The sequence below is a fragment of the Cryptomeria japonica genome, unplaced genomic scaffold, assembly GCF_030272615.1.
Source record: "Cryptomeria japonica unplaced genomic scaffold, Sugi_1.0 HiC_scaffold_86, whole genome shotgun sequence".
In the NCBI taxonomy this organism is placed as follows: Eukaryota; Viridiplantae; Streptophyta; class Pinopsida; order Cupressales; family Cupressaceae; genus Cryptomeria; species Cryptomeria japonica.
This window is the reverse complement of record NW_026728908.1, coordinates 253,760-397,938: the sequence shown is the minus strand read 5'-3', so window position 1 is coordinate 397,938 and position 144,179 is coordinate 253,760. Positions and strand designations below refer to the sequence as shown.

Here is a 144,179-nt window from a genome sequence, read left to right as displayed (position 1 = left end):
TCGTATGGATTTTTATTTTTATTTTTTATTCTTTATTTTCAGACACCCTGATTGGAGGGTTCAGGTTCCCTCCGTTCATGGTAAACCTTCAATTTGGACCCATTCACGACTTCGGTCACTTTGCGGTCGTCCAATGTCCACAGTCGAACCGATCCATTTGCTGCGACTTCGCAAACTTTGTAAGGTCCTAGCCACCTCACTTTAAATTTTCCAGGTTTAATTTCATTTTGCCCATTATATTTCAACACGAGTTGTCTTGGGGTGAACTTCACTCACTTTAGATGCTTATCATGCCACAACTTCCTCCTCTGTTGCGTTGTCTCAGTTTCCCACTGAGCCATCGTCCGCTTCTCATCAAGTTTATTTAGAGCATAAAGTCGCTCCCTCAGGCTCTCCATATCGCCGAGTCTATTTTCTATTGCAATATGAAGACTTGGTACCATGAATTCGGCGGGCACCACTGCTTCCTGCCCATACATAAGTTGGAAGGGCATTTGTCTCGTAGTCACTTTGTACGTCATGCGGTAAGCCCACAACACGGAGGGTAACTTCTCTTCCCAATCTTCCCCTTCGACCCCACACGACTTATAAATGACTCCTACAAGGATCTTGTTCGTGGCCTCTGCCTACCCGTTGGCTCGAGGGTAGTAAGGACTCGACAGAGAATGGAAGATCTTAAATTCTATTGTGAGCAACTTAATAACATGGTTGACAAAATGGCCACCTCGGTCACTCGTCAACTACATGGGGATGCCATAACGAGTAATGATTTGCTCATAAATAAATCTGGCTGTACTCACCGCCGAGTTATCGGGTAGGGCCCGTGCTTCCACCCACTTAGTCAAATATTCTATGGCTACCACGATGTATTTGCACCGCCTAGCATGGCTGACTTTGAGTGGTCCGGAAAAGTCCAACCCCCATCATTCAAATAATTTATGTGTGTGTGAGGGGTTGAGTGGCATAAAGTCTCGCTTCAACGATTTCCCAGCCCTTTGGCACGTGTTGCAACCAACAACCCATTCTCGGGCATCATTATATAGCGTGGGCCACCACAAGCCCGCGAGTAGCACCTTCTGTGCAGTAGTGTCTGGTCCTATGTGTCCCCCCGTTGGCCCTTCGTGCGCCTCTCGGAGAACTCCTGGCACCTCCTCCTCCATCACACATCTTCTGAGAATTTGATCTGGTCCCATCTTATATAACAATCTGTTGATCAGTTGGAATGTTTGACTTCGTAAAACAAGTTTCCTTCGTTCTCTTGGTAGCATGCCTGGCGGAAAGACTAAAGGAGAAAGATACTCCCCGATGGCCTGTACCATGGTGGCAATGCAGCAATTTGGAATAAGTGGGCATCTAGAAAATCATCATTCACCCCTTCCGCTGGTTCTCCTGACTTTATGCGTGATAATTGGTCCGCTATCACATGGCTTTTCCTAGACCACACGATAATGGTGAATGTAAAATCTTGCAACAAGAGTACCCATCGACTAATCCTTCCCTAAATTATTGGCTTGTTGACCAAGTACATGAGGGCTTGATGTTCTATGTAGAATGTGAACGGTGTCGCCAACAGATAGTGTTTGAATTTTTGCACCGCATAGATCATCCCCAATGCCTCCCATTTTGTTGTGTTGTAGTTTTTCTCCGCCTTAGATAACAGTCTACTGACAAAGTAGACGAGATGATCCAACCTATGATCTCCCACTTGGGCCAGTGTGGCACCGATCGCAAAGTTTGAAGCGTCCACATGGACATGGAACTCCTTATCCTAGTTGGGGAGAGCGAGGAAGGGGGTAGCTACTAGCCTCATCTTCAATTCCTCAAATGCTTCACTCTTCGAGGTCCCCTAGGTGTACGGCTCACCCTTGTGAGTAAGATTGTCGAAGGGGTGGGATATTTGTGCAAAGTTTTTTATGAACCTCCTATAGTAGCCGATATGGCCTAGGAAGGACTTTACCCCAGTGACATCTGTAGGAGGCTCCATCTCCACGATCACTCATATTTTGTCTAGGTCCATCTTTAGACCTGCTTTGCATACAATGTGCCCAAGCAATTTGCCTTGCGGCACCATAAATTGACATTTTTTTGGATTAAGGGCCAACCTTTCCCTTCGACATCTCTCCATGCATTCTCTGAGGGCTACCAAATGCGTATCTTGCCTGCTATAGATGGACCAGTTGTCGAGAAAGGCTTTAAATTCCCTACCAACATCTTGTCAAATATGTGTAGTATAATTCGTTGGAATGTTGCAGGTGCATTGCATAGGCCGAATGGCATCTGGTTGTATGCGTAGACACCAGCTTCGACCACGAAGGTGCTCTTCAGTTTATCTTCCTCGGCGATTGAGATCTGGTTATATCCAGAGAATCCATCCATAAACGAGTACATCTCATGGCCGACCACCTCCTCTAGTATGTTGTCCGTAAATGGGATTAGGAAGGGGTCTTTAATCGTAACTGCATTGAGACACCGGAAGTCCACACAAATCCTTATTTGGTTAGCCTCCTTCTTTAATGAGATGACTATGGGCGACACCCATTCACTTGTCTGTAATTTGAAAATGATACTGGCCTCCAGCATTTTTTCTATCTCTTCGTTCACCCGCGCTGCATAGTTGCGGTTCATTCGGTACAGTCTTTTTCGTACAGGCAAGGCTCCGGGTACCAATGGGATGCGGTGCATGCACAGTTCGGGAGGTACCCCCTTAAGGTCTTTATACGTCCATGCGAAGATGTCTTTAAACTCCAGAAATATTTTGAAGGCCGTTGCCTTCAGCACAGGATCCTAGTCATCCTCGACTAATATATTTTGTGGGTCCTCCTCCTTTCCCAGGTTTGTTGCCTTCAGCTTGGACTCTTCAAATTGAATTGTCTTGTCTTTCTCGAACTGATGTGTGGATGCCTTGTCCACTCGGGCTTCCCCTTCCTTATATTCTCTGTATTCCGGAGGGAAGACCTCCGGATCGGTAGGCTCCTCTATCTGCAACATGTTGCATTGAAAAAGTTCGTAGTCCTCCATTTTCCAATGGAAGAGCCCGTTGACTAAGCACACCTCGTCTTCATGTCATCCCTCCAATTTGAGTACCCCTTCACTGGTTGGCTCCATCATGTTCTTGCCTTTGCTTCCATCGGAACCCCATTCCCATTTATTAGAGTCCTCTAGTCCGAGTTGGAAGAGGTGAGCTCTTCGCCAACATCTTGGGTCCGTAGGTCAATATATTTCCACCCTCCCTTCTCCATGGAGAGTGTATTTTTCTTCTAGTTATGGTTCACCCTCGCAGTGATCAACCACACTCTCCCTAGGATGGTGTCATAGCCTTTCTTTTTCAGGGGAATAACTACAAAATCTAACAAGAAGGGTTGCGTACCAATTATCACTTGTTGGGCCATCAATATGCTGAGTGGATTGATGTCGTGTTGGTCAGCTCCCACCAGATTAAATGTGGATGGCCACAGGGTGGGTTTCCCCAGCCTCTTCCATGTCTCTTTTGGTAGTACATTCACCCCAGCACCTCCGTCCATAATGGTGTCCTTCAGAATGGTCCCAAGGATGCCCATTTCTACCACAGCTGGGTGTCTACCACTGTTGAAGGCTAGTAACATCGGGTCAGTTGAAGGGCTGACGGGAACCTCCACCTATGGTGCACTCGAAGGTGCATGTGCGGTGCTTAGCACATTGCTGAGGATGGCAGTCCTCAAATGTGGCATGGAGTCTAGAAGGTCTTTTACCTTTATCGGCACCTCCATCTGCAAGACTTGCCCAATGATATTCTTTTCTGCTTTCATGCGGGTTGAGGGACTCCTCATCTCCGTGTTCTTCCGTCCTTCTGCCGCCATCTCCTATCCAATGTCGGCCTTCGCCTCCCGCAGTCTCTCCTTCTTTGTGCGAGGGTCGAGATACGTTGCCTTCTTCACCTGCGCGTGAGTGATCACCAATACTTCTTTTTCTTCGTCCATCTTCTCAATATTAAGCAAATTCACCCCCAGCTTAGGACATTTTGTGTCATCGTCATCACTGGGGCTGCACCATCTACACAGGCTCTGGGGGATTTCAGTATTCTGGCACTCTCGAGCGAAGTGCCCCCATTGGTTGCAGGCCCAACATTGAATTATTGGCCGCCCCTTAGCGTCATACTGAATTTTGCTCCGATTGTTGTTGTTGTTGTTGCCTCTCCCTCCTCTTCGGTTACCTCTATAACCATCGGATGATGCAGTGGCATCAGCTTGCGGTTGGGCAGAGTCCGCTGCTGCGGACAGTGAGGGTTGCTCTTGTACGAAGAATACTTGGTTCCCTTTTGTTTTCATGTTGTAGGGACACTCTTTGACGACGTGTCCCAACATTTGGCGAATTTCGCAGAATGCCTTCTTCGGGAAGGTGCCTTTTGTGTGACCTTCTTCCTTACATTTCGTGCACCACACATCTTCATTTTTACTCGTGCTTCCTTTCATGTTCTTAAATTCCTTAAACATACGGTGCATATCCTTTTGAAGAGCTTGCACCTTCTTACTTGATGATTCATCACTGCTGCTTTCTCCCGAGGACTCCTCTTCTGCAGAGGACTTGTCATTTTTCTTCTGAGATGTTTTGCCTTCACTTTCCAAATCCATCACGCAGTTGTATGCGTCATCGTATGAGGTGGGCGGTACAATTTTCATCTTTCTCCGCAGGGATGACCGCAACCCTTCCACGAACCATCTCTTCTTTAGTCCGTCAGCCGGTTGGTTCTCCATCTTCCCCAGTAACTCCTTTAACCGTCGGCTGTATGTTTGCACTGTCTCGTGCTTTCCCTGCTTTGTGCTTAATATCTCCGCCATGATCTCATTATCATCTCGAAGGAGTCGAAACTCTGTCTCGAAAGCTTTCTGTAGTTCATCCCATGTTCCCACCTTTACTTTATCCACATCAGAATACCAATCAATGGCTACCTGTCTCAGGGTGGTAGGGAACTACACCACCCAATCCGCTTTGTCAACCACCCCGTTGGCTAACCATATTGTCTCACACGTACGGCAATGCCGTACGGGGTCATCCTTGCCATCTCCGTTGAATTTGGGCAACTTTTGTTTGCCCGCCATCACGCTTCTTACCTTCGACGCACCTTGCCCTCCGGAACCTCCAAGGTTCGTACCTCCCAGGATTGGCCCTCCAGCTCCACTACCGCCGCCTTGCCCTCCGAAACCTCCAAGGTTCGTACCTCCCGAGATTGGCCCTCCAAGTCTACTACCGCCAGGTACTCCGAAAACTAGTCCGCTGGGTCCCACCAGACTGCCTTGACTACCAAGGATGGCTGAGCCCGACCCGAACAGATTGCTTCTGCTACTGTGCCCATGTGTCCTCCCGACACCTTCAGCTACACCAATATCTCCTACTTCTTTGTTCTCGGTTTTAGTCTCCTTCTCCTTCCTGGTCTCGTCCTCTTGTCTAAATAGTGTGTACAGTTCTACCATACTCCCGTCACCAATTTCTTCCGGCGTGAGGGAAAGGTCCCCCAGTTGCTTCTGTGTGGTTTCAATTAAATTCGAGACTTGGCCCTCGCTATTTTTGTTGTTTCTTCCGCTCAGTTCCTCTGTGATTCCCTTTAACCGTCTCCTACATTTGACCTGTTGTTCGATAATCAATGCTCGTTGGGTTGCTTTAACCTCTTCCACATATTCCTTTTTACTTTTGTCCTTATTTAATAGATTGGGCATCAATTCTAATTCTGCCTGATGAAACAAAATATCACATTTAAAACAAGAACACCTTCTTATTAATTCATTCTATTGTATACAATGTATGTTAACATAATTCCTATGACTATGACAGTGTTCTTTATTTCTTCATTTGCAGTTCAGGGATTGTTTGTCCTTCATCGGGTTTCATCACGCTCCTCTTCCTCTCGTCGATACCTCTCCTCATACTGCTGCAAGATCTGTTGACGATGGGTTTCGCGATAGGTTTCCTCTCGGCGGTTGTGGAGAGCAAGAAACGCTTGAGCCAACAAATTGGGAAGGTTGGTCATCAACTGGTTCACTGCAGGGCTCACTGATAGGGCAAACCACACAGCACTTTCGGGCACGTCTTCTTGTGTGGCTTCCTTGCGTACGTGGGTTTCAATTGCTGCATGAAGGATGCACCAGAAGTCCACCGTTAGTGTTCTCTCTCTGTCGAACAATTCTTCCGTCTCTTCTCCCTCAGGGGTGCTTGTCCCTTCATCCAGGGGTTGGCCCATTATCGTCGTGTTATACAGGTTACTCCCATTCCCAGGTTTGAATTCGGCAACGACGCCAAATGTTTGCCTCACTGGGTAAATAGAAAGAGTACAGAAGTAATGCAGAAATGAACAATGCAAGTACAAGATGAATATGAGAATAAGATTTCCATTAATGACTCAGAATGCACTCAATGGCCATAGTATTATCTATTGTAAAACATCCCCTCCTTCAATACCCGCAGGTAGTACAATATGTAATAGTCGAAGGGGTGCGACACAATCGTCGTGACTCCAACTACCTACTCGTTGGCTAACTAACGACTAACAAATAAAATTACTACCAAAACATAAGATATACATATTTCCTGACAACAAGAGTCTTCTCCAAAAGGGTATTTTTAGTTTTTTGATTATCATAAATTGAATAGACAAATTGTGGTGAGAGACAAAAACTATCAAATTCTGGTGTATTCGACTTCCAAATGCTATAACAAAGAAAATATATATCAAAAATTAAATTTTTTTTTCATGCACTGTATAAATATATCATCTATAATGGATATCAAAATCGGAAAAAAAAAATTGATTTGCATTTTCTTTTGTGGTGGGAACTAAACCCCCTAATTTTCAGCGTTTTTCAGCAATAAAAAAATGGACTTTAAAGCTAAAAAAAACATATAAATTATTGACAATTTTTTTTAAAAAAATAGTAGACTTAAACTTCAACAAATTTTACACATTTAGTCAGTTTACATCATCTTCAAATTCAAAATGCAAATGACACTTTTATGGCGATGAAATTGAATAGTTATCGTTGTGTTAGCCTTTTCCTTTGTAAAAGTGTGACGACACAGGTTTGTACTTTTACCCATATATATCATTCTATTTATTAGTACTTTTTGAAAATCATTATTTTTTTTATTATCATTTTAATATATACAGAAAAATTTAATAACTTTTAATCATAAATTTATATATTTTCATTTAGTCATTAAAAAATGCATATTTTCACTCTAATGTTTTTGAATATGGAAAAACAGGTTTTGATGGGCCCTTGAAACCCAATACAGTTAGAAGATCAAAAGATAAACATTACAATGCAACAAAACAAAAAGACAACAAACTAAGGAAAGACAGCTAGCGAACAAAATGCCAGCAAACAAGAGACCACAAATTATAGACCAAAAAAGACCATCAGAATCCCAGGCTTAGGTTAATTTCTAAAGCATTTTCGCTGCTTCCAACTCCATCTGTTCCATATTGTCCGTTGCCCGCTTTATATCCTCGATTTCCTTGTTGTGGCTTTGCATCCTTTTAGTGCTCGCTCTCATTCTTCTCCCAAGCCCCGTGTCCTTATCATCTGGGGTGTCATCCTTAACATCAATAATGCCTGTCGCTACCTTATCCCTTTGGTAGTTCTCCAACTTGCTGATGAGGGATTTCATGCTAGCTGAGGCAGCCTTCAGAATCTTGTGGCTTTACTCACCTATTTTTTTGAGCGTGTTCTCAACTCCATCAAGTCTCTTTTCGGTGACACCTGGTTTGTTTTCCAAGCTAAGAAAGCTATTGCGGTTAGCGTTGATAATATCCTCTGAATTACCAATAGCTTTGGTGAGCTCACTTAGGCAATCAGGGAGGGAATTGAACTTTCCCAAGCCTAAAGCTTGTAATGTCTCTATTTTCCCTGCTTCCTAGGCCTGCTTGGTTTTAATGCCTTCAATTTCCTTATGCATCCAGCTGAGCACCTGCTTGAGGCTTTCCATGTCGTTATTGATGCAAAAAATAATATCCAACTGATGCTCTTCTTGGTTCTTATCACCAGTGGTATCAAGATTAACCTCCAGACCAACCTCCCTAACATTAGAGCTCTGCGCTTCTTTCGTTGTCGTATCCTCCCCAATCAGGCCCTTCTCCTTTGATTCAGTCATGAGAGGCGACCAGTCCTTGGTGCCCACCTCCTTATTTTTAGAAGTCTTATTTTTCTACTTCGGGCTCACAAGGGCTTGGACCTCCTCACTTCCAGTATCCATGTCATTGTCAATCCCATACTCCTCCTCATACCAGCTATCTTCGTCCTCCCCTCTCTGTTTCTTTTTGGCCGACCCTTTGTTCTGTTTCCCCTGCTCTATTTTTTTTATTTTTTTCTGCTTGACCCAACAATTTGGGGGTCGTCCTCTATCTCCGCTTTCGTATCATATCCTTTGCCTTCCTCCTCATCAGAGTCATCAAAATCCTCATCCGATTCGGAAATCTCAGCTATATTCAACTGGACAGTCATGTTCTTAATGTGATTTTATAGAATCACCATCAAACCTTCGTGCATTGCAGGGTTGATACTGGGGTTGGATATTTTCACTCTAATGTTTATATTATATAATTTTATAATTATTAATAATTTTGATATTAATAAGCAACAAAACAAGGATGTTGTCCCTATAAACAACAACCCAAAGGGCGTAGGGTTAACAACATTAATAGTAGCAACAAATTAACAACACATTAACAACCTACTAACATAAAAACTAACCATCAATAACATCACCAAAAGAGAAAGTTTAACCTCTGGAACCCTTGTCGAATGAGCTATCTAAACTAATTAAAGTCTTAGCAAGGGGCCACCTAGGGCCATAAATAACATTAACGGTATTTAAATTATTAAAAGTATTTAAACCATAAGCAGTATCTAAACTAATAAAAGTCTTAAGATAGTGCCACCTAGGGCCATAAACAACATTAACACAAAAACTAAAGAGAATTTATCTGTATAAAACATCCTTGAATTTGCAACCATCTTGGTGGAGAATATTGGACCAATCTTCACTGAGGAACTTAAACAATTCCTTGTAATTTCCTTTGTCATTCTCATCAATTTCTAGGATCTTTTATTGCTACAAGCACATGGAGGTGGCGGAATTGTACATTACCCTCAAGCTGAATCGAGAGACACTCCTAAGTTTTCTTTCGAGTTTAGTGACCTGGATTTGACCTTTTCCAACTCATTAGCATTAGTATTGCATTCAGAGTTAGTCCCATCCTACTGGGCTTTACTGGTCCCTTATGTCCTGGGTTTGTTCATCTCATCTTCTTCTAGCATCATATCACTTGTGAGATCAATTGGCCCCATTTTTATACTCTCTGAAATATGGGTGGAGCTGCCTTTAGTCTCAAAGCTTTCCCTCCTCTCCTCCTTCTCCCCCCCTTTATTGACTTCCTCACTTTTTCTTTCCTCCTCATTGTCACTACCTTGCTCCTCCTCTTCCTTTGTACCATAGTTCACTAGGTTCTTCTATTTTCCTTTTTCAATAGAGCAGGTAGCCAATCTATTTGACCTCATAGGGTTACTTTCATTTTTACTATTTTCTTCTCTCGCTTCCTCCTCCTCGCTAATAATCTCCTAGATGGTTAATTTGTCCTTTTTAGTAGAGAGGGAAGGCTTTTCCCCCTTTTTCTTGCTAGTGCTAGGAAGCGAGGCTTTGTGTTTAACGTCCCTAGGCTCATTTTCAATCACCTCGGGTGTGGGAGTTTGAGGAGTCCCAAGTCAGGAGACAATTTTGGTAGCACCCAAATACCATATGCACTTTTTCTTGTTGGGGCCATGGGTATCAACAATGTTGGTCGAGGGAGGAGAAGCATATTTTGGGGCTTCTTGCATAATGATCTGCTTGGGGGGGGGCACAAAGCAAGATGGAAATGGTAGAAGTGATAAATAAGGCCTTGGTGGAGTGGGATGGTTTTTTTCCTCTGGCTTTTAACATTCTCAACCACTTCTTTCGAATATTCCAAGGAATTGAGGAGAAAAAAAGGAAAGGAAATAAGACTTTAATTCCTAAAATGGTCATGCAGAGGCATATGGTAAAAATAATAGACTCTAAACCTACCCTCTAGAGTGAAGTATTTCATTATTGTAAGGCAAACCTGGTTCCACATAGATGACAATTTCTCTCTTTTGAAACCACCATGTATCTTGACAGGACCCTCATTCCCCCTAAAGAACTAGTTGAGGCTATTATTATCGAAAATGCAGCTTGTCTTCTTCCATTTTCGACCTGTGGTCAGCAGCCCCATCTCTTGCACAATAACCTCTTCACTCACTTCAAATGAGATTCCACCCATTGTTACCCTTCTCTCCACCCACGAAGTAGTGAATTGCACAAAGAGGCTCTCGTCATAGCCATTAATGCTTTCTATGAATTGCGACACTCCTTCATAGCATATATGCCAGATTGTGACATCATTTTTGAATTATTCATATTTGCTAGGCTCGATTCGAACCCTATCCCCACTCATTCTGTCAATCTCAACAATAGTAATAGATAGCCCCACAAAGATTTTTGATTTACCACAATTCTCAGTGAAAAGGAAAGCTGACGTAGATAACCAGGTAAAAAGTTTGAAAGTATTATTATGTGTGCCATCTTTGTCCTTATTACTCCTTGTTCGTTTCATAAAAGTCCATTCATGTAAAAAGTTTGACATTATTATTATGTGTGCCATCTCTATCCTTATTACTCCTTGTTCGTTTCATAAAAGTCCATTCATGTAGACAATACTTTCCTTTACAAGTAATAAATATGGTCCAAATTTTCAGATCTTTCGCTAACTTTCCCCATTTAAAAATGCTTAGATATTTTTTCATTTTCATCCCATCATGATGCCATCTTATCATTAAGTCATCTCGCAAAGTATTCTCATAATGCCTATCATCCCAAACATGTCACCTCAACTTGCCACATGAGGATCCGTCCACGTAAGTGTACCATCTCCCAATCCCTTTCTGTCTCGTCATTCATTTCAAATTCCTATCTCCAATACACTTTTCTCGCCTTTGTTTTTTTAAGTGTTGTCAATGTTGCACCCGTTCAACAACAAGAATATGTAGAATAGGGTAAACCATAGCCAAAGGTTTTTAATCCCCATTCAAATTATGATTTACTTTACTCTCTCCCTTTAGGAGAGTTCTCACATGCAGTGGAATACAATCAATATTTCTCTAGCATTTGATGCCTTCAATTTCAATACCCAAAGTTGCCATTGTGTTAGCAACCATGTTACCCTCCATTTAGGAATGGTCAATAACAAACAAATCCAACTCAAGTAGGAGTTTCCTATAAGCCCTATAATTCGTTATATGGAACAATTGGTTTTGGTTAGGCCTTTAACAACTTCAACTATTAGCTTCGAGTCCCCTTCTATAGCTAAAGCCTTAACACCAAGTGAAAGAGAAAACTTAATTTCCACAATAGAATCATCCCCTCCACCTAGTTATTAGTATAACCATTCAACTTTCAAGTTACCAGTGAAGGCGGCAATCATATCCCCATTTGTAGATCTAATGACACCACTCGCAGTAGCCTTTTCCCTTCTTGCAGCTCCATCAAAGTTATGCTTGTACTAGCCTAGATATGGTGGTTTCCACCTGGTGTTCCTCCTTGCCAATCTTTTGGAGCTATCAAACTTGGCATAAACATTAGGTAGTTCCCAATTTCTCGCCATTTTATGAGAGGTGGGGGGATAGGATGGGCAATTCTAGGTGGTAACCAATAAATTCTCCTTAAGCAATTTACATAGGGTTCTAAAGACTTCCTCTACCAAATTTTCCACATCTCTAAAGATTTTGTTGTTCCTTTCTCTCCACAAGCTCCATCCCAAGTGGGGGGGATTTGCCTCCAAAGTTGTCTGACTAGAGGGTTATGAGTAGGTTATGTCCATTCAAAGACAAATTGTTGAATAGTACTATTACTGGTCCATGGTAATTCAAGTTTCATTAGCACCATTATCCATAACTCATGAGAAAATTGGTAATGGAGAAGAATACAAGAAATAGATTCTTCATCTTGCTTGGAAAGAACACACCTATTAGGTAATTGAAATTCCCTCTTAATCAAGTTATCTTGAGTTAGAATTTTGTTGTGCATAGTTGTCCACCAAAAGAAGTTTATTTTGGGAATCAACTGCAGATTCCATATCTTCCTCCACCATCCCAAAGGGTTTCCATCATTCATTAGTACATTGTAAGCCGATTTAACAGAAAATTCCCCCTTCCAATCCTCTCTCTAGATAAATTTGTTGTCCCTTGGAAATAAAGGAATTATGACATTCCTTATCATCATTTGCAATTTTGTAGCCTTCTGTATCAAATTAGGTTGGTTCTAACAACATCGAGCAAGATCCTTCCAACATTTTAAAGGGGATAATAATCGACAATTTGGATACGAAAAAACCTCCTAACATACTCAAAGACATTTGAAGTTCTGATTACAAGCCAAAGGCTTGCCCTCGATCCAAACATCCTCCCAGAATCGGATTAAACTCCCATTTCCAACTTGCCATTTTAGTCCAGATTGGATGAGATTCCTGCACTTAAGAATATTATTCCATATTTTTTAATCCACTTGGGTATCCTAGAGTAGAGAAGATTTTTTAGAAATTTTCAAAATTAAGATACTTAGCACTCATGATTTTGCACCAATCAAAATTGTGGAGTGCTAGTTTCCACCTCATCTTGTTAAAAGGGCTTTGTTAAAAAGAGTTAGTTTTCTAATTCCCAACCCTCCTCGTCTCTTTGGTTTACAGACCGTATCCCAATTCACTAGGGTCATTCTCTTTTTTCTTCCATACATGTCCAAAGAAATGTCCTTATTGTTGCAAGTTTATCATCCACAGTACCAGCAATCTTGAATAAAGAAAGAAAATAGATAGGGATACCTTGAAGTGAGGTTGCAAGCAGTTGGAGCTTCTCTACACTGCTAAGGAGTTTTCCCTTCCACCCCGCCAACTTCTTTTGCAACCTTTCCAAAACTATATTCCAAAAGAACGGGTCACATCTTTGGTAGTAAGAGGAAGCCCAAGGTACGATCCAAGGAGTACAATGTTCTAGAAGCCCAAGATAGCTTTAATTTTATTTTGCAAATCCTCTTTAGTATTGAAAAAATATATATTGTTTTTTTCATAGTTGATATGCTATCTTGAAGCCTTAGCATAATTAGTAAGAAAGGTTCTTCATTCCCTTGCTTCAACAACAAAATGCCTCCTAAATAGAATGGTATCATCTACAAACTTCTACAAGACAAAAGGGGGAATGGTGGAGGCAGCCTTAACACCTTGAAATTTACTCGTACTCACAAGATTCAAAAAAATTATGCCAAAGACTTCAACAAAAATGATAAATAAGGGGACAAATGGTCTCCTTGTCTAATGCCATTGGCTACTCCAAATAATCCCCTTGGGATTCCATTAACAATAACCAAGAATCTAATTGTTTCCACACATACCCTAACAAGGTTGATCGGTCTTTCATGGAACCCCAACTTCTTTAAAAGTTTAAAGAAAAATTCCCACCTTACCCTATCATAGGCCTTAGAGATGTTAAGCTTGAGGGTCATGCTCGACAAGTGACATATGTCCATAGAGTGGATAATATCATGAGTAATAACAACAACATCTGAGATTTGTCTCCTTGGCACAAATCCTTTCTGATTGCAATTGATAAAACCATCGAAAAAAGGTTTGATTATGTTCACCAAGACTACAAAAAATCTTGTAGATTATGTTGCCTGGGCTGATAGGTCTAAAGCCCACAAGTATTTTGGGATCTTGTATTTTTGGAATTAAGGCAATGAAGGTGTTGTTGAGCCTTTTCAACAATTTCCCAGTTCTAAAAAAAAATCTTTAGTTGACACAGTTACATCATATCCCACAATGTCCCAAAAGTCTTGGAAGAAAGTCGGTGGGAAACCATTAGGACCCAGAGCCTTATAAGAACCCATAGAGAATACAGTGGTCTTCACTTCTTCTTCAGTGATCGAGGCAAGGATTTGGTCATTATCAAAAGGATTGAGTGTCATTGGAAGACACTATAGGAGTTGTTCCTCCATGGCATGATATCTTCCTCCACCCTCATCTTTGTAAGCATTGCTAAAGTAGTTAGCTTTCATTCCTCCAAATTGTGAGTCCTCTGTAATTTCTTGGTTCAAATCATTTTTTAAACTCTAAATAGTATTCCTTTTCCTATGTTTACTTGCTGATTTGTGGAAAAAGGCAGAGTTCCTGTCCCCTTCTTTTAGCCATTGCACCCTGGACCTTTGCTTCCAATAAATATCTTCCCTTCTCAACTTCTCATTCCATTTTCCTCTCAAGTTCTCTTCTTCTCTATGGTTTGTTTGTGAGTAATCACCCTTAGCTATCAGCTCCTAGATAGCCTCCAACTTGGAGTTGACTTCTTTCTTTTGAGTGAAAATGTCCTCGAAAGTAAATTTATTCCAACCTTTCACCTATTTTTAAATTAAATCTAGTTTCTGGGAGACCCAAAATACGATTGAACCTTGAATATGAATATTCAACCAATTTTGGACACAATTCCTAAAGTCTAGATGAGAAGCCCACATAATTTCGTAGTCGAAAGGAAGAGGTCCACTTGGCGATATGTCAATCTAGTGTAAAAGTAGAGGATTATGGTCTCACATTGTTCTCAGAAGGGCCTTAAGTATGGCACTATAGCCAATGTCCCAGCTAGTAGAAACAAGGAATTGATCTAGCTTAACCTGGATAAGGTTATTCCCTTTCCGATTGTTAGAACAAGTGAACGGTTGTCCTGTCAACTGAATGACAAAGAGGTTGGCCCTACTAATGAAGTTTGCTAGGTGAAACATGTTATCAGAGTAATCTATCACTCCACCCATCTTCTTTGAGGGGAACATAGGTGAGTTAAAATCTCCAACCACCATTCATAAGGAATCGTGATCATCAATAATAAAAGCAAAGATCTCTTCTCAAACCTCCATACGCACAGAGTAGGTGTTAGGGACATACACATTGAATAGGTGCCACGAACAGTTCGTTGAGTTAAACATAATAGATAAATAGTTTGGCGAAAATGAGAGAAGATCCCCTTTTAGTTTTTTGGGGTCCCACATGGTGACCACTCCCCCTGAAGCTCCATTGGCATCACTAATGAAGAAAGAAAAAACCCAACCATATTATATCAGCAATAATGGTAAAGGTGTCCATAGTCATTTTCACTTCTTACAGTAAGAGAATCACAATTTTCCTTTCAAAGATATAGTTCCTTGGCGCATATTTCTTCTGAGGACTGTTCAACTCCCTCATATTCCATGCGAAGAATTTCATTTTTTATATTTGGATATTGCATCAAGGGTTCTCTGCCTCCTTTTGGCGATTTCCCTTGCTACCTCTTTCTACCTTGAGTCTTTGTGTAGGGAACAACCAATCTTATTTTCAACACCCACATCAATTTTCTTACCTCTGGTTTTTTTTTTTTTTTTTTTGGGGGGGGGGGGGGGGTTATCCAATCTTCCTCATCCACAGGCAACAGATTGCTAGTGGTAGCACCCGAGGATAGGAAGGGCTTTTTGGATTCAGGGGTCTCTTCATTGGAGAGGGTTCAGTCCTTTTCATTACAACACAGCTACCAGAAATCATTGAAGTCTCTCCTCTAGAGTTTCTAGCACTTGGAGTAGAGAGAATTTCTCCTTCCTCCGGTTGGATCATTTTTTCAAGGGATTTTAGCTCCCCTTCAATTGATCGAGATACCATCTCAAGAGAAATTTGCTCCTTAAAGGGGGTAGTAGTTTTGTTTGAAGTTTTCATTAATTTTAGAATTCCATTTGTGAATGGATATTCATCAGTCTCATCCTCTGAGACTTCCCCATCACTCCTTTTTTCCTCAATCACATGGGGGGAAGTACATTTCTTCTTCAGCTTTGGTTGTTTCTCCAGGGGGCTTTGCACTCTAAAATCACATGCCTTGGTTTGGAGCACCTTTGACAATAAACCGTGGCACTCTCATAAACCAGTGCTTAGGTCCATTTCCCCATCTTTCATTGTAATTTAATGAAATTTGGGAGAGCTTTATTAACAACATTAACATATAACCGGACAAATACTAGCATGGACTTCGCCTTGGTTACATCGTCTATAGCCACATAGTTCCCAAACGTACTTCCAATCCACCTGAAGATTTGTTCATCCCAGAATTCCAACGGAAATCTTGACATCCTAACCTACACTGGTGCAATCTTGTGGAGATTAGTAGCAGGGTTGAACCTTGGTTTCCACTTGCATAGGGACAGATAATGCTTCCCATATGCCCAAGAACCAACAAGAACTGCCAATAGGTCCTCGTCAACTGTGAAATTAAAAAAGAAATGTGCTCCAAGAATAACAGTCGATGTCACACTTCCTTTCAAATTTCATCTAGCCACTACCCATCTTCTTACCATATCAATTGTTGGCCTAAATGAGGAAAATTTCCCAACCAACATGTTGTTGTTCATTGATGATATGATATGATCAACCATAGAGTCAAGAAGTCGAATTTCAATTCCTTCCTTAGTTTGTATACACTCTGAGATTATGTTTTGGACTATTTGTCCTTGATTCTCGTCAACCAACACACTCTTCCAGTTATTGGGTTTTCCGATTTCTTTTTGGTGTGCATGTTTGTCCTTGTCTGCTCCCTCACAAGAACCATCCTTATCAACATGGGAGGAATCCACAAGGACCCCATTGTGAACTCCTTGTGTCTTCGTATAAGGACCCCGAAGGGTACAACAACTGCATTGGGAGGAGGGTCCACAGGTGGAGGGGTAGGGACCCCTCCATTGTTAGCCACCACTTGCAAACCAGGAATTTAAACTTTTTGAGTAGGAAGTTGGAGAGCTCAAACCTTCAACGTATTGGAAATGTGTACATATGCATAATTATTAATAGTTATTTTATTAAGATCACTTATAATTAATATTACATAAATATAAGTAAAATTATATAATTTTAAATTAATAATTAATAATTAAGTTTAAGGTAGTGGGAAGGAAGTATTGTGCCTATTCTTCCTGGGACAAAGAGATGGAAAGGCTATGGAATTTGATGAAGATAAGTAGTTATAAGTTTGTTGATAAGAAGCAGAACAGAGCATGTACAGTTTGGATTCCTCCCAAAGCGGGAAGCTTGAAGGTAAATTTTGATGGGGCCAACGGCGGCAATCCTAGTAAATTGGGTTATGGCGCTATTATTAGGGATGAATTTGGCAATTTTGTTGGAGCAAACTTTGGTCCATTAGGAGTCACTTCAAACAATATGGCAGAAATTGCAGGGCTATTAGCTGGATTGGAATGGAGTGCGGGCCGAGGATTCCGTTCCCTAGAAATAGAAGGTGATTCCCTTATTGTTTTGAATGGGATAATAAATCAGAAGTTTGAGAACTGGAAATTGGAGGCGAGCCGTCCCAAGATTCAGGGATTATGCGATAGCCTAGACAGATATTCTCTTAAACACATATATCGAGAGGGTAACTCGGCGGCGGATTGGTTGGCAAACCGTGGAATTGAGTGTGAAGTACCTACTCAGTTGTCTCAGGTTAAGGAATTACCGGATGGTCTAATTTCAGTCCTTGCGGCAGACAAAGTCGGGATTCCTAGAACCGAAATCGGATAGCAGAGATCTTGTCTGAGAAAGGCTGTGTGCATAGAAGATAGGTGATAAAGTTTTTTAGGCATGATTGCACAGTCTTCGAGGTCTGCCATGCTCCATATTTGTCAGTGATCGGTAATTTTTCTCGAGAATCTACAGATTGTTGAAGATTTCTTCGTAAGGGGACTGGTTAACTTGACTATTATCCTTCGGCTGTAAGGGTAAATCTATGAAGAAGTATGAAATGGAGGCAGTAGTAGGAGAGTGAGAGGGATAGATAGGATGGTTTTGTCAATGATGACTGAGTATATGGTAATCCCCTCACAGACAAAACGCCGACAATCGGATTGCATCAAGCTTCATTGGAAGAGTAGCATTGATCGAGATCAGTATATAGCAAATTATCTAGGATCTCATATGCAGTTCTCGGAAACATGGCGGATTACGTAGGCATCATTTGTAAATGCAGCAAGATCGTTGGTATGGAGGAAACGCCTAAAGAATAGGTGGAGCGGCTGTTCAAAAATGCCAATGACCAGGAAAAAGCATCAGTGGTGGACATTTTGGGTCCCGATTATTGGACAGGGGGACATGTCCACGACGGTCGTCTGATGGACGTCTGTTTCAACCTATTATCCAGGTGTTGGGTCACCCCATTTTAGCCAATGGCATCTTGCGCAGGACATTGGATGAAGACATTTACCTTGAAGTCATGAGAGCATTGGATGGAATAGTTTCTAGCCCAGCAGATGGTTGTATGTTGGGGTATTTTGGTTTGCAGGTAGTAGGGAAGAAGAAAAAGATGCAGAAGGCTTGGTCCATTTTCAAGGCAAGCATTGTCAAGGAAAATAACATGGAAAAGTTTGAAGCTTTCTTGCAAGAAAATGCTGATTTATTTCCTGATGGAGTAGGGGATAGGTTAGTAGCAATGGGAAATGGGATCAAGTATTTGTATAATTGATCCATGTGGAATGTAGACAAAGAAGTTCATCTTTGTAGCCCTTGTAAGGTTCTTTTTGAAGGCAATATAAAGGGTACTGCCCCCTTGGCAGAACTTACTTAAAAATAAATAAAAATAATAATTAAGTTTAAGATTAATTTTATTATTATAATTATAATTATATAAACTTTTTGATTAAATTAGGATCATGTTTTTAAGAAAGATGTATATTTGTACTATAATGTTTATATTATATTATAATTTTTAATACCATTTTATTGAAGTGAGAGTTATACATTTTTTTAAGCAAAAGGCGGGGCACCTATATATATATATAAGTATAAAAAGGATTACAAAGTACAAAATTTAGACTGAAGAAAACTCTTCATAGCCAGATAAGAGCACATGACAATTGTGCATTCAAAGAACTAACATCCATGACCTACGAAGACCCAAAGTATTGATCCCTATACAAGTATTTGGACTAGATAACAAAATTGCAACCCTTATAGCCGACTGTATTACAACAAAATTGGAATAAAATGAAACAAAGATTTTCCTATTCCTCATCTCATCAACCTGTACATCATTTTCACCTTGATGTTCATCAAATTCGCCAAATGCAGAAGGAGCAAGTAGGGGATTGTTTAGGTTGGGAATTAGAGTGGGCAAGGGAGGAGGAACGACTGCAATATTACCCAAACCAATGCCCTCAGAAGAAGGAACTAATAAGTTGTTTTTACCAACAACATGAGGAGTAGCCCAACAAGAACTTGTATTATCCCACTCAAAAAGTTTTGGAGCAACAGGGGCTTGAGTTGTTGAAATCGAAGGAGGAGGAATGAGAGCGTCTATTGGTGTAGGCTCCTCATGAACATGGCCGAGAAGAACCAAAATTGCATTAGTCTTGCGTTGAATGTTGTCTGCACGATCTTCTCCCACCATTGAGATATACCTCTAGAGAACCTAAAGTAGATCATTCATATTTTGCAATTCTAGTGAGGTTTTGATGGTATCATATATTGTAGTGTAGACCCTACCATTGAGCAGGAAGTGACGTGGAAACAGACCACCAATGTGTCCTTGCCCTTTCCACAAGTCATATGCTTGCACTGCTCTAAGGAGTGTGTTGTCATGAAGAAACTCATCCTTGACTACCTTCTCAACAATTAATTGAAGAAGCGACAGAGACTGGAGTAAATCAAAAGTGTTGGAAAGAAAAATAGAGACGACTTGGGAGGCAAATATTACCCTTCTAGCGTTAGGGCAACTCTTTTGATGCTCCTTTGTATTGGAAACGGTGGGATTTGAACATTTAGTTGAGTTGATCTTCTCTGATGGTGCTTGAAAATGGGAGCTCCCCTTCTACAACGAGCACCCAAATTCTATAGTTTCGTGGAAGGTATTCCATTTGGGCTCTCTAGCTCTGCAAGACTAGACTACGCAACAGATTTCACCCTCTTCCTCTGAAGTAACTTGGGGAAACATGGCCTTGAAATTGAAACCCTCTCGAATTCGCAGAATGTTGTGTAGAAAAATGAGGAGCTTGGCAAGAGGATTAACTATCCTTCGCATGCATAGTATTAATGGTGAAAGGCATGCTAAAGAAATACCTCGTTTTAGTACTGACAAGATAGCAAATCACACATGCTAAATCCTTACCACTTGTCACTGAAAGATATAAATGGAAAGAAATAAGGAATAATTGCGTACCCCAAGGTACCTGCAATCAGTCCAAGCGAGTGTTAGCAATACAACATTTATCCTTTAAACGTTTGATGGGGATGTTTGTGCTTTGAGAGACGGGTTCACATGTGCCATTCGCGAAGTGTGTACAAGGCCAGCTCAAAGTAATAAGCTTTTTATCCTACTTAATTCCCATAATGATTATACTTGGTGCCAACTTCATCACAAGTCATTTCCTTTGAAATAATATCTACAAGATTAGGGAAGTCGTCATCTTTGGTACCATTCCTTAAATAAATATTACATAGAGTTATAATTAATATTACATAAATATAATTAAAATAATAATAATTCAAAATCATAATAATTAAGAACTACAACAAATATTTTAATTACAATACTATGAAGGCAAGTATTCGCTACTACGTGACACTTGTTTTTATTACACGATTAGTACGCTAATATTCTTAATAAATATATATAAAAACAAAAAAATATTTCTACATTGTTTTAAATATACAATATAATAAAATAGTAGTATAATAATAGATTAGAAATAATATTATAAATTAGGAGATTGAAAATGTCCTTACATAAAAATCCATTTTTTTTCTAAAGGAATATAAAATAAAAATATAATGATATTATAGTATCATAATAACAAGGGACGCAATGCGTCAAGTTCCTACCAATAGTGTTGAGAGAGAGAGAGAGAGAGAGAGAGTATTATTAGTTATAAAATGATTTGAAATATATTTATTAATTGCAAATAACATTCTAGATATTTGCATGAAATGAACTAAAGAGATAAATATTTAAAAAGAGCTAAAGAGATACATGTATTTAATTAAAGAATATGAATAAATAATACAAATAGTATATTTAATATTTAATTAATATTATATGTTAAAATTATAATATATTTTTATTTTATAATGTTATTATTAAGATATATAATAATAAATATAAATCTTATTTATATAAAACACATACAAATAATAAAGATATCATATATCTACCATAAATTAAATATTTAGTAGTTAAAATTATATCAAAATAGTATATTACTAAATTGAATTTATTTAGATTATTATATAATATGAATTAATAAGATATATATTTTAATTATATATATAATTAAAAAAAGTTAAACAATATCTTATCTCCTTTCTTTTTAATCATCATTTACAATTAAATATTTCAATCTCAAATCATTTAAATAATTTAAATTCTATTTAATCAATTTATTATTCAAATAAAAATATTTACATTGTATATTTTATTTTCTACAAATAAAAAAATAACTTAAATATTTAAAATATCTATGTCTATCTTGTAAAAGATGTTTTTATCTTAGATTTTCTTTATCACCTTTTTTTCTTTGTTATTTTTTAAATCAAATTAAAGCATAAAACAAGATCTTTAAATAATATTATTGGATGTTACATAAGACCTTAAATAAAAAATAAAAAGATTTGAAATACTTTCCAACAAATAATTAATAGAAAAGATAAATATATTATTTTACACGAAGAAAATTGAATTCTCATTGTTTTCAATATGAACCAATAGAATTAAAGAAAAATGATATTTTAGAAATTTTGTAAAATATAAAATAAATATGTACTATAGATTTTTTGTTCAAAATTTTCAATTATGAATGCTGATTGGTTGAACTAATTGGAAAATAGAATTGAATGAATGTAATAGTTCTACCTTGGCATGATTAATAATTATTTTGCTTTTAACAAGAGTTTAATAGAAATATAAAAATATTATAATATAATAATAATAATAATATGGTACTAAAAGCTTTTATGCTTTTGTAAAGATTTTAATGGAAATATAAAAATATAATAACAAGAATATATTAAAACATAATAATATAATCATATTTTAATAATAATTTAATATTAATTTGCCAAAAATAATAATAATAATAATTTAATATTAATTAGTAAAACCATGATGATTTGATCTCCCTTTGGATTGCAACATACATTTACCAAATTCAAAACTATTTTCCAATTGACAAGATTCACCACTAAAGACACAATTTTCCCTATTTATTATAGTTTATATATATTCCTTTTAAGTAACTTTATTTTCAGACAATTATTTCACGTATACCCCACATTCAATTTGTCTTTTGACTCTTTTATTTTACAATTTTTGTTTACATATTTTTAATTTTATTTGTATGTCTATAAAATGATTTTGAAAAATGCTTTCATTTACTAGTCCGTAACCTGTCTATGCATGCACATGTTTTTTAGAGTCAAAATTGAAAAAAAAAACCTTTTAAATATCATTTTCTTAATCAACTTTTATGATTCAGATATGAGAAAAAATTACAGATTTAAAAATTAGAAAAATAATTCTGCTTTTCATATTTTACACAATGTCATATACCTCTGATTTTCAGAAGAAAAATACCCATTTGATATTATTTTCAGCCCCCAAAAACTTGCACTCACCCATCCTACAAGTCTGTTATGAGATTTTTCTAATATCAAATTTACAAGTTTTTAATATTTTGCCTGGAGGTTATATTGCAATATCATTAATTTTACTTGTTTTGGGGTTCCTTCCGCCCACTTGATCACCCTTTAATCCAATGCAACAGGGTTATGGCTTCCATCAACAATGATGTTTCTTTCATTAAAAGAAGTGCATTAGCATCCTTAACACCAAACCTAGGGGTAGTAATCTAAGGAGATATTAGATATATGCTCCGGCTTGGAAGTTTTGCATTGCATCATACTTAAATACTATACATACAATGAAGACCTTCTAATCCTATGAAATGAAGTTTAGTTTGCTCAGCTACAAAACTAATGTTTTGAATCGAAAAGTTTATCAGTTTATCATTCTCTAATCATGCACATAATTGTTGCTTTTCTACTAATGGTTTTTAAAAACTCGATTGATGTTGTTCAGAGTACATTCACCCTTGGAAATTATAAAGGCATTGATTATTTGGCTTCTCACTTACCTCTTACATTCAATAGAAAAACTAGGCTCATAAAAAAAATTTGTGATCCAGATAACTTAAAGCTGCACATAGACATGTCTTTATACCTCATATTAGATCAATGTTTAAATGGTCATTCTTTTGTAACCTTGGTTATTCTACAAATTTCACCCATTCAACAAATTTCAAATATTTCTTAATTTTCCATTAGTGCAATTTTGTCAGTACAATCAAAAGATTGAATAAGAGTAATAGATCATTCAAGACATAAATGCACATGATATTAAAATAAATATCTTATTCAAACTAAAAAATGGATATTCATCATAATTTGTGTACAAACTCATCGAGATTTAAGAGTGAAAGGAATTGCATGTGATAGATAACGAATGTGGAAATCTTCAAAGCAGCACTATAAACAATTTCAATTTTTTTTCAACTTTACGTTCATACAATGTGTTTGGAAGATTTTGTTTCCTAGATTTGCCAACATGAAAAAGGAAATGTAATTTTGCAAAATCAACATATCCGACAAGATTGCAGCCATTCCTTTAAGGTTTCGAATTAGTGCAACAAGAGGAAGAAACTATGTATGTATAAACACAAAACTATTGATGTTTTGATAGAGTCAAGGGTCAAATGCCTCAGGAGGAGGAGGTTGGAGTACAATGCCCCTTGAATCTAATATTTGTACCAATACAAGATACCCCACACCTAGTAGGACTGCGATAGCCCCTGTCAGAATAGCTGTGACTTGACCCCTTGCTGCTTCTTCTTTTGCTGCAAAATCATCACAAACAAAATATTATTGTGATACTTTCTTTCCTCTCTCCTCACTCCCACTGTGTCTCATGCAGCCATATATACATATAGTGTAAACTAAAATATGCTTATCAAAAGGTGAAAATCCTTCATGTCATGAAGCAATAGAAATGCATGTTGTGGTAATGACTTCAGTCATCTTTCTATCATTTGGTTTAAACTTCCATTTTAGATTAGGGTTTTCTGATTATACATATCTTAGATTCTTTGAATAATCTGTTTGAAGAAGAAAATATAACAACAGTTGCAGATTACCTTATCAAGATTCAAAGCAGAAAATTCAAGATAAGGGAGGTCAAATTGATGCACTGTTGGTGGTCTATTTGTTATGGGATTTTGTACTTATATGTGTTGCTATCTATCCGTGAGTCCAATAGGCTGTCTGGCCTTGTGGATGATATTTAAAATATCCATTCATTCAAACTAATGAAACAATTAGAAACTTTGAAGTTTTTTGAAATGGCTGTGAGCAAGGGAGGCGTGAGTGGTGTTTCAAAGGAGGGCAATGATGAAGATGATGATTCCAGTGCTGATGGGGGCGTGGCTTCTCGTGAAGCTTGGTGCTTGGGTGTTCTCTTGGACTCTAGCTCCTGTAGCAGCTGTGATTCTGAGGTGCCGAAGGTGTCTGGGGCTTTGTTCGTGCTTGGAATCCTTTGGTTTTTGTTGCTTTTCCCATCTCCATTTATGATCAATGGAGGTGTGTTGGTTCGACTTGGTTGGAAGAGAGTTTTTAGTTTTTTCCAGCACTGCTCTTGTGGGTTTTCAGTTGGCGATTACGCTTGTTTTCCAGCACTGCTCTTGGGGTTTGTCCCCTGTTTTGGTAGTGACCTTTCATTGACCTCCATTATCTTGGTGGCTCCCATCAGCAGCTACATTGGTGGAGGGTTTTTTTTGGCTTTGGCTGCATTTGTGGTCTAGCTATGTTCAATCTTGGGAGTTTTGTGGCTTGCTCGGTGGTGGGTTTATTCTTGTTGGGATCCTGTTGCATCGCCTTGTTCTCTTCTCTGTGGCTTCCCGTTTTGGCTTTGGTGCCCTTGGTGCGGTGAGCGTTGGCAGTGTCTAGGCTACTTGGGAAGGAGATGTTGGTTCTATTGATGGTTTTTGTAATGTCCCCTCCCTAGGTGACAAGCAGTTGAATAGGGATTGGCCTATCATCGAGTTCCCGTAAGCCAGTGGAGTGGAAAGGAGACCCATTTTGAGGCTTGTGGAGCTACGTAGTGGCTTTATAAGCCATTTTGGACAGTCGGAGGCAATCTCCTAAATTTTAGGAGGGTGACCTAAATTTTAGGAATTGACTAGGAGTTGACCGGGATGCAGCAGGGGACCCCAAGAATCATTCTCGAAGTTTTGGTTGTAGTTCCTATTTTTTAAGGGGAGATCCCTATTTTTTAGGAATAAACTTTATTAAAATTAAGAGAAAACCCTAAAAGTTTCTATTAGGGTTGTTAGTCAATAAAGCAACATGAGGAGGTTTCATTTCAGCATTCAAGCATTCATTTTTCCAACAACAAATTGGGTTTGAACTCTGAAGAAGAGTTTCAGCAGCAGATCAGACTTTTGGGAATGAAAACTCCCTGGAGATTGAAAGGTTGGACGAAAACCCAACATTTTTTGAAGGGTGAATTCATTCATAATTCAATTTGGGTGTTTATTGGCAATGCCATGAACAGTGTGTGAACAATGTCATGAACAGTAACATGAACAGTGCTTGCAGTAGGTTTAGATTTGTTTGAGCAAGGGTTTGTTAGTATTTCATTGCTAAGTTGTGCTAGGGTTTGGAGGAGATTTTGGAGAGTTTGACATCTCCAAATTGCAATCAGCATTGTGTTTCAGACCTTCTAGTTATCTACAGAAATCTCAGATCTCATTGCCATTGGAGCTATTTATCATCTGGGTATGTTGTAATTGTTGAACGTTCAAATACTTAGGGTTTGTACTTGCTGTTACAGTTTGATAAATACCTCATTTATTTGCAATCAGACCTCATATTTCACCAATAAAGGGTTCTTTGGTATTGTTAAGTTGTTTGTTATGTTCTCTTATTTAGTAAATGTAATTGCAACATAATCAATCCACAATTCAAACAACAAAACTCAAAAATTCATATCAGACCCAGAAAAATCAGAATTCAGAGGTTTGCATGCTAAGTGCTTGACAAAATGCCAAACCATCAAAACTGAAAATTAAGGATAGGATAAGCATGGGTTGTTTCAATGGTATCAGAGCTATGATCTTGCCAGCCTATTGGGTAAAGATCGGTTGTTTCCATTTCAATATGGTTTGAGTTGTGGTTGTCGTTGTCACAAATGTTTGCACCCTTGCTGAGCTATCAACTTAGCAACCTTGTGAAACATGTAAACAACTTTGAAGTGTGGGACCTTGCGCAATGGGGTTGAATCTTCGGAGAAGGCTGACTTCCTTCTCAATCCAAGTCCAGGTGTTGACCCAACTCAACATCCAAATTCTACTTCTAAACCTATCCTAATAGCTTCCAGAGGAAAAGGAAAGAAGGAAATGCTAAAATGAAAGGAGGTGATGCACCAAGATAAGAGATGTTTCTCTCCCCACCCTGAAATGAAACAAAGAATCAATTAAAATACCTTGGAGATGCACAAACTTCAATTGCATGAATGACCCCAAATGCATGTATGGAGGTTAGAATTTGCTGAATGTCAAAGGGGAGAAGGTTTCCCACAAGTTACACTCAGAAAACAAGTTAACACGGCATAGACATGAGAGAGCCACAAAACACACTTATAATGAAGGTGAGGAAAAATACACAACATACATAAGTTGAAGGGAGGCAAGAAAGACAATTTCAATTCATTCTAAGGCCAATGGCCAATCTTACAATTGCGGAAATGCAAGAAATATACAAGTCTTCAAGAGAAGTGAAAGAGCATAAAAATAGCTCAAGTCAGCAGGGAGAAAACCCTTTACAATGAAGCGTAACAACCTTTATATAGCAAACTGGTTGCAGAGGAGAGATAGATGGTCAAAGAGAGGAAACCTTGACCCTGGCATGCACAGAGGAATGTCAATCAGGGAAGGCAGGGAAGTGCACAAACCTGCCATGGTGTGTACATGCAAGTAACTCGGCCATACCTTGACAAGGCAGTCCCAAGAAGAAAAGTACTTCTAGAAGGTGGATTGCCTGACATTCCAAAGTCAAAGCATGTAGGCCTGACATTCCGGCCATCAAGCAACCATAAATAAGCCTGTACTCCACTTGATGGCCATCTTGCAAAACATTAAATGCGCCCCTGTAGCTCTATGAATGAAAGTGTACAAGTCACAAGAGTTGATGGAGCATTAAGATATTTGAGTGTTGATCAAGCCATCTGAAAGAGTTGCAAGTCGTCAGAAGTCGGAAACCTAGGATTCTGGGTTTCCGAGTTCATGATGGGAAGAATTGGGAAGCCTGGGATTCCAGGTTTCCAGGTTCATGAAGAGAAGAATTGGGAAACCTGGGATTCCGAGTTTGCCTCCTAACAATACAACACTTAACATTTCATGACCATTTGCCTTGTCCTTGATCAACTGGGGCAGCGCTAGTCCATGGAACATTTATCTGATCGGTTCTCACTAATGGACCAAGGATGTCATAAAAATGGCAACATTTTGAAGACCTCTGCAGGATGCATGCCTGCTAAGCATGGAATCCAAAAGCCTTGAGCATCCATTGGACATTGAGTCACTGGAAGGACCCAAAACATGTGCATGCCATCACTTGGAGGGAAACTGGAAACTAGAGCACACACCTTCTTAAGGAGAATGTGGTAGGTGCAAAAGCACTTATGAAAGAAAAGCAACCTCTAACCTAATATTTAAATTGTCATCAAGACCCTCTTAGAAGGCTTGAGATGAATCACATTCACCGAGATCGGAAGGACTTCACCATCAAGCTTGGAGAGAAATGCATTGACCTCCTTGCAACTAGTGATGACATACGGACCACTCCAGATAGCATCAAATTTGGAGTGTCGTCTGACTTTGGCTTTGTCTGCATCCCACTCCTTGCAACTAGTGATGACATATAGACCACTCCAAATAGCATCAAATTTGGAGTGTCGTCTGGCTTTGGCTCTGTCTGCATCCCACTTGAGAACTAAATCTCCCTCTTTGTTGACCCTATTAATACCCTTTTTGTCAAAACTTCTTTTGACTTGTTCTTGATGAGCCTCAAGCATATGCATAGCCTGACCTCTAACTTCCTCCAGCTCCATTAGCTCAGCTAGCCTTACTATCATGGCATCATTTTCTGTCAATTCTAGCTAATGCGCTAATTCAAGAGAGGGTAACTCCAGGGACGATGGGAGTCTTGCTTCTTTCCCATACACTAGCATGAAAGGGGAGTTACCAATCGCCCTCTTGGGTGTGATCCTGTTAGGCCATAAGGATGTACTTAACTTAGTATGCCAAGACCGTTGGTTGTCTTCAATTGTCCTTTTGATTATCTTGATGAGGTTCTTGTTGGAAGATTTAGCTAAGCCATTACCCTGAGGGTAATAATTTGATGATGTCTTTAAGTATATATCATACTTAACTGCCCAAGAACTGATTTGGGTTCCAACAAATGCTTTGGCATTATTTGATATGATGGTGGAAGGGACACCGAATCTTGTCACAATTCCATCAAGGAATTCCAACACTGAGGCCTTATTGGCATCCTTCAATGCAACTGCCTTTGTCCACTTGGTGAAGTAGTCTGTTGTGGCCAAGACCCACTTGTGGCCAACACTAGAAGGTGGATTTATCATGCCAATGAAGTCTAAACCCCATTGTGCAAATGGTTGATCTACTTGAATAGGGTGGAGAGGAAGGGCACCTAGCCTTTGCTTTCTAGAGAAGAAAGCACATTTCTTGCAATTCTTCACCCATCTATGTGAGTCACTGAATAAGGTTGGCTAGTAATAACCAGCCCCCATTATTTTGTTAGTTGTAGTCCTTGCACATAAGTGGGCCCCTGAAGAGCTATCATGAAATTCTTTTAATAATCTTTTGACTTGATTTTGCTCAATACATCTTATTTGCAGTGCCATGAATAGTGTCGTGAACAATGCCATGAACAGTAACGTGAATAGTGCTGCTACAGTGACGTCAATAGTGCTGCTGCAGTAACGTGAACAGTGCTTGCAGCTGGTTTAGATTTGTTTGAGCAAGGGTTTGTTAGTATTTCATTGCTAAGTTGTGCTAGGGTTTGGAGGAGATTTTGGAGAGTTTGACATCACCAAATTGCAATCAGCATTGTGTTTTAGACCTTCCATTTATCTACAGAAATCTCAGATTTGTTGGAGTCCAGATTTGAGTTTGTTTCATCATCACATGGTCTTCTACATCAGTCATCTCATTGCCATTGGAGCTATGCATCATCCGGCTATGTTGTAATTGTTGAATGTTCAAATACTTAGGGTTCGTAATTGCTGTTACAATCTAACAAATACCTGATTTATTTGCAATCAGACCTTATATTTCACCAATAAAGGGTTCTTTGGTATTGTTAAGTTGTTTGTTATGTTCTCTCTTATTTGGTACATGTAATTGCAACATAATCAATCCAAAATTCAAACAATAAAACTCAAAAATTCATATCAGACCCAGAAAAATCAGAATTCAGAGGTTTGCATGCCAAGCATTTGACAAAATGCCAAACCATCAAAACTGAAAATTAAGGGCCAAATAAGCAGGGGTTCTTTCAGTTTTGATGGCCTTTTGCTATGGTTCCTACTGGTTTTCCCATATGTCTTGGTCTATGCCCGCTTTGCCTCTCATTTGGAGGTCTTGACTCTTCGAGTGTGATGGGGTCGGAATTTTCTGCTTTCTGTCCCTTTGCTTTGGGGATCTTGGTGCCTTTTTCTCAGCTTTTGGTGCCTCTGGGTACGGGCTTTGTCTCTACCCTTGTGTGATCCACTTGGGGTTGGATGAGGGTGTCTCTTGGATCTGGTTTTGGGCTGCTTTGGTGTGGTTGTGTAAGGCAGATGGTTTTGGCCACAAAGTGCTAATTTTGGGGGGTCCTTTTGCCTATCTAATGTGGCTTTTGGAGTGTCTCCCCAAGATTGTGCAAGTTGAGCATGAGGCACATGGTGGTTCTTCCTTTTGGGGGGCCTTAACTATTCTCCTCTTAGTTGTGTTCTTTGCTTCTCCTATAGAGGTGGGGATTGTTGCAGAGGTTGTTGGCTTCCACTAGGGAGAATGCTTCCAATTCTTTTCTGGTTTTGAGATGGGCATATGGTCTCAATCTGACTAGGTTCTTGGTGTTGGTAAGAGGGATTTCTCTCCTCTTACGAAGGTTTTTTCTCCTGCTTCTCCTATAGAAGTGGAGACAAGTCTTGTAGGAGTGGATGGAACTTTGCATCTACTGCAAGTGGAGGTGGTGGAGCAGGGTCAAATTGGTGGAGGGCCCTGTTGATGTGTTTTTTATGTACTATGCAACACAAAATAAAATACTTTGTGTTGCAATGGAACTTTGCATCTACTGCAAGTGGAGGTGGTGGAGCGGGGTCAAATTGGTGGAGGGCCCTATTGATGTGCTTTTTATGCACTATGCAACACAAAATAAAATACTAAGTATTCTAAACTCTTAAACAAAATCCTCCCAAGTGCTAAATTGCGTGATCAAATGGGATGACTCCAAGGTTCCAAATGTCAAGTCTTGACATGCTCTTGGATAGACTCAGTGTGTATGATGTGATATTGTTGGAATCACAAGGGGACTTACGTTGATACTTGAATGCTTGAAAGCTGCTGGAATGTGGAATTTTAGTTGTCTTTAAAAAATGATTGTTGTATTTATGAATGATCATGAAGATCATTATAAAGAATTACAAAGAATCTCAAAATAGAAAGATTCTAATAAGAAACTAAAATCACAATATCTTACAATATATTACATTATTGAGCATTAATAACTTAGGAAAATATAATATTAATACCCTCCCTTAATGCTCAATCTATCAACTACACCAATAGACCCCCTGAATTTTACAAACTTATCTAGACTAAGGGGCTTGGTGAAAATATCGGCTTGTTGCTCCACTATAGGAACATACAGCAACTGAATGGATCTGTCTTCAACCAACTGTCGAATGTAATGACAATGAAGCTCTACATGTTTGGTTCTTTCATGGAAGACTGAATTCTTGGCAAGTTTGAGAACTCCCTGATTGTCAGAGAACAAGGGAGTCAAACCTGCTTGAGATATTTGCATATCCGCAAGCATCTGGCGAAGCCAAACTACCTCACAAGTTGCCTTAACTGCTCCCCAATATTCTACTTCTGTCGAGGAGAGAGCCACTACCTGCTGCTTCTTACTAGTCCAAGTGACTGCACCGGATCCCAAACTGAACACATATCCAGAGGTTGATTTCCTGTCATCAACCGAGCCTGCCCAATCTGAATCTGTGAACCCACTAAGTCTAGGATCATGACTCCTAGTGTAAAGAAGTCCATAACTGGAGGTGCCTTTCACATAACGCAGCACACGCTTCGTTGCTACCCAATGATCAGCCTTGGGGGCTGTCATGAAGCGTGAAATGTAGCTCACTGCAAAACTGAGATTGGGTCTAGTAGCAATAAGATAGATGAGATTACCGACTAGTTGCCTGAATTGTGTTTCATCTACAAGAGGAGAAGCAGACTTGGCTGATAACTTCAAGCTAGTCTCCATAGGTGTGGAAGCAGGTTTGAAATCCTGCATTCGAAACCTGTCAAGCAAGTTCCTGGCATACTTAGACTGAGAAATAAAAATGCTACCATCAATCTGCCAAACCTCAACACCTAAACAATAATGGAGAAGCCCCAAATCTGTCATATCAAAATCCTTGCACAGATCCTGTTTGATTTCTGCAATCAAATGTGTTGAACTGCCAGTAATGATTAAGTCATCCGCATATACAACAAGAAAGAGAATATCATCACCAAAGTGTTCAATATACAGATTACTGTCTGAAGGGCAACACTGAAAACCATGAGCAACCAAGTACTGATCAAAAATAATGTGCCACGCTCGAGGTGCCTGTTTAAGTCCATAGAGTGCTTTAACGAGTCTACATACTTGATGTTCTTTGCCGGCAACCTTGAAACCAGGAGGTTGTGTCATGTAGACTTCTTCCTGCAATTCACCGTTGAGGAAGGCACTCTTAAAATCCATCTGATGGACTTTCCATCAAAACTAAGTTGCAATAGCGAGAAGAAGACGAATGGTACTCATCTTGGCAGTAGGAGCAAATGTCTCCTCATAATCAATGCCCTCCCGCTGTGTGAATCCTCGAGCAACTAATTTGGCCTTGTATTTATCTAAGGTACCATCTGCATGATACTTGACCTTATAGACCCATTTGCAGCTAATGGGTTTCTTTCCTGGAGGAAAATCAGAAAGAACCCAGGTGTTGTTCTTCAGAAGGCTTTGGTATTCAGCATCCATTGCCTGTTCCCACTTTGGAATCCCTTTTGCTTTAGTATAAGTCTGAGGCTCATAAATACTATGAATGTTGGCCATGAGAGCAAAGTTAACTGTATTTTGCTGCTTGCCCTTATTTCTGGAAGATCTACCGTCAATGAGCTCATCAAGACGAAGATCATTGATTGTCTTAGCCCACCACTTAGGTCGGAGAGTAGATGTGCCAACATCTGATGGAGGAGGAATAACTGGAACTATAGGTGGAAGAGGATCTGCAACTGGTGGAAGATTAGCATCATCCGGAGGAAATTCAGGTAGTGCATCATCAAATACAGAATCTGCATCATGCCTCCCATCAGGTGAACCGAATGGAAGACGAACACCTAAATCAGAAGCCTTCAAAGGCTAATCCTCAGAATTCTGCTCAGACGAGTAAAGCTGAAATGGTCTTCGATCTTCATCAAAGACAACATCGCGACTCAAGATGAGACTATCAATGTCTATATCAATCAGTTGGTAGGCCTTATGGTTATCACTGTAACGTGTAAACATGAGCTTTTGACTCTTGGAATCCAACTTAGAGCGCTTGGCATCTGGAATCCAAACATATGCAAGAGAGCCAAAAACTTTCAAATGGCTGATCCTGAGTTTGCAACCAGTCCAAGCTTCCTCAGGAGTCTTCCCTTTAACAGCATGAGTGGGAGACCTATTAAGGAGATAGACTACAGTAAACACTGCTTCTGCCCAATACTTCTTAGGAACATTTTTGTGTTCCAACATAGACCTAGCCATTTTTGTAACGGTGCGGTTACGACGTTCTATAACGTCGTTTTGCTGAGGGGTGTATGGTGTGGTTAACTGACGTTTTATGCCATGTGTAGCATAGAAAGTGGAGAAAGCAGTAGAACAAAAATCCCCTCCATTATCAGACCTAAGAGTAATAATAGAACAACCAGACTCTTTTTCTACCAAGGCCTTAAATTTTTGAAATATAGGACACACATCTGATTTCTGTCTAAGAAAGTACACCCACATCTTACGACTGTAATCATCAACAAAAAGTAAGAAACACCTGCACCCAGTAACAGAAGTAGTATTCATTGGACCACATACATCAGCGTGGACCAACTGCAATACCTTAGATGCTCGCCATGAGTCACCATCCTTGAACGGTGCCCTGTGCTGCTTCCCAGCCTGACAAGCGTCACAAACTCGTTGATTTTGAGTTTGAATTTCGGGTAGGCCATGTACTAAATCTTCCTGAACAAGCTGAACAAGATAATGAATGTTCAGGTGACCATATCGTTGATGCCATAGACAGGAGATAGAGGAGGATTTTGCTGCGAAGGCATGCGCAAGAGAATCACTTGTATCCACAAGTCTACAAAGACCATGATCCTCAATACCAACAACAACTGTAGTGCATGTCACACGATCAACAATAGAACACTTATGTGCACTGAAGATGACATCAAGGAGAATGCCGCATAATCTGACTCATGGAGAGAAGGTTCAGTTCCATGCCAGGAACGTAGTACACATTGAGGAATATGAGATTCCTCCCACCAGACTGTATTTGAACGTTGCCCTTGCCGACAACTGTATACTCCTCACCTCCTCCAAAAATAACTGAATCAGTATAGGGAGAGAATTCTGTAAACCAATCACGCTGGTGAGTGAAATGCCGAGAAGCACCAGAATCAATATACCAAGCAAAAGATTTCACATGGTCTGTAGGTCTTTTAGCCATGAAGGCCTAAAAGGAAGACTCTTTATGCTCTGTGTGCTCAGCGACATTGGCTTTAGGTTGAGACCCTCCCTGCTTTCGATGTTTGGAAGCCATCCGATTGCGAGAATCCTTAATCAGATGGCCATATTTGTGACAATAATTGCATTGAACCTTCTTTTTTGAGCCTTCCTGTGACTGACTAGAGCCCTTTAATTGAGAGAACTAAGATGACTAAAATTTGCCCTTATCCTTGTGAAAGGATTTGGTTGCAAAGGCTTGCTCAAAGGAGGATGAAGTGGCACCGCTACCAAACTGTTGTTTCCAGCGATCCTGCTGCAAAAGTTTGGCGCATAACTCTGGAAATTTCAGATCAACATTCGTAGACGTAATGTTGAGAGTCTCTATGAAATGCTCGTAGGATTTTGGTAGACTTTTGAGGGTTATGACTACCATATCCTCTTCCTCCATTTTCCGACCAATAGCGTCAAGCTGATCTCGCATGTCCTTAATCTTCGTGAGATGCTCCTGGAAGGACATGCATTCATCCATCATGATGGAGAACAACTTGTTCTTCAAGAAGAATGCTCGGCTTTTGTCGGATGTCTCATGCAACTCCTTCAGATGCTTCCAAATTTTTGAGGCTGATTGACCAGAAGGAATTTGAGGTAGCTGGTCATCTGTGACAGAGAGCTAGAGAAGCATGACAGCTTCCCTATTGCAGTCATCAAATTTGTCTTGATCGGCTCCGGCTGCAGAAGGACGAGATTCTTTTCCCAAGACAAGATCATCTAGGCGGTGATATCCGAAGATTGTCAGCATGCGCTGCTTCCAAGTGTTATAATTTTTGCCGTTGAATCGCTAACTGCCTTCCAACATCAAGTTGGTCAATGACGCCATCTTGCATGTTTCCCAATGCACGGAAAACGAAAAAATCAAAGAAGAGGTGATAGCACGGAATACAAAGCACAAATATCAATGTAGAAAATAGAGGCAGATACAGGTACAGACTTCAAAAAATAGATGAAGTACGGTTGACACAGATTTCAAGAAAATTTTCTGGCTGACCCAACAAAATCGGAAGACCACCCAAAATTCCTTGCGAAAAACCCAAAAAGAATCTGAAATCAGAATAGAAATCTGCTGGCACAAAATTCGAGGCATGAAAAACGATGCACCCATAAAAATCGAATAGACCCAGTTCGGATTTCGAAAAACCCACAAAGATTCTGCAATCAAAATAAATTTTCGACTTGAACTAAGGGGCCAAAACCCTAGTCAAAAAATGCAAAACCTTAGAAAAAAAATGCAGGTTGCAGAAAAAGATCCTTCAAAACCCTTAAGTTGCAAGCCAAAGCAAAGGTTTTTTTTTTAAATTGTTGCCACCAAATCGCGGATAAATTCGCGTCACCCAAAATCGAAGGCGAATGCAGAAAAAATCTAGAGGAGTCGGCACGTGCGAAAAGAAACCGCGCAGTCGCGCAAGAAAGAAGTCGCGCGTTGAAAAATGTCGCCTAAAAAAAACACCCAAGACTGCAGATTGCGACAAAACACGACCACGGGCAGAGACAAATAGGTCGCAGTGCGGAAAAGGGCATGGATTGTAATCATGCAAAGACAAAAACCGACCACGGAGAGAAGAAAAAACGCGATCCAAAAATCGCAAACTGCAGACGTGACAAGGAAGACAGGCCACGATGTCCAATAATGATCAGGATTTTCAGCACGAATGCGTCAAAGAAAGACGCGAAAAAAACCCTCGACCAGTCCTCACGAACTAGGAGCAATTTCGAATAAAGAAATTTTTCAAAAAACTTTTAAAAAAATTCGTGACGAATTTTTAATTGAAAAATTATTTCGAAAATACCCAGTGCTCTGATACCATATTACGAAAGTAATTTGGTAAAAATGGTTGTTGTATTTACGAATGATCATGAAGATCATTATAAAGAATTACAAAGAATCTCAAAATAGAAAGATTCTAATAAGAAACTAAAATTACAATATCTTACAATATATTACATTATTGAGCATTAATAACTTAGGAAAATATAATACTAATAGTTTTCAGATGGGCATATGGTCTCAATCTGACCAGGTTCTTGGTGTTGGTAAGAGGGATATCTCTCCTCTTATGAAGGTTTTTTCTCCTGCTTCTCCTATAGAAGTGGAGACAAGTCTTGCAAGAGTGGATGGAACTTTGCATCTACTACAAGTGGAGGTGGTGGAGCAGGGTTAAATTGGTAGAGGGCCCTGTTGATGTGTTTTTTATGCACTATGCAACACAAATAAAATATTGAAGTACTCTATACTCTTAAACAAAATCCTCCCAAGTGCTAAACTGCATGATAAAATGGGATGACTCCAAGGTTCCGAATGTTAGGTCTTGACATGCTCTTGGATAGACTCAGTGTGTATGATGTGATATTGTTGGAATCACAAGGGGACTTACGTTGATACTTGAATGCTTGAAAGCTGTTGGAACGTGGAATTTTAGTTGTCTTTAAAAAATAGCAAAAGGATAAAGGGTTGAGAAAGCTAATCTAATCATAGGAATGTAAGAAACTATGAATGATTTAGTGAAATTCAACTAGACTTTGCTTTGCCATGCAAAGCAACAACTCCACAAAGTTTAGTGTGATCTTCTAAGGAGAGCAAAATGATGTTCAAATTACTACCAACAACATACACACCATCAATGTAATGCATATCAATGAGTGAGTAGCAATCGAAGTTAAGCTCATGAAGAGAGTTCAGTTGACCAGGCAAGATACTTCACAATCAGCAAATACTAGTAGTATGAACATAAGAATTTCACCATTAACCATTCACAATAGCTTCCATCCATCTAATTATCACCATCTAACATGAGGATCCAACAAGAAACCATGCAATTATGTAGAAGAAACAACGCATTCCACCATATCTTCAATGAAAAGGATGTTTATTTACAAGCTTGGCAACAATTCTTGCCTTCTCCTCCTACTCTACTTCTAATTGCTAGCTGATATTGAACTATTAACCTGCTATTAACTATTAACCTTTACAAATGAGAAAACTAAGCCTTATATAGATAGCTCTTTACAATGAGTGGCTTAGATTGATTCACGATCAATGGCCAAGATCAAACGATAGAAACCCTAATTAGGGTTTGTTACACCCATTATATAGCATTTAATGCTGACCAATGATAAATTTACATTTTATGGGACACATGTTCCTTCCTTGAATTATTGAACAATGAATGATGAGGGTAGGTCCATCAGACTTTGTGCCCACATGTGTTAGTTATCTGCCTAGATGGATGAGTCAGGAGCATTGAATCTAAACGCCTTGAATTAGAGTGATGTGATTGGGTAGGTGATGACTAGGCACCACCTTAGTCATTTGGTCCCTGTAACTCATCACAAGTGTTTACTCTTTCATGATGTTGATTTTGATCTTGCCATGATGAATCTTCATTCTTCCTTTGCAAAGTTGGTGAGTGTTCCTTCATGATTTTGATGTAGACTCCCCAATACTTGATTCGCCTCCATCTCCCATGCTGATGATTTTCATTCTAACTTCCCTTGAAGTGGATCTCTACACTTGCCTTGTAATGCCCTTTCTTTGTGATGGAAGTTCTCCTATTTGCTGCCTTACATGAGCTTGAGACTTGGAGTGTTGCAATGTCTTGGAATCTCCTCCATGTGCTGAAGTCTCGAATGGTGTGATCTTGATGTTGTAAGTGAGCTGATGAGCCTTCACCTTTTCCTTTTCACATGCTTTGCCAGATCCAACCTGAAAAGAGCATGGATACAAATCAAGAACAATATAGATAAAGTACTTCTTACTGTCCTAAATCTCGCCTTCAAATCATTACTTAGATCAAGAAATGACTGATTTTACGGGGGAAATGATGTTCTTAGTTACGATCCATATCTGATTTTGCTGATTTCATATCTGATCTGTTATGTTTCAGGTCTGAGACATGTCTGATTTCCATTGGTTTCAGGTCTGAGACCTGCTATTATTCATGGATTTGGAAGTAACTTCTAAATGTGTAGACTTTTCACGTGTCACTAGAAATTGATGCCAAGTAAGTCAGAGATCTAGGGTAGCATTGGCAGTGCTTGTCAAGAAGTTCAGGCTTTTGATGTGTCATTGACAGTGATCGGGCTTTTCAAGGGGCATAGGAAGTGATTGAGGTTTTGAGCACCCACTGGCAGTCAGCATAAGCAGGTCGGACTTTTTGGTGAGCACTGACAGTGGTCGCAATGAGGTTGGACTTCTGATAGGGCACTGACAGTGCTTTCAAAGGTGTCGTGGATTTAAGGTAGCACTAGAAGTGAAAGCTTCCAGCCTTTGTTGTCTATACCTTTTACATCTATGATCTCTCATTTGACTCCCACCGACATTGCTCTCTTTCACACATTAGGCCAGACTTTTTAAGTCCCACTGGTAGTGTTCTAATTTGGTCGGACTTTTAGACACCCATTGACAGTGGTCGGGCTTTCAGGGGTGCACTGACAGTGGTTGGGGTTTTCACCCCTCACTGGAAGTGTCATGTATTTGGTTGGGGCTTTGGTTAGGCATATGAAATGGTCCCTGTTTTTGGGTGCAAGTGGAAGTGAGCCTTAGGTAGGTTGGAGATTTGAGTGCTAAGTAGAAGTGTTGTTCCTCAATGATCTTAATCACCTTTTGACCTCTTCATCAAATCAGTCCCTTGCTTGATCAGACTCTTGAATCATCCATACCCCTTTTTATCAAGGCAATCTTATGTCCATTGAGGCATTGGGACAGTAGTGCAATCATTCATCATTGATCTTCACTCCCTAGGCCAGACTTTTGGACACTAACTGGAAGTGATATCAGCCTAGTCAGGATTTTCACCCCTTACTGACAGTGACTCAAAGATGTCAACTTTACTTGCCCCATTAGCTTTGCTCAAGATCTTTCCACTCACTGCTAGAAGATTCCACCAATCTGATTACTTGTTTTGCTTGGATATTGAAGTCATTCCCTTTTTAACAGCATAAATATCTTCAAGTCCTTGGGCGGATTTTTGAGGTGTCACTAGCAATGACTTGAAGTAGGTCGGAGATTGAAGGGTTCACTAACAGCAACTCAAGTTGGTCATGGATTTCAGCACCAACTGGAAATGCTAGCAAGCAAGTCGGGATTTGGAGGGGCACTGACAGTGAATGAAAATAGGTCGGGGTTTTGAGGGGTCACAAGAAGTGACCTCTCTTGTTCAATTTCATGAGTTGTGGCACTTACCTTACTCATTTCAAGGGCCCTTCATCATCAACCAAGCCTCCTCATGCTTGTCTAAGCCTTCACTCTGACTGGCATTCATCAAACATTTCGATTCCTGTGATTGACCTCCACACTTACCCCTATCATTTCTATCTCTAATGATGATATGATTAAATGAAATGATCATCATATATTGTCCATTGCTAAGGAATTGAAAAGCTACACTGACCTCACTTCAACCTAAAGAAGGAAATATGACCTCATCACTTCCTGGCAATCTAAGACACTGCACTTCCTCAAGTAGAAGGTTAATAGCTAAAGACACTACTAGACGACCAAGCTAAGACTACTAACCTAGAAAGCAGAAAAAAGTGGGAGTCCCCATTTGCAATGGGGCGATGTATGAAAACATCACAACAAGCCCCTTTTGGTGGGTTTCGCTAGCTATGGAAACTTGCTCTAGTTTCTGGCATGGTTCCTAGTAACGTATTCTAGTTTTTCTCATGTGTCTCCTATTGAGGTGTAGACAACCATTTGTGGTGGTTTCAAAAGCATAGTTTACTGGGATCTTGCCTCAGAGTGGGTTGACTCAGGATAGAAGACAGGTCAATGGCTTGTGGGTGTGGTTCTTTTGGCTAAAAATGGAGTTTTCTTTTGTTGCAGATCCTATTGAGGTGGTTCCAGCTGTAGATTTTGTCAGGGCTTGTCTCCGTGCTAGGTGGACGAGGTGTAATGGTTTAGTGGTCCTATTTTGGTGGTTGTGATCTGTGTGCTCTAGTATGGGGCCACCCCTATTGTTCCTGCGAATGCTCCTTCTGAGGAGGGCAATGATTGTTTGCCATAATCCTCACCATCACCTTCTATTGAGGTGGAGACAATTTTGGGGGTTCTTGGGGGCTCTTGAAGAGGAGGGAGTTGGCCCTCTCTCAATTTTAGTCCAGCCTAATGATGTGCTTAGTTGGGAGTTGGATGTAAGATTAACCCACTCTTGGCATGGGTTGTTGGTTCTTCCTCTTTGTTGTAAGTGACCTTTTGGCCTTTAGGCTGTTTGTGACCAGTTATGGTCTCAGTGCTGTAAGTGGCCTATTTTGGTCTGTCTTGAAGTGGCCTTGTTGGCCTTGTATCTCAGCCCTTGTAGTTTGGTGTGGTTCCTCATTTTGCTGCTGTTTTAGTCTCTTCTTGTGTGTTTTGGTGAACTGTTTGGCCTGCGTGTTGTTAATGGTCTGTTGGCTGGTCTTTGTGTAGACTTTTTTGACTTGGTTTATTGGCCCCTAGGGGCATTGTAATAGGGTCAACACCCTTGTTTTGCTGCTTTTTAATATCAAAAACAATTACAAACTTTAATATTCAATAGTGCAGTCAAGATAAGATGAAATTTTCACCAAGTGGATGTTCCATAAGACTCCATGTGTCATCATTTTGTCTTTCATTTGTAATAGGGTCAACACCCTTGTTTTGCTGATTTTTAATATCAAAACAATTAAAAACTTTAATATTCAATAGTGCAGTCAAGATAAGATGAAATTTTCACCAAGTGGATGTTCCATAAGACTCCATGTGTCATCATTTTGTCTTTCATTTGTAACTAATGCTCTTTGTCACTTCCTACTTGCAGCAATCTTATTTCTGTTTATTTTGTAAAAGTTTCCTTATTAACAAATGCTCTTTGTTTTTCCCGTTAAAAAAAATCATGATGTACTCTTCTTGCATTTCTACCTCATATCGCATAAAGGGAACAAAAACTTTCAAAACAAGTGCATACATCTCATAACAATATAAATAGGAAAACATAAATCTAACTTTGTAATGTGTTTCGCAAAGAGTTTATTGTTACGTATTTAAAACAAATATCAATCTTGGCTTCTCTATCATCCATTTTTGGGATTCATTAGTCTATGCGTCTTGATTTTGGTTTCCTCTAATTGAAGTTTTGGTATCACGCAAAGCTAGAATGATATACCTGACACCCATATCAGAATTATGGAATGTAGGCAGATTTTATGTGTAAGAAATTGCAAAGTTTTGGTATATGTAGCACTTAACCATGCAGTTCTATTTGTATTAATATAGGTGTTTTATTTCTTTGAAAGCTATTTAGCTTCTAAAGATATTTCATCATTTGTTTACATTAAAGTTCCATAATTTAAAAACTCAGACTTGCAATTACTTGGCCAACCCAAAAATTTTAAAGCTCGGTACTAAACAAAAACATGGGGAATAACTCATTAAATTTATCAAACATTACCAAATACATTAATTTTCTAAAATATTCTTTAAAAACATGCATTTTATTGAAGTTATAAACCATAGTATTGATTTCCTTTACATATAGATCTCACATACTCAATATCAAATTCATATGCCTGAATTTGGCTGACCCACTTCTATTGTCACTCATTCAAGTCCTTTTGGTCCAAGAAGTATCTCAAATTGTTACGGTTCGTTCTAACAACGAATTTTTCACCTACCAAATTTTGCCAATGCATGGTGGCAAGCATCTCTTTATTGCAGATGAAATATAATCTCTCTGCATCACAGAGCTTTCTGCTCTCATAAGCAATAGGGTTCTTGTTCTCCATAAGTACTGCTTCAATCCCTCACCTAAAGTATCACACTCTAAATAAGGCTGAAAGAAATCAAGTAATGCCAAAACAAGACAAGTGCTCATTTTACCCTCCTTAAGTTTGTCGAATGTGCACTAAGCATCTTCAGTCCATTTGAAATCCCCTTAGTGAGATTTGTGAGAGGTGCTCCAAGTTGGGAGAACCCCTTAACAAACCTCCTAGAGTAACTGCAAATGCCGAAGAATCCCCTCAAGTCTATTAATGTCTTCAGCGGTGGCCAATCCAATATGGCCTAAATTTTCTATTGGTGTACCTATACTCCATCCACACTAATCACATGCTCTAAGTAAAGTATCTTTGTCAATCCAAACTCACACTTGAAAGCTTTGACAAACAAAGATCATGCCTCCATGATGCCCAACACCTCATCAAGGTGCCCGAGATGATCCTCCCAAGTCTTGTTGTAAATAAGAATGTCATAAAAGAATACTAATAAAGAGTTTGACAACTGCTTATTGAAAATGTAGTTCATGCAACATTGAAAGTGTAAAAGTTATTGCAATTTCCAATTTAATGAACAAGTTATATGCTAGATGGTATATTTAAGATTTTGGTATTATTATTATGACAATAATATTATCGTCTTTCTTTTCTGCAGGTATGGAGGATGAACATGTATCGATTTCAATGTCATTCCTTTTCTTTTGAATTATGTATATATAGTAAAGCAATCACGATCAGGTGGCACCCAACCAAGATGTCACTTGGTCGTGACTGTCTACCGATTCACTCGGTGTTTATGATAACTTAATCGGTGCCATTTGTAAATGATAACAGATCGATATAAACACACCCCATAATGAATCGGTGTCAAAGCAAATGATAACAGATCGATACAAACACACCTGATAATGAATCGGTGTCAAAGCAAACAAGCCCGATAACTAATAGCATTATATATGCTATCGAGTTAATACCCCGATAGTATATTAATGCCGATTCATAAATGAATCGACATTAATATGCTATCGGGTTACTAGCCCGATAGCATTTAGATCGACGCTTAACTATGTTAAGCAGGTCGTCGATCTAATCCATCTTTATCCAATATCAATATCATAATCAAGATCAAAGTTACAGTCTGATAAACATATTCAGTTCGGAAAGCATAAATCAGATAATCTAATAGCATAGATGAGTAAACCAAAACAAAATGGAGGAGATTAACGAGTTAGGAAAATCTTATCTTGCAGAAGCTACTAATGCATTAACAGAAAGGTAGCGAGAGCATTGGTCAAACCAACGGGCATGACCAGAAAATCATAGTGTCCATAATGACACATAAATGTTGTTTTGTGAATGTCCTACTCTGAACTTTGATTTGATGGTATCCAAAATGAAGATCAATCTTTGAAAATTAAATTGCACCATACAACTCATGCAAAAGTTCATCATTCCTGGGAACCAAATATTTGTTTTTGATTGTCTTTTTATTGAGTGCACAATAGTCAATGCACATTCGCATAGTTCCATCTTTCTTCTTCACCAAGACAATTGAAGAAGCAAAGGGACTTGAGCTAGGCCTAATATGCCCCATATCCAATAATTCATTGATCTTTTTCTTAATCTCCTCTCTAAATATCTTCGGATGTTAATAAGGAGTAGCAATAAAGGGCTTAGATCCCTTCTCTAGCTTGATCACGTGCTCAAAACCCCTGTCAAAAGGTCTTCCTAGAGAAAGTCACCAAAAACCACATTGTGCTTATTCAAAATGGATTGGATATCCATTTGATGGTCCATCACCATCAAAAGGGGTTTTAGAAGAAATCAAACAATAGGCTACCCAAGCAACATCACCGTGTTTGAATATACTTTGCATCCTCTTAGCTATCATGATCTTCGATGCACCATTGGACATACCCCATACAGCCACATTCTTTCCATCCACTCTAAACTTCAGCTCCATGGTTTGAATTGCAAGTACTTCCCCAATAAGGGTAACCATTGAACTCCCAAGACTATATTAGTTTCCCCAATGCCTACTACATAAAAATCATCGGTCACTATGTAATTACCCAATGCTATTCTCAATTGTGGAGCTCATTTAGTACAAGTCACGGTGAAGCCATTTGCAACCATCACAATGAAGCCTTTGAAATCCTCTATTTGTAAACCCCTCTTGGCCACCAAGGCCTCAACTATGAAGTTGTTACATCCCTCTTTTTTATAAATGGTTTTATTCTATTTTGGAATACTTTAGTGAAATATTGTTAACAAATACGATAGATGTAAACATCAGTAATATGGAATTATTGAAATGAATGAATAATGTCGATAATGTTTATTACATTTATGTGAAATCATGAAAGGATAAGATTGGTTTAACTACTTTCATGTGACCAAGTGGATGCAGGAAATGTAACGTCTCAAAAGAGAGGGGGAGTATCATCAAGGAGAGGAATGTAGACTTTGGAAGAGATCAAACTTGCTGTCGAGCCATGAACCTAGATATAAGTCGCCTTGGGGGTTAAGTCGTTACCTTGGTTTCTTGGGTGGTTGTTATGGCCGATTAGTCAATTAGGAGAGCGGTGTATTTTCCTTTATCGTCTAAATTGGTGCTAAGTGTTGATTTCACTATTCTATTGTCCTAATTTAATGATTTAATCTTGTTGGTGTAATTAATTATTCATCTTGGATATAATTACACTTTACTTAAGTTTACTTAGGTACATGCATTACATTGTAGTTTGCATATGAGACACTTAGGGAGATGTGCTACATTGGGAGTGTGTATGTAGGAGAATTTCCACCTTTTGTGGTCTTATCTTGTTGTTACATTCCACATTCAGTGGGTTATCCACCTCATGTGGAATATTATATTGTTTCTCCTACCTACCCCTACTTATCCCTACCTACCCTTGTTTCTTATTGAGCCACATGTCATGTTTGTGTGCTCACGTATCCATATAGCCTTGCCTATATAAGCAGGCTCATATTCATTGTATGTAACAATGATTGATCATTTATCTATTGATGAGAATACAGTTTATTCTTGTCCTATGTTTTGTCTGTCTATTTTGTACTTTTCATTGAGCTCTTGATCTTGGCAAAATCTCATATGGTATCAGAGCCATTAGAGCGTCATTGATTTGTCTTTGAGAGGCATTGCTGAAGGCTTGCATTTTCGGATCTGAGGAGCAGCATCTTTTGGAGGCGTCCTAGACCAGATCCGACCTCGCCATTGAGTCCGAGTGACCGTTTCCATGAATTTTGACTATAAATTCGCCTATATTGGGTGAAAGTCGACTTTGGGGCTTCAAAGGAAAAAATCAGCCTATTCGGTTGTACGATACGGTTTTTTCAAAAAAATAATAATAAAAAATATTTTAGTTAAAGAAAATTCATATTACATTTTGCAGTTTTATTTATTCAAAAAAAAAAAAATCAAAATTCTATATTTCGGGGGGGTCTCGTGACCACCCCCCCTTGTCCTCGTCGTACTCTACGTATTGCACATTTTGCAGGACTGTATTTTTCCATGGTTTCCGTGCTCTGTGCTCCCTCGACAGTTTCCGTGTTACCACCGGCGATCACCCGACCCCTTTGCTCCGGTGACTTCCATTTGCTCCGGCAACCGGCAGTACCTCCACCGATCCCGTCGACTGTCTCCCGCTGCTACACCAAAGTACTCCCGCTCCGATCGCCGACGGTACCTCCACTACAAACCAAAGTCGTACTCCAACTGCCGCCTCCCGTGCATCTTTTCCCGGCATCTGCCGCCGCTGCATGTCCTCCATTTGCCGCCAACCCGCCGGTCACCGCTTTCTGCTCCCGCCGGCGATTTTCCACTAGTCGTCGGCTGCCCAAACTCCTCAGCGACTACGACTTCCTACCCCGTGCTCCCGGTCGACGCCTTTTCTTCTCTAGTCTTCCGACGAGCTCCAGAGGGCCCGCATCCACCACGTGGCAAGTGGCCAGTGGCCCGCGATCTAATCACCTGTGCACAGTCAGCCGCCACTTGGACAGCCACATCAGCGCACTTGCCACATCATCTGCCAATTGTGCAACCTTGTTAGCATTCCGCGTGGATTTTTCCGTACAACACGTCATCAAGTTCAACCAATCCGGTTCTAACACGTCATCAGTCTGTACCGTACGGACACCACGCAGGCAGGGAATGAAGTTTTCTACGACGGTCATACGACCGTCAAATTTAACCTCGCAGATTGCTGACATCATCATTTTTTGAAAATTTGGTAGGCCCCTCCCGTTGAGCTTTTTGATTTTGCAGTTCAACTTCAAATGGCCATATCTTGCTCATTTTTGCTCCTTTTTTGGTACAATTTTTTTGAAATGGGCTAATTTTTCGTGTACTTTCTCATGGTGGCATTATTTTCTGATTTTGATGGACAGATATTTCACAAATCTCAGTTTTTGGTGACTGTACCTGTCCAATCCCTGTTTTTGCAACTTCCGGGACTCTGTTTGGGCTCATACGAACTCCTTTTCAGGTGTCTTTTTTTTTTAAAGTGCATAATTTTTCGTCTACTTTCATAATCTGCTATCAATTTGTAGTGATTTTGAATAGAAATAGTACTTTCAGCATATGGTCTTTTTTGGCCAATTTGGCACTTGTATTGCATAGATCTATCTTTCTGGTCTTTTGCATTGTAGTTCTCAGCCTATTGGGGCAGTTGTAAAACAAAATCAGAAGTCCACCTTGCCATTGTTTGCAAGTGGCCTATTGTACACGGCTACACGCACTACATATAAAGTGTCAAAATCATCATTTGGGGGGGGGTACTTTAATTGAGTGAGTTTGGTGTAATTATTTATTCTTATAGGATATTTGTCCTATATTTTGTCTCTCTATTTTGTACTTTTCATTGAGCTCTTGATCTTGGCAAAATCTCACAAATCTGAATTAATATTGAATATTAGTTCAGTCATTAATCAATAATCTTATTTATTTGAATATATAAACATGTATATATACATGAGGGAATATACATACACATATACATATAGGCAAATAGACTTATTGCAATGGAGCTGAATTTTTATCTGCATTTTGTGAGTTATTGGTGAGTTTTTGCCAACAAATTGACATTGAGTTATACTCATAATTACTCATTAAAATAGTCATGCAATTACTAGATAAGCCAATGATTTTTTCCCATTTTTTTCAACTATGGGTGGTGGTGTAGAATTATAGGTGAGTTTTCACCAATAACTAAGCACTGATTTATACTCACCGGAAAAATAAACTCACAATTATTTGAAAAGATTTTGCCAATTTTTTCAACTATGGTGATGGTGCACATGATGACAACACGTGCATGCATATGATACATTACTATTGTGTAGTACCTTGTGTTCAAAAAAAATTGTTGGTTACATTTTTGCGAGATTGTAATGTCACCATTTTATGCAATATTATTTTGTGATCTTTTGGTCAGTTTGAGTTTTTTAAATTTTCTGTAAGCTTCTAGCCTAAAGGAGGTTTGGGCTCTTATGTTCCATCTGCTAAAGATTACACATACCAATATACCATTATATTGTTGGATTAAACCCGCAAGTTCTTCCAAAGATTGTTTAAAGACAAAAACCCTCATTTGATTGCTAGTTTTGGATTTGAAAGTCAATCCCTCGCTAGGTGTGAGTGATTCTACTCAGGAACCATACTATGCTTCAACAGATTTCCAGTTTCAGGGTTCCAAAATGAAGATTTTTGAAGTTATTTGATATGCAAATTTTGGATGTGTTTAAGATTGAATTTTTTAGAGGTGTTTTGGTGTTTTTGAAGGTGATTTTCCTTGGCCATACATCTCAAGAACTGGCTGTACATTTCAGGAGGTGGCCGTACTTGCTAGGTTATTCCTATTGGTTGTACAATGTTTTTTGTGAGTTAGATGATACTGTATTCAGCCCTAAGGACGTGTTCATCAGCTGGATGTACAGAATTTTCAGTTGTTTAGTGGCTGTAGCAGCAGGCCACAGGCCGTACCATGCTGTTTTGGAGGGGTGTGGAACATAGATGCCTGGTTGCTCCGCCTTTCTAGTGCTTTTACTTGGTCTTGAGGTGCCTAATCTTGTTGAGGTTGTTAATTGGTAGTTGGCATTGAACTTTGGAGGATATTTCTTGATTTGGGGGTCTGTACATCTCACAGACTTGCTGTACAATTGCATAAATCAATATTACAGATCTGTAGATGGTCCATTTACTCAAGCAATGAATGTTATTCTCCCTTCATTGAGTTCGGGTATGAGTCGGAATGGATTTTCTGGGTGCTGGTTTAGTTTGTGACCTTAGGTGCATGTTGATACTGAGCTTGGAGGCTTGCTGAGCGATCACCCCTGCTGTACTGTCTATAACAGTGTGCTTTCAGTCTATATTCATGCCTGCAACAACCTTTATCATCTCCTGTTCAAGGCCTTCCTTCACTCAGACAAACATATCAGACCTATAGCTCCTTAACTCATTCTTTTCTAGGCTTTTTGGTAGTGTTGGGTGTGACTGGAAAGGGTGTCTAGTGGAGCTGGGTGTGTAAGGAGGTGTTTGATATACCTGGGAGGGTGTCTATGTGGGTTTGGAAGTGTTTTCTGAGAGGGATTCCACTTATTTTACCTTTAATTCAGACCTGCAACCTCATTATCACAGTGATGATGAAAGTAGAGTGCATGTGGGAGTGTCTTTAGGTGTTGTTTCTGCCTTTGAACACTTTGGAGTGGTGAGCATTCCCAGGCGAGTTGGTGCAGTTCCCAGCACTAAAATTAGTTGCAAACCTTCTCACAAAATTGATATCAGCAAAGACCGTTCCCCTTCACGACATTATCAGCATCTCTCCATCACTATATTCAAGGTACTTTGCACTATACTCAACTTGGTGATTAGTACATGTTTGTTGGTGTTATACTGAAGTTTCTTATGCCTCTGCTATTACCAAAAAATTTGTATCAGCCCTGTAAACATGTAACAGCTATGTGTGACAGCATATTATCATTATTGTTATTGTTGTGTTGTAATACATCTTATCAAAATATATAAAGTAAAAATTAGAGGGTGGATACTATAGAGATTTCGTCCATGATTGGAATTGTGGGCATTACAATAATGTGCCCCTACGCCAATGACACTGACTATTGGTTAGAGTAACTAGAAGGAGCCCAACACCTAAATAAAGTATATTGACACACCTAGAATGAAGGCAAGAATGCCAGCTGTCCTAGTGGTGGTATGCAAGGCTGAGCATTGTCTCACTACTATGAAAATTGATAGCATCCAAAAAGAACTTAGCTCTTGTAACTATTGGGAGAGCTTTAAGCGATTTCTTTCTTGATTCCTCTACCACTCTATGAAGAGTCTTATGAATACCATCCAAGAAGAATTGTAAAAACTAAGTGGGCCCAACATTGTCATGTTATACATATGATATAGGATAATCAAGTTCAATTTTCAAGATAGGCCAAATCAACAAGTTATATTAAACTTGCACAATGAGTTATGGTACCAAAAAGGACCAAAAATTTCTGAAAATATGAAGATGTAAATAATCATAGCGATCATCTAATATTGTGCCATTCAGAATCTTAAGGTTTGTGATAGAGTTTTTTCCTAAAATTTAGTATTAAGTCATTGAAAAATGGCATTTGAGTCCCCATGTTGTTTCAAATACTCCTAGAGTTATGGAACTAAAAGGCCTCCTTGTGAAAAGCCAAAAGTAGAGCAATAATATGTCTCTGTTTTTTTTCTATTTCTGCAGAGAGGCCATTGTCTCAAAGAGTCTACAGTTGATCTAGTTGGGAATTAGTATCCTGTATTTGGTTGAAGTTAAAAAATTCAAGTTGATTCTATTCTTTGATATTCTGTTCTAGTGACCTAAGTTACATGGAAATCTATATATGGAAATTTGGAATAACCACCTAACTGTGTAAGCTGGTCGCCACTCTTTAACTTATAAACAGGATGTTGTCTTCTAAAGCCACATATTCTAAAGTTCGAAAGATGATTTTCTGAAATATTAAGCTGCCAAAATCTAAAGCTGAACAAGCCTACGATTGGAGAAGGAAAAACCACAGATAGTGGCAAAAATCTGTATAATAGTGTGAATCCACAGATTGGAGATCAAAATTCTCTCACATTTTTTGACATTATATCTCAGGTTTTTCTTAAGACTCCACCATGTTTACGAGTATAAATAAAATTCAAGAATAGAGATCACTTTTCTTATCCTTGATTCAACCTAATCATATTGAAACCCTTACATACAATAACAGGAGTTGCAAGCGTAGACCTAGCCAAAAAGATGGACCTTGTAGAAATTGTTATTTCAAATTTCTAGAAAGCACTATCTAAATGGAAAAAAAGAGGTAGAATATATTGAGTTCATAAGAATAAATTTCAGTGGACACCACACAAATTAAAATTGTAAGAATACATGATAAAATCTGATTGTATCCTAAATCACTACTACTCCCCAAGATCTGCATGTAGCACCCATAAACACATCAAATCACAACTTCCATAATGAAAATTCAGAATTTTACAGGTAGCATCAATTTTAGCATCTAGCAAAATAAGAATATCCAAACTAAGGGCTTAAACAACATTCCTCCAGAATATTGATTTATTTAAGGCACCCCTGCCTTAAATGTTCCAAGAAAATATTTTCATTTTGAAAAGAAGCCAAGGTGCAAAATACAAAATACACTTCCTACAATAATATATGAGAGGGGTATGTGCAAAAATTAAATTGATCATATAGTTACAAGCAAATATAAACAAATGCAATATAGTAATATATCATAACACATTGATTTACATGGAGAAAGCCCTTTTAGAAGAAAGACCCCACACTCCAAACCAAGTCAATGTATTATGCAATTATCAATGATCACTATACACTTGCAGAGTCTAAGCATTCACAAGAGTATCACCAACAAGAGATCTAGAGCAATTATGGCAGCATAACAATACCTACAAAACTCATACGAGACCTTCATCTCAAGCACCCAATAAATAGGAGAAACAATACATGAAACCATCAAATGGTAATTAGGAAACTATGAGCTAAAACCACCCAAAATGTGGTTCCCAAATCTCTAGTCAAAATCTAACACCCAAATCTCTAGATGAATCCATAGCCTAAAAATAGCATATTCCGTCCACCTACCATAAGCTTGTCATAATCCACTCACTAACTTGGGCACTCCATTTTGGCTTCACTATCTCCATTCAAAGATTTCTTATGACATGTCATAACCCGTGGCATAGGTTATCAACAAGTGTAGCTGTTGGAATAATTATGCATTATCTAATTAATTATATAATTAGGTCATTCTTATTCTATTCACTTAAGCTAAACTTAGGTGTTTTTTCCTTTTATTAGATTGGGTTAATAATAGCTTAAGTTGTCTCATTCATTATGATTGTGACTCTTGGCTCCAGCTGATTTAATCTTTATTTATAGTTTGCATCTAGGGTTTCATTCATCCCTTTTATAAGGATTCATTCATTTATTATAATTATAATCTTGTGTACATCAAGAAACAATTCTCAAGATGTTCAACAAATTATTCTTGTTTGATCTCCATTTCTGACAGGTGTTGTGCTCGCAGATGATGAACTCCAACATGGTATCAAAGCCCTAGATCTGCTAAGTTTCCGTTCAAATTCTTGAGAGATCCAGCTTTGCGAGAAATTTTTATGCAATTTGGGCTCAAATGGAGGTTGCTATCGTGTTCACAACTTCCCAAAACCTATAGATCGGTTTTTGATTCGTCAAAATCTGAGTAGTTGAAGTTTTTGGGTGAATTTTGTTGAGGGCACAAAAATTGGGGCAAGATCCATTGGCCAACAAAAAATCTGGGCACTTTGGAGTGAAATCGACTATGGTCGAAAACCCCAAGAACAGCTATCCGAATGCCAAATCCGAGCTCAACAAAACTAGGCAAGGTTTTTTTGGATCTTGAAATATGTGCACAAAAATTCGTACAATCGTATGGATCCATACAATTATACTGTGTACACTAGGTCACCATTAATCTTGTAGGCAGTCAAATTTTGTGGCAGAAAAAAAATCTAATAGAATTTTTTATTTTAGCAAAGAGGTGTATCAATTTGTAGGTCCAGGCCTACGCATGCACTAGTGCAACAGCAAACACTAATGTCACCCTCCACTAAAGCATCTAGGGAATATTCCCTATCAACTAAGCAGATTCTGCCAATATGCATGCTAGTAAGCATTTATCAGTCATTCCGACAAATGCATTTTTATGGAAAAGGAAATATTCTTTTGACGTCAGCATGACATCATGTTGACGTCAGTAGTACAAACACCTGTGCAAGCACCTCCTCAAGCCTTCAATTTGGATTTTGACATCCCTTTAGTTTTTTGGCCCTAATGTTTACATACGAGGTTGAAAACATGCAAACAAGATATCATAAGAAAGCTAGTTCCAAGTCTGATCCAATGGTGCTGCTAATTTTTTTAGATTCTGCTCCAATTCTTTTCTACATACCTTTGAAGTCAAATCTTCAGTTTTGCACTTCTAGGGCCATATCTTGCACATCTGGACTCTATTTTTCACAAATGAGTACGCATTGGAAAGCTGGTTATGTGCTCTACCCAAATTTTCCATCCATTTTCTAGATTTTGCACCAAGTACTAAGAGATATCAGATTCAGTTACTTCTTGCTTTTGTCATTTCTCACCTTTAAAAGTTGCAAAAGGGTTGTATTTTCCTCTTGGGGGGGGGTGGTTTTAGATCCACATATTGCCCTCGCCCTTGCCTAATCCGAAAATCAATTCCAATGGTGGAACCCTCTATTGAGAAACTTACACCCATAACTATCATAGTTGTGTTGTGACCTAATCACACATCACCCCATCTCAGATAGGGACCCCCCTTAACTTTTAGCCCCTTTCAGTAGTTTGGTCTTGGTTTTTGTGGGTTTTGGTGGCAATCTCGTCAATCTCTCCGCTTTGCGGATGTTCGGGGGTCAATTAGAGTTGATTTGCTTCTCTGTCGAGTGAGTTTTATGAAGTCTAGGGCCTGTTTTGTCCCTTTTTAGGGTTTTTGCCTTCTATCCTAGACTTTAGGAGTTTCTATTAGGGTTTTGGGAAAACTAAACATACAACTGGAATCAGGAACCTTCAAGGAACCTCCCAGTAAAATTTGAACCAAAACAGAGCGACTTTCTATTTTTAGAAAGTTCCTATTTTTTAGGGATTTTTCCGAGTCCTGGAATGTCGTCATTTTGCCAAAAATCAAACTTACTATTTTTAGTAATTTCTATTTTTTGGTAAGTTTCTATTTATAGTAAGTCATTTTTGCACCCTGTCTAGGGGTCTAATGTTGACACTTTGAAGGTTTCTATTTTTGGGAAAGTCAGTACTGGCAGGGTCAGTCAGACAAGGCAATGAAGAATCAACATGCACAATCACTTCTAAATCTGGAAAGTTGAAAGCAAACAGGTAGGGGTCTAAAATGGCTAAGTGTGAGAATCATCCCTGAAGCGGAAGGCACAAAATTGTTCTAAGTCTGGAAAATCCACCTTCAAAGTCCCAAAGTGGCATCTCAACACAGACAGTGGTCAAAATTTGGCTATGTATGGGAATCTATTCAGGAATGGAAAACTTGAAAAATCATCCAAGTCTAGAAATTCACATCAATCCACCAATGTCATCTAGATCCGAAAATGGCCTGAAATTTCACTAAGTCTGAAAATGTGAAAGATCTTCCAAAATCCAGAATTTGCATTATGATACCTATGGACCTGAAACCACTCTCAAACATCCTGACAATATATATGAAATATAACTTAAAGTAAAACAGTTTTACTTAAATGTTATATTTCATATATATATCCTGACGAAGAGCTTGGAACTTGTGAAAAGCATCAAAATCCTCCATGCATGAAGAATTTTGCCCAAGGAAATGATTGGGCGCTAGATGAGGCAGGTCAGGAAATGTTTAGAAATTCATGAATCCTCCACAGTGGTGAAATTCTGCCCAACTATGGACTTGGGCGCTAAAAAGAAGGTCTCAAGGATTCACAAAAAAATTGTGAATTCCACCACTTAGTGAAAATTCCGCCCTACTCCAAGGGAGGGCGCCAAAGTGGAGTGCTCAAGGAGAATGGAGAAAGTTTAGAATTCCACGCCTAAAGGACATTAGCGCCCAAGGCATGAATAAGGCTCTGAAATGAGGTCCTTAAGGAATTCATAAAAAATGAAGAAATCCATTGCATAGTGATTATAGCAAAGGTATCCATGGAGAGTAGGAAAGAATAAATATCCTCCATCAAAGTCAAGATTCTATGCCAAGTCAAGAAGTTGAAAATTTTTCTAAGGCTTGGAAATGAAGAATTTCACCATGAAGAGTGAATTCCACGCCTAAGTTGGAAAACTGAAAAAAATTGTCCAAGGCATGAAAATCCAAGGGTCAAGGAGGAATGAATAGAAGCGGGAAATCTCCTCAGTGAAAATTTTGGAAAATCTATTTTTAGACACCAAATCTTATCAGAATCCGGAAAGTTTTGCAGATTTGGACTCGTGAGATAATTCTCTATCTCCAGGACCCAGGTCTTAAATTTTAGGAAAATTCCTAAAAAATAGGAAATATGACAAATTGGTCAAAAAGCTCCCTGCAAACATGATGAATTCAAAGACCACAAAAATTCCTTCCTCAAGGAAGAATTGCGCCCAAGAAGAAGAAATTCTAGGAAAGATGAAAATTTGGCGCTGTGTTGGAAATTCCTTCCTTCAAGACAAAATTCTAGGAAAGGTAAAAAATTGACTAAGTGTTTGAAATTTCTTCCTTCAGGACATAGTTCTTGGAAATCATGAAAATGGGCTAAGGCATGAAGAATTTCCTTCCTCGGGGTAAGGAACAAATTTCTTTCCAAAGGAGAATTTCCTTCACAACATGAATTCCATGCCGAGATGAATTAAAGGTGGAAAAACAATTTCTTGGCAAGGAAGGAATCAGGGATGAACTGAACAAGAAATTTCCCCTAAGAAATGTTTTTAAAAATCCATTCCCGGGCATCAAATCACATCCAAATTTCAAAAAAATTTACAGATTTAGATTCGCAGGAGAATTTCCTCTCCTGGACCGTGGAACCCTAATTTGGAAATTTTCCTAAAAAATAGGAAATGTGCAGAATTGATGAAAAACCTTCTCTGAGAAAGGAAAGTTGAAGAGACTTTAGGAAAATTCTTCCTGAATCGAATTTTCTCTCTCCAACAATTCCAGATGTGCAGGAGCGGATATACGATAGCGGGGTCCACTTGCATGGCAAGGATCAATTGAACACGTGGCAGTGGAGTGGCGCATTCATTACCAGAATATTTGACCAAATGGTGACCCGGTCATTTCATGTTGAATTTATGGCAGATTCTTTTTGCATGCAGCCGCTGCATGTGGAAATGATGGAGCATTTATGACATAATGGGGTGATTTTTGCATGGATGAATATTCAACGCATGTTGGGCGAAGTTGAAAGAGGTGGTGCATTTAATGCGCAATGGATGCTATTTTGGGTACTTTTGAATTAATTGTATATGTGCATGATGGGTTATTAATTGGATATTCCCACCTTGTTGCGCCTTTGGAGAATCTTCTTGGGTGAAACCCTAATTAGGGTTTGCATGGCCTGAGGCCTATATAAAGGGGTGACCCCCCTCATTTGTAAAGGGAGGAGAGATTATTGTCTAAGATTGTTGCATCAGGATTGTGAAGTAGCCAACTTAATGCATTGTTCAATTTTGATGGTGTATTCTTGTTCTACTTTGGCAATCTGCATGGTCTTGCTCTCTTCAATTAAATTAGATTTGCTTATATGTTGTTAGAAGAACTGGATTTGATGGGAGTGCTTGTTGCAAAATCTGAGCTCATACTTTTGGTGTGCAGCCGATTGTTGTACACCGTGCAAAGTTATCCTGAGCCCTTTTGATGTGTATATGCTTAACTTTGATCATCAGTAGAGATTGTTCGATCTGATGGTCCATATTGATGATCTAAAAAACCTTTACGCACCCTTTGAAGATTGCACCGCCTTCGTGTAGTTGTGCTCTGCTGGCAAAACGAAGCGTGGTTTGATTTTGCATGAGTGATCTCGTCTCCTGTTCTTAGGATTAATTTAGCTTTAACATAATCTTCTCTACCCTACTCCTATTTACTTTCCGCATATTTCGAAAAAAATCCAAAAGATCTAAAACTAGAGCTTTCATTGCAGATCATTTGTGTAGGAATCCATGAGTTTGCATATGTTTTCTCCAATTGAACACACGTAACGCCCCTTGGGTTATCAGCAAACCCATCAAACATCTGAGTCACGTCCACACACCAAAGGAACCTTGGAATTAGCCGTTTGAACTTTAAGCAATCCTAGCATACGGACTAATCTTGATCAAGAGAGGATAAGGTGACCATTGGTGACTTTATTCTGTGTTAAACGCAGTCATAAAAAACACGTCAACAAGCCGGAAGACCAAGATAACCAAATTTCTTTAGTCACAAAGTTTATGGTCTTTTTTAGATGAGAACCAACCAAACTTCACCTGTTTGTTTCAGATCCTTCAGCATAGGGACAAGATGGATCAATCTATGGGTTTGATTGGCATGCATGTTTCAAACAGTGTCTTGTTTCATCTTAATTCTTGTGACACTCCTCGAACTATGTGGCTCAAACTTCACTAGCTTTTTGCAGTATTAATGAGTTTCGTGCATTTCAACTTGGGTAAGATTTGACATCTTTAGCACCTGATTCCTTCTCCTCCATTAAGGACTTTCTAGAGAAATTCAAATCCACCAGATCACTTTTTTAGGGTTGTGACAAGGACATGAAGAGTGCATCTTTCTGATTTTGTCGAAGCTTCGAAGCCCCTTTCAAGCCTTTGCTTTCAGATTTTATTCCACTATGGATGCTTTAGGTACTACCTTCACTTGGAAGCATTTTGTGAGCACCTAACACAAGAACGACCCAAGTTGACACAACTTGATTTACTTTCTAGCTCCAAATCACAGGCTTTGGTTGCTCAGTCATCTACAAGAAAACAAAAGAAGCAAAAGATAGAGGGTCACAGTTTACTCATCCAATTGCAAAGTCTCATGCACAAGACTCAGATCCTTCCTCCTCTTCCAAGAGGTCTTCATCCAGGAAGAACAAGCCTAAATGTGCTTATTGTACCAAGACAAGACATGATCAACATCATTGGTATGCAAAGAAGATAGATGAGCTGATAGATCTCCTAAAGAATCATATTCAACCGCCTTCATCTAGTTCATCCTCTTCTACCACTTCAGGACCTGCACATTCTGGGTCATGTGGCAAAGACATGATGAAAGGCCATGCTCTCTTTGCATCAACACACCTTCAGTCCAACAAGTGGCTTCTTGATTCGGGAGCCTTTCATCATATGGCATCATCCATGGGTATGTTCTCTTCTTTCGAGCATAATTCTTTTCCACAAATTTTGATGGGTAATAACACTTACATGAGTGTTACTAGGAGTGGTTCTACTAAGGCTGATGGCAGCACATCCAATGATGTTCTTTGTTTCCCTTCATTATCTTCCAACTTTCTTTCTAGTGGGAAATAAACAGGTTCAATACCAAAGATTGTGAAGATCAATCTCTATCAAATAGATTAATCAAAGGATGAGATTCAAGGCTTCGATAGAAACAACATGAAAATCTGAAACTCATATGCAAATCTGAAAATTGAGTTGCCTTAATTGTGAAAAACCCATGATTAGATCGTTTAGCTTTATAATGCCAAAAAAAATCCTATTAACCATGCTTAATAAACCTCTCTTATGTGAGCTTATAACAGAAAATAAATAATGATTAACATCAGCATAAGATAGTAGCAATAAGGCATTAATCAACAACATGACATCTACACATAACACGGGATTTACGTCGAGAAATCCTTGCAAGAAAAAACTCCACCAAGAAGAGAGGATAAGCTTGTATTAACAACAATAAAAGTGCTTACAATACAATCACATCCACTCTCCTCTTTGCCTCCACTATAGCAGCACCTATGTACATGTGAACAACCTCCTTATGCCTCCCATTCGTCCTTCGTTCCTGCTAAGAATTCTACATTCAATTGTTCTCCATTCTGTTACACATAAAATCTACACCCAAAGGCTGAATTTATAGAATGGCAAGAGCTCCAAAACCACCAATAAAGGTTCCCAAAGAAGACTCTTCATTACTCAGGACCACAACCCTTGGAATGCCTCCATAGAACTCGAAAAGACATCAATTTAGCTTCCAATACCTTCCCTCCAACATGTACACATATACTTGCAAGATAAACATTACATTAAATGTACTAAATCACCGGAAACCAAGAGAAACATGTTGCCTCTTCCATACTCCCACTTGAACAAGCCCATCGGTCACTCTTTTTTCACTTTCTACAGTCATTAAATATCGTATTCTAGACATCCATAAGTGGGGAAAACTATTAAATATTTGTGTTCACAACCCATTTTTACTGTTGCTAGTGTAACCCATCAACCCTTATGAATGTATTACAAACAATGGTGAGAATTAAATATTACAAATTATTTTCCCAATACATCCTAAGTGCCTTAGGGCACTTTCCAAGGATGTTGGAACCATGTCATAGGATTTACAAGGTAGATGGCACCTTAATCCTAACACTTTAACCTGATTCAGTGCTCATTAGAGACCTACTTAGTAGAGAATTTATTGTTGTTGGCAGAGTTGATCATGCATCACAATTATATGAGTTCTCACAGTTTGCTCCCATTGAGGATGCAGTTTCATTGACTAGTCCTAACTCTCATGCATCTAGAGTGGATCATCTAAGGAGAGGTGTGGTCACTTGAACCTATGTGTGCTTCAATCAACCATCATGGTTTCTAAGACTTGTGTTGAGTATCCTCCTCCACCTCCTGCTTCTTTAGAGATTAGTTCATTTCAACAAGTTGATTGTTCCCGTAGTTTCTTCTTTGTGGGATGAATACTTGCTAGATATTGCAGGGTTTTTTGATAAATCACACACTCCATACATTGGGAACATTCTTGATCTTCACTTCCTCTTTGATGGCAGCTTGAGCATTTCTATCATGTCATCTTCATTAGTGCCTTTTGAGGTTGTTCATCAAGTATCTTCACAGTCATTTGGACTTGCTTCAATTGATTTGGCATATCATGATTTAAACATGTGGACATTTGAGCAGTCTTCCATGGCATACATCATGAGACTTCATTCCATCTCCTTTCATGGAGTTGCTTCTACCTTGGCCATTGGATTTGTTTCTTCCCGAGGGGAGAAATGTGGTTTGCCACTCTTGGATCTTCATCAGCATTTGTCCTTGAGTCTTCAACTTCGACATTGGAGCTTCTCTCTTTCTTTCTCTCCTATGGGGGAGCTATCGATTGTACTTATGTGTCTAATTCAATACTTGGGGGAACAACTTGAGTCCTTCATTCTTGTCACATGTACTCTTTTCTATTTCTTTTCTCTCTTTTGGAGAGGTGTTTTCTCCCATAGGGTTTTTCTCCTTCTCACTTTTTGTGAGAGTTGCATTGGTTTGTACATGGGTACCTAATTAGGCCTTTATTGTCGAGACCCATTCATGCTTGCATTTTGCATTCTTTATTAGATCTTTAGTTTATCTCTAAGTTAATCTTAAAAAGGGGTGTTGGAGTAATTAGGACATTATCTAATTAATTCTATAATTAGGTCCTTATTACTTCATTCACTTAAGCTAAATTTGGGTGTTTTTTCTTTTTATTGAATTAGGCTAATAATAGCTTAACTTGTCTCATTCATTATGATTGTGACACTTGGCACTAGCTGATTTAATCTTTATGTAGGATTTGCATCTAGGGTTTCTGTTGTCCTCATTTTTGTTTCCAAAAATGAAGGACCACTACGTTAAAATTTTTGTGAAAAAATGAAAAAATTTACTCTATGGCATGCTTCCCGAAGCAAAATTTTGACGAATCCTTGGATTGGCTTAATCATCAGTCTATTCTCAAACTATGTTTCGAATTTCGTCAAATTCTGGGTTCGTTTGCTATGCCTTTCCTTCAATTTCGGGTTTTAAAACCCCGACTGCAGGTGGAGAACTTTCTTCAAACTGCAAGTTTTAATGATATTCATTGTTTTGGGTTTTTGTAGGGGAATTTTTAGCTTATTACATGTGCATTTTTATTAAAAGATGTTACTTGTAATTTATTTTAAATTTTCCTTCCTTCCTTTGTTATTTTTAATTGTTTTTTGGTCATGTTTAGTTAAAATAGGGATTTTTTGGCCCAACTGCAAGTAAACTTGCAGTTTGGTAAAAAAACCCCTACTTTAATGGTTTTTACATGTAATAGGGATTTTAAATCCCCATTACATGTGTGCAAGTATTTCTAACTTGTTCTAGGGATTTTATTTCCCTTTTACAAGTTTTTAAAACTTGTAGTTTGCTCCAAAAAACCCGATTTTGGCTTGGCAAGTGAAAAAGTAAAAAATAAAACTTGTCATTTGGTTCAAAAAACCCGAATTTGCCTTGTAAGTGAAAAAATGAAAAATAAAACTTGCTATTTGGTTCAAAAAACCCGATTTTGGCCTAGTGAGTGAAAAAGTGAATTTTAGAACTTGTTATTTGATCTAAAAAAACCCGTTTTTCATTCCCTTATGCATTTTGAACTTGTCTTTTGCTCCAAAAAACCCGAAATGCAAGAAAAAAAACGATTTTTGACCATTTCAAGGCAAATTTTGTGGAAAGATTGTTGGAGGAAGGAGGCGTTTTTGCTTCTACCCTATTTTCATGCATTCATGGACATCTTTCATGCCAAATGAGGGTTCTATTGACTGGTTTTTTGCCCTAGATCAGCAAACGCGTTTTTATTTAATGCCACGTTTTGGGGGATTAGAACTTATTATAGCAGCAATCTCCTAAAGCGTTTTGCCCTCTCTCACCTAGGAGTGGAGTTTAGAAGGATTGTCGAGCTATTTAATGATGCCATTGGAGATTGAAATGGTGGCCACGTTTTTTTTACGTGACTCCCTTTGGCTACGTTTTGCAACATTTGTCATCATTCCTTCTTCTTCCTCCTTAGGCGTTTTGCTCTAATCCACTTGGATGTGCTCTTTCATTGGCATTTTGGTCCTCCAAGTTTGGGATTGCTGCTACATTTATCAGTTTGGGGCATTTTTGCAAAAAACGTGATAAGGGTTTGGCATTACGGATTGCTCCTTTTTACCGGTTTTGCTTCTTCATTCCAAGAATTGTTGCATTATTGGAGAAGCATTTTGCATTTTTAAGAAAGGTATGTTCTCTTTCCTTTCTTTCCTTCATTTTATTATTTTCTTGTTTTCTTAATTTTCGTTCTTAGTTGCATTTTTGGCATGTGTTGTTCTTCCCCCAAAAATTGGTTTTTGTGAAAGAAATCTTCCCCTTGGTATGCAATTTTTGAATTGCATTGTTCTTCCCAAAATTCCCTCTTTACTTGTATTCGGGATTTTTAATCTCGATCACAAGTTCATTGGAAATTCTTGTTCTTCCCCTACGGTTAAGGAATTTAACCATTTTTTGTTAAAATTCCAAGTTGAAAAGTGTGAAATACCCCTCCCTTGCAAATTCGGGTTTTAAAAACCGAATTACATGTCGAAGAGTTCTTCCCATTTTCATGAAAATGACTTTCCCGGATTTTCCCATTTCTATCCATTCATGTTCCCGATATCCGTACTTTCCATTTCCATCATTTCCTGCAAGTCAAAATCTCATTTTTCATCCATTTCTCCATTTTCGAATTTACAAGTGTACTTGTATTCGGGTTTTAAAACCCCAATTGCATGTATGTCCTTTCCAACTTGTATACTTGCGAAAATTCTCCCAAGATCCGAAATTGGTCAAAGTCAAGATTTTCCCATTTCTACATATTTCCCCTCTTCCTCTCACAAAATCGTGAAATTCAAGAATCAAAGTTTTACCCATTTGAAGAAGGAAGAATGATATTTGCAGCTGACTATGATGTTGCCTTAACTCTTTTAACTCTTCATCACAGCATTCCAAGTTCACAATCAATGTCAAATTTGCCGGCATCTCCAACTCCAAAGAAAATGAAATACAAATATGACAAATATCAGAATGAGGTTGCACCTTCCCAGGTTTTTTCTCCTTTGGATCGCATCAGGGACACGGAGATAGGGCACGTTGATATGGCAGAATTCATCAACAGGGTAGAAGATCCACAGGATAACAACTTGCAGTGGCTGTTGGACAGCCATATCCATCATGCATCTTCCTTCCCAGTGGCTGCCCTAGAACCTGAGTTCGTTCTTGCATGCGCCCATCATTTTGACAAGGAATCAAGAGTCGTCAAAAATGATGATGGTGAAGCTATAATTCGTCTTGATGCGGATACAATCGAGGTGGTCTTCAGAATACCTCCTGCACCTGTTTATATGGAAATCACCAAAGAAAGTGCAGCAGAGTATTATGTGAAAAGGGAAAAAGATTGCAAGCGACACATCAATAGGTGGATCCAAGAGCCACGTCCTTCCTTCTCAAGGTGGGCAAAGTTGTACCGTTGTGATTTCAAATGGGAGATAGGAGACACCATCACTCTTCTCAGCAGGAATGATGGGCCTTGAGCATTCCAATGTCTTTGAGCCATGGATGTATCAATTCATTATGTTCATACAGCAGTCACATCACATTTCATGGGGGGAAGTCATCAGTGATGCCTTGTGCGAACAACTTGCAGCAGTTCCTACCACCATGACCTTCTTCATGAATTCTTATTTGGTATATTTAGCAGCATCACTTAGACACTTTCCAGGTCTTTCTACCAAGGGTGATCGCTCGCTTATACCAGTTTGGGAATATTATGACCAATTGCCATTGAAACCCAACAAACTGCATTTTAGAAGGGTCCAAGATGCATTCTTCGGATATTTCATGTGTCAGTTTGACATGGATCTCAAGAACAAAAGAATATCAGATGAGGCATGGGTCAAGGTGTCTGAGTGTGGGTGTTTGTTCCTGCAATTTCCCACCTTCACCTATATGAGGATTGGATGCTATGATGGTCAGCCATACATGCTTCCAAGATACCCAACCGATAAGATAATTCTTATGGAGTTGGGAAGACAGATCATGGCTGTTCATACTTTTCAGTCTGCTAGACACAAGGTTGGAATGGGGATCTCTACCACAAACCCATTGAAAATTGGTCGATACTCCCTTGTCACATCTATGAAGGCTAAGACCATGGAGGCTGAATTGCAGGAAATCAAGCTTAAAAGGTTCAAACCTAGAGCTGATTTTGATTATAGAGGTATGAAGGAGAAGATCAAGAAATCCTTTGTGCATGTTCATCGCATTGAAGACATTTGGGTAGATCTCCGCACCGAAGCCGAAGTTCTGAAGATGGATTACTGCAGGCTCACTATTGAGCAAATTGTTAACTTGAACTCGGCGGATATCCCACTAGAGATGATCGATGACGGGCATATACTTGATCCTGAATACACTTCATGGAGGGTTGAGGAAGCTCCACTTCCTTTGATCCAATGGTCACACAAGGAGTGCATCTCCATCCTTGACAGATTTCAACCTATTTTGGCCAACACCAATGCATGGCTGAAAAGTAATGCTGTTAGACTTATCAAAATCAAGGTTGGTAAAGAAGATGATTCTACAGGGCCTCTTGGATGGAAATCTGAGATTCAGATTGACAACAAGGAGGGTGCTTCATCTTCAGGCACAAGGATCAAGTTACGAGTCAGTCGTGCAGTAGTGCTCCCTCCTGAGGAGACGACTATTCGTGGGAAGGAAAAATCACGATTCCATGTTCAGGTGATTGATTTGGATAATCCAAAAGGGGGGCAGCAATCTGATGACACTCCTAAGTCTCCAGTTTCAGACTCGCCTAATGAGGCCATTCCTCCAATTTCCATTGAGACGCCTCTTTCTCCTCCTGATTTGCTCGTGGATGAGTCTCCTCAGAATGCAGTTCCCATTTCAGCATACAAGCCTTCTCCTGATCGACAACAAGAAAGTGTGTTGAAAGTTCCTGAAGATAATCCCACTTGCATTCAGTTATCAGAAATTGATACTTCCACTTCTGGTTTTGAAGAATTCATGAGGCAATCTTCATGCCCATTGGTAACTGAGCAAACCGTGGTCGCTGTCCAAACAGATATTCCTCCCAAACTGACCACAGTGATTCAAACAGAGACTGCTTCTCCTTTGCCTACGGCTGCTACTGGAAGTGAGTTGATGACTTTGCCTCCATGGCTTAGCTCTTTCACCCCGAAAAGGAAGAAGCAAGAGATCTCACCTGATGCCTTTGACTACCAGCAACTCAAACAGTCCAAATCCAAAGTTGCTAAGAAGGCCAAGACTATCTCTAGGGTAACTGTTGATAGCAACAAGATGAAAGTAGCTGAAATTGTGGAACCTGTTGCAGATAAGCCACTTGATGAAATGTCAGCTGCTGATTATAAGGTTACAAGGATAGAATTGGGCAAGCAAACGCATGAGGTCATTAAACATGATGCTCAGTTTTCTGTTGCTTCATTAGTGCAAAGGTGTGATGATCTTCTTGCGAAGAAAGACAAGCTAGAAGAGGAAAACCGACAGCTTATGGCAGCCATTCATAAAATCACAAAACCTGTTGCTGAAGGGAGTAACTCCATAGGTTCTTCTGGTTCCCAAGAATCGATTTGTGGAGTGGAAAGGGCTGCTCAGAAAGTACAAGCACTGGATTCCTGGGTTGATCAGCTTCATGATCAATGTGTACAAGTAATGAAAGACATTTTTCAAATAATGTCTAGGTTGGAAACCATTGAGGAGAAACTGGATCAGACTTCTAACACTTTCAAAAAGAATCTGGAAAGTGTTGAGAAAAGTCTGACAATCTGGCGTACCATGCCCCAACAACAGCTGAGTATTTTGCAAGAGCATGCCATCATCTCTTCCAGGGTCATGTTCTTGGAATTTGAAGAACTCAAGGAAAACAAGACCCTTGTTCTTAAATCCCTCATTGAGGAGATCGGTGATGCAAGGAGATTCCGGGGTGAAGTTTACCGAGATATTGTCTCACATTGTGAAAGGGCCTCTTGCAACATAGTAAGTCAAGATGGAGAGTTGATTCCAGAAGAAGAAGTTCTTGCTGATTTACAGATGAGGATTCATAATGAATGGAGGAGCGAACAATTCTCGACAGCTTCAATTCAAGCATTGATGAAACACCAAGCCTTTCTGCATGAAATCCGGTCTATCCTGGATAAAAACAATTATGCGCTCCTCTGCTGTCACGACACTATTGTGAAGACTATGGTTGTTGCCAAGAACACCCATGAACCGAATCCTGAGAAACTACAAGCGAGCATCCGGAAATTTCAAGGATTTGTGTCTTCACAAAATTCAACTTAAGTGTTTTTCCCTTTTTTGTAATTTTTAGTTGTAATTTAGTTTTGACAAGTTGCATGTAAAAGTTTTTTTTGTAAAATGCAAGTTACACATTACTTGCGCTTTTGTAATTACATGTAAATCAACTACAAGTTGTGTCCGATTAGGACTGTAGTTGGAATAAGTCTAAGTTAGTTGGAGTAACTCTTAGTTAGTTAATGAAGTCTCAGTTATTTATTGAATGAGTCTTGGTGGTTGAGAGAATCTCTCAAGTTAGTTAGGATCCTCCCACCTTTTTCTCAAGGCTCCTCTTCTATAAATACTTGAGGAGTCCATTGTAATTATCATCTTTTGGGAAAGCAAGCAAAAACTCTGCCAAATTTACAGCAAGAAGTCTTTGAGCTTATGTATGTGGATTGAAAGTTTTTGAAGAATAATAAAGAAGGATTACTCAAGTTTTGAGTCTTTGAGCTACATGTTTGAGTTTGAATCTTTTATTTCTTCTATGCCAAGTGTTTCTAAAGGAGCTTAGTCCAATCTGATTTGAAGTCTTTGAGCTGCAAGTAGAGAAGATTAATTAAAATAGGAAACTCTCTTGAAGGAGCAGCAAGTCTTTGAGCTTGTGTCTATTCTTGAGGAAAAATTACTGTTTGCTAAGAAATAGCAGCAAGTCTTTGAGCTTGCATTAGTTCTTGTCTTTGTGTTGAAAGAATAGATTATTCCAGTCTTTGAGTTGTTATCTTTTATTCGTTGTAAAATTTAGTATAGCAAAGGGTAGATAGGACTTCCAATAGTCAAGTCTTTGAGCTTGATATTGCTGTCCCGTCCCGAAGGAAGTGACGGAAGTCTTTGCGCTTTCAGGAAACTTCATTTCCTTTGTCTTATTTCACTTGAAAGTAGTTACTGCTGTTATTCAATCGCTATCCTTTTCTGTGAAGAGAAAAGGATATTGTCTTTCTTGAAAAAAGAAGAAAGATTTCTGTCCCATCCTATTTTATTTTCCAAGTTGTAGTTAGATAGGGGGAGCCTTCCCTTAATTAGGAGAGTTTTTACTCGTGTGCTGTGGTTGAAACCACAATTTTGTATATTTCCCCAAGTGTACAAAATTTTCAACCAATAGTTTCATTCATCCTTTTTATAAGGATTCATTCATTCATTGTAATTATAATCTTGTGTGCATCAATAAACAATTTCCAAGTTGTTGAACAAATTATTCTTTGTTTGATCTCCATTTGTGACAAGTGTTGTGCTTCCAGATGATTCATGGGCTTGCAGGTATGAACAAATAACTCCAACAATAACTCCCTCTTATAATTCCCTTATGCATCATAGATGCTCTTACATTACCAATGTGAGAGTCCCAACTTTTGGTGACCATCACTTTTGATCTAAGAAGACAAGTGAGTGCTTTTGATCAAAGAGGTCCCATGTTTCCATAAGCAGGTTGTTTTGGTTAAGTTTTACTTCAACATTTGTTGGGGGCCAAAATTGACCTCTAGAGCCCCCAAAATTTACTCTGTGTTCCAAAGCCGAAAATTGATTTTTTAACTCCTTTTTGTTCTCAATGTTAGAATGCAAATCTGAAACACCTTTCCTAACACATTGGAATAAGGAGATTGTCAAAATTTCCACTCACTAGAGCAACAAGTTCATCTCATATAAATTATTCAAAAAGCTCGGAAAAGCACAAGTTATTCAGAATTAGAAAACTCAGAGGTAAAGAGGCAGACTCGAGAGCATAAACCTCTTTTCTTGTCTAGTAGATTGGCCACTGAGATCCACAGATGCAAGTCTGAAATGTTGAAACTTGATGGTAGGGTTTCCATCAGGGGCATTTGTCTTCTGAGAGGAGTTGGGACAAGTTTTCCCAACAGGACAATCTGTAGAAACAGATTCTCCATGGAAGTAGTCAAAGAAGACTCGAAAAGAGACCCTTCAAGTGAAGATGTGAGGTAAGATGAAAAAAATGTGTCTAAGAGATCATGAGAGCTACTAGAGAGAACTGAAAATCATAGAACAGAGTAGCACAAGAGAATAGTCTTAATAAACATGTAAGATCAATTTCAAACAAAGCACTTTAAGGAGCTGTTGCTGAAAATAGTTCATTTCATGCAAATGTGAGCAAGCATTAAATGATTTCCAATTTTTGTAGGCAATCATGACGATACACCAAATGAATTATAAGACAACAAACAAAGCAAGTGAAATATGTAACATGTCAGTACACCAATAATTAAAATTGGAATGATTACTAATTTGCCAATAAAAAAGTAGAAAAGAATTCATACCTTTGACTTTCTTGACACTTGTTTGTTTCACTTCAGAATCAGAATTAAAAGGTGCTTCAGTAGTAGTGTTTTCATCAGAAGATGCCTGTGGTTTTCGTCCACAATGCTTAATGCATGTCTCATGATGAAGAAAGTTGTGTCGCTGGAGTTTATGTTTCATTATACCTCTGGATAGAATGGGCCATGCCTGCAATCTGCAAAAAAAAAAAACAGTGATGATGTGGAATAAGGATAAGTCATTTCATCTTCTGGTGATTGTATAACAATATTGTGTTCTATTTTTAGCTTCCACGGTAAAATATGTATGTCCTAGTTCCATTTCCCCACCATCATCAACCACTATGTGCAAAGACAGGAGGGATGAGACATCAGCATTCACTGCAAAGATATGTGACTATCCTAATCTGTAAAAAAACAAATATGTTGTTTGCCTCCAGTGTACAGCACTAATACAAGCCAATCATAGTCATACTGAAGAGTACACAACTACCCTTTATATATATACATACACTCAGTCCACAAATACATATGTATGTATATAATAACTAACAGTACAACATATACATACACTCACACTACACAAGTACTAGGGTATTTGTGTACTCTGAGTATGACTACGATTGGCTTGTATTAGCACTGTACACTAAAGAAAACAGCATATTTATTTGTTTATAAAATAGGACAGCCACATTTTCTTCGATCTCTGCTGTGAAAACTATTGTAATTATTTGTTTATATAAATATTCACTCTTACTCAAAAACGAAAAAAAATTATTAGCATTCTGAAAAGTTAGTCCTCGTTATCTAAAAACCAACTACAAAGCATAAGATCAGAGTCTCTACACAAAGCCTATTTCACAATGCAAGAAATATAGATTATGGAAGAGATTGTTTTACCTCAACGGCATGCATTCCTTAGTTTGTTGATTCAAAGAAGTAAATGAATAAAAGGTCTGGCTTCTGAATATGGTTGCCATGTATGTTGAGTCTTGGGCACAAACATATAAGACTTCAGAAGTTATCTGAAAGAAATTAGACACTTTCAAATAAATAGTGGGATTGAAAACATGAAAAATAATGGTATTTCCATTGATTCATTATATAGATAGGCAAAAAAAAGAACCAAGACAATTTTATTTGATATATAATTGCATTATCATTTGTTGCATTAAACAAAAAATTTCACATCACATATATAAAGGAAACTGATTTCAAACAAAAGGTAAGCTGAGACGAGTTATTAAAAATTTGAAACAAAAGAAACAAAAGGTCTCCTTTAGAACTATATGTCACCATAAAGGATACGTCATCTAAAAATTATGTATTTATTTAGACTCTCTCTTCAGCATACATTAGCTGAAATGAAATGCACAAAAAGATATAATGTGTAGGAGATGAAAAGATGAGTCAAGGGTCCTGTTGTGACGTTTTCACACATCGCCCCATTGCAAATGGGGACCCATGTTTTTTTTGCTCGTTTTGTTCGTTTTCGCTTTGCTTTTTTAGGGTTTTGTTAGTTTGTTAGTTGTCTGGATTTAGGGTCAAGCCTTAGGGTTTTAATTACCGTCTTTTCGGACCAAAATCCAGTCAGTTTTGGGAGCTTTTTGATTTTCCTTTTCTAGAATGCAAATTTTGAATGCAATGAATTCGCCAGAATGGTCTAATTTTCAATTGGAATGTTGATGCAGAGCTTAAATTTGACTAAGTGTTGAAGATGAAATGTGAATTTTTGTCCAATTGAATATTTTTGACCAAATTTTGACTTTTTTGATTTTTGATCCTAGGCGTCTCAAATGATTTGTTTTCGCCTTGTGAAGTGTTAAAATGTGTAAAATCATGTTATTTTGGCCTGTAGGAGCAAAATCGCTCCTGTCCCTCAGTGAAGGACGGGAGCTCGTTTTCAAATATTTTACTATTCCTGCAGGGTCAAGATGAATTACGAATTGGAAGTGATGGAGAAAGGCGAGATCTTTCCATTGAATATAAATTGAAGATTTTCATGAGCGCAGAAATGCCTCCAGGAGCAAAATCGCTCCTGTCCCTCAGTGAAGGACCGGAGCTACAAATCCAATTTTGCTTTGTCCTTGCAAGATTTTAACGTCTTGACGATGTGAAAAGGTCTAAAGAGGTGCATTTTATCAAATGAATATAACTTGAAGCGCTGTCGGGGAGATCACAGGATAGCATGTCCGGCTTGAGTAAGGTCCTGATCCTGAAATTTGGCTAAGTCTGGAATGTCCTGATCCTGAATTTGACTAAGTCTGGAAACTGAAAAAACCTCCAAAAACTAGATTTTGCAATATAATTCCTGGAGGTCTGAAACCACTCTCAAACATCCTGAAAGTATATATGGAATATAACTTAAAGTATAAGAAAGAAGAAACATAGAAGGAAATGTCACTTATACTTAAATGTTATATTCCATTAAAATTGTCCTGGTCGAGAGTGCGAAAAGTCAAATTTCGCTCGTGTCCCTCACCAAGGGTCCAGAGCGAAAATTCTTAGTTGAGCCATTCCTGACCTTGTTTGGACGAATCGAGACATCAAAGGCATGGTGAAGGACGAAATGAGCATGATAGAACATCCAGACTTGATCAAAAACAATGAAATGATGAAGTTCTTGCCTAGAGGGTCAATTCCGCTCCTGTCCCTCACTGAAGGACCAGAGCGATATTTCCATTAAGGCATCGATTTCAAAAGACAAGCAAGTGTTAAGCTACCAAGAGGATCGAAAGGACGTCATTACACGCATTGAAGATAATTGCAAGTTGATAAAAACAAGAACAAGCTCACAATGTTGAACTTCGCTCCTGTCCCTCAGGAAGGGACCAGAGCGATATTGAGTGTATTGATCAATTCATGCAAAATTACGTTGAGTCAAAGTTTTTTCAAGGTCACACGAGGTTCAAGACATCTTTTTAAAGTGATATTCAAGGGTTTTTAACGTCCAAATGTTATTAATCAAGCTAAGGAGTCTATATCGCTCCTGTCCTTTGGACAAGGACCAAGGCGATTATTGCAAAAACACTCATACTCCTTCAAAGGCAAGTCAAGGCGAGGATGGACGAGGTAAAAAGACATTATTTCGAAGACGATAAATGATGAACCATGGTCAAATGTTACCAACTTGAGCTCAAAACGGAGAAAAGACATGGATCGCTCCTGTCCCTTTCCAAGGGACAAGGGTGATGATCCTTATAACATCCAAACACCTCATGAAAGCAAGTGGGACGTGCGTGGAATGGACAAGCAATGATATTATTCGCCTTACAATGGAAGTTCGAAGGTCAAAGATACAAGATGAACGTGAAGACATGGAGATCGCTCCTGTCCCTCTCCAAGGGACAAGGGCGATGTTAGGCAAAACACATGATATTCTTTGAAAATCACGTTAAGACAAAGACGCACAAGGTTTTAAATGGCATTTGGAAGATGATACAAGGAAAGGATCGTATCAAAATGGAGAATTTCAAGCGAAAACCTTAGGATCGCTCCTGTCCCTCTCCAAGGGACCAGGGCGATAATGGTCATGAGATGCACTTGTTCGCACAAGAAAGAAATTCAAGCTTGAAGGACCCAACAAACATCGCAAAATCAACGTGGAGATGAGGACCTTGGACGTAAAAATTGCAAGAGTCATGACAAAGTTGATGGATCGCTCCTGTCCCTCAGTCAGGGACCAGGGCGATGAGGTACGTATCTTCCCACTTTTTCATTTTTGGGCGCTAAACAAACATTTTTGAATTTATTTAAATGCTAAAATTTGATAAGTTTTGAAAATTCAATTAAATGGCATTTAAATATTGCGCTTGATATTAATTAAATTATTTTGCCTTGTAAAAAATCGAATTTGTTAATTTAAATGACAAAGGCATTTAATTAATTATTTATTAATTAATAGAAAATCAAAAGGAGCGCTTGGTATTTTATTGGTTTATAAAAGTCGGCCTTGTTATTTATTAAAAAATCGTTTAATTTGCTTTATTTTCACAAAGTCGGCCTTAAGGTAAGTATGAGGTGAGCGCTATAAAGGGAGGGTGAAAGATCTTCATTTTCACATCACCATTTTATCATTCAAATGCGATCAAAGGGAGAAGTGCGAGTGTGTTTGAAGGAGCGAATTTTATTTCAAAGCAAGGTGGTGCGAACTTGAAGTTTCCATTTGAGCGAAGTTGCCTAGGACGTCAAAGACATATCAAAGATGGCGAAATTGCTAACTTGAAGAGGAAATCACGTCTAAGACTTGAAGGGTGGCGAAGTTGATAAGAGGAACGTTCTTTTGAAGATCACATCAAGACTATCGAATTTCAAATTTTGCCTAGGCGAATTCCTTCATTTTGCATTTTAGAGTTAAGCTCTCAAAGAGGTATGACGATATGGATTTATTGTTTTGATTTTGAACGTTGATCGTCATTTCCTTAATTTTGAATTTTGGAATTTTGTTTTGCCTTAGCTCAGTCATTTTTAGGAAATGATTAATAAAGGACTTATCATTAAGTTTCCTAAAAATTTGCTCTCTAATTTATATTGCAAAATCATGTTACTAATTTTGAAATGTTGTGTAGGCCTCAAATGGAGATCTCATCAAGGAAAATCAAGCCGGATCAAGGACGGTCTTCGCCAGAACGATCAAGCCAGGACATGGGCGACCCCTTTCAATCCAGCGTTCCAAGGCGAGGTACATCGTCATCCTGCACATCAAGGACAAAAGGAGTTAGGACAAGAGTTAATTAAAGATAGCCTCTCAACGACATCAAATTGAATATCTAGCAAGCTACAAGTGTCAGATGAGGTGGCATCCTAGTCATCACTCCTCCAGTCAGTGAGGTCCATCTCAGCATGTCCAGATTCGATGTACTTAACTCATGGAAGGTGGCACAAACTCCGATGTACCTACCCCGGCTATCCATTGGTCGATTTTTCTAGAAGGGACATGTGTCCAAGCAATACAATTTTATCATTGGTCAAGCATTAAATGTTATGTAATGGTTGTAACAAACCCTAATTAGGGTTTTCATTGTAAAATCTTGGCCATTGATCTTGAATTGATCTAAGCCATCAAATTGTATTGTGGGCACTATATAAGCCCAGGCATTTCATTTTGTAAAGGGTTAATTTTTAGATGATTAGAGAGAGTTGTAAATAGTTGGAAAAGTTAGAATATAGTTGATAGAATAGTAATTAGAGTAGAATAGGAGGACAAGGCAAGAAATTGTTGCCATTGATTGTAAACAAACTCCATTTTCATTGAAGTAATGGTGAAATATGTCGTTTTCTTGCAATTTGCATGGTTTCTTGTTGAAGTCTTCAATCTTAGATGGTAGATAATTAGATGAATGGAGGAAATGTGCTTGATTGATGGTGAAATTCGTATATCCATACTACTAGCAGTTTGTTGATTGCAGACTTGCCTTGCGTAGTCAACTGGAATCGTTCAGCCTAAGCTCAATTTCGATTTGTCGCCTCTTCATTGATATGCATCAACTTGGATGGTATCTATGCCTGCGGTGATGATTTGAACATCATAAAGCTTCCCATAGAAGATCGCACTAGTCTTGTGTAGATGTTCCATTGATGTCAAAACAAGACCTAGTTAGAGTTTCATCAAAAATCAATCATTGCTCCTACATTCTTAGTATTAGGATTAGATCCTCTCTTCGCCCTTCCTTTTTCATTTTTTCAAATCCAAGTTAGTCAGAGCCTGTGTTCCAGCAAAGCAGATCGGAAGTTCAATGTAAGTCCCCTTGTGATTCCAGCAAATCACATCATACCACTGGAGCTTATCCACATGTAGAGACCCTACCAAAAGGAACCTTGAAGTCATCCTAACTGATCCTTCATGCGAATCTTCAGCAGTTAGCGACTTTATTCAAGAGAGGATAAGATACCCTTAGGTATTTTATTCTGTGTATGATGGTGTACAAAATACACGTCAACAGGTCCCCATATCCATTCAAGGATTAAGAGACTCAAAATCAAATAGAAATAGAATTTTTTCTTCTTTTCTAAGGATCAATAAGGAGCAATTGTGAAGAATACCTAGAGTACCCGTGTGCTCTCCCTGACCCACCCCACCTGTCCCCCTACCTAGTTTTGTTATATTGAACCTTGATGGGGCTTCTTGGGGCAATCCAAGGTGTGTAGATATGGCTGTCATTATTTGCAAGTAGGATGGCAGCTTTATTCAAGGAGTATCTCTATTTCTAGGTCACCACAATAATATCAGAAGAAATGGGGAGTGGTTGCAAGGATGGTGCTTGAATCCTCTATGTGTGTGTAGCAGCTAGTAGTTGAAGGGGATTCCCTCATAGTGGTCAATGTGCCAGAAAATATGCTCATGTCTAATTGGTAGCTTAGGAGGTTTCTGAAGGAGGCACTTTCTCTAAGCCAACAGTTGAAACAAGTTACTTTTAGCCATTACCATATAGCTTCAAATGCGGCAACAGATTATCTAGCTAATTGTGTGGTTGACCAAGTGCCTTTCATAGCATTGTAAAATGGCATCCCTCTTCATGGGTGCTAGAATGAGTAAAAGTAAATTCCAAACTATCAACTTAGAGAAAGTGCCTCCTTCAAAATTTCCAAGCTGCCAACGAGGACATGATCTTTTTTAACACATTGGCCATGACAAGGGAATCTCCTTCGACTGTTCATTACTACACTCATGGAAGTGGTTTTCCTCCCTTAAACCTCAAACCAACAGGTGGTAATAATTACAAGAATAATTATTGTGGGTGTTTTTATTTTCTATCCATTTAGTATGAGGTGAGCATCCTTGCATAAAGAGCAAATGTGTGGGAGTTACATTTTTACCATTGGCTATGGTGGTACTTGGTGATCAAAATGTGGTTGTGCTGGATTTTTATAGTGGTTTTTAGTTGTTAGCTATGTGTTCTATGTGTGGACAAGATGTTAGCTATTTGCAATGATGACCCATACGAGGTTATCATTCAAGACTTGAGATACCTACAAGCGAGGTAGAGTTTCAAATAACTGCTTGAATTCAATCTTTACCTGTCACAACATGGATGCTCTATGGCTCCTGAAATATGTGCTGGGAGAAAAAATTTGGGTGTCTTTCGCACTTCATGCTCTAATGCCTCCAACTAAAAGGGTTTTCTTTCAAAGCTAGCATATATTGTCCCTAATGCAGCCTATCAATTATGACTTCTTCACCACCTCTTACAACTCCAATTTTGTGCTAAGGAGGCATTAAATTCTAGGGAGGAGGCAACAATGAAGGAGGATGCAAGGACTCCACCAAGGGACAACAATTTGAAACAAAGGAAGGTTACTAAATCTAGTACTCTTGTTGAAAGAATTGAAGCTGGCTCAATGAGAATAGTTGATTCTTAAGGCCTAATGTGAACACTTTAGAAAGGTGATGAACAACCTCGTGGTGATCATAAAATGGGTAGCTTGAGGTATCTTGTGAATATGCAATCCCCACACTCTTTGTAGGCGAATTGTTTCGAGTGCAGAGGAGGAAAGAGATCTTCAACATTAATTTTGTGTCCCTTAATGCCTCAGCATTAGGTCCATCATTTGTAGTAGGAGAGTGGTCAAATGCAATGGAGGTGGGACATTTGGTAGGATGGAATGTAACTAAGAATGAAAAGGCCTGGGTCATTGGGCTGTCACTTTTTTCAAGTGTTAGATGCTGGTAATTTTTCTATTGTTAAATGTTTGTTTTGGTTGGGCTAGCTTTGGAGATGAGTGCTGCATTTTTTTTAAGCACCATGATCTTAGATTTTTGTTGGGATGTGGTGTTAGTGTTAGTGTTCCCACTATTTTTTTTGGCTTGGGATCTTTATTGTTGACCAATATGTTATTTCATATTTTGTATTATTTTATATATGTTCTATTCTAGCACGACGGTTCCAATAGACCCCCCAATATTTAATCTAAAAGAAAAAGAGAAGGGTGAGCCAAGGAGAGACAAAGATATAAAGTTGATGCTAAAGTAGATATGTTGAGCTTATTTCATGTGTTTGAAAAACAAGAAAGAAATATATTGATGTCCTTGAACAATCAAAAGTAGATAAATGGAACTTGAAAGTGCAGTAATGTTCCCTTTTCTAAATGCCCTAGTTATTGCCCTAAAATCACAAATTCCTTTCAAATAAGAAATGTAAGATGGTTAGAGGTATAACTTTACCAATTAGATCTTGATTGAGACTCCTCAATCATGTTCGATATAAGAACAATCTTTCCTACTAGGGTTAGGAACATTATCTTAATCATCATTGTAGTTTACATAATGTGCACATGGATTCCCTTTAGGCTTAACCCAATGACCCATCCATGCTATGAAGCCCACGAGAGATCATTCAAGGTGCCTAGAGCCTATCCATCATGTTCAGGGGCATGGAAGTACATCCGTCATTCGGCCTTCTAACTTAACTCAAATGGACCACCCAACTACTTGCTTTCCGTATATGCCCACCTCTCCCCTCCATAGTGGAATGGCAGATTGGATGAAGCTTTAAAGGAATCTTCATCATCATTATATATATATATATATAGAGAGAGAGAGAGAGAGAGTAATGATCACGATATATAAATATATATTAACAATAATATGTTAATTACATCCATTTCTATATGGATGACAAAATAGCAAATTAGTAAGATCAAGATCCATGCATTATGCATCAAACCAAAACACTCATATAATGCACAGGCACTGTATGCTGAATATCATTTATTTATTCATATTTGTACTTGATCTCCTTTTTCTTCCTGCTCTCTACTCAAATGCAGATCCATCCTATATAGACTTCAAGAAGAGGCATAGGGTTACATCATTTGGCTAAGGACATCTCTCTTCATAAAGAAATGCCTCTTCCAACTAACCATTGTCCTTTCACAAAACGTGACTACCTAAATGTAATTACTGCTTTTTATGGTTCAAGATAATTGACAGTTTGGACTTGATTGATTGATATATAAGATTATATGTCATTCATTCATATTTCCTACCAATTACTTGCTAACTCCCATAGTTGCAGACTGATATATATATATATATATATATATATACACACACACACATATATATATACATATATATATCCTATGTCTTCATTCTTGTCAAACCCATTCAAAGTGAGTGGCTTTAGTGTAAATGCATCTGGGACGAACCCGGGTGCGAACTTGGCCCATACTGGGATCGGAATTGCACCAGGACCGGATTCCGGGCCAAAGCGGAAGAACCCAGTAACTTAGCAATTGAAGTATAAAGATTAGGATTATATATATATATATATATATATATATATACATACATCTATGTATATATGTATATGTATACATATATATATACATACATATATGTATATATACATACATATATACATATGTATGTATATATGTATGTGTGTGTATATACATATACATATGTGTATGTGAGTATATATACATATACATATGTATACACATGTATATGTATATATACACATGTATATATATATACATATATACATATACATACATATATACATATGTATGTATATATGTATGTACATAGTATATACATATGTATGTATATATGTATATGTATATATATATATACATACATATACATACATATATACATATACATACATATACATATATATATACATATATACATATACTTACATATATACATACATATATACATAGTACATATATATATGTATATATACACACATACATATATGTATATACATACATATATACATACATATGTATATACATATATGTATATGTATATGTATATGTATGTGTATGTATATATGTATGTATATACATATATGTATGTGTGTACATATACATATACATACATATACATATACATATGTATATGTATATGTACACACATACATATATGTATATACATACATATATACATACATATGTATATACATATATGTATATGTATATGTATATGTACACACATACATATGTATATATGTATATACATACATATATACATACATATGTATATATGTATGTATGTATATATGTGTATATATATATACATACATGTATGTATATACTATGTATATACATATATGTATGTATATATGTATATACATACATGTATATGTATATGTATATGTATATACACATACATGTGTATATGTACACATATACATATACATATAAGTTACCAGGTTCTTCTGCTTTGGCCCAAATCCGGTGCTGGTGCAATTTCGATCCCAGTACAGGCCAAGTTCGCACTCGGGTTCGTCCCAGATGCATTTACACTAAAGCCACTCTCACCTCGAATGGGTTTGACAAGAATGAAGACATAGGACCTTTAGAGTGTGACGGTTTACCACAAAGACAACGACCTGGTAGTCGCTCTTTCCACCAGCAAGGTGATGGTGGTGGACGAGTAAAGAAAAATGTTTCGTTTCTGATAAACATCCTTGCCACGGGTCCGTTTCTAATAAATATTTTGTTTCTAATAAACATTATGTTGATTCACCATATATTAAAGAGGGATCTTTAGGTAGCGGGTTTGAGATATTAGATATTAAAGTGGAATAAACATGTAGTGCCCCTCTCTCTCTGTTGGTTTGTCAGACTCTGTGGTTTTGAGTTATGTGTAGTTTCAACCCTTTTTGGTGTTGGTCAACTTTGGATTTGGTTATGAGGTTTGACTATGTCTTTTGGATTCTTATGTGATTTTCATACTTTTTGCTCTTTGGATCGTTGCAATAATGATGTACTTGGTGTTATATGATTTTGAGTGATGATTTATATGCTGATGATGAGGTGCGTATGAGATGTTGTTCATGCTCAGCTAGTTAGATTAGTGTGATTGATTACTCATTAGTTCCTTGCGTTTATTGATGCATGCTGCTTTGATGCACTTTAGTTTATGGGGATTGTTAGGACAATGATGTTTCTCATATTGTTGATAATGATATATTTAGTTGATATTCTCTATGCTCTGATGTTGATGTTTTATAGCTTCGGTCGGAGAAGTCTCATATGTATAAGTAATGCATATTATCGTTGAAATGAATATATATATATTAATATATGTAATAATAATAAGTGTCATTATTATTATATATACGAATATCTATATATATACATATTGAATATTTATTACTGTCTATACAAAGCAGAATATGAGCACCGTATCCATAAGTATGGATTATATTGATCATTTCATTTGATCAATATGAATCGACTTTTCTCATTAAGAAATCTGATATATATTTATCGTTGTGCATATCGACTTAAGTCGATCTCTTTCAAGACGGTTATGGAAATCGTTATTGCACGTACCAATAATGATTAACGATTTGAAGAATCGTTAAAGAAATCGTGTTTGAATATTAACCGAATAAATAATGATTACGATATCGTTGTCTTGCACAAACCTTAGGTGTAGAGACATCGCAATGAAGAGGCATGTCTCCATGTACGTGGAGACATGTCTATTCCTCGACATGTCTCCACGTACGTAGAGGCATGTTTGTCCATTGGCATGCCTATACCGTAAGGTATATAATGTGGTGCAGTTCGAGTTTAATAAGGCAAGTATAGTAATTATAAGTGCAAGCCTTTTACATATCGATCTACCTCATACAGCAGACTCTCATATAAATTATGCATTAAGTTGTGTTCCCTTCATATGTGCAGCACCCTGCATTCAAGAGTTCATTGACGTATAGTTTAGTAAGAACTAAGAAAAAGAAAAAAACTATTTACATATCTAATCTGATCCAAACTTTAACATCTGATAGTTGTATGATCTTTGAGATGGAATTTATATGTACTGTTAGGATTTAATCTTTATGCTTATAGATGATTATTGCTCTGATCTTACATTGTACTATATCAATGTTGTGTATGGGTGAAGGGGAAAAGCGCCGCATTGCTCTTTATGGGCAAGCTACATAGCTTTTGTTCCCTTTTCACGATAGGTTGATTATATGGTTTATATGCATATGTTCAACGGTTTGCTTATGCAACTGCAAGTACCGAGCATCGACTCCACCTAAATCTTCAGGTCTAAGCGTGCTCTTCAACCCAATGGTAAAGTGGTAACCGGATATATCAGTCAAACCCTAGACATTACCCCTTGAGGTAACCTTGAGATCGTGGTTTGCCTTGTGTGTCAGTTTTACCCTTGTGTTGTGTTGTAGACCGTAGATGTTCTCTCTGAGTCAGTTAGTGTAAAATTAATCTTGCAATTAAATGGCATTTTAATACTTTTGATTATTCACTTAAGTTAATAAAATGAAATAGTACTAGAGTAGATTAAATTAATTTGTTTCGCAAGAATTAATTCTATATTAAATAGCACTTTATATCTTTGATTATTTATTTTAATGTTTATAGTGTATGTTTCAAATTAAATTAATTAATTAAACTGGTAATTGTATTCAAGAAACTAAGGTTTAAAAATAGAAATAAATATTTATATAATGTAATTGTTTTGTTGACTCTCAATTAATAATTCTTATATTATTAAAAAAATTAAAAAAATAAATAAATTTTACCCCCACTCTCTTATTAATGTAATTTTTATAATTTAAAAAGAAATAAATTTCTTTGGGCTATTATTTGTCAACATGCATGCCGGGAGTTATGAAAATGTCTTTAATGAAATTATTTTGGGGATTCTTGCATGTTGGACAGGAGGATATTTTGGGGGTTGAGCAGGAAGTGCTTCCCGTGGAAAAATTTGCGGAGCTTTTGGGGAGGAAAATTGTGCATGAAGTAAAAATGGGAATTTGTTGATGAAATTTTTTTGGGGGGGTTTTAGGGAAGTTATTTTGCAATTATTCTTGGTTTGGAAAAAATTGTGAATGTTGTTAGGATTTGTCGAGCTCTCTCGATAAACTGAAGATCTTTGGTGTTTCTTGCCTCGGTTTCTTCAAACTTTCTTCCTGGAAAGCGTTTGAGGTAGGAATTTTATTTCTGGTTTTGCAAGTTTTATTAAAATTTCTTTTCATGTTGAAGAAATGGTTGGGTGTTTCAGATTTTAGTTTTATGAAAATTGGCTTTAGGGGATCTTGAAGTTTTTTAAATGGGGAAAAACTGTATTGTTGTGACTCTTGTGAGGTATTCACACATCACCCCCTCGCAAATGGGGACCCCCACATTTTTTTGCTTCCTAGGTTGTGTTTGAGTCTTTTGCTATTAGCCTTTGCATTAGAGAAGCATAGGCGCTTAAAATGGCCAGGAGTCAAGTGAATAGCCTTGTGTGAAATGTGAAGTAAGTAAGTTTATAAGGTTTGCATACCATGTCAGTTGATCAGAGGTCTAGTTAAGGAGTTCACTGAAGTTGCCCACTTCATGTTGAAGTGATGGATGAGTGAATTCTCCTTGAGTCTTTTGCTTGAGAATTGGTGTAAATATGAGTTTGAGCAATTGAATGAATTATTCCAAGGATTGAAATCTTGTGCAATAAAGTGATTAATAAGCTCATCTGTAATCCACCTCATCTTTAAGTCTTCTCTAGGTTTTAACTTCATGACTCACACTTTTGAAGCGAACTTCATGTTTGAAGGATATGGAGAGAACTTCATGCTTGGGAGATTTGGAGCGAGCTTCTTCATGTTGGAAGTGGAAGAATGAAGGAAATTGCCTACTTCATGATCAAACACTCAAGAGCAAGCTTCATGAGTTCACCATTTGAATCAAAATTCCTACTTCACGACTTGCCTCCTTGGAGCGAAATCCTTACTTCATGACTTCATGTAGACGAGCAAAATTCATACTTCATGACTTCACCTTTTGGAGCAAAATTTTCAACTTCATGAGTTGCCATTTTGAAGCGAACTTCACAAGTTGGGGTATTGGAGCGAATTTCACCTTCAAGGCTTCATGAGCGAAATGGAAAGATAAAGAGATGAAAGAACCACTTACTTCATGTTTAAGCATTCACAAGCGAGCTTCAGGAGTTAACATCTTGGAGCGAACTTCAAGAATTTGCCTATAAAAGCGAAATTTCTTACTTCATGACTTGAGCTTTTCGAGCGAAATTCCTACTTCAGGAGTTGCCTTCTTGGAGCGAACTCCATGACTTCACTTCTTGGAGCGAATTTCATCAATGAGCATGCACAAGCAATCCTACATGAGCAAAGTTGAATGAGAAATGAAGGATGATCGCCTTGAGTAGATGCAATGCCAAACGAACTTCATGACTTTGTAATTTGGAGCGAACTTCATGAGTTCACCTTTTGGAGCGAAATTCATGATCTCACAAGTTGGAGCGATTTACATCTTCAAGCCTTCATAAGTGAAGTTGGAAATAAATGAATGAAGCGAATTAGAAAACATGAACTTCATGAGTTGCAAGTTGCAAGCGAACTTCATGAGTTGCTAAGTTGGAGCGAAATTCACAACTTAATGAGCTGCTAGGTTGGAGCGAATTCTCTACTTCATGGACTTAACAAGTGGAGCGAAAAAACATACTTCATGAGTTGAGCAACCCAAGCGAAATCCTTACTTCATGATCTCACGGTTTGGAGCGATCTTCAGGTTGGAGAGGTTTGGAGCGAATTTCACATTTGAGACAACTTCATGAGTTGGAGTGATGGAGCGAACTTCAGGTTGGAGAGTTTTGGAGCAGATTTCATGTTTGGAAGGAACAAGCAAGCAAGCAATGTGATTGAGGAATACATCATGTGCACACCCCTTGGGATGAAATTCACAACTTCATGAGTTGAGCAGCAAGAGAGAAATTCCTACTTCGTGATCTCACAGTTTGGAGCGAAATTCACATTTAAAGCAACTTCATGAGTTGAATTATTGGAGCGAACTTCAGGTTTGAAGGGTTTGGAGCGAATTTTGCATTTGAAGTAACTTCATGAGTTGGAACATTAGAGCGAACTTCAAGTTGGAGAGTTTTGGAGCGAATTTCACAACTTCATGAGTTGCTAGGTTGGAGCAAATTTCAAACATACTTCATGAGTTAAGGGTCTCAAGCGAACTTCATGAATCACTAAGGAGGAGCAAATTTTATACTTCATGAGTTGATAATCACAAGCGAACTTCAAGAGTTTAGGAGTTGGAGCGAATTCCATATAATAAGCAACTTCATGAGTTGATAAAATGGAGCGAAATTGACTAATGCATGACTTAGGCACCGAAAACAAATTTGAAATCAAATGGGACAGGTCAGCCAAAGGTAATTTTTATTTGTTTTAAATGTGACAAAGTCAGCCTACATTGGAAAAGCCACAACCTTTCACCTTGATCACCTATAAAGGTAAGAGTGAAATTATCATTTTAGCATCAAATCAAACGATTATTCTTTCTCTCTTGAGTAGCAATCAGCAAATTTCAAGTACAGATTGGAAATTTCAACAGCAAAGAAGCGAATTTTATCTATTCATGAGCGAACTTCACAAACTCAACGTATAAAAGTGAACTTCATGAATGGACAGAGGGGAGCGAACTTCAAGGGTGAATTTCAAGTGTAAAATTTACGGAGTGAATTCTTCTTCATGTGTTCCTAATTGAGGGTGAATTGGCAAGATTGACTACAAGACCACTACATTGAAAGAGATTCGATTATTGGAAAGAATCATTTTAAGTTGAAAGGATGAAGGATGAAAATTCAAAGATCACTTCATGAGAAACAAGGCGAACTTCATGAGCAGGGGCTTAGGAGTAGACTTCAAGAGCTCCTCTTCACGAGCAAAAAGCAACTTCAAGTCTCTTTATGAGGGCTAATTCTCTTTATATGCTTTAATTAAATCTATATATCAAGTATATTTGATACTCGCTTGTTTGTTTTGCAAGAAATGAAGAAAGAAATAAGGAGATCACACAAGAAACGTTCAACGACAATAAGAGAGTCACAAGAGAAGGAGTTTGAAGTTTGGAAGGAGACAAACAATGGTGACATCAGAAGTATATCAATACTTCAAAACTAAGGTCTACACCTTGCACATCTATGATCAAGGCATTCAAAGAGCAGATAGTTTCAGAAGAGTTAATCAAAGTTTGCCTCTCATCATCGTCATCCCTTTAAGCAAACTGGATAATGTCGAGTATCAAGAGATATCTCTCAACATCCCTTCATGATGATGAATCAAATTTAGTCCACAAAGTGCAAGTTGGAGGTGGAATCCTGGTCATCGTCCCAGTCACTACCACTCACCAATTAGAGGGGTTCCACATCAGAATGTCTAGATGCAATGTACCTGACTCACCAGTGATGGCACAAACTCTGAGGCACCTAACCCTGGTATCTATTGGTCCACACTTTCTGAATGATGTAATTTTCTCATTGGCTAAGGAGAGTTTGTTGTAACAAACCCTAATTAGGGTTTTCATTGTAAAATCCTGGCCATTGATGGAGATTCAATCCTGGCCATTCATTGTAAATGAGCTCTCTATAAAAGCTCAGACTCTTCATTTGTAAAGGTAGATAGAATAGATAGTCTTAAGAGAGTAGAATAGATGTTAGAGTAGAGTAGGACAAAAATTGTTACCTAAGTTGTAAATGAACTCCATTTTCATTGAAGTTATGGTGAAGTTTGTTGTTTCATTACAATGTGCATGGTTTCTTGTTGGATCTTCACGTTAGATGATAAATAATTAGATTGAATGGAGGAATTTATTGAATGTATTCATGTGGAATCTGTTAGCCATACCACTAGCCTCTTGTTGATTGTAAGTGTGGTCAATTGGAATGATATGAGCTTAACTTCAAATCATTCTACATTCATTGCTTATGCATTAACTTGAATGGTAATCGATGTTTGATGGTATTGATTCGAATATCTTTGAAATATTCTTAGAAGATTGCACTAAGCTTGTGTCAAATTGTTCAGTTTGATGGTGAGACCTCGCTCAATAGGATTCCATCTAATCATTCACTCATCTTCCTGCATTCTTAGGATTAGAATAGACTCTCTCAACCCCTCATCTTTTGCCATTTTTTTTTAAACTCTAGCTAATTTAGGATCAAGAGGATCACCATATAGCAACATTCGATGATCGAGTTCCAACAAATCAAGCATTCAAGCATTTGAATGTAAGTCCCTTTGTCATTCCAGCATAATCACATCAAACCAATGAGCTTATCCACACGTAGTGACCATACATTCATGAACCTTGGAGTCTTCTCAAGTGATCCTTAAGCTAATCTTCAGCATTTGAGAGATTTTGTTCAAGAGAGGATAAGATACTTTAGGTATTTTATTCTATGTTTGCATGTGCATAAAAAACACATCAACATGTACTTCTTCTTAATTTGATAGAATTGTTTTTGGGAGATTGGGAAAATTAATTAAAGGATTTGTATATTTTCTTTATGCTTCTGTAGAATCAAAAAAAATTTGGAAATGGGGTTGTTATGGGAATAGATTAATTGTGAAATGACATCTTCTCAGTTGTGTTGCATTTGATTTTTTTTAAGTTATTCGGGGGCTTGAAGAAATTGGGTATTTTCTGTGCAATAGAACCTCTGTGTATTTGTTGTAAATCTGGTATATTTATACCTCTGTCTGTTTTTGTTTTTTTAAAGTAATCTGAATTATATATATATATATAATCGTGTTTCAATTTTTTATTGTGTTCGATGTTATGTTTTGAGTTGTGGGTTTAACACCCACAGCCGTGGGTAATCCCCACGACTATGGGGTGTAATACCCACAGTCATGGGTAATCCCACGACTGTGGGGTTACACCCACGGTCGTGGGTGTATTACTCACAACTACTTTGGAAGCCGACCCGTATGCAATTTCGGCCCTTGTGATTTCAATTCCTGCGACAGTTTTTAAAAAAATATTTTCTTATTTGGCAATTCGATATTATGATTTTGAATATATATATATATATATATATATATATATATATATATATATATATATATATTTGTATTTATAAATTTGTTGTGGGTATTTCTGTTAAGGTTTTATTTCTGAGACACTAAACAGATTTGGAGTTCAATATTATTGAAATAATCCTTTATGTTCACAATTTTATATGTATTTGTATGATAAAAGTTTGGTTGTTCTTCATTAATGCCTAATTAGATTTGGGAAACGAATTTATTAAAGAAAACCTTGTCTTCATCAACGTAAAAACATTAAAATATTAGTACTCCAATTTAAATGGTATTTTCAGATGTGTCCAAATAAATTTGTTGAGAAATTGGAAAAAATAAAATAATGATGTAAGACTGAAATCTCTTAATGTTTGGCTCAAGGAAAACCTTATTTCCCTTTATACCTTCATTGATGGAGTAATGATGATGTTATTTGGTGCTATTGTGTCAACTTGATGTTTTGATTTAATCCCTCTAATTTTGGCAATTTGAGACCTTAATCTTGTAACTCCTAGTCTTCTTTGGATCCTCCCTTTGTGGTACTTTTTATAGCAAGAGGGTCATGCCTTGCTATGGTATTATAGTGATTTCCTTCTTGGTTTTTCCGCTTGGATCTTGGTTTTTTGGTTTTCCTAGGTGCATTCATGGGAGAGTGGCTTTCACTGGGGGTCAAGACCCAAAGTGGTCGCTAGGGTAACTCAATGAAGTTTGTAATCAAGTGATAATATAACTTAATGAATTGGGGATGGGTAGTTAGTTCACATTAAACAAGATAATTTTTTGGATGCCTCTCTTACTTCCGAATGCTCGTATAGGTTCGGGGTAAGATGAGAAGGCCTAGAATGGCGTCCACCAATCTTGTCTCCATTAAAGGTTGGTGTGGTCCACTAGAGTTGTATTGGGGCCGGGAGTCGGTAGAGATTACCAAGATAACCCAGGATGGGGGCCAAGACCTAGTGAAGACCTACCAGGGTAACTCATGACAACCTAGTGATGACACTCTTCCCAATTGCATACCTAGTGGTTTTCTTGGTTGTTTCTCTGTGTTTGCTTGGGCCTCTAGAATCTGAACAATGATTGTTGATCTTGTGTGTTCTTTATTCCATCTTGTGATTGTGATCTTGTGAGTGTTCCCTTGTGAAACTGGTGTTGTTCTTGTTCCTCATGTATCTCCCTCTTGTCCTGGGTCCGACTGATACTTCCTTGCACGGGGGGTGGGCCCGATGGTACCACACGGTTGGGTGGAGTGCTATTCGCACCCATTGGGTTTTGGTACGAGTGGCATCATAATCGAGTTGGCTCAAAGAGAAGACTGAAGTTCTACCTTGTGTTCCAGATTTTGAGCACATGACCTTACTATACTTTGTAAAATTTCATCTTTATGGATGACTTGTAATGTAACTATGATCATATGTATATTCATGTCTTTGTAATCCGAACAATGTACCTAGAGAAGGACGATGTTTATTATTTGTAAAAGTTACTCTCTTTTTTCATCTCCATTTGATTATGATCTTTTAGATGTATCATTGTGAGGCCTTGAGGACACTTGGTTGATTATATGTTCTTTATATCTTATCTTGTATCATCTTGTAGTATTGTAAATGCTTGATTCATTTCTTCCTTTTAAAAAAAAAAATTATTCGCATTTTATTGGTTTGTGGGTTTGTCCTCTTGGCCTCATAGCGAGGGCGTTACAAAACATATATTCCGCTTCTGAGCTATTAGGTATAAACTTAATAAAATAGATGTATTTGCTTATCTTTAATAATATTTAGTAAAATAGGTTTTTTTCATTTATTAATTTTAATTTTTTTAAATTCATATATATAATATTAAATATAAAAATATTATTGTATAATGTTATCATACAATAATATTATAATATTATAATATGTTATAATATTATAATATATTAAAACATTATAATATATTATAATATCTGTACTCGAACTCGAATCGGTAACTCAATGTAGTGCCCCTCTCTCTTTTGGCTTGTCAGACTTTATGGTTTGAGTTCTGTGTGGTTCGACCCTTTTTGGTGTTGGTCGATTTTGGATTTGGTTATGATGTTTGGCTATGCCTTTTGGATTCATATGTGATATTCATACTTTGTGCTCTATGGTTCGTTGCAATAATGATGTACTTTGTGTTATATGATTGTGAATGATGATTTATATGTTGATGTCTATGATGGATTGATATGATGTTGTTTATGATGTGCTTATAAGATGTTATTCATGTCCAGTTAGTTAGATTATTGTGATTGATTACTCATGAGTTATTTGTGTTTATTGATGCATACTGATTTGATGTACACTGCTTCTATTTTGATGTGCTTGGGTAAAAGGGAAAAGCGCCACACTACTCTTCATGGGTAAGCTTCGTCGCTTCCATTCCCTATTCACGGTATGATATTGTGTGGTTTATATGTACATGTTCGACAGTTTGTTTATGCAGCTGCAGGTACCAAGCATTGACTCCACCTGAATCTTCAGGTCTGAGCGTGCTCTCCAACCCAATAGTAAAGTGGAAACCGGAGATATCAGTCAGACCCCAGACACAACCTCCCTGTCAAGTATCCTTGTGGTTGTAGTTAGTCTTGTGATTGTCGGTCTCGTCGTTGTGTCTTCGTGTATGTTTGTTGCAGTTGTCTTCTTAGAGTTTGGATTATGTTAATTAATTATTTTTGTGAAAAAAAAAATAGTTTCTCAATCATATAGCACGTGAGTCGTCTTGATTAATTATTTAATTAATGAATTGCATATTGTGCTAGATTAAAATTAAATTAATTAAATTAAAACATTTAATTAGGTATTTTGTGCTCACAAGAAATAAATTGTTAAAAGTAATTACATAATCTATTTCACCTTTTAATTAAAAAAATATATAATTTTTTGTTATGGGCATTTAATTGTTTTATTTTGCATGTAGGGAGTTACATAGAAAATTAATGAATTTAATTATTGGAGTATTCTCGCATGCATGGGGAGTTATGTTTTGGGAGAAATTATTTCTCTCTGCTTTTTGGGGATTTTGGGGAAGAAGCGATTTCCGTGAAGAAAATTTGGGGAAAAAAAAAACCTTGTACAAAAAATTATTATCTGGTCCTTGAGAAATGAAGGGAATTTGAGGGAATTTTGTTGAGAAATCTGAGAATGGGGTTTGAACTGATTTGCTCATAGTTTTGGAGATTGGTGTCTCGCTCTCGGGATTCGGAGCCGAGGAACATCTGTTTATTTGCTACTTTTGCTTCTACATATTTTCTTCCCAGACAATGTTTTGAGGTAGGGGTTTCAGATCAAAACCTTGCAAGTAAGAAAATTTCTTTGTTTCATTGTAGGAGATTGTTTGTGCTTGATTCGAAAGATGAAAGTTCTCTCAGAATGGGTTTTTTTTTATGGATATTGCATTCTAGTTGAGAATCTGGGATATATTACTGTCTATTGTAATCTCTGGATATGGGGTTTTTAGATTCAAGAAAAATATTTGTGAATTTGGGTTAAATTGGGTCTTAATTTTTAACAAAATTGGGGTTTGACTATGAATATTAATTCCAATTGTGCAATCTGAATTCTGGATGTTTTTTTTAATTTATTTAAACTCTGTGAAATCCTTGTGGAATCTCTTTGTTATTTTCCTATGTATTTATATGTTTCAATTTTTATATATGAAATTATATATATACATATATATATATATATATATATATATATATATATATACATTTATATTTAATTGTATCCTATTTTATGTTTATATATAAATTCATATATTATCTGTTGTGTATATGCAGATTACTCTTTTGGAAATAGATGACTTATTTCTTTGTTGAGATTAAATGCAGTTATTATATTAAATTATATACTTATATATATATATATATACAATGATGTTGTGTATTTGGGTTCTTTCGTATAATCCAATGAATCATGTTTGATATTATGGTTAAAATAAAATGTGATATTTTAAATAATGTTTATTGTAGTGGTAGATCAATTGAGTAAATTAAGATATAATGGGTTCTTTAAACCTTGGATTAATGGAATTAATGAAGTATTGATCTATAGTATTATTCCGGTCTTCTTGTAAATAGAATTGAACTCTGTCATCCATGTCATAATGAGATCATATCTATGCCCTTGGATCTTTTTGTCTTTGCTGGCTATTTGGAAAGGTTGTTTTATGTTGGTATCCAAAGGCTTGGGAGGGAGATATGGTTTTCTTTATTGTCTTAGTCTTGCTTCTCTTTTCGATATTGGTTCAAGTCTTGTATGTTTTGGTATATGGTTGGTGTTTTCTAGCCTTCGTTGGATTATTCCCATATGTTATCTTATTCTAGCAAGTGAGTCAGCCTTGCTATGGTAATTTGGTGTTTAACCATCATGTGTTTTCCAATTTGATCTTTGGTGTTGCTCGTATTCCTAGGTGCAAACATGGGGGAGTGACTTTCATTGGGGGTTGGGACCCAAATTGGTCGCCAAGGTAACTGAATGAAAATTTCTAATCAAGTGAAAACATAACATAATGAATTGGGGGTGGGTAGTTAGTTCGCATTAAATAAGATTAACTTGGATGCCTCTCTTACTCTTGAACGCTTGTATAGGTTCAAGGCAAGTTGAGAAGGCCTGGAATGGCATCCACCAATCTTGTCCACTTGAAAGGTTGGTGTGGTCCACTAGAGATTGTATGGGGGCCAGGGGTCGGTGGAGGTCACCAGGGTAACCCAGGAAGGGGGTCCGGACCTACTGAAGACCTACCAAGGTAACTCATGACAACCTAGTGATGACACTCTTCCCAGTTGCATACCTAGTGGTTTTCTTAGTTGTTCCTTTGTGATTGCTTGGGCCTCTCGAAAATGGTTGTTGTCTTTGAGAGCTTCTTTGATTTTGTCTTCTAGTTTTCTTGAGATTGTAAATTCGTAAGTCTTGTGCGAATCCTTGTCTATTTATGTTCCTTCCTTTCGTCTCTTGGGTCTAACTGATACCTCCTATGTAATATCCCAATTACTTTTTTTATTATTTTCAAGGCCAACAATAATCATCAACAAGAAGTTAACCTGTTAAGATTAGAAATCATAAACTGAAACATGCTAGGAAAGTAACCCTTCCACTTTCTAATCACCAAGTGCCCAATGTGGGAAGGTGAGAACATACGGTGTTGAGGGGGTCATTAGCTTAATTAACTGAAAACAATACAATGCTTGGGCGGCAAGCCAGCCCCTTCCGCTTATCCAGCGGGAAAGCAAGAAAACTTGGCGGTGAACCAGCCAAGTGAGATACACAAAAATACAAATCACTCAACCGCAATATTTCAACGGGAGGACTGCAATTACATAGCAACCTCAACACAATCACTTATGCAGCGGGAGGACCATTACACATAGATATCACTTGACCACTTATGCAGTGGGAGGACTGGAATTACAATTTTGCTTGATAATAGGCGGCAAGCCAGCCTCTTCCACTTTTCAGCGGGATGAGAATTACAAAATAGAACTGGTTAGTAGTACTACTACTTAACCTTACAAAAATAGAGATATGAGAAAGAGAGTAATACAGATTATCCCAATAACATGAATTTCTGCTAATAACCAATCTGCAAGCTAGAATTGCAAAACCAGCAGCCTAAGAAAACTCTAAAAAGCTCACAACTCTCTCAATACACATCCGAATCACCCCAAATCAGTCCCAAACCCACACTAGATTAACTGCAATGACAACCAACCCAAACCATGATACCATACTCCCCTTATTGATTTTGCATGCATCCCAATGCAAAACAGAAAACCACGCCTCGCCTAAGAATTTCGATTTGGTCTAGGAAATTCAAAACTCAATTAAAAATGCCAAAAACTTACAAAGTATATCGCCATTACTGGGAAGGATAAAAGAGCCAATACCCATAACAGTCAGTTGCTTCAGCAGAGACGTGTGATCGAAAATGCACTTCAGCCATAGGCAAACCAGCAAGTCACCAAAATTGTCCCAACACCAAAACTGACTATGACATGCTCTGAGAATGTAGATGATAACAGCACACAGCTAGGTACTATGTTTCAAGTACGAAATCGGGAAGCACTAGGGAGACGCACTCCAAAGCCTCAAGTTCTATCGCCAAACCGATAGCATAACATTACAAATTTTCAAGATGATCCAGAATGGGAGCCCAAGGCTCTTATTAATAACTTCACACCATCAAATTCAAATGCAAATTACTTCAAACTCAACTTCTTTCATTTGCATTTCATTCCACCTCACGTGGACCCCAAGAGTGGCGCCATCTTCACAAGTCAATCCTCACGCCATAAAGCAAGGACCACGATATTCCACTTAGCAAACATTAGAGATAAAACTGAAATAATATCTCTCTTAATAATTTCGACATCCCCTTAGTAAACATAAATTTCGCCAAGCACTTAGGAGATATTAGACATTAATCCCAAATTCAATAAATCAGTAGCAATTAATCAGATTAATTAAATATTAAACCTTAGGATAAGGAAATAATATTTAATTGTGTCACATATGACTCCTGTACTGATTACTATCAAAACCAGGATGAAACTGAGCCAGGAAGACCACAAAACTGCTGCAGGATCGGGACCCTGTCCACTGCCAGAAATAGAATTATGCCACACTGCCACTTATTAAAAATAGTAAGTCAAGAACTAATGCTCCGAAAAGCATGATCTTCGCGCCCAGTGACAGAGCATGGAGAGCTCAGTAGGACAATATCACCAAAATAGCCATTCCCTGACTTACTAAAAATAGTAAGTCCTCGCCTCATCAATGTTGAACCCCTCATTCTTCATTCCACCTAGCCTACAGGTCTCAAGAATAGGCTAATGGACCACTGGGAGGTCATCAACAAGAAGGGGACATTACAGTCCGCCCTCTCCAAAATTGCTTGTCCTCAAGCAACTGTAAGGCTGGATGTAGTAAAATCTCCTCATTTTCTCACGTAGCATCCTCTGCTGGTAGATTTTTCCATTTGATCAAGTATTCCCTGATCACTCTTCTCCTCAAAGATCGTTCCCTGAAATCAAGGATAGCTTCAGGAACCAAAACCAACTCTCCCTCCTCATCAAGCAGAGGTAACTCAGCTGAAGCAACAACATTATGTCCTAGAGCCTTCTTAAGGCGAGACACGTGAAATACATTATGGATCCTGCTGCTTGCTGGTAATTCCAACTCATACGCCACTTCTCCAATCCTCCTGCTGACTCTAAAAGGCCCATAGAACCGTGGCTTCAATTTCTCAACCCCACTCTTCTTGAGAGTAGACTGTCTGTAGGGTTGGAGCCTTAAATAAACCATGTCGCCCACCTCAAAGGTGCGCTCAATTCGCTGCTGATCAGCATACAACTTCTGCTGATTCTGTGCATGCTGGAGATTGTCCCTCAAAATCCTCAGAATATCTTGGCTTTGTTGCATCATATCCCTTGCCTGAGGGGTTTTGCTATCACCAAATACCAAGTCCGCGAAGCTAGGAGCATCATAACCATATAGTGCCATGAATGGTGACATCCGGATGGACATGTGATAGGAGGAATTGTAACAATACTCTCCTAGGTGAAGCCATCTCACCCATGTGTTCTACTGCTCTGAGACATAGTTTCTAAGATAACCTTCCAACCACTTATTCACTATCTTGGTCTGTCCATTAGTTTGGGGGTGATAACTGGTGATTGGAGTGAGCACAGTACCACACAATTTGAAAATCTCCTGCTAGAAAGCACTTAGGAACTTGTTGTCCCTATCACTCACAATGTTCTTCGGTAATCCATGTAATCTGAACACCTCCCGGAAGAACACTTCAGCAACTTGAGCTGTTGTAAAAAAACTGGTGATGGCAAAGAAATGAGCAAACTTTGTGAGTTTGTCCACCACTACATAGATACTATCCTTCCCTTGAGCCCGAGGCAACCCAGTGATGAAATCCATGGAAATACTTTCCCATTTTTGATCGAGAATAGGCAAAGGTTGTAAAAAACCAGCTGGTAGAGTGTGCTCATCTTTGTTCCTCTGACATTTATGACACTCCTTAATGTACTTCAAAACATCATTTTTAAGTCCCTTCCAAGAAAATCTCTCCCGGATCTGCCTGTATGTTTTGAAATAACCTTGGTGACCAGTGAGGGGGATGTCATGGAAAGTCTTCAAAATCTTCTCTTTTAACTTAGATTCAGCCACTATGAAGATTCTTCCCTTGTATAGTATCAATCCCTCAACCAATTTGTAACTTTCATCATGAAAAGTACCTTCTATAAGGCTAGTTGCAAACTGATTTTTGGCATAATCAGCAAGCAACAACTCTCTCCAATCAGCAGTAAGCTCGCATATTGAGCTTAAATGGGACCTTCTGGATAAGGCATCCGCCACAACATTGTTTTTCCCCTTAACATACTCAATATAGAAATCGTAAGCCTGCAGGTTACCCATTTCTATTGTCTCTCATTCAAATCTTTATGATGCATGAAGTGTTTAAGACTATTGTGATCAGTCGTAACAATGAATTTACTCCCCACCAGATACTGCCTGAACTTTGCAAGGGCATGCATTATGGCAAGCATTTCCTTGTCATAAATTGAATACAGTCTTTCAGGACCTCTCAATTTCCTGCTCTCAAAGACTATAGGATGCTTATCTTGCATGAGGACTGCACCAACACCTTCTCCAGATGCATCACACTGTAGCTCAAACGGCTTGGTGAAATCAGGCAATGCTAAAACAGGTCAGGAACTCATAATCCTTTAAACTGCTCAAATATTGTCTGTGCCTTTTCGGATCATTCAAAAGCTCCTTTCTTTGTAAGATCTGTGAGGGGGGCAGCCAACTGAGAATATCCCTTCACAAACCTCCAATAAAACCCACACAATCCCAAAAATCCCCTCAAATGTGTTATGTTCTCGGGAGTAGGCCAATCAATGATGGCTCTAATTTTTTCAGGATCCACCTTCACACCACCTGCACTGATAATGTGACCAAGGTAGAGCAACTCTTCCATCCCAAACTCACATTTGGACTCCTTGGCAGACAGGGATTCGGATTCTAATATGCTTAACACTTCATCCAACTGTTGTAAATGTTCTTTCCAAGATTTGTTGAATATGAGTATGTCATCAAAGAATATCAAAACAAACTTCCTTAGCTGTTCTTGGAAGATTTTGTTCATGCATGATTGAAATGTAGCGGGTGCATTAGTCAAGCCAAAGGGTATGACTAGGAACTCAAAATGCCCAAAGTGGCATTTGAAAGCGGTCTTCTCCACATCTGATGCTCTCATTCTGATCTGATGATACCCCGACGTGAGGTCAATCTTGGAGAAGAACACTGCCCCATGTAGCTCGTCAATGAGCTCATCAATTTTCGGAATAGGATACTGATTCTTGATGGTTTTCTGATTCAGGGCTCTGTAATCCACACACATGCGCATGGTCCCATCCTTCTTTCTCACCAAAACAACAGCCGAAGCAAAGGGGCTTTTGCTAGGCCGTATGTAACCCATGCCAAGCAATTCCTGAATTGCTTTCTCAATCTCATCCTTCTGCTTCTTAGGATATCGGTAAGGAGTAGTCATAATTGGCTTAGCTCCTTCTTCAAGCTCAATAATGTGTTCGACACCTCTCTCAGGAGGTCTGTCAGGAGGTGGGTTTTCAAACACCTTACTTCTCTTAGTTATCAAGGCTTGAATGTCTTCAAGATAATTCCAATTTTCTTTTTGTGGTTCTGAGGGCATGACCATGACCTTACTTCCATCCATGATCATTGCTTGAATGTCTGTGGAATAGCTACCCTTGTCTACCAATGGATTTGAAGGCATTATCAAACACTCTGCTGCCCACTCCACCTGATTATGGCAGATTAGCCTTTCCATTCTTTTCAAAGATACATCTTTAAGTCCACCATGCGACATTCCTCTCAACACTACCTTCTTTCCTTCAGACATGAGTTTCAGCTCCATGGTTTGCAAGTTTAGTGTGATCTCACCAAAAGATCTCAGCCATTGAATTCCGAGGACTGCATTGTCAGTCCTGTTGGTGTCTGTTTTATCATCTACCAAACATTAGAATAGGATACCCGAAGGTATTCTATCCTCTCTTGAAAAATCACTACTGATTCCAAGGTCTATATGTGCGAACAAGCGACTTTAGTGAAATAGCTTCTTGGGTAGTGTATGCTGAAAATCTCAAGGGGGACTTACGTTTAACAACTATCTTGAACTGCTGGACTTAGATGGATTTAGCAATTTTAGGCTCTTCTTTTTTTTTAGATTTTCTGGGATTTGGACTTTCAAAAGAAAAGGAAAAAGGGATAGGGTTTGAGAAGGCTAATCTAATCCTACGAACTCCAGAGACGGTATCAATTGGGTGCTCTCGGGAAACCAAACCTTGCTTCGCCGCACTAGGGACAACTACACAAAGCCGGTGCAATCTTCAATGGATTGTGCTTATGATTAAGATGTTGGGATGCACAGAGGATGGGCTCAGACTAACTTTGCACGGTGAGATGGAATCATCCATTCACCAAAAGTATGAGCGGAGATACACCATTGATTGACACTTATCAAAATCCTTCATTCAAATTAACAGCAATGAAAGCAAATCTAGATTGATTTTAACCAGAGAAACGGGACTCGCCCGGACTCGCCCAAACTCGGCGAGTCCGAGTACGAGTCATGCTCGGCGAGTCCTAGGGACTCGGACTCGGACTCGTTCGAGTCTGGGGAGTAAACTCGCCAGACTCGCCGAGTTGGCGAGTTTGGCTCAAAATCGCCAAACTCGGCGAGTCCTGAGCCCCAGACTCGGCTACTGGCTGGGTTAATAAAATGACAAAAAAAAAAACATTTTAAAAAGTTTTTTTTAAAAGTAATAAGTTTTTTTGGAAGGGCGAAATTTGACATTTTGGTCTCTCCGTCAGGATTATTTTATGGAATATAACATTTAATTATAAGAATACTTTAAGTTATATTCCATATATACTGTCAGGATGTTTGAGAGTGGTTTCGGGCCTCCAGGAGTTATATTGCAAAATCTAGTTTTTGGAGGATTCTTCAGTTTTCCAGACTTAGTCAAATTTCAAGATCAGGACATTCCAGACTTAGTCAAATTTCAGGATCAGGACATTCCAGACTTAGCCAAATTTCAAGGCATTTGAAGATCAGGATGACATTCCAAACTTTATCACTCACCAACTTAACCTAGCTTGGACCTTCAAGAATGATACTCACTCACCAAGCAAGACCCAATTAGCAACAAGAGCAAAACCAGGGCCTAAGGAAGACTCTCAAAGAGACCCTAATTCAGACTTGTAATAAGTTTTTTTGGCCTCGCGGGGCGCTGCCCCTCGACCTCGCCCTGTATCGCGACAGGGAGCGCTGCCCCTTGACCCCACCTTGGAGGCATTGCCCCCAAACCCCCGTCAAAAAATATGGGGGAAACTGCGTCGATAGAAGTAGAGAAAATTTAACCTCCGAGTCTGACATTGATTGGATCGACCAGGTAGATATAGAGGTTGAGACTGTAGCCATGGCAGAGGAGGAGCGGAGAGCACGAGCACAGACAGGAGATTCAAAGGCAGATAGTGACACGGATGTTCTTGATGTTGGTGAGCATGGCATGGTGTCACGGGGAGCGGCTATGGCAGTCGAATCATCCAGGACCTACCTTAGACGCCTTCGCAGGGGGCCGGGGCCGGAGGGTGCAGGCTCCTCTGAGCCATAGACTTGTAGTTGTATTTACCTTTGGTATTTGTATGAAACATTTGATGATGATCATATGATGACATGGATTTTTTATTCCATGAGTTTTGTAATATTGTATACATTTGACAATATTTATATATCTATGTTTGTTATTTTCTTCAGCTACAATTTGCGTTTATGCTTATGTGATTGATGTATACTTGTGTATGTAATCAAATGAGCCGAGTTTGATGATGTTATTGTGTCTTTAAGGTGTATTCAATAAAGGGTGTCTGAAACAAGTTTTAAATATTTAAAAATCTCTAAATTTCTTGAGTTTTTCACTATCCCGAGTCCAGCCGAGTCTGGAGCCGAGTCTGACGCCGAGTCCCGAGTCCGAGTCCGAGTCGGCCTTGCCGAGTCCGAGCCGAGTCCGAGTCCCGTTTCTTTGATTTTAACTAAGTGTTGAGGAAATTGAAACCATGCAAATCATTCAAACAATAGGGATTACAAAGCAAGCGCACATGCAATATATTATCTAGAAATGACCTTACGCAACATTACATCAAAAACCTCACACTCTCCAAATGAGAGGAGGTAGCCTTATATAGTTTTCAAAAATAAACGAACGGCTGAGATCAAACAGTGATCAAGGGCCCAGATTGAAAGCTACAAACCCTAATTAGGGTTTCCCAAAACTAACTACCCTCGACCTATGAGAAAATTACATTTGGGACACTTGTCCTTTTTGCTAAATATAAACCATCAATAAAAATAGAAAGTTGTTGCATTGTGAAGTGTGCCCTTCTAGAAGCTTCTGGATAAGTCAGGTTCATCGAACCTGGACATGTTGACTTGGAACGATCTGATTGGTTGGAAGATGACGAGGCGCCACCTCAACGTGTTGGATGTCTTCCTTGAATTTTCCAATTTGTGTCAAGAAATTGTTTGTATGGAAATTTGATTCCTTCTTGTCACCATTTGATTTTGCTTGGGAGCTTGTTTTTTTAATTTCTTCAGGAGATGAAATCCTTCAAGAAGTTGGAAATTTATTTTTACCAAATCTGAGAACTTTTTCTTTCTTGATGCCTTGAGATTCTTTCAAGTGCCTCGAATTTGGAGAAGAAATCTCTTCGCGAAGTATTTCTCATACTTAGCCAAATTTTGGCCCTCTCTATACTCGGACGAACCTTGCTCGTGGTCTTGTCTTCAATTCTGAATTTGGCATGAAACTCCATTTGTGTTTTCTATGACGATCCTGCCTTCAGCTGCCAATTTATGTTGCGCGGGAGGAGGGTAAAAGCTCTAGATATCCCCTTGCAAATATGAAATGATGGGATCAGGCTGTTCAGACATTCCCTGTGATCATGCCCTCCTTCTTGATACCCTAAAATTTGGAGAAGAATTTCTCCATGCCTTTATCATAACTGAGGAAATTGGAATTTTCTCTGTGAAATGTGAAACATTTCCCATACTTAGCCAAATTTTGGCCATCTTCACGCCCGGATGAACCTTGCCCGTGAACTTGTCCTCAATCCTCCGTTTGACTTAAAACTCCAGCTGTGGTCTCTATGATGATCCCGCTTCTACTACCATTTGCGACCTGTAAAACCAAAGGAAATTAAATTAGAATCCTCATTTTGAGCGTAAACTTTGAAGGTTTGATGGCAAAGTGTTCTCTGATTCTCCACTTCCTCAACACTTTTAGCTTTCAACAAGCTGCGAACACTCCGATTTGAAGGTTCGGGAGTGAAATTTGACTTCCTATCACCTTCAAATTTTCAGAAAATATGAATATTTTCTCTTCAAAACAGTCAAGAATCTCCTCCAATCTGCATGTGAACTTGTTGAAAATGGTTGAAAATCTCAAACTTATACTTGGAATCACCCTTAAAATCTTCTTTCAACTTGCAAAACTCTTAAAACTTCTCTCAAAATGTTCTCAACTTGCTCAAGAAATTCGAACCTCATGTATATATAAAAAAAATGAGAGAGTGAATGAAATATTTGTATGAGGGTTTGATTTTATAATTAGAAACTCGGAAAATCTCTTCAAAACTTGTTTCTAATCCTTCCCTAGTCTTTTGAGTCTGCAGAGAATGTTTCTAATTTGCATAGTCATCATCCTTGAGTTCGAATTCCTTTGAATGCAACTTTCTATTTTGAATTCCAGTTAAAAATCAACTCAATCTCCAAAATTCATCCTTCAAGAAACTTTCTATTTTCAGAACTCAGTTCGAATTTCCTGAAGATTTGGATGACATCACCAAGGAATATTCTCCTTTCCTTAATACTTGGCAAGTATTTTTGGCTTCATCTTTGACTTAGGCAGACTTCATGAAGTTTATTTCTCATTGTGTTGCAAGGCAAAGTCGGACTTTTATAACTCTCCTTATGTTTATGTGCACTTCATGTCTTAACTTTATTACATTTCCCTCAAGGCGGACTTTTGAAGTATCACCAAGGGCGGAGTTTAAGTGTTGCTTTGAAACCATCTTCTAGGCGAAGTTTGGAGAGATAGGCATCTTCCTTTATCACCTTAGGCGGACTTTTGAGAGGCTTGCAAGCACTACCAAGGCGGACTTTTGGAACTTCTACTTGGCACCAAGTATCGCTTCATATTTAGCTAAATTTCTATCATCAATTCTCCTTCATATTGCATCACGTTAACCTCTCCATTTACTGACTTCCAATCTTCATGTTGCCATCATTGATGTATCTTACATAGGGCGGAGGTTTTAGGTTCTTTGACACCACACTTGGAAGTGTTTACTAGGTAGGGCGGACTTTCTAGCTCATGGAAGCAAACTTTCTTTCTTCTCTTAGGCAGCTTGGAGGGCAGACTTTTGGAGCCTTGGCAACTTCATGGAGGGCAGACTTTTGGGTGACTACCACTTCATCATGCTTGGGCAGAGTTTTGGATGACCAGCACCATGGGCGGACTTTTAGACTTGGCATCATGGGCGGACTTTCATAAACATCCACTCAGCAGCACCTTGGGTGGAGTTTTGGATGACCAGCACCATGGGCGGAGTTTTGGAAGGTGTTCTCCTTGGGCGGACTTTTGGGTGACCTCAACCAAGGTGAACTTTGATGCATCTCCTAGGGCGGACTTTAGAGCTCTCTCCTTGATCATGCTTGGGCGGACTTTTTCCACTTCACAATGCATGGCGGACTTTGGAAGGTTGGCCATCAACATAGGGCGGAGTTTTGACTACCTCCAATGCATGGTGGAGTTTTGACTACCTCCAATGAATGGCGGACTTTTGAAGGTCTTAAGGAGGGCGGAGTTTTATGCTCCCTCTTCAAGGCGGACTTTTGACTACTTCCTCATGCATGGCGGTCTTTGGTGTTCCCTCCAACATGGCAGACTTTCTGCACTTCTCATGAGGGTGGACTTTGACTATTTCTCCATGGGGTGGAGTTTAGAGCTCTCTCTTCAAGGCGGACTTTTGGAGGCTCTCAAGAGGGTGGACTATATATGAAATATAACATTTCAGTATAAGTGTGGTATTTCAATATGTCTTTTCTCTTTCTTATACTTTAAGTTATATTTCATATATATTGTCAGGATGTTTGAGAGTGGTTTCGGACCTCCAGGAGTTATAATGCAAAATCTAGTTTTTGGAGGATTCTCCAATTTTCCAGACAGTCAAATTTCATGATCAGGATGACATTCCAGACAGCGCCAAATTTTCGGAAGATCGGGATGACATTCCAGACAGATGATTTTTCGAGCTGATTACCCTCTGAATGCGCCATGACCCCCTAAAATATAGGAACTTAGCTTTTTGGGTCAAAACTTGAAAACTTTCGATCACGATCGAAGCAGGTCAGTGCCACTAGTGCAAACCCTAGGTTCCCATTCTGAAAAAGAAAAAAGCAGACATCCCTAAAAAATAGGGAAAACTTTCTAAAAATAGGCATATCGGGGATTGGGCTAAAAACACCAAAAACGAAACTTCCTAAAAAATAGGAAAAAGCAAAAAAGCAAACTTTCTAAAAATAGAAAGTTGTTCAAATTCGTTCAAATCAATTGTGTTCTTCGTCCTTTGGCCTTTCTAGGCACTTTGACGGTATCCAAACTCTGGTATCACTTGGCTTGCAAAAACTAGCTTTCAATCTCTAGGACTTGAACCGTTCAAAACTGAGCAAGGCTTGGCAAAACTGAAGCGAAAGGCCACGGGACACTAACAAAAACCCTAGAAAGCAGGAAAAGAGAGGGTCCCCATTTGCAATGGGGCGATGTGTGAAAAAGGTCACAAAAAGTCCCACTAATGCTCACCACAAAGAAATCATCTCTGATTTCATGATTTCCCAACTTCAGAGACATGTTGGAAATCATTCGGTTACAAGATATAGTGGAGCCATTTGCTACCATGACTTTGAAGCCTTCAACTTCCTCTGCCAATAATCCCCTTTTTGCAACAATCCTCTCATCAATGAAGTTGTGTGTTGCACCTGTGTCAATGAGAGCAATGACACGATGCTCTCCAATCACACCCCGAACTCTAAAGGACTCATTTTTGTGAATGCTCGAGAGTTGAGCAACCACTCCCCTATCTTCTGACCCAAATTCAGGCCCTTCAGGAGCCTCTTCATACTCACTGTCCTCAACTTTAGTTTGTTGTTCTGAAATTTCAGAATCTGATCCATCTGCAGAATAGCACTCCACCTGATGCAAATTCCCCTTTCCATGACACTTATGTCCGGGGGCCCAAGGTTCTCTGCAAGAGTAGCAAAGATTCTTCCTCTAGAGCTCTTGACGGAGCTCATCATCCATACACGGAGGGAACCTCTTGGTCTAATTCGTGAACTTCTTCTTATCCTTTCTGAAAGGAAAAGGCTTGGACTGAATTTTACTCCTTGGGGCAGCCAACTCCATGCTTCGAGATTTTTTAATAGCTTCTACCAAGGTGGGCGGATCAAAAGCTTTGACCCAACCTTTCAAAGGTTCCTCAGGTCCTTCAGTGAAAAGGACAACCAACCGCTTCTCCAAGATGCTACTTACCATAACTGACAGGTTTTGGAATTCAGTTATGTAAGTGTCCAACGAACCTTGCTGCTTGAGTTGGGCAAGTTCTCTAAACTTCACCTCGGGATCCCTGGTATCGAATCTCTCAATTAGCTTGTTGGTGAAATCAGCATAGGTGGTGATTAAGTTATAACCAAGGGTGACCAACCCATGGTACCACCATTTGTGGGCCACACCATCCAAGTGAAAGGTAGCAAACTTGATGGCATCCTCCTCCGCATAGGCCTCAAGGACAAGTAATTGTCCAACTTCTATACCCATGCTCTAGCTGTGCTCTTAGCGCTTCCATCAAAGTGTGCTAAGGTCACTCTTCCAAGAGCTTGCTGATAATCTCTTGGGGCAGCAGACTTATAGTCATTCCTCCTTCCTCTCTTCATTTTCTGATTCATAAACTGATCCAGAGTTAGGATATCTTGGATCTCAGCAGGAAGAGAAGCATACTCCATGTAGTTGTTTCTTATTTCATCAGCTGTGGGTATTTTTGTTTCAGCTTGTTGTACTTCTCTTGGCAGAAATACAAGTTGTAAAGGTCTTGGGGTTGAACCTCCATTGTTATTCCCGTTGTTACTCCCGCTTCCATTGCCTATAGGAGCATTAGAAGTGTTGGCTTCCGGTCCATTGTTGGGTTGGTTAGGGGTCCCAACAACGTTCTAGTTAAGCTTGGCCAGCAATAGAGACATCATGTCCATCATGGCATTGAATTGTCTCTCAGCCTTCTTATCAGGTGCCTCATTCGGTTCTGTAGTCTTATCTACCATTGAATCCATTGAATCTGAAAAATCTAAATCCTTCCCTCTGTTCCTCAGTACTTCTGAAAATGTGTCCTCTTCCGACACTGTCGGAATCTGAAACTGTTGTCTCTTCTGCTCTCTGTTGTAGTATCTGACGTCTCTGTCACTCATGGAGACTTCTGAATCCACTGAAACTCATAGGCTGGCAGGAAAACCAGCTCTGATACCACTGTAATATCCCAGTTATTTTTTTATTTTATTTTCAAGGCCAACAATAATCATCAACAAGAAGTTAACCCGTTAAGGTTAGAAATCATAAACTAAAACATGCTAGGAAAGTAACCCTTCCACTTTCTGATCACCAAGTGCCCAATGTGGGAAGGTGAGAGCATACGGTGTTGAGGGGATCATTAACTTAATTAACTGAAAACAATGCAATGCTTGGGCGGCAAGCCAGCCCCTTCCGCTTATCCAATGGGAAAGCAAGAAAACTTGGCGGTGAACCAGCCAAGTGAGATACACAAAAATACAAATCACTCAAGCGCAATATTTCAGCAGGAGGACTGCAATTACATAACAACCTCAACTCAACCACTTATGCAGCGGGCGGACCATTACACATAGATATCACTCAACCACTTATGCAGTGAGAGGACTGAAATTACAATTTTGCTTGATGATAGGCGGCAAGCCAGCCTCTTCCACTTTTCAGCGGGATGAGAATTACAAAACAGAACTAGTTAGTAGTACTACTACTTAACCTTACAAAAATAGAGATATGAGAAAGAGAGTAATGCAGATTATCCCAATAAGAACATGAATTTCTGCTAATAACCAATCTGCAGGCTGGAATTGCAAAACCAACAGCCTAAGAAAACTCTAAAAAGCTCACAACTCTCTCAATACACATCCAAATCACCCCAAATCAGTCCCAAACCCACACTAGATTAACTGCAATGACAACCAACCCAAACCATGATACCATACTCCCCTTATTGATTTTGCATGCATCCCAATGCAAAATAGAAAACCACGCCTAGCCTAAGAATTTTGATTTGGTCTAGGAAATTCAAAACTCAATTCAAAATGCCACAAACTTACAAAGTATATCGCCATTACTGGGAAGGATAAAAGAGCCAATACCCATAACGGTCAGTCGCTTCAGCAGAGAAGTGTGATAAAAAATGCACTTCAGCCACAGGCAAACCAGCAAGTCACCAAAATCATCCCAACACCAAAAATGACTATGACATACTCTAAGAATGTAGAAGATAACAACACACAGCTAGGTACTATGTTTCAAGTACGAAACCGAGAAGCACTAGGGAGACGCAATCCGAAGCCTCAAGTTCTGTCGCCAAACCGACAGCATAACATTACAAATTTTCAAGATGATCTAGAATGGGAGCCCAAGGCTCTTATTTATAACTTCACACCATCAAATTCAAATGCAAATTGCTTCAAACTCAACTTCTTTCATTTGCATTTCATTCCACCTCACGTGGACCCCAAGAGTGGCACCATCTTCACAAGTCAATCCTCACACCATAAAGCAAGGACCACGATATTCCACTTAGCAAACATTAGAGATAAAAATGAAATAATATCTCTCTTAATAATTTCGACATCCCCTTATTAAACATAAATTCCGCCAAGCACTTAGGAGATATTAGACATTAATCCCAAATTCAATAAATCAGTAGCAATTAAGCAGATTAATTAAATATTAAACCTTAGGATAAGGAAATAATATTTAATTGTGTCACATATGACTCCCGTACTGATTACTGTCAAAACCAGGATGAAACTGAGCCAGGAAGACCACTGAACTGCTGCAGGATGGGGACCCTGTCCACTGCCAGAAATAGAATTATGCCACACTGCCACTTACTAAAAATAGTAAGTCAAGAACTAATGCTCCGAAAAGCATGATCTTCGTGCCCAGTGACAGAGCATGGAGAGCTCAGTAGGACAGTATCACCAAAATAGCCATTCCCTGACTTACTAAAAATAGCAAGTCCTCGCCTCATCAATGCTGGACCCCTCATTCTTCATTCCACCTAGCCTATGGGTCTCAGGAATAGGCTAATGGACCACTGGGAGGTCATCAACGAGAAGGGGACATTACATCCTAGCACGGGGGGTGGACCTGATGGTACCACATGGTTGGGTGGAGTGCTATTCGCACCCATTGGGTTTTGGTTCGTCTTGCAGATCTTGTACTCACCTTATTAATGTACCCTTGGAGATTGTATCCTTATGGATACCTTGCAATGTAAACAATGATCATATGTATATTTTCTTGGCAATGAATTATTTAATCATGTACCTTGTAAAGGGTAGTGTAAACTTATTTGTAAAAGTTCTCATTTAAACATTTATGTTGGATGAGTTTATTTAAGTAATTTTGTTGTGGGGCCCTGAGGCTCTTGTATGATTTTATAGGTTCATTATATCTTTATCTTGTATCATCATGATGTTCATTGTAATTGTATGGTTCATTTCTTTTATAAAAAAAATTATTCGCATTTTTATTGTTTATTATGTTATGTCCTTTGGGCCTCATGGTGGGGGCATTACACCTAGTATCAGGACATATGGTTTTCCTTACTGTCTTAGTCTTGCTTCTATTTTCGATATTGGTTCAAGTCTTGTATGTTTTGGTATCTGGTTGGTTTTTTCTAGCCTTCATTGGATTATTCCTACATGTTATCTTATTCTAGCAACTAAGTCAGTCTTGCTATGGTAATTTGGTGTTTAACCATCATGTTTTTTCCGATTTGATCTTTGGTGTTGCTCGTATTCCAAGGTGCAAACATGGGGGAGTGGCTTTCATTGGGGGTTGGGACCCAAAGTGGTCGCTAGGGTAACTCAATGAAAGTTTGTAATCAAGGGAAAACATAACATAATGAATTGGGGGTGGGTAGTTAGTTCACATTAAATAAGATTAACTTGGATGCCTCTCTTACTCCTAAACGCTTGTATAGCTTCAGGGTAAGTTGAGAAGACCTAGAATGGCATCCACCAATCTTGTCCCCTTGAAAGGTTGGTGTGGTCCACTAGAGATTGTATGGGGGTTGGGGATTAAGAGAGGTCACCAGGGTAACCCAGGAAGGGGGTCGGGACCTAGTGAAGACCTACCAGGGTAACTCATGACAACCTAGTGATGACACTCTTCCCAGTTTCATACCTAGTGGTTTTCTTAGTTGTTCCTCTGTGATTGCTTGGGCCTCTGGAAAATGGTTGTTGTCTTTGAGAGTTTCTTTGATTTTGTCTTGTGGTTTTCTTGAGATTGTAACTTCGTGATTCTTGTGTGAGTCCTTGCATCTTTATGTTTCTTCCTTTCGTCTCTTGGATCTGACTGATACCTCCTAGCACGGGGGGTGGACCCGATGGTACCACATGGTTGGGTGGAGTGTTATTCGCACCCATTGGGTTTTGGTTCGTCTTACAGATCTTGTACTCACCTTATTAATGTACTCTTGGAGACTGTATCCTTATGGATACCTTGCAATGTAAACAATGATCATATGTATATTTTCTTTGCAATGTATTATTTAATCATGTACCTTGTAAAGGACAGTGTAAACTTATTTGTAAAAGTTCTCATTTATTCATTTATGTTGGATGAGTTTATTTAAGTAATTTCATTGTGGGGCCCTGAGGACTCTTGTATGATTTTGTAAGTTCATTATATGTTTATCTTGTATCATCATGATGTTCATTGTAATTGTATTGTTCATTTCTTTTATAAAAAAAATTATTCGCATTTTTATTGTTTATCAGATTATGTCCTCTGGGCCTCATAATAGGGGTGTTACACTTAGTTTAATTGTTGTGTGTATATTATTTACTTGCTTGTTTGCAAATTAAATAATTTCTTTTCTTTTCTTCCTTGATCCCTTTATATCTCCCAATGTGAGGGAGAGGTCACACCTCTTCATCATATATGCCCTTTGGCAAGAGATGCAACCTTTCACAATTAGCACCCTTTTGAAAGAGTGAAACCCTTCATAGTTTCTGCCATTTGAAAGAGCCACTTCCTTATCTACTTCCCATTCCTTTTCTTCTTCCATTAATCTTTCCTTGATTTACATGCCCCTTTCGTTCTTCCTTTCTCTATCTCCCCTCTCAAATGAGGTTTCCTTCTCCCTTTTATATCTCATGTTTGAGGGAGTCACAACTTTTCATTTCATGTCTTTTGACCATTCATTAACTTAATTAAATTTTAATTATATTCTTTTATATGTTAATTTTATTTTTATTCTTTTGTATTTTAATTTTATTATTAAATTCTAGTTCAAAGTGGGGACATTACAAGCACAAAACATTACAAGAACTAGTACAAGTGCTCAAAACAAAAACAAAAAGAGTTATCTAAAACTTAAAAAATAAAATACATAACTAAAGGGAATGGACCCAAAAAAAGTAAACCTTAAACAAGCTAGCAAAGACGAAGGCATACTATACAAATAAGTAATAACTATGTGAATGGTAGGACGCTAGCCAAAAAAAGATCTATTAAATTCAAGATAATGTAATGTCCCCTTTTTGGTGCTCAGCCAATTCGTGCACATTTAGCCAGTTTCTGTAATGTCCCGTTTAAGGAACAATGCAATATAACCACGAAATGTAATGTCCCCTTATTTAAACACTTATGAAATAGGAACAATTATCTATCAATTATCAAATGCAAGAGACTTCTTTCCTTGTAAAACCTTAAATAATCAATTGCAAGAGATTTCTTTCCTTCATATCTATAGTTACTATGAATTATGATTAACGGTATCACTTATGAGTGTTTAAAACCATATAATTGATAAGAAATGACAATATTATTCAAAAGAACAATGTAGAGATTGGATTGTGGACCAATGCTATATCTGAAATGACCTTAGAAATTACGCACAAAAATGAAATTCCAATCTGCAATAAGATATATGTAGAGAGAGAGAGAGCAAGATATTTGCTTTTCCTGATATATCAATAGGAATTATTCAATGGACCTCTTGGACTGATGATAGCAATGCTGATATCAAGTGCTGTGTCTGATATTAATTCTTCAATTTATGCAATCGATTTCCCCTTATTGCTGGTAATAAAATTTGCTGCATCTGATATGTCAATATACTTATGCAATGCTGAATATGCTAATATCACTGATGGTGATATGTTTCTGTTCCTGATCTGGAGATTTATGCTTGCAACAATGGCTGATGGTGCTGTCTCATCTATGAACATGTATGCATGCAACCAAAGGTGCCAGAGGCAATGCTCAATAGAGCAGATCTGAATGGATACAAACAATAAATAAGATACAAATTCAATGCCCCTGGAATGAATTTGAACTCCCATATATATGATGAAAGGGTTGCCTTTCTAGAGATATGTTTCTTCATAATGATATCTTTCCTTCAGCAAGTCACACTCTTCATGACAATTAGTAATTGCTGTCTTAACATATCAGTCACTGCCTTTGTTGCTATAAACAATATTAATTAGTTTGTAATTCATAGTTTAGTATTCTTGTCTATAACCGACGAGGTCATTAGTAAGGTGGCGAATTGTCTTGATGACTTTGATCGCTCATCTTTTTTGACATTACTTAATCTTATGCTGACTTCCTATAAATGCTTCTTGCGCCCCAGAAACTTCCCTTGGGGTGGCCTTGGGTGGTTTGCGGGAACGGAGAGGGGACCCGCTGCAGGGTGGAAAATGAAGACCGGGGGTAGTCCAAGGGTTGGACTACGGACCCAACCGCTACGGTGGATGATTTGGGGGGCGCTCTCGTACGGGAATGGAGGGAAAGATCCGACAAGGAAAGATTCTCCATTGAAGAATGCCGCTGGTATCTGCCCAGAGAGTAGCTCGTGAAACACACTCCGAACAGGAATTAGTCAACTGGGACAATGACGCCAGAGAGGACTGTGGCTTTTCGGAATGAAACGCTTCTATGAGCATCTAACGCTCGATGGCTGAGAACCAGACCCTCAACTTGGGAAGTAACGAGCCCAAGCGGAGAAGAACTTTACCCGCTACGAGCTAGGAGATAGCCAACTTTCTCCTACCCTACTATTCATAAGTAAAATAAAGCATAAATCCATTAGGGCATGTCACGTATAGATAACAACTAAGCTAACCAGCTCATCGATTTTATGACAGTAACTAAGAACCAAGTCGGCCTGTATGGTACGGCTATCGCCCATGGGGATCAAATATACCCACGGTTTGCTTGGGATAGCCCATAGCTTAGTGGTGAGGTGTTGGGCAGCAACGAACCCAAGGGGATAGAACATTTAACCCCGTGCGAGCTCGGAGATATCCCACTTTCTTGAACCCAGGGGGAGGGACTTGAACCCAGGGGGAGGGAAAAGGCTCTGAGTTTTAGAGACTGAGACAAGTGGGTCAAGTGGAACATCCCAGCCAGCTATGAGTCTAGCATCCATAACTATCCAATTTTAAATATCCTCTAATGAGAAATATCCTATAATTAGAATTATAACTAGCCTCTCATGAGAACTCTCCTCTAATGATAATTATAACTAGCCATTATTTGATAGATCTATATATCTAGATATCTATCTATCCATAATTCTAGAGATATACAGAATTTTCTATAGCTAGATATGACCCCATCATGAGGAGATTGAACTTCCCCGAGGAGATGTCACTTCCTGATATCCATCATTAGGAGGAGTCGACCCCGATGCTGAACTCTACTGCTGCACAGATGTGACACTCCACTTCGAACTATTCAGTGCAGGGCATCAACTGGTTTACCGCATGGAGCCGTGGCAGAGTGCATTATGAAATGCAATCTGCCCCCCCTGCCCCATTTGCCTCTTTCCATTGTGCTGCCCCAGTCCTGAGTATAGGTTCCGGAGCTCCTCCCGCTCTAGAGAGCCTGCAATTGAACTCTGTGGTTCCCCCCGAAGGGTAGATTAACAGAGAGCTTTTGCAGGCAAACTAGAGCGTGGGTCCCTTCAGTCTGTCCTTCCCAGTCTGAGTATAGCAAGAGTTGCCTCTATCGAAAAACGATATCCCATGGAGGAGGCCGATATATATCTATCCTCGGATTTGGGGAAACTTATGCTTACGCCCGAGGAGTCGCGTTCAATATATATCTAAAGATCACATGGGACTCGAACCCAACCCTCGGAAAGGAGGTGTGCCTACCTGATCTACTAAGTAACGAGCCAACAAATAACAAAGTTGGAGACGAGGCCTAACCAATCCCCCTCCTAAAGTCGGTGGATTTGGCCTCGGGGAACAAGGGACAACAATCAATTACATATGGATAGAATAATTCTAATTGTCTCAGACAGGACAAGGACAAGAAAGACAAGGGACGAGGAACAAGAACAAGAGACAAGGGACGAGAGACAAAGACAAGTTTTCTTTCTTGGCTGGAAGGGCCGAAGGGACGAGGCCCACCCGGACAAGAGTGCTATACTAAGGAACACACCTTCGGAAGGGGTCTCCTTATAAGAACACTCATTACTTTTTATTTCTCAAGGACAAGGGACGAGTTCTTTTTATTGGCTGGATAGGATAGGAAAGGACAAGGAAAAGGGACGAGGGACAAGTGTTCTTATTCTTGGCTGTCAGGAAGGGACGAGGGACGAGTTTTTCTCTCTTGACTGGCTGGAAGGAACAAGCTCCTGCCCTTCGTCTTTAGGTCAGGGCCCCTCTTAGGAGGGTCCCTTCCCTTCAGCCATCAGGGCAGGCCGACTAGGAAAAGGGAAAAGTTTTTATCTATTGGCTGGAAGGGACAAAGGGACGAGGGACGAGTTCTTTTTTTGGACTGGCTGGGACGAGGGACGAGCGCAACCTACCCGGACGAGGGAAAAGTTGTCTTTCTTTGTTGTCTTTCTTTCTTATTGGCTGGAAATCCTGCCCTTCGTCTTCAGGTCAGGGCCCCTCTTGGGAGGGTCCCTTCCCTTTAGCCCTCAGGTCAGGTCCTCCAGAGACAAGGGACGAGGGGCAAGTTTTCTTATTCTGATTGGCTGGACCCCCTCGTCCCTTCCAGCCAAGAAAGAAAACTTGTTCCTCGTCCCTCGTCCCTCGTCCCTCGTCCCTTCCTTCCAGCCAATAAAAAGAACTTGCCCCTTTTCCTTCCTATTAGCCAATGATAATTCTCCTTTTTGTCGGTGTTTTCCCTGACCTGATGGTTGAAGGGAAGGGACCCGGGGGGGGCCCTTACCTTAAGACGAAGGGCAGGATAGACACTTGTACCAGCAAAGAAAGAAAGAACAACTTGTCGTCCCTCGTCCCTTCCAGCCAGCCAAGAAAAAGAGAACTTGCCCCTCGTCCCTTGTCTCTTGTTTGTGTCCCTTGCCCTTTAGTAGGCAATTCTAATTAGGATATTTATATGTAATTAATTGTTGTCCCTTGTTCTTGCCTCTCGTCCCTTTGTCCTTTCCAGCCAATAAGAAAGAAAGAAAACTGGTCCCTCGTCCCTCGTCCCTCGTCCGGGTAGGTGGGGTCCCTCCCCCCCACTTCTTCCTGGGGGGGAGGTGGGGTCCCTCGTCCCTTTTCTTTTTCCCTTTTCCTTCCTATTATAAATTATAATTCTAATTATTGTATGACTATTAATATGTAATTAATTGTTGCCCATTGTTCCCCGAGGCCAAATCCACCGACTGAAGTACTGAGTGAGTGAAGTATCCCCCAAAGGGGATACTTAACTAACGAAGACAAAGGAAAGCGAGGGGCAAGGGGGGGCAGGGGCCGTCCCTTCTAGAGAGAAACTTTTCCCTTGCCCTTGATTAGCAAATTAGAATTATATATTAGTATGTAATTAATTGTTGTCTCTTGTTCCTCGAGGCAAAATACCCCGACTTCAGGAGGGGTATTGGTTAGGCCTCATCATTCTCCAAATCCGCGGCGAAAACAATAAAATAATGAATAAAGAAACGACCCAACAAATGATGCCACCTATCTTTGACAATTTATCTGCTATTTCCCTAATAAAACCTCCCCAGTCAATTGTTGCCATTTATGAGGGGGCGTCAAAAGTGGCGGGGCGCACAAAATGGGATGGTGATGCCGATCGCCTTTTGGCACAATTCGTGGCATTTCGACCCCTACTATGAAGCATTTGAACCCTACTCTTCATCATTTTTCTTAGAAAGATGTTACGTATATAAACCAACTAAGCTCACAAACTTCAGCAAGAAAGGGTGAGATAGGTCCAACACTGTCTAGGGCACAAGCTCAGAAACTGCTAACTTTGGGCAAACCGAGATGATTAATATTTATCATTGATATCTGAAATAACCCTCTTAGTTTTTTCCCGTTTTTGGACACAACACTAGCACCCATTAGCGTTAGCAATAAGTAAAGTATACCATCTCGACCACTTGTGCAGTGGGTGTTGTTTTTAAATGCTGGTATTCTTCAATTCATTCAATCTGAATATTTAGGTTTGCAGGTTGAATATGTGCAGCATATAATCCATGAAGATTACCAGGCTGTGTGCTCAGCATATATATCATCTACTAGTCACAAGGTATATATCGTATATCATAGCATATGTCACATGTAATGATCGCCCATGAATGCTCCCGATCAAGTGACCTATATACCCGATCAATGAGAGTGAAATGACACGACTGTTGTCTTTGGAATATGACCGATACAAGAGGTACGTAGATTCAACAGCCCAAGATAATTAATACTAAACACGTTAGTCAAAGGATAACTAAGTAGTTATTACGTAGAAGTGAATTTGTAACTAGTTAGAAAAATAAACAAGTAGATCGCTGATATAAGACAGCGATACATGCATTAATAATTAATAATAAGATAGCAGACAGGAGAAAGATATCTCCTGCTGCTATAAAATCAATAGTGGGAGGATAAGACAAAACATTGAAAGAACACTACATTTTGGCAGTATGACGAGTGACTTCCACTTATTCAGTGGAGATTATAAAGATTGACTACAAGATTACTGAAAGCAAAACTTGGCGGTGTAACCAGCCACTTCCACCTTTTCAGTGGGGGATACAAAATAAAATAACTAGAATCTTATTGTAGCAAAAACTTGGCGGTATAAGCAGCCACTTCCACTTATTCAGTGGGAAAGAGTTAGCTTTCAAAACTGAAATAAGCAAGTTGTTTAGTACTATTAAATAAGCTGATACAATAAGCTAACTATGAAAATCTAAGAGATATTATTACAATATCATTGCTAATCCATAAAGTGTCTAATCCAAACTCAATGTCAAATGAAATATAGTGAAAACAAAGAATTTGGACAGCATTTACCAACTCTGATTTGTGCGAGTAATACTCTGATTTTTCTGAACAACTACCCAAAAAATCACTGTTATGTTCATATCTCTCTTAAATCACCTCTGAATGAGCCCAAACTGGAAGCAAATGAGGCACAGAGGTTGGACGACCAGGTAAGGACAGAAAGCTGCCCCAAAGATCAACCCAAATAGATGGCACACACTCCAATACAGCCCCCAAAACGTGGTATGAACAGCAAGCTGGGCCGATCAGCTTTAAAAATCACACTCCTTAAATCACACAAAGTGGAGCAAATGGACGCCTAGGGCATAGGAGAAGAATAAATCTGTACCCACAAAAATCAGTTCAATCCTCTGACCAAGGTGAGTAAAAACGTGAAATCAGCAAGAGGGCTTCCACAACCAAAAAACCCAAGAATTTCTCTATTGAATCCAATGGCAACCTCTGAATGAAGCTACTCCAATCAACTAGGAGTTGTCTTTCAAACTCGAAACTGCAACAAGCTAGTAAGGCACGCAGCCCCGAAGCTAAGACTTCGAAAACATTTCAGCAGCACTTCGTTATCTCAATATTCAGCATACCCAAATGAGCCTCTCAAACTTGCTTTTATAGCTTTTTCTCAAGAATCAACCCTCTTCTCCAAGTCATGTGGGATTAAAGTTTTACTTTATTTTATTTCCCTTTTCATTTGCACCAATAACTTAATAAAAATTATTAATAATTCCCAACTTGGGCACCCACATGAGAACATCTTTTAAATACAACTTAAAAGTCATTGAGCCTAGGCGTGGGGGTCAGAAAGCAACTTGGGATTATAGAATCACTTTTGTTATTACCTTCTAGAAACAAACTCCAAGAAACCTGAATAAATCACCCCTCAAACTGGATTGCCAGAAATAGAAACCAAGTTTTGTACCATACTGCTAAAAATAGTACTTACTAAAAATAGCATCTGCTAAAAATAGTAAGTGACTACAATCTCCATTTGAGCATATTTTGAGCAGCCGTCGTGACTTACTAAAAATAGTAAGTCTAGAAATCTTCTCTGATGATCTTGCATGTCATACCACTTTGAAGCTCTCGAAAAACCCAGAAAAACCCAAAAAGGCAAACTGCCAAACTCCAGCAAACACCCCTGGAGATGGAAACCCTAATTTAGTCTCTGTTTAGCCTACGGGTTTCCAAAATAGGTTAAAGATCCATCTAACAATCTAGAGCTGAGAAGGGGACATTACAATATCTGCCACTTAATGAACATTCTTTACTTATCGATCTGGGATGATGAATCGATTATTTATGGAGGGTATGTTACAACTGCGGTTGTCATTGCACCAAAAGATCGACCTGTTAATGCCCGATACAACCACTAGACTTATAGAATCCACAGGAGGCGGTTAAGACATGTCACAAACCCAAGCATTGCGCTGCACAACACAACACAAGGAGACCAAGGGCGCACACCTTGCAACAATCCCCCCCCCCAACGCAAGCAAGGGGTTTGAACCTGTGACCAAGCTCTAATACCACTTGTTACAAGTGTAGTTGCCATTGCACCAAAAGATCGACCTATTAATGCCCGATACAACCACTAGACTTATAGAATCCACAGGAGGCGGTTAAGCCATGTCACAAACCCAAGCGCTGCGCTGCACAGCACAAGGAGACCAAGGGCGCACACCTTGCAACAGGGTATGTTGTTAACATCGATGAACATAACTAATCAATTGATAGATGCTTAAGTCCTTGTCTTATTATTTATTCAGTACTTCAAACCCCTTAACTAATCATCCGATCCGATAAGTTGTCTTCCCCTTATCGTAAGACTACTTGACTACTTGATCTCTATCATTAATTGATGCCTTCACTGACCTCATCAATATGTTGGATCAATAATTGTCTCGAAGTTATTCTCTTTCTTCATACACTTGCCTCAGTGGATTGACCTATCCATTTTATTATTGATAATGTCTTATCTTCATGTATGCTTACTGTTCATTATCGACTTCTCGTTGTTGATGATGAAGATATGATCCTTGAACAAGTTCTTTGTTATCTTCACCGATGATATTTAAGGGATGCTTACAAGTCTTTATCCCTTCATGGATGGATAATAATATATTAAGTTCCTACCCTTATTTCATCTGATTTATTCTCTTGGAGATCTGATAGGAAAATAGTGAAGTCTTATGGAATAAGATGATTTTCCACAATGTTTTCTATTTTACAATTGATACGAATATATGACTTGCTATTGGTATTATGTACAAATTTTTATCTTCTAATTCCTGACTATTTGAAAATGCTATCAAGGCTGCCACCCTTGATCACACAATTGTTTATTGTTTGTTAACTTTCTAGGTTAAAGATGGGGACATCACAGTTTCCAAGTCTTCTAGGTTAACTAGTTAGTTAGAGAGAACTCCAATGTTCTCGGAGAAGAATTTGATCAATGTTGTAGAAATTGTTTTTGGGTTTGAAGTCAGTTGGTTAGATGGAGCTCTTTGATGCTTTCAAAATTGATTTCTAACCTCTCAAGTGCTCTCCAAACTTCTTGGAGGAGCATGGTGTAAATGTATATCAATTTTCAATTCAAGGTGCAAGTTATATTCAAAGTAATTTTCCTTTCAAGTATATCTTATTTCACAATATAATAAATCTGATTTCTTTTCTTTGTTGCAGGTGGAGAGAGAGCATTAATGTTTTCTATGTTCTCTCCACAACATTTTATTGGTGTATATACATCATGGAGGGGACCGATCACGTGGTACCTTGATCGATCATGTCCTTTGGACATGACCGACCAAGATACCCCTTGGTCGTGTCCCTCCATAACCGATTGCTTAATCGGTGCCATCACATATGCAAATGAACCGATATCATTTCGGTTATCAATATAACTAGGCCGATGGTAATCGGTGGCAATTAAAGTGGTTTAAACCCAATAACTTAAGTTAGTTGGTTATCAATTAATTTACCCCGATAGCATTAGTTAGTCGGTGGAATGCATTAAGCCCGATCATTGTAAATTCGGTGGCTATTAAAGTGGTAACCCGATAATGAATCGGGAGGGTTAGAATAAGACCGATCATTATCGGTTTATCAGTTTAATAGTTTGCACTTAATTTAATCATCAATTTGCATGAGTAATATAATTGATAAATGCTGTAACAGAATAAGGAGAGCAATTATAACATAAATATCAGATAAAGGAATAATCAGTGAGATCTGAATTTATCTATCGATGAGATAGATGATTGAATGGGAGACTTCATTTATCTCCCATTCAATCATTTATCTTACCGAAGCTATTATGTATTAACACTCCCTCTTAGCTTGGGAAGATGAATAACAGACAAAGTGTCTAGCATCACATTTCTCTTGATGACCAGTATTCCTTATATAGTTTATAATCTCATTCTCCAAGGGTTCATATCATCTGAACACATGGCATGAAGTATCATCAAAACATATGATACAAGTAACCATATCACCTAAGCACGTGACATGGAGTATCACCTAAACACATGATACAAGAAATTCATCACCTTGTGATGATATGATATCACCTAAGCACGTGATATCAGTATTGTAAAACAAGCAATACTAAGGATTAACACATGAGAATAATTAAATTCTCAACTTATCCACATTGTGGTATGTGCACTAACATCTTTCCAAATGTTTTACCACAACATAATCATGGCACATCCATGACATATCAGAAATCACACATGATAATTGGTTTGATCATTATAAGATCGTCACCTTATAATGTCTATATACAAGTGTTCATTATCTGAGAGATCGTCACCTCTTAGAAATGAACGCAGGGGGTTGAACCCATAAAAGTCCTAACACGACAAAGAAGTTTACACATTAAACATCTTATTGATATGTAAGTATAGATTACAAAGCAAATTACCTTTCTATCATACCCAAACCTTTTCTGAAGTGTTCAACCTTTACTCTAGAAAGTGGTTTGGTAAGAATATCTGTTGTCTGATCTCCTGTACAAATATATTCCAACTGAATCACATTCCTGTCTACCATATCTCGCACATAATGGTATGGAATCTCAATGTGCTTGGATCTATCATGGAACACCGGATTTACTGAAAGTTTTATGTAGCTCTGGTTGTCACAATGGATAACAGTAGGTTTCATTGGTTCACTGAATAATCCTACAAGCAACTTCCTGAGCCATACTGCTTTTCGGGCAGCCATGGAAGCTGCAATATAATCGACCTCAGTGGAACTCTATGCTACTGAAGACTGTTTTTTGTTGATCCAAGGTATCATGGTTGAACCTAAACTGAAACAGCATCCTGAGGTGCTTTTCCTGTTAGTCACACTTCCAGCCCAATCTGAATTTGTGAATCCGTGTAGATCTAGATCAACTCTCTCATATTTGAGACCAAAGCTTAGAGTACCTTGTAGATATCTCATAATGTGTTTTACTGCTATCAAGTGTATCTCCTTTGGCTCACACATTAACTGACTCAAAGCATTAACTGTATAATAGATATCTGGTCTTGTATTTACCAGATATATCAAGGACCCAATCATTTGCCTGTAGTGAGTAGGATCAGTGGGTTGTGACTCTGTTGCTACTTCCTTAAGTTTATGAAGATTTGTTTCCATTGGAGAGGTCATGGGTCTGCAGTTTATCATTCCAAATCTCTACAAAATTTCCAAGGTATACTTTCCTTGGTTAAGTATAATGCTATCAGAATTTTGCCATACTTCCAAGCCTAGGAAGTAATGAAGGAGTCCCAAGTCCTTCATGTCAAATTCTTTAGAAAGATCTTTCTTGCATTGATCTATAAGGAGATCTTCTCCTGTGATTAATAAATCATCAACATATAAAATCAATATTAGCATATCACCTTTGTTTTGTTTATAGTAGAGATTAGGATCTGCATCATTCTTAGAGAAGCCTAGTTCTGAGAGGTAAGTATCAATTCTTTCATACCAGGCCCTGGGAGCCTGTTTAAGCCCATAGAGAGCTTTCTTGAGTCTACACACATGAGACTGCATCATGAATCTCAAACCTTTCAGGTTGCTCTAGGTATACTTCTTCTGAGATCTCACCATTAAGGAATGTTGTCTTAACATCCATCTGATGAACTTTCCATCCCTTTGTTGTTGCAATGGCTAAGACGGCTCTTACTGAGGTGTATCTGGCTACAGGTGCAAATGTTTCTTCATAATTAATTCCTTCCTTTTGAGAGAACCCTTTGGCTACAAATCTAGCCTTGTGTTTTTCAATACTGCCATCTGAAGCATGTTTGATCTTAAAAAGCCATTTGGAAGAAACAATAGATTTTCTAGTTGGCCTAGAAACATTTCCCAGACATCATTCTTCATTATGGACTGATATTCCTTAGACATGACATCCTTCCATATTTGATGTTTAAGTGCATCTGATACATTGTTAGGTTCAGCTTTTGAAAGATCATTCATAAGGGCAACATAGCTAATGAATTTGTTAGGCCTTTTACTTTCTCTGAAGGTTCCTGAAGGAGCAGCATAGTTCTGAGCTTCTTCTACAGTTTTGGTGGCCCATAGTGGTCATTTCTTGAGATTTTCTCTAGGTGAGTTTTGAGTTTCATCTTCATTTTCCTCAAGATTCTCCCTCTAAAGCTCAGGAGCAGGGTCTTCATCTGTGCTAGGGGTAGGGATATAGGCTTCAGGTTCTATTGAGCTTTGGGCTCTTTTGAAGGCTAAGTCTTCTTCAAAGATTACATCCCTACTCAGTTCAATATTCCTCTGACCAGGTATATAGATTTTGTAGGCCTTAGAGGTTTCACTATATCCTACAAGTATTCCCCTTTTTCCAGAAGGCTCTAATTTTAATCTTTTCTCTTTAGGTACATGAATATAGACAGGGCACCCAAATATCCTAAGGTGGCTGATATTTGGCTTTGTTTTAGTAAAGACTTCCTCGGGGGTTTTATCTTCAAGATGAGAGTGAGGACATCTATTTTGTATATATACAGCAGTGCTGGTTGCTTTTGCCCAAAGATTGGTATTTAGATTCTGATCAAGAATCATGGCTTTGGCAGCTTCTACAATTGTCCTATTTTTCCTCTCAGTTACCCCATTTTGTTGAGGGTTATAAGGTATAGTAAGCTCCCTCTTAATCCCAGTATTTTTACAAAAATCCTTAAACAAATCTGAGATGTATTCCCCCCAATTGTTAGTTCTCAAGGTTTTAATTTTATTTCCTGAGTAGTTTTCTGTTAGTGATTTAAATTCCTTAAACCTATTAAGGATCTCTTCTAATTCTTTACATTTCAAAAAGTAGATCCAAGTTTTCCTAGAGTAGTCATCAACAAATATTACGTAATACAAAAATCCCCCTAAAGAAGGTACGGACATAGGTCCACAAACATCAGAATGAACTAGCTCTAAAACTTTGCTTGTTTTCCTAGTACTATTTTGAAAAACACCCTTAGTATTTTTACCTAGGGCACATCCCTTGCATGCCCCTGAATGATATTGCTTTAACTTAGGTAGACCCGTGACAAGGTTTCCCATTGATGACAAAGCTCTAAAATTCAGGTGACCTAGTCTTCTATGCCAAACTTCATTAACATTTGTAGCTTCATGGGTTAGGGCTAGGTTGGGCTCTGTGCACATCTCATACAAGTAGCCTTGTCTTTGACCGATGGTTTTAGCTTTCTTGATAGATGAATTCCTTGGCCAAGCCAACACTCTGTTGTCCATGAAGGTCACTTTGTACCCATTATCCTCTAGTGTTGATATAGAGACTAGATTTCTCTTGATGTCTGGGACATATAGTACTCCTTTAAGTTGCAATGATACGCCTGACTTCAGTTTGATGGTGTAGGTTCCAACTCCTCTAACTGGATGTGTGGAGTCATCTCCGATAGTCACTTCCTCATCATTCTCCTCTATCATGGAGTCTAGCACTTCTCTAAACCTTGTAATGTGTCTGGATGAGCCATTGTCGATCACCCAAGAGTTAACCTTGTTCGATGCTTGGTTTGTAAGTGCTGAGTAGAGTACATACTTCTCGAAGTCGTCTTCCCTTTTAGATTTTCCTGCTTTGGCAAATGTGGCTTGTTGTTTGGTTCTTTCCGGACATTTGGCAACATAGTGTCCGAATTTGTCACACCTGTAACATTGAATATGTGAAAGATCCTTCTTGGAGGTGTTCTTGCCTTGATGACCTTTCCTCTTCCTAAATTGTTTCTGCTTGTTTTTCTTATTAGAGTTTGTATTTAGGACTTGAAGATCTTCATCTATATTCTTTTGTTTGATCCCTTTCTTATTTAACCTTGATTCTTCTTGGAGACAGTCTGCCCTTAGCCTTTCAAAATTTGGATATTTAGCCCTTGCACTGATGCCTTGGACGAACGTTTCCCATATACTAGATAACCCATCTAGAGCAATGAGTGTTAATTCTTTGCTTTGGATCTCATATCCAAGGGTTGCTAGCTCATCCCTCAGGGCTGATATCCGCATGAAGTAGGCATTGATTGACTCCCCTTTGATCATAGCTATATGATTTATTTCTCTCTTTAAAGCCAAGGTTCTACTTGCATTGGATATCTTGAATGCATCTTCAAGTGCTTTGAACATGTTGTAGGCCGTTTCATGTTTCCTTATGATGGGCATAATATTATTCCTCACCCCATCAACTATGATTTTGATGGCTTTTTCATTTCCCTCTATCCATGTCGCTTTGTCAGGTTCAGTCTCAGGTTCTGTAGTTTCAGCTTTTACAAATGATTCAACTTTATCCTCTTAGAATCATCTTAATTCTGAACTTCCATGCTAAGAAATTATCGCCTCCTCCGAGTCTATCTTCGAATCTGTTAGTGCTGGCCATTTGGAGAAATGTGATGTTGGATATATGCTTGTCTTGAATTTTCCACAAAATTGAATAGCCTCAGGTTCGATTTAACTATAGCTCTAATACCATGTAAATGTATATCAATTTTCAATTCAAGGTGCAAGTTATATTCAAAGTAATTTTCCTTTCAAGTATACGTTATTTCACAATATAATAAATCTGATTTCTTTTCTTTGTTGCAGGTGGAGAGAGAGCATTAATGTTTTCTATGTTCTCTCCACAACATTTTATCGGTGTATATATATCATGGAGGGGACCGATCAAGTGGTACCTTGATCGATCATGTCCTTTGGACATGACTGACCAAGATACCCCTTGGTCGTGTCCCTCCATAACCGATTGCTTAATCGGTGCCATCACATATGCAAATGAACCGATATCATTTCAGTTATGGCAATATTAATCGGTGGCAATTAAAGCAGTTTAAACCCGATAACTTAAGTTAGTCGGTTATCAATTAATTTACCCCGATAACATTAGTTAGTCGGTGGAATGCATTAAGCCCGATCATTGTAAATTCAGTGGCTATTAAAGTGGTAACCCGATAATGAATCGGGAGGGTTAGAATAAGACCCGACCATTATCGGTTTATTAGTTTAATAGTTTGCACTTAATTTAATCATCAGTTTGCATGAGTAACATAATTGATAAATGCTGCAACAGAATAAAGAGAGCAATTATAACATAAATATCAGATAAAGGAATAATCAATGAGATCTGAATTTATCTATCGATGAGATAGATGATTGAATGGGAGACTTCATTTATCTCCCATTCAATCATTTATCTTACCGAAGCTATTATGTATCAACACAAGGTATTTTTAGAAAGACACCCCGTTACCTCCAATCATTGTCCCTAGTCTTCAATATCATTGTTGTATGATTGAAATTGCAAAACTATATTATTTGGCTTCTTTCTGCAACCTGGATATATTATTGAGTTAATAGATTAATATTTCACTTGAGTTGTCTACTATTCAAGATATTAAAATAGGCAATTAAGTACAATATCTCATTTTAAAGGTGTTGAATAGTTATTTCTAATGGATGCCTTGGAAAAGGAACTTTATTCATGAACTCACTTTGAAGCTTAGTTGAACCCATTCAACACGGTGGGAGATTAATGACGAAATCAAATTACACGAAGAATAGTTTTCAAGGAAGCTAGAAGATGCAGATACAAATGTGGGCACAAGTGAGAAAGTTTTAGTTGTGGATCAGCAAACAAAGAAACTTGAAGAAGACACAAATAGATAGGAATTAGAAATGATGGCTTCAAAGGACATCTACACAGAGTTGTTATTGCATAAAGAATGGTCTAAAAAGGTAAACAAGAATAATTTTCTATATTTTTTTCTAGTTTCCATTAGGCTACATATAACCCACTATTTGAGATAGATGCAAAGCTATTTCCTAGCTCAAGTTCTTTAACTTTGATAATATTGAAGTGGCACAGCAGAAGCCAACTACATCGCAAGAAGGATCAAAGATTGAGAGTTTGCAAATTCCCAAGATTGATTTGGGATCCTAGCAAATTTGCAGAATAGTTCAATCAAGAGGCTTTAATGGGCTTAATCAAGCATTGTTTGAGGACAAACATTCTTTGGGAAGCGCAAACTATCATATCCCCTTTTTCGAACTAAGGTAATAATTTAATATAAGTTGCCCAAAAAGTAGCTTCAATTTTAAAAAGGCAACTTATGTTTTATTATTAAATTATAAAGTACCTAAAAGTGATTTTATAAAGTGTTTTTTTTTTTTCAAGTAGGCCTGAAATGTTGTCCAAAGTGTTACTAGAACAAGGGGACAAATTGAAATATTAATTTAAAATGAGAAAGAATTCATAGAGGTTCCTTGAGGAGGCTAATAGTTGCAAACAAAAAATTACAAAGTAGCTAGAATTAAGGAAATTCATCCATTGTTTTATGATCAAACCCTCTTTTTTGAGATTGAACCCTCATTTCTAAAATTGAACCCTTGTGTTTCATCTTTCTACCTAAGGAAGAAAACCCTTTTGGCATTGAAATTTGGACCTCTAAGTTTCCTTTTGGATCCAAGGACAAGAACCCTCCAATCCATTCAAGCAATTACATAACACGGATTGTCAGTGTGCTACAATGTTTAAAGAAGTATAAATTTCATGAGTATTATTTAAGATTTTAAAAACCTGAAGGTTGCCACAATAATCCACACCACTACTAAAGTGATCCATACGGCTGCTACAATGGTTTATACCACTCCAATGCCACATTATCTAGGTTTATTTTAGTTGGCTTGTGGTTTCTAATTTCAATTAACTTGGTTTGTGTTGTGAAATTCCAAATCTTGGTTTCAGTTGAGATATTTTGAATTTTTGGAATTGTAAGGAGATGGCTTCTAAATTAGATTCGGTATTTTGAAAACTTGTAAGTTTCAAATAAAGTCTTGCTAATCTTTTATATCTCTATGAGTTATTATTATTGGTTGTTCTATGTGATTATTCACTCTATTGTTGATTATTGATGCCTACCATATCAATGTCCATAATGCTGATAATTATATAATGAACAATCTTTATTAAGCAGTATCACTGCTATAATTATTCTAGTTGCATCTTCTACAAGTGCTGTACCATTTTAATAGCCAAGTCACAATTGAGGAATGAAATTTTCATTCACTAATGGAAGGGCAGTTGGTGTGCTTTGTGTTATCAATATCTTCTGAGAATAAATTGCATCATTGAGCTAATGTTGCGCCTTTGAAGGGTTGCTACCAAATGCATTAAGCTAAGGACTAGACAATTTCTGATGTAGTCACATATTTTGGAGATTAACAGTGATATTTGGGAAGCCAACTCTCATCCTCTGCACTAATATTAAAACCTTGTTAGCAGGTTGCAGTCCTTAGTAGCCATTGAAACTTGTTGTATCATTCTTGCATACATCAATACCAGTATAGAAGAGGATTTGCAACATTGATTCAGAAATTTTAGCATTGTAACAATGTGCTATTTAGTTTTTAGATTTTTGGAGTTTGTTTGGAGTATGATATGGAAAGAGGCAAGCAAACCAACAGTCAGAGATTAAATTTGCAGACAAAATACCATAAGCTCTGCAAAAACAAAAGACAATAATCTCTGCAATTAAATAAACTGTAAAAAAAAAAACTTGCATTCTCCAATATGCTCCATGAAGAGCAAATACATTATTATATAGGCATAATGTATGCCAAAATTAAAGATTTGGAATATCATCCAAATCTTCACGTGAAGTGGAAAAGAACCAAGAGAACAGCAATTTTCTAACTTATGCTAACTTCCTAACAATTTACTAATTTATGCTAACTTCCTAACAACTAGGAAACTAACATTTGACTTTTAACTTTTAACTTTTTACATAAGATCAAAACTAAAAAATATTAAAATAATAATTAAATCCTAAGCTCTAACCTATACCCTATGAATCCTCATCATTCCTCTCAACAATAGCAACATCGGATTCCAATGCTCTCAGAAGAGAAGGAAAATCTTGAGATAGGTGATGGTGAGAGAGATCCAAAGGGCCTGACCCGAAAGCTGACCTTGCTTGGCAACAAGGTAGGAAGTGGCAGAACCATGTCGGGTCTGACGAGTCTTTGTGTCAAAAACTCGGTCAGAATCGAGTGATAGCTGAAAATCAGGAACAACATCTGCAAGATGGCTAACAAGAGGCTCAGTCTCTAATGTCAACTCGTGGTAGTGCTTGAGGAGATCAACATTGACAACATCATGGATGCCCAACTGAGCTGTAAGATCAAGTCGAAAAGCATTTTTAGACACCTTCTAAAGAATAGTGTAAGGCCCATAGCGAATTGGATTGACCTTATTGTGTGCTTTCTCTTGGAAATGATGTTTGTCCAAGTATAACCAAACTCTATCCCCAAGTTGAAAAGTATGAGGGATACAATGTCAATCCATTAGTTGTTTTTGCTTTTCTCGAGTCTTTTGAAGAATTTGAATTACTTTGAATTCAAGATTTTGCAAATGTTCTATGAAGGCTTGGACCTTATCTTGCTCTTTTTGAATATGCATAGTGGCTAGAGAGAGCAAAGATAAGGGCAACTCATATGGAGCCCAAGGTTGAAAACCAAGACATACCTCAAAAGGTGAGTGACCTGTAGATGAGTGAATTGCCCAGTTGCATGCATGCTCTATGTGGCTTAGGCTCAAATCCCACTTGGCTGGAGAACTATAATGAAAAATCCTCCAACGTTGTATAAGAGTTTGGTTCACAACTTCAGTCTGACCATCTGATTGAGGATGAAAAGCAGCAGAGAAGTTAAGAGAAACTCCCAAAATCTTCCACAAAGATCACAAGAAATGGCCCACAAAACGTGAGTCATGATCAGAAACAATGCTAGTGGGTAAACCACAAGATCTCCAAACAAAGTACAAGAAGAGTTGGGCTAAGTCATGTGCAAAACTTGTCTTGTAGCATGGAATGAACTTATCCATCTTGCTGAATCAATCAACAACCATAAAAAACGCAATCAAGGTGACAAACAATCAATGGAAAGCCACTAACCAAATCCATGGAAATGCTCTCCCAGGGGCAAGAAGGAATAGGCAAAGGAATACTCAAGCCCATCTTTTTGTTGGTTGGTTTTGAGCAACAACAAACTGCAAATCTTTTGAGGAAATGTAGATTATTGTGTTGCAAATGAGGCCAATAAAAGAACCACTGCAAATGATGAAGTGATTTTTATTTGCCAAAATGATGACCACCATAAAGAGCAGAATGTGCCTCCTTGAGAAGTGAAGTTCGATGATCTGGAGGGACACAAAGTTTATCCAACTTGTAGAGTAACCCTTCCTTGATATGGAAATCCTGAAAAGGTGTTAATTTTGAAGTTGAATGATTCTAAAGACTTGTGTAGGTAGTGCCAAAATCAAGATCTTGAGCATACTGAGAAGACCATGTCTGAAATCCCAAATGAGAATGGGCACAATAGTTAAAACATGTGTTGTAGGAGGACAACTTAAACAATCTGCAACATTGTTGGTTTTCCCCTTCTTATACTTGATGACCAAGTGGAACTGTTGTAATTATGAAGCCCACTTCAAATGCCTAGCTTCTTCAATTTTGTTCTCGGACTGAAGAAACTATAGAGGCAAGTGATCAATGTAAACAATTGTTTCTATCCCCAAAAGATAATGTCTCCAATACTTGATGGCTTGGACCAATGCATATAATTCTTTATCATATGTGGAGTATTTCCTTTTAGCACCAGAAAAAGTTTATGGATGATAGGCCACAAGATGACCATTTTGCTTAAGAACAACTCCATGTGCACATTGTGAAGCATCAGTTTCAATCTCAAAAGGTTGTGAGAGACATGGTAGAACAAAAACAGGTGCAAAACATAATTTTTCTTTCAATGTGTTGAAAGCATGTGAGTGTATTTCTATCCACTTGAATGCAATATTGATCTGTCAATTGGTGCAAAGGTGCAGCAATGTCTGAGTAATGTAGGATGAACTTGTGGTAGAAGTTTACAAGACCAAGAAAACTTTGCAATTCAGTGAGATTTGAAGAGTAGGCCACTTGAGAAGAGCTTGCACTTTTATAGGATCTACCTGAATGCCACGTGCATCAATGACAAACCCAAGATAGGCAATGGATGTATGACCAAAAGAACACTTGGTAAAGTTGGCATACAAACTGTTTTGCTGAAGTGTGCAAATAATATGTTCCAAATGTTGAAGATGGACTTTCCAAGTGTGAGAAAAGATAAGAATATCATCTAAGTAGAAGATAACAAATTTGTCCAAACAATCACAAAATACCTCATGCATCAATCGTATGAAAGTGGCATACAAACTGTTTTGCTGAAGTGTGCAAACAACATGTTCCAAATGTTGAAAATGAACTTTCCAAGTATGAGAAAAGAATATCATCTAAGTAGAGGATAACAAATTTGTCCAAACAATCACGAAATACCTCATGCATCAATCGTATGAAAGTGGCAGGAGCATTGGTGAGACCAAATGGCATCACAAGTCACTCAAAAAGACCCAGTTTGGTCTTGAAAGTTGTTTTCCATGTGTTCTTTGCTTGAACCCTAACTTGATGATATCCACTATTCAAATCAATCTTCGAGAAGAATTTGGCACCTTGAAAGGTCATCAATGCATGGAAGTGGATATCGATTTTTTATGGTGATCTTATTTAATGCCCAGAAATCAATACAAAGACACCAAATTCCATCCTTCTTGAGCACAAGCAAAATTGGTGAAGCACAAGGGGATGTACTTGGTTTAATGAAACCTTTGGACAGCAAATCTTGAATTTGCCTTTTATGTCATCACTTTGAAGAATTGATTGTCAATACAATGGGGCATTAGGAAGAGATGCAGCAGGGGCAATAACAATAGTGTGATTGATTTCTTGTTCTGGGGGAAGTGTCTTAGGCTCCTAAAACACGTGAATATTCTTGCAATAATTTTTCAAGAGTACATGTGGTTAAGACATAATGACTTTTTCTTTAGTATTATCAAGTTGTAGCCTTATGAAAATTAGTGCAAGCTCTTGTGCCTAATTGATAGCTTTTTGTACCTGTCTGCAATTAAGTACTAGATTTGTGGTGCTCTTAGTACATTTTATTAAGTATATGTTATTATCTTGTTGCAATGTATATGTATAAATTAAAGGCATCATAATGAGTTTTCCTATCATACTAATAGGGTTTTCCTAGCAACAAACCACAACAGTCCATGGTGGTCACATCATAAGTAACCTTATCAATGAATTTGGGACCAAATGCAAAAGACTGTGTGTGTGTGTGATCTGAGAGGATGAATTATTATCCTTCCATCCAAGTGAATATGGATGAAGATGTGGATCCATCGACAAATGATGTATATTGACAATGGACTTTGCAATCAAAATCTTTTGTGAGCCATTATCGATGATACAATTCACAAAAAAATCATGTATTAGGTGAGCACGAACAAACAAATTGTCACATCCCCCTGAAATAGAATGATGGTTCATCAAGGTCACTTTATTGTCTACCTTTCAACTCATCATATGTCATGTTGTGACGTTTTCACACATCGCCCCATTGCAAATGGGGATCCCCACTTTTTCGCTTCATAGCTTAGGTGTTTTAGTCTAGTTGTCTTAGCTTGGTGATAGTCGTAGTCTTTAACCTTTGTTTATGAGAAGGATACGTCTTGTCTGTCCCAGTTAGATATGTTGAACAACTAAGGGTAAGTCTTAAGAGTGCAACATTTTTTCAGACAAGTAAGATCAAGTGTCAAGATTGAGAGTTGGGGGTGAATTGCAAAAGGTTATAGAATCTTGTCAAAATTGTCAAAGTTGTCAAATTTGTGGATTTGGTCATAGTTGTCAGGGTGCATAGGGTTTGTTTTTAGGAATGGATATAAGAGCAAGAAGTGGTGAGTTTGTTTGTAATTCCGTCAGGAATTGCAAGCACAATGCCTTAGAGTCCGTAACTTCAGGTTTGCCTCTGTGTAGGACCCAGAAGGGGGAAAGAATGTGAAAATTTGTTTTTGTCTGGGGCAAACCCCTTGTAACATGTACCAATTTGTGCACAGTACCACCTAGGATCCAACCTCAAATTTGTGCAAGTTTATACTCATAATGCACTTCACAAGGTCGACTCTTCACAAGGTTGGCTTCACACATTTTCGTGTGCAAACATATGTAGGATTTGCACCTGCATTGTGCACATGTCTCTAAAATCTGACCTGCCTTTATGCAGGCTCAAGTCTGAAATCCACTCATAAACTTGTGCATACCACCACCTCCTATGCGCTCTACCTTGTGCATTACGCCTTCCAAACCCATCGTATATTGTGCATGCACATGGGTAAAGTATGCCCATGTTTGCACAATGGAAGGTCTTAAATCCACCAAAGGTCTAGTTGTGTAAGCACATGCCTCCAATGCACTCATCCCTTATCTTGTGCATGTACACACATAAAGCCCGCCCATGGCATACTTTGTGCAAGCATAAGTGTCATACCCACTCTACCTCAAGGTGTGCATGCATATACCCATAGTAGACTCAATCAACATCATATTTGTGCAAGACTACTTGTCAAACCTGCCTTGCACTATGTTGTGCAAGTAAGAATCTCATATGTGCTCAAAGAGGGAGAGTTTGTGCAGGCATACCACCTAAATGCGCCCACATTTTGTGCAATAGGGGATGTAAAATGCACCCAAGATGAAGTTGAGCAAGGCCATTATCAAATTCGCTACACTTTGTGCATGTATACCCTCTAAACTCGACCTTGTTCTTGATCTCCAATGCATATGCATAGTGAAATCCTGTCAGTGCAAGCATGCCCTCTAAACCCACTCCAAGGATCAAAGCACAAAGGTTGTCCAAGGACACATGTAAATGCCGCTAATGTTTGTGCACACAACCATCTCAAACCCACTATTGCAAGCAAGGGGTCCATTTGCACCCAAAGGAAAAGATGAAAGGGATTTGATTCTAACATCATGTCAATCGAGGTTGATGAAGAGACAAGATGCAAAAAATGCTTTAAATGCAAGTCAAGTGGGCCTAAGCTGAAGAGGTGCGACCCCAACCTAGATTGCCTATATAAGGGAGGTTGTAAAATCATCATTTGACATCAAATCAATCCAATCAAAACAGATTAAAGAGGAGAAAATCTGGATCAAGTCTTTCATCAGCGATTTTTGCCTTGCTTAACAAATGAATTTCATCATTTTATTGTGCGAACTTGTGTAGACCAGATTTCATCCCTCAAAATTCGACTTAAGCATGTGTATTCCTATTTTTTTCAATGCTATTTCGAGATTGAAAAAGGTTTTTTAGGGGCTTGATTTGTTAGGTGTTAGTCTTTCTTTTTTAGGGACTTGAAGGACCTGTAGAAAATGAAGGCTGCGATGGACAAGATTAGGTAGAAAGCTTTTCTTCTACCAATTGTGCTTGGTTGAATACAACATCAAGTGTTTCTAAGGTAGTATATTTCAACTCCCTAAACAAGTGTTCTTCTAATTCACTCCTGAACTTTAGGATTAGAGCAACACCTGGATCTTTAACTTGGAGTAATATCCTTAGTCGATTAAATTGGTAGATATAATCTTGCACTGACATCTGTCGTCCTTGTCGCAAGCAAAGCCACTTGACGTGCAAATCTTGGTCATACTTGGAAGGATAGAATGTGTCCTTTAAAGCTGTGACAAGTTGATTCCATGTGCTGATTGGATTTTGAGCATATTGTCATTCAATGACCAAAACCTTAGCAACACCAGAGAGCTTCAATTTTGCAAATGGAAATTTATCATCATCAACGATCTCATTGTCAGCAAACCATGTCTCAATATCTTGAATCCAAGTGTAGAGCACATCAAGATCTCGAGATCCATCAAAAATATTGACCTCACATTTGGCTGGAGGTTGGTGGCCTTCAAAACCAAGAAGTCGCTGAGTTGCAATATCATTGACTTTATTATTCAATGTAATTATCACACCGGCAAGTTCGACAACTCTCTTAGTCAAATTAGCGGCTATGTTATTGCGAGTTAGAGCCAATGAATACTTTACACCTCCCAACAATAAAAATAGACAAACACTATGGACCAACTCTACCAAACTTGGATTGAAATAATTAAATTGAGAGATCTATGAGTGTTGGAACAAAACCAATTTACAAAAATAAATAAATTGAGAGATCTATGAGTGTTGGAACAAAACCAATTTACAAGGGGGTTTGGAACTCCACTAGACATATTGTGACAAATTTTTAGAGAAAAATACCTATCAAATCACAAATTATGGAATTAATACTCTCCCAAGTATATCAAGATAAAAATTTGAGAAACATTCGGGAGAACTTGACAAAAATAATTTTATATGAAAGAACTTAAACTCCATATTTTTTAATGCAAAACCATGCCAAAAGGATCAAAACCACATTTTTTCACCCAAAACCGTGTTTTGGTACTCAAAACCACCAACAAAACCGCCTTTGCCTTTGGATTTAGTAGCTACAACAGCAATCTTAAAAATGCAATAACTTTTTCAAAACTTGATAAAATTCAAAACCGTAAAATGTTTTAGAAAGCTCTAAGGAAGAGGCTTTGGACCCATGAAACCATTTAACAAAGTAACTCTTATGTAAAAGTATTTTAATGAAGCCTATTAATGGCCTTCCTAGGTTCATCCAGATGCTGATTCAAACAAGGTTGTAACATGGATCAAGCCGGAAGAAGGATGGGTGAAGATAAACTTTGACAGGGCATCAAAGGGCAATCTGGGCCCGTTAGGAGCAGGATGCGTAGCTCAGGATTGGACTAGGAGTATTGTTGCCTTTGGTGCAAAGAAGTTGATGGACGAGACGAATAATGAAGCCGACGATCGCTACTCTATTGGTAGTCGAAATGGCGAGAAGACTCTCAATCCCGAGACTACATTTAGAAGGAGATTCATTGGTGATCATCAATGCAATTATCAAAGGTGAAGCCTAGGCATGGAAGTTAAATAAATATATAAAAATTATTAGAAATTATTTATTATTTTTCCAAAATTCAAAATCTTCCATATGAAGAGAGAGAGGAATGATGTGGCAAACACCCTGTCAAAGTGGGTGGTCGCATTTAATGAAAATCAAGTAAATGAAATCTGGGAAAATCTTAGGTGCATTCATTTCAAGAAAAGGTTGGAACCGGGCGCAGCCAAGCGCAGTGGTAATCATGAAGAATAAAGGAAACTTGCCCTCATGAAACAAAAATCGTGCGGAGTTGTATTAAGAGGCAGGAAAGGTCATTTCACTCTTCATTCAAGTGTTTTTTGGTGAGAAGAGTGATATTGTATGGTCGGCAAGTTGCAGAGCACCAAAACACAAAGGCAAACTTCACTTTGATCATAAGGAAGCAATAGTTGGCTTTTTTAGGAAAAATTTCAAAAGGAAGGTTGAGGAATGTCTTCAAATTTGAAGATCCAATGTTCCTGCAAATAGTTGATATGATGTTGGGGGAAGAATACAAGAAGTCAGAGTATAAGTATCGAATGAACATTGACATCGCATCTTTGTTCTTGGCATGGATCTTGGAGTTGGGCGAAAAAGAGGAAGTGCATTGGGTCATGAAAGAATGTGTCAAGTATGAATAGACATATGGGATGGGGGCCTTCATTGCAATGGCCAAGCCTGGTGAAGGATTTGTTGCTCACAATGGCGACTGGCTCCATGTTGCTGAATTTAACCCGCCATTGAGGTCATTTCTTCTATGGATTGCTGCTTGTGACAAAGAGGAGCATCGAGTGGAAGCCCAAGTGGGTTGGAATTTCCATTAAGATTATCTTCCTAACAGGGATCGAGAGTTGAAGGAAAAGGGACCCGAGGTGGTGAAGTGCATCAAAAAATGTCTAAAATACAAGGAGGATTACTGGAAAAGCAATCCACCATAGACCCAGAATAATGATTAAAATAGTATGAGGTTTTTATGTTGACAATAAATTTGTTGACTTTGAAACGTGTATGCAAACCCTATAATTTTTGTAAACCCTGTGAGCTATGGGCTCAAAAAGTAGTAATAGAAGGAACTATCGATATATCAGTATTGTCATTGTGCAAATTTTGGATTTTAGTTTGTAGGTGGCAGTTTAGAAAGTAATTTAAGGATTCTGTGTGGATTTTAAAGCTAGATCCATGGTTTAGACCACAAAAATACTCCTTTTTTTGTAATACTTGTAAATATTTAATATAATGCAAACCAATATTTCACTGATCAAGAAATTTGCTCTTAATGAAAGAACAGCACAGGATTTCAAAGCATATGCACAAAAAATATAAAAGAAAAGTGCTTACTTTTTCAAGCAAACACCTCCAGTAGCTTCTTGATGGCTAATTCTCCTAAAATGAGTGCAAAAGCTTCAAAAATCATCTGCTATTGTTGAGAGCTTCAAGACAGAATTTTTTTTGATAAAATGGGTTTGAAATTTGAATGATAAGTCCAAACCCATGGATCAAAGTATGCTCTGATACCAACTGATATGAAAAGAGGCAGGCAAACTGGCAGTCAGATTAAATTTGCAGACAAAATACCATAAGCTCTGCAAAAACAAAAGACAATAATCTCTACAATAAAATAAACTAGAAAAAAAAACTTGCATTCTCCATTCTCCAATAGGGGAAGAGCACCAGTAGTTGAGCACCCTAACTTCGCGCTTCTCAAAATCTTACGTGGAAATTTCAAATCACTCCCAATTTTTTACAGCAGCTTACTTGGCAAGTCCCCTACTTATAACTAAGCTTTCAGCACCACATCATCAAGTATGGTGCCACATCAGCATGGTTTTTGCCAAGGTGTCTAAAACAGCCCAAAAAAAAAGTGAGACCAATAGGCTTGCAAAAGAGGCCCCAATAGTTGTGCAGCTCACATGGCATCACCTGATTGGTTACTTTTTACAATATTAGTACATTTCCTAACAACTTTTGGTACATTTTCTAACTACTATTGGTACATTTCCTAACAAAAATTGATATTTTATGTTTCAAACAGTAGGTTTTATTTGTTCAATTTTTGGAACAAAAGGTATCAACAACCCTCACAACAATTGGTACATGCTCAACTATTGGTGCTCTTCCCCTATGTTCCATGAAGAGAAAATACATTATTATATAGGCATTATGTATGCCAAAATTAAAGATTTAAAATATCATCCAAATCTTCACAAGCAGTGGAAAATAACCAGGAGAATAGCAATTTTCTAACTTGCATTGACTTCCTAACAATTAACTAATTAGTAGTAATTTATGTTAACTTTCTAACAACTAGGAAACTAACATTTGACTATGAACTTTTAACTTTTTACATAGGATAAAAACTATCAAATATTATAATAATAATTAAATTATATACTTTAACCTATACCCTATGAATCCTCATCAGAGTATGCAACATGGGTTTTGGCAAATGATGACAATGTACAACATAAGAGGTTGTACCTCTTCTAAGAGGAATCGCAGCATTGGTAACTATATACAAGTGCAAATTATCGTTGGTTGTAAAGTGTTTAGAAGGTGAATTTATTTGTATGATTCAGAATTAATTAATCATTTCTGTTGTCATAATATTCGGTTGTTTGCATTGAGTTGTTTATAGATATTTCTAGACAAATAAGATGTAAAAATCGATAAGAGATGTTACAGTTGTACCATATAGAAATGTTAATTGGATAACTCGTTATAGTATCTTTTGAGGATTAACTTTCCATATTCAGTTGCTGCAATCTCAAGATAACATATGTTAAGTATTGGCTATTACAATTCGTAGTAGTTCCAATTTGCAGCACTGTTCATCCTTCATTTGTACTTTCAAATCTACCTGCTCTTATTTTGAATACTTCACATTTTATGCAGATTGCTTTCCAACTGCTTCACAAAATGTATTTTTCTAAATTGTTGGACAACTGTTTCTTATTATTTCTAAAATTGAATATAGAAGAGTATTTCATTGCTTTATCATTCATATTGTTAACCATAGAAACAGCAATCGCAAATAAAACGCGATTATACCCGATTAATCGGGGATCGGCAAAACTGCCGATTTATTCCAAAAAATCGCGGCAATAATCGTTGACTTTTTCAACATGATTTTCAACGATTTATTCGATTAAAATTGCGGATTAATCGCACGATTAATCAGATTAAAATCACAAACCCACGAAAAACCCTAAACTCGCAAAAAAAAGTGCGAAATAAACGAAAAAAATGATTTATAACTGCGCGACGTGGTAGGGTTTCATGCCATATCGCGCGAGATTTCAAGGGGTGCGAGATTTCACGGGTGTCTGCATTGGTGCCTGCGGGATTTCACGAGTGTTTGCGTGGGTGTCTGCGGGATTTCACGGCAGTGGGAGATTTCACCGCATTTTCTTTCCTTCTCATTCTTCCTTCTCATCTTTCTCGGAGCTACTGGAATTTCAGGTATTTTCCATATCTTTGCAATTTTAAAATTTTATTTTTATATTATGTTTTAAGAGTCATCAAGCATAAATATTTATATACTGTAAATATTTACATACTATGTTATGCGAGTATCTTTTATTTTTTATTTGTTCATTGCATGATCTTCATCATACATATCAACTAGATTATCTGATTGTTATAAATTTACAGTCAGATAATCTAGTGGATATGTATGATGAAAATTACAGTCAGGTATTTATTAATATTTAGTATTTTATTACAGTCAAATATTACTATATTTTATTTCAGTCAGATATTTATAGTAATTTACTGTTAAAATTACAGTCAGATATTACTGTTAAAATTTTATGTTTATATTTATATTTACTGTTAATAAATACAAATTTTAATATTTATTATTAACAGTAAATATTTACAGTCATATTAAATATTTATGCTTATTTACTGTTAATTATTAATAATATTTGTTAATTAACAATAAAATATTAACAATAAATATTTACAGTCATATTAAATATTTAATATGACTGTAAATATTATCAGTAAAATGTAAATAAGCATAAATACAATTATTAGTAATTTTAGATTTTTAGATTTTTAGATTTTTAGTAATAAGCGTAAATATTTTGTTTGTAATTATTAGTAATTTTAGATTTTTTTTTAATTAAACAGTTAAATATTTACTATTTTTTGTTTAGTATTTACTGTTAAATATGTAATTTGATTGTGTGTTACTGTTAATTATTAGTAAAATTTGTATTTAATAGTAATTAATTGTAATCGGAATTTACATTTTCATTTACAGTAACATTAAATTCATTTTTTGTTCAATATTTTTAGCTTTTAATATATGAAAATGTCATTTTCATTTAATATATACAGCCTATCATAGATTCATAATGTCATTTTCTTTGAAGTTATTAACATTTAATATACAAAAAAATGAAAATTTTAATATAAATGTTCAGTTTTCATGATGAATGTCCAGCATTAATATACACAAACCCAACCCTAGATCCCTCAAAATTTAAAAACTAAGTGTAATGCTTTTGCAGAACTGATTCTTGATCACAATGCCACACCAAAAAGACTTTGCATGGACACATTGCACAACAATTTCTGGTAGCACGAAGGTCCAGTGCAATTGGTGTCAAGATAAGATCAGTGGTGGAATTTATCGTTTCAAATGGCATTTGTCAAAAGAACGAGGAAATAACACTGAGATATGCAAAAAATGCCCTGCAGATGTCTCATATCAGGCAAAGCAATCTCTTGAAGGGATTGCTGAGAATAAGGCCAAAAAGGCAAGAATTGGGGTTCAACTAGATTCTACTTCTACAAATCCTAGGATGCTTGATTTGGGTGAGGATGGTGAAGATGGGAGTTTCAGGGAATCTGGGTCGACACATTATTCTATAGCACGTGGACCAAACACAGGTGGAGGAAACACTAATGCTTTCTTCCAAACTCGTACCACACCAGGATCACAAACCACTTTGGAGAGTACAGAATGAAGGAAAACTGTCACAGAACAAGCAAAGAAGGCAATTGCTAATTATTGGTACTCCTCTCACACGGCATTCCATGCTTCCAGAAATCCATATTGGCAACCCATGGTAGATGCTATTGCAGCTGTAGGTCCTAGGTTTCAAGCCCCATCTTATGAATCATTGAGGGTTGGTATGCTGAAAGATGCAATAGAGGATGTTCAAGATGTTTTTAAACAACATCGATTGCAGTGGGCTAGAACTGGTTGCAGCATCATGTCAGATGGTGGGATAGATAGAAGGAACCGAACTCTCATTAACTTCCTTGTCTCTTGTGAGATTGGCACTGTTTTTTTTTAATTTGTGGATGCATCTAATATGATGAAATCCACAAATGCATTGTTTGAGATGTATGACGTGGTAGTTACGGATGTAGGGCCACAAAATGTGGTTCAATTTATCACAGACAATGTTGCTACTTGTGTTGCTGCAGGGAGACTTCTGACAGATAAATATCCTTCCATGTTTTTTACACCATGTGCAGCACACTGCCTTGATCTAACCCTAGAGGACATTGGAAAAATTGAATGGGTTAAGGCGGCATTTCAGAAAGCTCACAAGGTTACCAAATTTGTTTATAATCACACAAGGGTTTTGGCTATAATGCGCTCTTTCACAGGAGACAAGGAGCTAGTTCGACCAGGAGTGACAAGATTTGCAACATATTTCCTTGCATTACAAACATTATGTGAACAAAAAGGTAATTTGAGGCGAATGTTTGTTTCAAGCTTCAGCTAAGTGGATGGAGTCTGGTTTCACAACTCAAGCAAATGGCATAGCAATGGCAGAGTATATGTATTCTACCACATTTGGGGAATCTATTGAACAAATTGTAGAATTTTCAGAGCCTTTAGTAAAAGTCTTGAGACTAGTGGATGGGGATAAACCCCCCATGGGATATGTGTATGAGACCATGGATAGGGCCAAGGAGGTGATAAGGAGTAAGCTAGAAAATAACAGGGATAGGTATATGCCGTTGTGGGACATAATTAATAGGAGATGGGATGGACAAATGCACACTCTTCTCCATGCTGCGGGATACTTGCTCAATCCTCTGTTATTCTATAAGACTGACTTCCTGGAAATTGATGCTGAGATCAAACAAGGCTTCTTCAAGTGCATTGAAAAAATGTTTCCCGACTTGGAAAAATTTGATGCGGCTACGATAGAGCTGGAAATGTACAAGCATGCTAAGGGCTTTCTCTCTTCTAGGGCTGCTATACAAAGCAAAAAGACCATTCAACCAGGTAGACTCTATAAACTTTTGACAATCTCTTTATTTTGCCAACCATTAAGTTTGTTAAGATTATAAGATATTCTTAGTCTTACAATATCATCTCCATATAATGTGTTTTTCAGCTGCATGGTGGGCTTCTTTTGGAGATGAAATACCAAATTTAAGGTGGATGGCAGTGCGTATTTTGAGCCAACCATGTAGCTCATCAGCTTGTGAGCGTAATTGGAGTGTGTTTGAACACATACATTCCAAGAAACGCAACCGCCTATCACAACAACGGCTGAATGACTTGGTATTTGTTCATCACAACCTCCGCTTGAAGATAGGAAAGCTCAAGGTGAGAATATTAATATATAGTTGCAGTTTTTTGAATTGTATTCACTATTCATTGGTTTTTCATTTGTAAGGGAAACACTAATTTCTACATGGGCAAAATCAGGAACTAATGAGGAATGCTTGCCAATTGACCTCGATGAGATATATTCAGAGTGCGAGTTGATTGCTACTGATGATGCTGATGATGATGATGATGTTGATGATGATTATGTTGTTGCTGATCGTCCGCTTGTGTCTGAAGATTTTGATATCATGAGGCAAGCCAACTTTCGTCCTGAATGGGTTGAAGGAATTAGGACAGGCTCTTACTCGGGAGCTTCATCATCAGGGCCTCCTGCCCTCTAGCATGTCATTGCCTACATTTGAGATTTTGGAATTTTGTACTTAGTTTACAGGTTGACTTTGTTCAAAGTCACAAACTATATTGTAATTGACATTTTGACATCTATCACCATCTAGATATTATTTATGGTGTAGTATATTTTGTGCAACGTAATCAGTGATATGAATATAAACAACGAAAATCTATTTCCTGCAATTCATGTGTTCAAGTGTCTATTTTATTTGCCTACAATATCTCTATGCTATGGAAATACCCTAAAATATATAAAAGAAGTAGTTTTTGATTGTTTTTCTGCAATTTTTTACGTTTTTTTGTATATCCGATTTTTTCCCGATTTTTTGAAAATATCTTATACTTTTGTTTTGCCGATTAATTCCCCAAACGATTATTGCTTCCTTGGTTAATACTACGCAGCTAGCCATCAGTAGGTTAATGTCCCAATCACCATATGCTCTCACCTTGCCCACATTGGGATAGTGGTAGATAATCAATTGAGGACATCACAATTGCACCTCCCAAAAACACATACACACCCACATTGTGTATATTGAATGGTATATTATGACTTGTTTGATAGTAATGTCACTAAGTAAATAAATGGTATGTTATCATTAGATTGACTGTAAGTTCATTGTGTAATTTAATTGGTAGAAGTATGACTAGTTTAACTGCATGGTGATTGTGCTTATAAATGTTAAGCTCTGTCTCACTTAAGATGTTGCATAGCTCCATATGAATCAACTTATAGAACAAGGTGTGGGCATGCATGTTATTCACAGAGGTTCTTCAGAGAGCATAGGATTTTGGGATTTCCTCAACTCTGTGGTTAAGACAATAGGGGTATTATCATAAAAGTAACTCTGCATTGGCAGTGATATTACTAGAACCTTCTCTCGATTATGAAAATATTGTAATCTTGCAAATTAACTGTCTTAATAAATTAGTTTGACAGACTTGAGTGGTATTAGAATTTTAGTCTAATTGCACTCACATTGTGGACATGTAATGAGTTGAAAATAGTTAAATGTTTTATCAACCTGTAGCACAGTAGCCTACAGTATGGCAGGTAATAGTAGTGGTTTGATAACTAAGTTTTAGTGTTTCGTTATATGATAGTTGTGCTTATGTCAAAGGTGGGCACTGCTTAGAGTCTGTAACACAGAATTTACTGTATTAATTTCATTGAGAATCTCTAACTGTAACATACACTGAACTCATGTTGCAAATTTCAAAAGGGTAAGTGCTCAGAGTTTTAATTAAGAAAGAGTGGGTTTTTTAATCCTGATGTTGAGAGTGTACAGAAGTGTGACATGCTTCTTGTAGGGATCAATGTTAAGTAATTGTGTAAATGTTATAGTAAATAGAGGTAATTGTAGATTGTATCAAGTGTGGTGTATGTTCTGTACATGGGAAGCTATGTCAAACTTGAAACGTATTATGGTTTTGTTTCCTTGTTGCAAGGATTGCTTAAGGTTTTGGCAAATGGTAGCTTGTGAGAAATTATTTGCAGAGTTTGATATCTTGTCTTATGAGAGACGTGTTTTATGTCCCATCTAATAGCAATGTTTTGACTGTACAGTATTATGTTCTAAACTATCATGTTTGTAAGAAAATGTTATTAATTACGTAACCTAACTTTCAAAGTTACCAATTGGGATATGTGCATGTGCAGTTTAGATATTAAGGAATTTGCTATTCAAAACCTATTTTTTCCTCGATATCAAGGGAATGGAAACATACAAAATGGGTGCACTTCCATATATCAGCCTATTGTGTGTATTACTTATTTTACCAGGACTTAAGGGATTAGTCAATAATTCAATAAACTTGAAATGGGAACTTAAGGAAGTAAACTTGTATTATCCATAAGATCTTGATCCAATGGTAATGGTAATAGTAATTCCATGAATGATATTGTTGATCGCTGCAGTTAACCTTGTCACAAGAACAATATGGCAATGTTTATTTTTATATGTAAAACATAGTTTGATATACCTAATAGCGATGCAAAGAGGAGTCTAAAGTGTTAAGAATGTTATCATGTTTAAGTTTTAACTAACACTTGGAACAAAGTAAAGCATTCAATATTACATGAAAGGTCAGGGCATGACCTAATGAAATCAAAGTTCTATGCTGACTAAGGCAGGGTTTCCATGAGGGGGGTTTAAGCTCTATTTTTAAGGAAGAGGTGCTCCCATGAAGAAATTATTTTTTTGCTACGGGATTATTTGGAATCTTTTCCTAAAAAATATGATCCCCTACTTTTTAGGCCTGTAATTATAAGCAGGTGAAAATGGGATGGGGCTAGAAATTGCCCCACTAGCTTAAGAATATTTTATGCCACTTGTCAATCATCTAAATTTTAGAGGGAAAACTAAATTTATTTACAACCAGCTTGCTTAAATTTAGGAGTTTAAACTCAAGTTGATCTGCACTACAAAGTTCATGGGGCCGCCAACATCCTTAAATTTAGGAGCTTAAAATTTTAAGTTGAAGTACAGTACAAAATTCATGAGACCATAAGCTTTAAAATATTCCTAAAAAATCTCAGCAGCTCCAGCTCTATTTTTTAGAAAGCCCCCCTCCATGGGACCCCAGCCTAAGTAACACTTGATGCATTACAATGCAATTCAAACAAAATATGGTAAGCATGATATGTCTACATATCTTGAGATGTCCATATCTGATCAAATAACACTTGATGCAAAATAAAAGAATATGAGCATATTGAGATAACAAGTCTTACTGCCATTCCAGCTTCATGATTATCATTAACACTTAGTTGATGACAAACTCGTGATGACATCAAGTGACACTTGATTCGTGCATGTTTGATGTACTCAATCAAGTGACACTTGATGCAATGCAAGGTGTTGCGGTTGACCAAGTGCCACTTGAGTAGACATCAAAAATGAGTCAGTCAAGTAACCCTTGACACCTGCATGAGTTTCAATCGATCAAGTAACGCTTGATAATTGTGCAACTTCAAATGCAATAAGTTAACTAACTCGATCTATGTCTCAAAGATGTATTGACTTTCACAAACTAAGGCCAGCTCTAACTTCTAGCCATTATTAGAGATACGAACAACACCTCCAAGGAAGTAGGATTTTAATTAAATCTGCTTTCTGTGGATGCGGGTGATTATCTTCTGAAATTCATTATAGGTGAACTTGATTTGTGATTAACTACAAGTCTGGCATTTGAAAAGAAATTGAAGGTCGGCATTTGGAGGTTATTGCAACATTCAGTTAAACTCTCTTAGAAAACAATCTAGCTTCCTGTTAATTCCTCCCTTGGAGACAACACTCATAACATGATATTGTTAATAGCAGGTAGTAAGGATAGTGGAGTTGATTGGAGGCTGGAGCCATAAATAAGTGAGCCTGATTTCTGATGGGGTGACGAAACCAAACGTAAAATGTCACTTATCATATAAGCTCCACGGTAAATTTGGTGGGCCTGTTTCCACATTCTTGTTGGCAGTATTCTCCAACTGACAAAATTCATGATGTTGAAGATATTTGATCCTCATTTATGTTATGACTGATTAGGTTCTCAAATTGGCATCCGTGTAAGCCGAAAATCGATCATGGGGACCAGCTAACTGTGGGTTTAGTTGCATTTTTTGCTGAGAGTAATTTGCTTCTGATCTTTTTTTCTGGTTTGTGTTTTTGCCCTGTGAATTTTTTGAGTGGTTTAGGATTCCTAGTTAATGCCAAGTAATTCCTATCCCACATGGAGGATGTAACAAAGGCTGGTTCTTCCTGGATATTAGTTAACCCTGCCTTAAGTTTCTGGCCCAAATGTAACCTCTAATATGATGAAAATTATTCTTATCTGTCACAACAGAATCATGAAATACTCTTAAATCATTCTTATTTGTCACAAAATAGTCGTGATATATTCTTAAAATGGGAATAAAAAAAAAAGAGTCTTGGTCCATGGAACCTGGTACGAACCCCGGAAAACAGTTCTTTCAAAAATTCTCCCGCCTTTCCCAACACGCAGTTATAAGAATTCCTTTCAATAAATGCTTAGTTGTTTTACTTATGCAACCTCTCTCAGGAATATGAAAGGAACATATAGAAAAATAGTACAAACCTGTGGCGCGTGTTGAATGGAAGAGACGCTTCGAAGTTGAATGCTAATTCATGCAAATGTGGCCTGAAAAACATAAGATAATCTCTTTAGAACGCAAGGCCCTGCTTTGCCTTTATGCGACCTCATCTTCTGCAATTTTGTTTTTTATTCTCAACTTACCATGGAATGCCACCGTTAAATCCTGGTGGCCTTGCCAACACATGATTGGGAATTTTCCACAGATTTGTGAGGATGACAAAAAGAGTATAGATTTAATTGTTTTAATTTTTAATTGATTAATATTCAGATTAATGTCTAGTCATTTATCACTAGAATGGGGAGAAGTGAAATGAGAGTTGGATTAAAGAGAAGAAATAGAAAAAGAAAGAAATTAAATTGTTATTAAAATTAATATAATCAAATAATGATATAACTAGCAATCGCATTTTGGTGTGCAATGGGTATGTCGAGGAAGTGTGGAAGGTCAATTAGGCAATTTTTTGGTTTTTTTTGTATACAATTATGTAGCATATGAGGTCAATTGGAAGGACATTCAGTAAATGATGTTGTTTGTGTAATAAAGGTCTTGATGGAGAAGTGATAGATTAAAATCAACTATGCATCCAATCAAAGAGATTTAAATAGAAATAAAATAGAGCCTCTAAATCATGAAGATAGTCGAGTTTCATAACAAATAGGTTCATGTTATGTTTGCAATAGGGAGAGATGATGAAAGGGGAAGCATAAGAGATAGAAAGAGGGGGGTAGTTACGGGGAAGAGCAATAAGAGATAAAAAGAGGGAGACATAAAGTGAGAGGAGAGAGAGATATAAAGATAGATGTAGGAAGTGATATATGGAGAGAGGTAGTGAGGGAGAGATATAGGGGAAGAGTGGATGGAGAGATAATCAGATAGAGATAAAGGGAGAGATGAAAGAAGATATATGGAGAGATAGAGAGAGATGCAAAGAGATATAGATATAGAGGTCTAGGAAGAGGGATAGGGGTAGAGGGAGGGAGAGAGATGGATGGATAAAGAGAGGGTGGCATTTGTAGAGATAAAGGAGTAGAGTGAAAGATAGAGGTAGAATGTAACGCCCCGCAAGGAAACCCCGAAGGGATTGAACTAAAACACTTGAAAAGAGTGTAAATAATTTTATTTTATTTTAAACTTTAATAAGTTAAATTATTCATGAAGTTAACATTTCGTTTAGATTATACAACGGAAGACTTAACTTAATACCTAAAGGGTTTCTCAACTTGGTTAACATGATTTAAACTAGCATTGTTTGGCACTAATTAATCCAATTAAGATGATTAAACATAAAACGTAATTACATTTAACCAATGGTTAATTTATCCAATAGTATGAAATATTATTAACATGTCTAGGTTTCATTCATGAGGATTCTTTCCATTACATTACATCTGATATTCAAATAAAACATATGCATTAACATTTAATTTCCATTCATACATTTGTTTTGCATCATAAGATAGAAATAACATTACATTTCACTAAATCACTAAGTCTCAGATAAACATTTACAATTTACATCTTTCCATGAAGGCATACATATCAAATAATTACAACTGACCATATAAGGTCCATGATATACAAGAAATGA

General features: G+C 38.1%; 2 protein-coding genes across 2 annotated transcripts; one reads left to right on the top strand and one right to left on the bottom strand.

The window, feature by feature from the left end:
- Window positions 1–17,056: 17,056 nt before the first annotated feature.
- Window positions 17,057–17,644, top strand: LOC131065700 (uncharacterized). The gene has a single exon (XM_058000287.2). It carries the CDS (start codon window positions 17,057–17,059, stop codon window positions 17,642–17,644), a length of 588 nt encoding a protein of 195 aa, XP_057856270.2.
- A 5,972-nt stretch (window positions 17,645–23,616) lies between these two features.
- On the bottom strand, window positions 23,617–142,822 carry LOC131864460 (uncharacterized). The gene is made up of 6 exons (XM_059215231.1): window positions 142,732–142,822; window positions 142,573–142,635; window positions 142,431–142,491; window positions 68,559–68,683; window positions 67,662–67,855; window positions 23,617–24,000 (listed from the first exon to the last, which is right to left on the bottom strand). Exons 4-6 carry the CDS (start codon window positions 68,636–68,638, stop codon window positions 23,849–23,851), a joined length of 426 nt encoding a protein of 141 aa, XP_059071214.1. The 5' UTR covers window positions 68,639–68,683; window positions 142,431–142,491; window positions 142,573–142,635; window positions 142,732–142,822; the 3' UTR covers window positions 23,617–23,848.
- Window positions 142,823–144,179: the final 1,357 nt, after the last annotated feature.

Coding starts and splice junctions, on each gene's coding strand:
- LOC131864460 (XM_059215231.1), bottom strand. CDS start 68,638: ATGGCAACCATATTCAGAAGCCAGACCTTTTATTCATTTACTTCTTTG. Junction 67,856..68,558: donor AAGGAATGCATGCCGTTGAG/GTAAAACAATCT, acceptor TTTTTTTTGCAG/ATTGCAGGCATGGCCCATTC. Junction 24,001..67,661: donor AAGTGTCAAGAAAGTCAAAG/GTATGAATTCTT, acceptor ATGATTTTGCAG/CAAAAGAAGAAGCAGCAAGG.
- LOC131065700 (XM_058000287.2), top strand. CDS start 17,057: ATGGAAAGGCTATGGAATTTGATGAAGATAAGTAGTTATAAGTTTGTT.